We start from the raw sequence: 144,179 nt of genomic DNA on the forward strand, positions 1-144,179 counted from the left end.
TTATTAGCTGATCAAATGAATGTAAAGTAAACACATGTTTCCGTCTCAGATTCGCGCCCGGTGGAGACGGATCAGATCGATGCAAAGACGCTGCGAAGCTGTGGGGGAGTCAAAGGACTCTTTCATCCCACTGCCACGACCATTGATGTGTCTGCTCCTTCATCTCCTCCACCCACGTAGCTCCACCTCCACATGGTTCATGTGACCCCCATGACCCTCTGCGTCAGTTGACAGGACCAACGAAGAAGAACAACTTCCCCCAGTAGAAACAAAGAAATTCATTTTCCCCTCCTTTGGTTAAAAAAAAAAAATGCATTAGAGGAATTACGAGGATCTGTTTATCGAATTTGTTTTTTGTTTTTTCAGAAGATTCTTCCTGATTGAGGCTTTCTTGGAATTGGATACTAACACAAACTAAAGATGGCTCAAGCTCGTGTAAGGAGTTTTTAGCTGGTTATGAAACAGAATTAACAGGATGAGTCTTTTTATGACCTACAAAATCAAACATGACCCTCTTCATGAGGATGATTATTTCCTTATTATTGTTCATTTAAATGTCTGAAATCGCTGCCGGGGGAGTTGTTTACAAAAGTACTACACTATAAGTATTCTCAGGAAAATGTACATAAAGTACAATAGATAGATCAACATGTCATTGTTATCTGGATATAAAGATTTGCAATAAACACAGAAAGAAGTCTTTACATTTTTATCGGGCTGAATAAAAAAAATATTTAAAGTTAAAAAGCAATGCCTCCTCAATCAGAAAGAATACATGCAGTGAGGTGAAGCTCAAGCTAGCTGTCAGCTACCCTCAGATTAGTTGTAGTGAAAAAAAAAAAGATTTAATTTGGATTCAAGAGGGTCATGTGGTGTTGTGTAAAACATGAAGTTCAGCAGATAAAAACTGAGTTTTAGCCAACATGCTAACATGCACTCTGTATTGAAGTGTTGAACAATGTTGCCGATCTCCTGTCTCTCTTCAGCTCTCCTATCCCAAAAAAACTTTCAACGAAGCTTTTAATGAGTTGCAAATCATTTTCATTATTGACACTTTGATGTCTCATCTAGCGCTCCTGTGCTAGATGAAGGGCGAGGGTCCGAAACATAACATTTTGTTGTAATTCCCATTAAAATTTGACTGGAGCAGCTTCTGGTGAGCGGACTTTCTGTCAGCAGAAAAAAAAAATAGCATAATATACAGTTTTAAGTCCTCATTATTAAGTTGAAATGCTTTACAAGAATCCATGAATCCATGTGTTCATTGACGTAAAGACTGGTAAACGTCATTAAAAATTGTCTTTCAAAGAAAATCTCTTTTTTCTGGTCTGTAACATTTTTCCTGAACTTCTTCCTCAGACTAGTCCGTCTCCGTCTCCATCAAAGCGTCATGAAGATGCTGTGAAGTGACAGAGCAACACGCCTCTGGGGTAAGTGTGGAAATACGGTACGGCATCACTTTCTGGTTATTCTGTTTGTCTTAACCTGAACACATGCTGAGGTACTGTAACATCTGTGAGAGAAATGTCTTCCAAAAATGTGAGAGTTGCAAATTCTGCAGAAGTTTATGAGTCAAAAAACATTTTACTACCTGCAGCATGGAGAGGAAACAGAAGTTCTCTCCAGACAGTCGAGCTCATACTGCCTGATATACAGAAACCACCCCACAGTATCAACACGTCAAACTACAATAAATCAATATATTAATGGGAATACAAATTCTTTAAATGCAATCACAATGTCTCGTAAAACAGTAGGAAGCCACCAGGTGATCGGATGTCAAAGAGACAGTTAGGAAGTCATGGATTGAAAGACTGGATGTTTCACTCCTCTTGTGAAACTCCTCTTACAAAGATTAGTTTTAATAAAATCCCCTTACTCATCTTAATGTTTATTAAACACTAGTTATAGTAATCTTAAATGAGAGGTTTTTTCACACGGTTGTTTTGTGCTTAAATCGGTACTCCAGTGGTTTCCCAATATTTCCCCTTCAATCCCAAAACCTCACATTAATCATATCACAGCACAGGTAAGCATCCCACCAACCATTTATTTATTTTATATTTGTGTTTAGTGCATTTTAATCACATTTATTTACTCCTCTTTCTTTCATCATTTATTTCAAACAAAGATAACTTAACTCGTCTCAGCTTTGATGGAGTTTATCTCAAACAAATTTGGATGAAACCGCAAAAAAAATCATAAATACAAAAATCTAATACATAGAATAATCATGATATATTATATTGGTTGTACTGAGATTACATAAAAAAATACAGAATCTGCAATCAAAGAGCAAAAAGTAACTCCCATCTTATTCTTACATTATCGTTGAGCAGCTGAATAGTTCATTGTCTTAAATGTTTGTGTTGCTGCCTCTCTGAGAACAATAGCTGAGCTTACAGCGAGATGTCAGTGGGCATGAATTCCCTCACCACCCAGCAGCCTATTAAAACCACTCTGTTAACCTTTCATATGCAGAGATAGTTCTACAGACACAGAAGATGTCAAATGTCAGACAAATTCCTCACCCTCGTACCTCCTGAACTGGGACACTTCTTAAAATACCAAACTCCTCAGAGAAATGCACCAGAACATTTTGTATCTACGTAACTCTCAGGTCCCCTCACTGCTTTTCAAACGTCTCACTTTTTTTTGTCTTTTTTTTCTCAAGCTTTAACCGTGTGAGAATAATGTGTCAGACAAGTGTTAAGCTTCACGATTTTTTAAAATAGCTTTCATTTGTTCTCAGGTTATCATCCTACAGGGACTGACAGCAGTTCAGTTAGCACATGATGTCTTGAATGGTTGCTCTATGAAAAATGAAAAAAGGCTGCTGTGTATTCAATTCCACTCCATCTGTACTGTTTGGTTTTATTCTCAAATGCACCCTGTGACATTATTTATTATTTTATCAGGCGGTTTTTTGGTGACGTAGCAGGAGCCAATCAGCACCACGGAGAGCTCCTGCCTCCATCCGTCCATGTGGGCAACGCCCCAGCAGAGTCTGGCACTTACTCATTTTGACTGTGGTGTTAACATTTGTGATTTATTGAAACCATAAAGGTGTAATAAACATGAAATAAGTGATTAGTAATGTTTTACTATGAAGTATGGATATCAGGCATACAGCGTTTTCATTTCCATAGCACAAATAATGCCTTTTCCACCTGTGCTGACACATAACGGTTCTATAGGTTATCTGTCGCTTAGCAACCACATTGTTTGGCTGCGGATCAACGGACGACTGTTGATAATAAAAATTAATTATTATTATTATTATACTTTTTTTTTTTTAAACTAATCCAAACCGAATGAAAAACAAAAACGGTGTTGTTATTAGTGTGACTTTTACTGGATTTACAGCATTACTATCGATCAAAATTGGTTCATTTTTGCGTTGATGACACTACATTCCACTGCGCACATTTCCTGCGCACACGCCGCTGTCCTCTCTTTTGTTCCCCATTCATGAAGCGACGTCAGTATACCGGAGATGTGTCAACGTAAACTGTAGACCCCCCCCCCACCAACCCCCTCCCCTCCCCTCCTTCACAAAGCAGGCGACTGGCCCTTTAAGGGGTTATGTAGCCGGGCTAGCCGATGTAGGACGAGCCGACCGTGCGTCTGCCTGCCTGCCTGCGCTCCGGCTGCCATCCTCATCATGGCCTCCACACAGCCGCCACCGACGCCACCGAGGATGAAGCGACCAGTCAGCGGCCCTTCCCTTCCCGCAGCGGAGACGGACGTCAAGCCGAAACAGAGGCACCGGTAGAGGCGAGCCGCGCCGGGGAGAGCCGCCACACATCCCCATGCCACCCCGGTCTCCTCCATGCCTTCGTCTAAAGCCAAGTACAGCTATTCGATAAAGAGGGGTGCGAACCCGGGCGGCGGCGGCGGCGGCGGCAGCGGCAGCGGCAGAGGCGGCAGAAACATGACAACGAACAGGGATTATTCTGTAAATCTGTCGGTGCAGCAAGTGCTGAGCCTTTGGGTGCAAGGCACGACGCTGCAGCACTTCACAGGTATGCGGGAATGAATGCTGTTTTCATGTTCACACACACACACACACACACACACACACACACACACACGAGTCATCACAATCAGTGTGTAGCCTCTATAATACTGGACAGTTTGATTTTGCCTGCACCGGTCGCGCGTCCATTTTAAAGCATGTGTGATATTACATCTCACATGCTTAGTGAGCAGGAAAGGGCAGAGCTGGTCCCATGAAAAGGGGGGTACCACCTCAGAGCCCCCCCCCCCCCCCCCCCCCCCCCCCCCCACCACCACCTCGCCCCCAGCTGGTGAATTCCAGCTATTAAAAAAAAAAAAAATGCCACCCCATCTGTCCACGCCCGAGGAGTCAGTGGATGACATGAAAATAATCACAACATGCGGCTAATTAATCTTTCTGCTGCGTGAACGCGTTATTGACTGTGGAGTAAATTAAGTGGCTCTTTTTCTTTTTGCTCCTTCTTTTTTTTTTTTTTTTCTTCACCTCGCAGTTCAGTTATGATGATGAAGGGGCAATTAAGAGACAGCACCATCAACTCTGTGCAGCAGGATATCTTGTCTGGGATGGTCTAGACTCCAGCATTAGTGAGGATGAGTAAAATCAATGCTGGTCTCATAGTAGTTTGGAAATGGGAGGGGACAGCTTTGTGGTCAGAACATAGTGATGCACACTGATCGTTGAATTGTCAGCTCTTCACCAAAAGAAGCTTTTTTTTCTTGTTGCCTCGTCTTTTGTTTTATGTGGACATGATTGACAGTGTTGCCACAATGGATGTTTCTTCATCTGGTCAATGTGATTACACACATTTTCTAATTTTCAATTTGGGTTGGAACACCATCAGTCATGCTCCCATGAAATAATAAAAAAAAAAAAAAAAGAAGAGAGGTGTGTGGGCCAAACTTCCTCAGCACGCACTTGACGCAACAAAATTGCTGGCCACCATCTGTTTTAACGTTCTTCCTCTTTTTTTTTTTTCACCTCCGAATGTGTGATGAAGCGGATATTAAGGGTTAAACTGGGATGTCGTATAAACACGAGATTATAGGCGTTCCCTGCAGAGTGAGAGTCAGATGTGGGGGGGGGGGGGGGGGGGGTCACGGCCGAGTTGGCACAGACCCATCTTATGAAATGCCCGCTGACATCCTGTGTTGAGAAACGCATCGAGCAGGAACATGAGAAGAAGGTGGTTAACGATGCTGACTCAGCGGGAAGCCGCGGCACTTGTAGAAGTTTCGCGGAAGCAGAGCTGCAGCGGCGGGTCGAAAAAGCTGCGAGAAGCTGATGCACGGACTGAAGTGAGTGATGTGTGCACCAAACTGCTGCCCCCCCCACCCCCACCCCCCCCCCCTCGACCCCATAGTTCATCAAGCAGGTGAGAAACAACCTCCTGAGACATAAGTGAGGTCAGCGTGTGAGCCGTGAACAACAAGAACAGTGAACTCCGGGAGCAGATGTTAACTTTCAGGAGACGTCAGCCCGCTCTTGCCCTCTCTCTTGGGCTCTTGGGAGTTGCCTTAACAAATGGATTTCCTGTTTATTATTTGTGTCCTCGCAGCAGTTTCACTTCAGCAAACCATAAAAGGAGCATTTGGTGATTGATTGCGGATATGAATGCAAGAAAGCACGTCAGTACTAGTATAAAAAACAAGTATGCAAACTCTGTCTCTACAAGTCTTTAAAAGGTTGGTTCACTCAAAATGATAATGAACCTTTCCAGAGACAAGTTAGGTCTTACTCCCCTTGAACAACTTGTACAATATACAATGACATTGTATTTCAGTGGACCAACTCTTATTGGACAGTTCAAAACATATCAAGTCCTCATACCTTGGCACAAGAAACATGTGGCAACCATAGACTGTATAAAACATGATCATAGTCTCAGTGATGTCGCCCATTGGTTTCTGAAGCGGACTTTGAAAGCCCATACAGTAAATGGCTGTCACCATATTGGAATTGCTGTCTCAAGTTAGCTTTCAGTCGACCAAGAAACAGGCAAAGAGCTGGAGCTGAGGCGGGCCTTAAGCGTCCTGACAAGCGGCTACGATCCATCAGTCCGCTCAGCCACGCTCCTATGTGTGACTTCCAGGGTTTTCACAGCTAGCCTGGCTCAAGAAGAGGTTGCTTCTTGGTGATGTCGTGAAATAGTTGCAGTGTAGTAAAGTTTAGGAACAAAACGATAACATGTTTGTTCGGGTTACCTGCTTCAATTTGATTTGCTGGCTTGCCAAAAAGTGGTTGTGAAGCTGAAGAGACAGATATTTCTCTGAGGAGTTGGTGGAGACCAAAAACAAAGCTAGAAGAGAGCAAAAAAAATCTTGTTTATTGTTTAACGCTATTAGCATCAGTTTGATAGTCGTAAAAACATACTCTACTGGTGTAGCTAAATGGGTTTTTGAGCAGTGAAGGTAGGCGGTTTCAAGGCACCCCACAAACCCATTTTGGACGCCCCTTAGTTTGCCTGATATGAGACCAGTTATCGCGTCAAACGGATAGCGGCGGCATGCAGCGATTGGAAGCTGGCAAGCGAACTGGTTCAAATATAACCTTAAAAGCCTTGGCTTTATTCTTGTAAGACCAGAAATGTGGCAAAACTAGGAGAAATATCGGTGAGAGGCGGGGCGGTGAGAGATCTCTACAATGTTTTGAACGTGGACTGCAATACCAATTTTAAATGCTACATGACAGTTACATATTGCTCCTTTGAAAAGATTAAAATCCAACAACAAAATCTGTAAAACATTCAAGCGTGTCATGTGTTAATCTGGGACCACTGAACTCCCTTTGCAGTGTAGGTCAACACAGCTCCAGCTTTATTACAACCAGCCGGCCATATCCCACCTCTCAATGTCAACCTATACTGGGAGGAATCCATCATACTTCCTGCTGATGGATGAACTCAACGCCCTGCAGAGCTCCCACTGAGCGAGGCTGCAGTCACGCCACTTCCACTCGTTCACATTCTGTGTGCTTGTGCAAGAGAAACTCTGAACCTCTTATCAAGCAACTAAAAAATCATGATCCTCCGATTTTTTTTATTTTTTTATTTTTTATGCTCCAGTGATGACGGTTGAGCTTTAAAGCTGCCGTGCAGACAAAGACCTCGATCTGTAGTTGCGGATTAGCAGCAAGTTAATGCCGTGCTCTGACTCGTGTCTCTCTGAACATGACACAGCACTCGAGGGGAGCGCTTCTCTCACCTCATAGGTGTGTTTCTGAGCCATAACCACCTGCGCTTCTGTCCCCTGAAATTACATGTGAAGGCAGCTTCCAACATCTGTAACCAATGACCTGCCAGGAGTCATTTTCATCAGCTGGAGTAAATAACCAGCCGAGTATTTTCACCACAACATTTTAGAATTAACAATTTCTGTATCTTGTTGTTAATTCAAATCTTGAAAAGTAACAGACATTTTTTAAAACAGAGGGTTTTGAGTGTTGCCGTTTATCCCCCACAAACAGATTTTACTGACATTTGGCTCTCAGCGGGCGTTGGTGTCTGACCCCGCCCATCAGTTTTAGTGGTTTCGGGTTTAGTGTTTTTTTTAGGTTTCGGATCATTTATGTACGAGGAAGTTCCAATATGACAATTTTGTATTTTATTTACAGAACTGCTTTGTGTGCAAGTATACGTCTTAACATTTTAATGTAAGTGACTCTGCAACATGTGCATTAACAATCGACCATACAAGTACTCATTATTATAAAAATGATCTAGTCTTTGCCTGCGTTTGTGCCTGTCTTATATGACGTTGATATGTTTTCAATGCTGCTCTTTCAAATTAAAAGAAAATAGTTGTTGTTGCTTGTGAAGGTAAAGGTAATTAGAATAATTTGATATACCATTTGAGAGTTTAACCAGGTTGATCCCAGCCAGTCAGGCTCCTACAAATACTCACCAGGTTAAGAAAATAACAAGATCAGGATTTGATTATCCTGCCACTCAGAGTTGTATTCAGGTTTTGAAATGTTGTTAACTTTGTGATTTCTTTGTGAGGTATTTTGAAAAAAATGAAAAACAATCTGAGACGTTCTTTAGTTGAATTGTTTATTATTGATAAATCTAAAAGTAGCACCCATTACAGTTTTAGTGTTTGTTGCTTTCAAATAGAAAATACCGAAGTTGAATATGACACTTCTGTAGTTGAGTTAAAATCGTTTGGCGCTGTCTGCCGCTGGTCCTCCGTCCGCCCTGATGGTGGTGTAGTTTGTAGGACACATCCTCCGCTGGCCCGACGTGCTCCCATGTTGAGCATTGTGTTAATCCGTCCAGGCTTAAGTTGAGCGACAGCTGCCCAGTCTGTGTGACCAGGGCCTGATGAGGGATCCCAGTAGAGCCATGAAGGATGTCTGGGTGCTTTTAATTTGACAACCCTGGTCCCCCTTTCGTTCCCCGCTAAATTTGTAGGAAGAGGCACGAGGATAAATGACTTAAATACCAACTGGGACATATTTCATCATACCAGCATCAAATGTATAAAAGAGAGGCGTTAATGCCTTAGAGACTTTATCTTTAACTTGGATACAATTCAGCGATTGGGCAAAATTCAAACCAGGGAAATACGATACATGGACGTAGCTGCAAAAAAAAGAAAATTGAATCACAGTGAGGCCAATGACAATCACGTGTTTGCCTTTACCTGCGGATTTCGCCTGATTTCTGTTGGACAGGCGGGTGCCAAACAACGGGCGTTAGCGTCTGCTAACTTGTTGTAGCTTGCAGTGCAGGAACAAGCAGTGAGTGAGCGCTTCAGGGAGACGATGAGCCACCGTTTGAATGTTGTGATTCCAAGCTGCAACAAACATTTCTACTGACTCCACCATTAAGTATCACTAATTATGATAAATGCTGTTAAATGCAGTCTATAGCTGTATTATTTTCCTGAATAAACCAAGATTCATTTGGAATAAAACCAAGGAAGGGGAAGAAAAAGTTTCTGAAACATGAAGACTTTGGTGGACTCATATTCTGAGTATCCTCAAGTAAACAAGTAAAAATCCAAAAGACTATGCTTCTATTGGTTCCAGTCGTGTAGATTGTTTTTACGAAGTGAGCGATATGGCGGCTCTGTGAAATTCCAGTACAGACAAGATGTCTTGTTTAAGCTCCTTTATCCTCTTGTTTCCAAGTCTTCTTCCTGTTTAAACTGTTAAGACATCAGCAAAGATGGCAGACCTTGGATGGATTTGTGTGTCACGGACCAGGGAGCGAACGATCGAGGATTTGGGGGGGGGGGGGGGGGCAGCTAATGTCTCCTCCTGCATCCTGTATCCTCCTTGTATCCTCGTCCCGTCACTGTGTGTCTCGCTCTCCTCCTGTGAGATGGACAGCGATGGTTGTGTGGAGACGACAGCAGTGGGTGATCTAACAGTGTGACGCGCCCCGTCATGCGGGACAAAGAGCCGCTGTGCCGCTGTGCTGTCACGTCGCTCTCCAGCCGCCTCGACATGCTGATTACCCGATCAATAAGTAGATGTAGGCGCTCAGTCGACTGTGGAGCGGCCACAGTAGATGGATATGCTAAAGAGCTGGGCTGAGAGATCCTCTGTGTCTTCAGATGTTTACACCACACAACAATGTCACACTTCCTGTTTACGTCCTATCATTAAGAAGGGAACAGGCTTTTTCTTTTCCACAACATTCCTTTGCTTTTGGATCGGTCTTTCCCATCCATGCTGGACCCCCCCTACCCCCCTCCCCCTTCCCTCATCCTATCTCTTTTCTTCTAGAATAATCCCCGGGCCAGCTGGCTCCATTTTGCTCCCACGGTTTGCTCCCAGTGGTTCAAAGCGCGGCCCCTCGTTGTCAGAGTACGATGAGGACAGAATTTTGTTTTAAAAGTGAAGCTTGTTTTCGTTCGGACAGGAAGGAAGACGAAGAGATGGCTTGAGGAGGAAGAGGGGGAGAGAGATTTTGAATGGGGTCGACGACTTATGTGGTCCAACTTTCTATTTTTTTTTTTTTTTTTACTAATCAGGAGGCCTTGGCCTTGTTGGGATGCTTGATAATATTTTTTCTTTAATTACACTTTGCATAATAGTTGTCTGTTGCAAGCTTTGGAAACGAGCTTATTCAGCGTTTTTTGTTTGCAACTTAACCTACACTGCCAAGGCGAGTTTATTTAAAAAGCACATTTCATCAACAAGGCCATCCAAAGTGCACGGCCAGACAACCTAACTACTAAATATGAATGTTGATTTTCAATTGGTCTTGAATATTGATAACTTCAATGACTGTAACAAGATTACCAAATGATCGTGTGATGATTGTAAAATGAATAATGTTGAATTTAGAGCTCTTCAAGTATCAATGCCTGTATTGATATCAACTCCAGTATGAATGCAGGACCCCTCCAAAACTCATTATCATGTTATAATAACTGACTCATTAATGTCAACCAGCCCCTCAAATAATCAACTGTGATCCAGTTCATAACAGTTTGATAATAACCAAATTATGGATGCTGATTTAAGAGTATTTTCCGACTATCATTGCCAGTATTAATATCTGTACCATTGTGGATATCAGCCCAAAAAGATCAACTAGTTTCAGGTGAATTATCGTGTAAAATTAATAAACATTCAACTGATCAAGCTTGCTGAGATTTCATGTTTTGCAAATCTATAAAATGTCATCACTAAGGTTTTTTTTTTGACCAATAATCTTACGATCAAAGGGGTACTTGGAATCAGCCAATACTCAAGTAGAGGAATCAGAATCAGGAAGGTATCGTAACATTTCTAGTGGAATCGTTTCTTTTCAGTCCAGCTGAAGGTCCACAAACTCTATGCCATGATCTCTTCTTTCACACGACATCTTCCTGCTTAATGTCTTATAGCAGTTTTATACGTCTCCGGCTCAGGTCCATCACCGCGCTCGGCTGCCTCCTTCATGAGCCCCGACTGAGATAGTGTTGGCCGCGGATTGAAATCCTCCCTCACCTGATCTGTAGCTCTCAAACGAGCTCTGGGATGAGTAAATCTGTAGAACGCATCAGGAAATCAGCCAGGGGTCCACGGGGCGGGACGGCCTTTCTCTCGTAACCGTAGCAACCTGAAAAGGGCGATGCATACTTACCTGTGCAGGGAGGCGGAGTTATTTTATTTTCTAACCAATCGTCTTCGCTCCATCTTTGCTTTGTGATTGACAGATTGTATAAATACATTCTCAGTGTTTCTTCATTTTAGTCCCCGATCATCAATAAACTACATTTCCCATTTTTTCGATCCTGATTTAGGATTCCAATTAAAATGAAAAACAAGATTATCAGGCTGAAACCATTATGGTGCCACATTCCTTGTTGGCGATGATGCTCTCATTTCATCTTGTGAAATAAATCCAACCCCCCCCCCCCCCCCCCCCTTCTTTAACACAAGGGATTGTTATTTTCATTTTAAATTCTCTTGTAGTCTTTTTGCCCTTCTAAACGAGTAATGGATCAGACACTTCCTCGGCAGCTGCTTTGAGGTGGTCCACTATGTTGTTGTTTTTTTGTCTGTAGGACGGTGGTCTTAAGATCCCGGTTCCCTTTGTCACACTCTATAGACCGTCTGCTGGTTAGATGTTGGAACTAAAAGAAACCATCATCAGAATCAGACTTCTTACTGCGTCCCTAAAAGCAGTTTGTCAGAGGGTCCAGTGATGCTGTTGGTGGGTTTTAACACTGACGTTACTTAGCTGTGCCGTGCAGAGTTAACCTCGTTGCGCCTTGTTTCTGAATGCCCGAGAGCGCGCCGTCAAAGCGTCTGTATTTTGACGACTTGGTAATAAGATCAGGGCTCTTAGTTCAGCTCGAGCCACGATGACGCACTCATCGTGTCGGATAACGTGAGCTCAAGTCGCTGACAAAAATGATTGTCAAAATGATTTTTTTGTCATAATTGAGCAGCCGGAACAGAATCCTACATTTCCCGTAATCCCACTACTTGATTTGATTTGACTTCCCGGTCAATGCGGGCAGAGTCACATTTACTTGGTAAAGAAAAGACGATACAGAAAACATGAAGTGAAAATGCACAGTGCAGAGGCAAAGTGCAGAATTGCTTAACAGGCACAGATTCCAACCTAAAATAACTCTTGCATCATCGCAATGACATGATAAGAGCGACTTGCTTAGACCAGACAAAGTTCCCTAAATCTGAGCTGTCCAATCAGCAGTGAGAGATTCGTCTCGATGTTTAGTCTGTCTTTGTTTTATGTTCATGTTTTTTCTCTCTGTATCTTGTTGTGTCTCCCCCCCCCCCCCCTCCTCTCTCAGAGATGTGGTACTGGGTGTTCCTGTGGTGTCTCTTCTCCTCGCTCTTCGTCCACGGCGCGGTCGGGCTGCTCATGTTGGTCATGCTGCAGCGCCACAAGCGGGGCCGCCTCATCACCCTGGTGCTGGTCAGCGTCGGTTTCCTGGCCTCGCTCTCAGGAGGGGTCATCACCAGTAAGTCCACTTTCTTCACTTTTCTTATATTTAAATCCTTTATTTTTAGACTGACCTCAACATCCAGTCAGCCAAGAAGAAGAAGAAGAAGAAGAGGGGAGGTGACAAGGAGGAAGAGCGAGAGAGAGAGAGAGAGGGAGAGAGTTAGTGTTTTGCTGTCACACAGAGGAGGACAGGAGCGGACTGAGAGAGACGAGGAGGATTTCAGACTTCTTCATGCAGCACAGGAAGCTTCAACTTAGAAAGATAGTTAGACATTTAATGATCAGTGTTTTGGGGTAGATTTAGGCCTTCATAGAGATGTGGTGATGATTTTAAAGTTAGACTTTTTAGCAGTTTTTACCTTAGATAGAACAGCTGAAGAGAGACAGGAGGGGTGGGGGTGGGGGTGGGGGGGGGGTGTCTATAAACTACGACCGACGCACAACTATAGACTGAAAATTGTATTTCTGGGAATTGTAGGATGCAGTGTTTGAGGAATGAGCCTCATAACGGGACGTTTTAGCCTCCATAGAATCCATCATGATGTTACCATCCGTCTTAAAATATGATCATCACAACGGGTCAAAAGAACTTCCTAAATTTCAATTTGAATCAACCCACTTTGGTCTTTTTTTTAAATTACAATTTGTATCAAATCGTTTATATGAACTCATCCCATCAAACTGAAAGAATCCATATTTTATCCCGGTTCTTCTGTTACTTTGTGTGTTTTTATTTTAACCGTCCGTTCTGTCTCTGGTCACTGTATTTATTTGTATTTATTTGTATTTATTTGTATTTATTTGTATTTATTTGTTTGTCTGAATACATTCACAGTTTGTTTATTCGAGCCCTTGCTTTGTCATCCGTTGTTGCCTTCCCCTCGCTGTGACAGAGTGAGACACACAGTGTGTGTGTGTGTGTGTGTGTGTGTGTGTGTGTGTGTGTGTGTGTGTGTGTGTGTGTGTGTGTGTGTGTGTGTGTGTGTGTGTGTGTGTGTGTGTGTGTGTGTGTGTGTGTGTGTGTGTGTGTGTGTGTGTGTGTGTGTGTGTGTGTGTGTGTGTGTGTGTGTGTAAATAGACCCTTCATCAGACCCAGAGTAACGTAGGAGCTCTTCAGGGCTCAGCGAGTGAATCACTTTTCATCACGGATTCAAGCCGGCCCCCAGAATAGCAGACGGTTTATAATTAACGTGCGGCAATCAGTGAGAGTGGACCGTTTGTTGACTGTGAGCACACACACGCACGCCTCAGTGTCAGCGTGCGCGTGAACATCGGCCTGACTGAGAAAGAGGCAACAGAGCTCAGCTGAGCAGAGGAAAGAGGAGCTCTCAACGTTTAAGCAACTAGAAAAGATTTTACTTCAGAGGAGTTTGGTTGTATGAAAGTAATGTCACACTCACAGTTGTGATGTTCCTGAATATCTGCACTACTGCGACGATCTCACATTTAATCAAATCTGACACTCAGCATATCGCTCGATGCTCGACTGAATAAAGGCAGCGCTGATATTCAGTATAACACTCCCTCTCGTGTGATAATGCCGTTTTAAAACCTCGACTGGAGGCCGTGTTGCCAGATGGAAAATACAGCAATATTGTTCTGCAGCTTTAAAATTATCTTATTTAACTTAAAATTATCGTATATATATTTTTTTTTTAAACGAGACGCGTCCTAAATACAAGACTAAATGTTAAAACTATGCCCTGACCCCACATTAAAGGTGCACTGTGGAGTTTTGGTGGTGAAATTTGAAAGTTGGAGAAGTGAAACAATTCTATGCTTTAATGAAATAAATCCACAAACTTTACTCAAAGGAAAAAAAATGAGTCCCTGTAACACTGTTTGGAGCTAAAAAGCGACCAGGAGAGTTACAGTTTCACTGCTGTGGGCCCCCCACCATAACTTCTCACAGAGCATTTTATCTTCTATCAGTGTTACAGGGACCACATTTTCCTCTGAGGACAGTTTGTGTGTAGAGTTATGAACATATAACACAGAATCTGTACACTTCTCCAACTTTCACATTTCTCTACAAAAACTTCATAGTGCAAAAAAAAAAAAAAAAAGATCAAACTATTAAAGTGTTGATTGTTTGCAAAGTGCTCCGTCTCCAGCTTCCTGTGTAGCTTAGCTAGTATCATCTTAAGTTGTTGTGACGTTTGTTTTTTCTTCAGTCTGTGCTGCATAACGAACCACAGGCGCGAGCAGGGCATCAGGTGATGATCTGATTGGCCGTTAGAGCCTGGCAGCAGAGCGGTGGGCGTGTCGGTTAGCTGCTGAATGTGATTGGTTGCTCTTAAATCACATACAATGTTTGGTTATGGGGACATTGCAGAAAAGGCCAAATGTATGGTACAAATAGGAGAGTTATCGTACATCTGGCAACACTGACAGAAACACACGACATCACCTTCATCCCACTGAGCCTCATCCACTACAAACCAATGAAAAGTCAAAAAGCGTGAATGGAAATCTTGTGTCAGAAAAACAAACATTTGGGATTAAGATTTAAAAAAAAAAAGTTTACAAAGGATTTCTTTTGTTCTGGAGCCGATGAGGAAAGTACGCTGATGTGGCGTTTAAATCTGGATTATCTCCGTTGACTTTTTTTTTTTTTTTTTATAGTTTACGACCAAATAAAACCGCTCTGTTCTGCTTCACGGATCAGAGATTCATTAAACGTTCCTCTCTCATCACTTCATGCTGTTTAGGATTAATTATCAAGGAAGCAAAGTGTCGTACCAAAACACGGGGGGGCAACGCGGTATGTGGCTGCGAACGAAATAACGACCCAGCGTGGAGCCGCACAAGAACGCCACGACTTCTTTATAATAAAAACTTTGACACTCTTGGTGCAGAATAATGAACTCGGGTCGTAAACTTCTGCTGATGGATGTAGGATACGAGGGAGGATGAGTTTGTCCTCTGCAGTAGCGGTGACAGGCTGTGACAGACCCGTCTGTTTACCCTCGTTGTGTATCAACACTGCTGATGTTTGTGTGTTTCTCCCCCCCCCCCCCTCCCCCTCCCCCTCCTCTCAGGCGCGGCGGTGGCGGGGGTTTACCGCGTGGCGGGGAAGGACATGGCACCGCTGGAGGCGTTGGTGTTCGGCGTGGGCCAGACCACCCTGTCCATCATCATCTCCTTCTCAAGAATCCTCGCCACCCTGTGAGGAAAAACCTGCCGATGAGCCGAGGACGAATGCTGAGACGAGAGCGAGAGAGAGAGAGAGAGAGAGAGAAACGAGCCAATCAGAGACTTTTGGATGCTCAAAAGCGGCCGAGTTTGTAGACGACGACGACGACGAAGAAGAAGAAGAAGAAGAAGAGGAGGAGGAGGAGGCGAAAATCGCTCTCTGGACCTTTTTTTTGAGCGGCTGGAAGCAGGAGAGAGAAAAGAGAGAGAGAGCGCCACCCTGTGTTTGTGCTCTGTTACTGCCACACTGCATTGTAGAGGAAAATCAGTGCAGGCAGGTTGTCCTCACGCAGGAGAGCAGGAAGTGGGCGGAGCCGGCGCCATACTCAGCTTCTGAACTTGAAAGCCATGTTTGGGGTGTTTCCAGAGCTCCATCACTTCTTTGTGCCAACAGCCTTCTCTGGACATCCAGACGCCTTTGTGGCCACTGACTCTAGAAGGCTTCCTGTTGCACTTGTTGTTGGGGGGGGGGAGAACAGCAGATACGAGTTGTCATGGTGATCTGACCATCAGAAGAACATGGCGTTTGAGGAGCGTTCAAACAGTGTTCATCAGCAAAAATAAAAAACACAATTTTCCTCCTCAGTGTCACACGTCAGCCTCACCTCCTTCTCCTCCACAACGTTCACGATCACAACCATCACCCCCCCCCCCCTAAAGAATTCAAAAAAGTCGCACCATCCGGATTCTGAGCCCGACGCGGCTCTGAATTCTTGCACTTTGTAAAAGTTGGAGAAGCTCTTTGCCTAAGAGGTGGGAAATCATGGAGGAGAAAAAAACCAGCATCCAGCGACCACGTTTGGTTTGAAAACATTGATTCATCGAGTGCCAACGAGAGCTCCCATCGGAGCCGAAGGAGCATGTGACACGTTGGGACGCGAGGCTGTTTGTTTTTCGTTTTGGCGTCGAGAGTCCGCTGAGAAGACGCCTCTCATGTCTGTGAAATAAATATGAACCAGCGAGACAGTTAGCTTAGCATCGTCGACATACCAGCGGAACCTAAGGCTCACCTTTAACACGTTTGTTTGTTTGCTCCCAAAAACAGCTTTTTCAGTTTTACACAGTTTGTTGCGACTGACCGTCTTCGTGCCCGATTGGTCCAAAACAAAAAACGCGGAAAAGTTGCGAATCTTCATTTTCACGCTTCATTCTGAACATCAGAGAAATCGGGTGTTAAAGAACGAGTTGTGTGTCGGAGGATTTTGTTACCTTTTAACAGAGGGGTCACTGTTTTCCCCATTTCCAGTCTTTGTGCTAAGCTAAGCTAACTTTTCCTGATTCATCTTTTTCACATGAGAGAGCCCTCCCTTCTTCTCGTCTAACTCTCTACAACAAAGCAAAGCGAGCACGTTCCCAATTCGGCGGAGTATTTACTGATAGCAGACGGAGTAGGACCTGGTTCGAGCCCTCAGGGGAGCGGACTCGTTCAGGTTTGATTCCGCTCTGGTTTGCATGAGATCAGGATCAGGGTCCTCTTATTCAGGGTTTTAAGAGAGATGTATTGGTATTTAAAAAGGGTAACAATGTTGGGATCCGGCCTTCCTTTGCCCGATGTACGACGAACATTGTCTGCACTGACGTAGAGTAAAGTCCCCCCATGGAGAGCCACCCAGACGGACTGATTCTGCTGCTCTAACGGCCATTCTTCTATGGCTCCCTCTTCTTTTTTTTTTTGTTTCTTTTTTTATTTAATTTATCAACCCATGTTCCTTAAGTTTTAACTTTGCATATTGCACTGAGATTAATCTGCCTTGTTTTTAGCGATGTGTGCGATCACACTTCTCTGCTGTGACCCGGTCCGGTACACATAAACAGAACCTGTTGGAGATCAAGTGTGGAAGAATGTGCTTGAAGCTACCGCAATGAACTCAGAACAGCGACTTCACAGGACGACGCACTGGAGTGTTTTTTTTTTTTAATCGAAGTTCAATGCTCATTACTTGGCTCATAAGTTCTCCAGATTCACCTCTCTCTCTTTTGTGCACAGCTCGAACACAGGGTGAGAAGAGTCCGGTTATAATACCAAAGTAATGCTCAACTTCTAGCTTTATTTAATTCTCTTTGTCTCATTTTTACTGTTACCACAGCCTCGGATTCTTATTAGTTTGATTTAGAAGCGTTTGCACATCGGTCCCCCCCCCCCCCCCAGACTTCTTGAAACAGCACTGGACACGACTTTGATGACAATGAAGTAGATGTTTGTGTGGTTTTGTAGCTGTAAAGGTGCTGCGTGTGTCATGAGGGTTATGTAATCGACACGTCTCACCTTCAGTACCAGCTCAGAACACAAGAGGGCGATATTGCACAGAGAAGAAGAGAGACTGTTTGGGAGATGATTGTGGATGGTGAAACAGAGTGCGTGCAGACTGTTTTGATACAGAAATTTAACATGATAAAAATGTTTTCTAGACGAAATTAAAGCCCCTAATTTAAAGTGTAAAAAATAAGCAGAAATAATCAACCTGTTAACCCTTTTTTTTTTTTTTTTTTAAATCCACTGACCGCTCGGCACATCGTCCACTCTGCCCGTTTGAATGTTTTAGCTCAATTTCAGGGACCAAATGTGAGCTGCTGCTGATGACTCACCTGCTGTCCAAGCAATGAAATCTCTGTGAAGCTGTTTGTGGGGCAGTTTCTGCATGTTCGTACATGTGTGTGTGTGTGTGTGAGCATGTGTGTGAGCATGTGTGTGTGAGCATGTGTGTGTGTGCTTCTTAGGAGACGTGATGTGTGTGTGTTGTTTCTGCTGTAACCATGTGTAGTTAGTATAACAGGAGATTAATTTATTTTCTATCATTAAAAAAGGGAGGAGGGGGGTTGTTAACATTCTTTAACCCCCCCCTCCCCCCCTCTGAAGTGTCAGAGAGGTTGAGGACCTAATTGAAAGCAGTCCACTGAGCAATGTCTTACATAATGTGATGGAAACGTTTTAATTTGAGGCGTTAGAAATGACTTTTCCTGCCAACGAGAGACTTCAAGAACAGGACTGAAGACGTACGCTGAGTGTCCTTACTGCACATCCCGAGCTGTATATAGACGTAGTGTACAAAATAAAACTCGACCAGAAGAAGAAGAAGAAGAAGAAGAAGAAGACGAAGAGTGAGAATCACAGCTGATACAAACAAACAACCAACCAGAGAGTGTGTTTTGGTTTTCACACAGTCGGAGTCTTCACACCCAGTGCCATGATGATCGCTCATGATGAATATTGTTTTTCCCGCTCCGTGATTCAGCAGCCGTCTAAGTCGCTGATGACTGTGTGTGTGTGTGTGTGTGTGTGTGTGTGTGTGTGTGTGTGTGTGTGTGTGTGTGTGTGTGTGTGTGTGTGTGTGTGTGTGTGTGTGTGTGTGTGTGTGTGTGTGTGTGTGTGTGTGTGTGTGTGTGACTGAAATATTAAAGGAGACACCCAGCAACTAATAATCCCTTCTAGACTTTAGAAACACCATCACACTGCAGCTCAATAATCTCGTCTCTTTCAAACACTCATAACCTGAAGCTGCCCCCCTCTGTCCTCTGACGTCCACATGCCACACATCCCCCCCCCCTGTCCCCTGTCCCCTGTCCCCCCCCCCTCCTCTGAATACTTGCTGTGTACCTGCGTGAGCGCTGCAGCTCAGATAACGTGTGAATGGACAATACGGACAATCCAACAAGACAATGTTGTACAATAACCCAAAGTGGCACTTTGTACATAATGTACCATATGTTCTTTTTTAATTTTGTACCAGCCGAGCCGCTGATATTTATAACTATTGCCTATTTATGTACAAAACGTTCTCCTGTACATACTCAACAGTCGGTTGAAATAAAAAAATCTTTTGCAGTTAAAAGCCCAGGAGCGATGTTTTGCATTCTTGTTTCTCCTAAATCTCCTTTTCCTCCTCCGCTGTGTCCTTGTGGTTTTTTTGAAACATCTCTCTCCGTACAGATTGAGGATGAGTCTTAAGCTTTTCTGTCAGCTCCTGTCAGCTGTTCTCGCTCCTTTTTCCGATTACATGGAGGTGAAAGAGCATCGAAATGCTTCCTCAGGTAAGGTAAGAAAATGTCTGCGAAATGAAATCAGTTTATAAAAAGTCAAAGTAGGAGTTTCTGTCGCTGTCCGTTTTCAGTAGAGTCATTTCAGTTCTTTAAGTTGTTTTTTTTTTTTGAAGGAGCTGCAAGATGTTAACTTTCCACTGAATAGGCTTTTAGGCTGAAAATATGCTGAGTGCTACAGTATCATTGTGGTCTTATGAAACAGTTATGGTGGCCACAAGCAGCCTTAAAGTGAAGAATGAAGCAGATTCTCTTTTGTTTATCAGAGATTATATGTTATTTAAAAAACCAAGCGATGATTAAGGATTAATGTCTGTCCTTATTTAGAGCTGATAACAGAAGTCATTACATTTAATTAAGAATTGTATATTTTTGTGGTACTTTGTACTTGATTCACATTTTGCATCATTGAATTCATTTTACTGCCGTTGTTTCTTTGCAGATTCGTCTTTACGTTCAGAATATGTGATCATTGATGACATTTTGGGAACTGCATTTTTTGTCTCTTCTAGTAGCTTCATTTCTCAGCCCGGAGGTCGCTGCTTGATTGACCAGCAGTCGTAACGTAAAAGCAGCTCTGCCAGGCTCACAGTGACAAGCCAGTCATGAATCCAAAGATGTCAGCTGGTTTTAAGATGATGATGTTTAGCTTTGCCTAAAAAAAAACTGTAAATTCACAATATATCAACGTGTGGTATATACTGGGATATTTTGGCTTCATCCTGTCGAACTGAGGCACGCTGTCTCATTTGTATATGCGCTCTGAGTTGCACTAAACAAAAAACAACAACTGACCCTGACAAGAATCAAGCTACTCTGTCATTCATTGGTTCTAGATGAATCTAAATGTTGTACTTGTTGATTTTTTCCAATAAAATCATACACACCACAAAGCAATTAAAACCAAAAGAAAGATACTGCGCATACAATAACCACACAGCCCATCACACAGTAACTATTTGTATGTGTATGCTTGGGAGAATAGATTTGATTTAATCTTTAAAAGTAGAGACGGTAGTGATGGAGCTCAGGTCAGCAGGAAGTTTATTCAGGAGAGAAGGACCACAGTAACCCCCCCCCCCCCCCCCCCTCCCTCTCTCTCTCCGGCCTTGGATCGGCCTCTCGTTATGGATCGAGAGTTTCCCTCTTGGCTTTGGTCTTGCAAAATATTTCACCCATCATGAATCCAAATGGACGTCTCGTTTTCCTAACAGTGAAAACTGAAACATAGTATGAGTCACTCTGTGTTTGTTACTACGATCAGAAACAGCATCAGGCTGCCGCCACAAAGCACCACTATGTGTGTGTACATTATTATTCATCGCCTCCTGTGCTTCTATTGTCCTCAGGGAGGGGAGGGGGGGGGGGCGTCATCTCCAGTCACGGCTCGTCTCCTGGTGGCACCGGGTCGCATCATCAGAGAGGAGGCCCTCGCCATAAATATCCCACGATCAGGCGCAGTACGTGCTCTCTGCAGAGACCTTTTTTTTTTTTTTTTTTTTTTTTAAGATAAGCAAAATTTGTTTTGTCTGCCCCCGAGGGCGAGAGGAAGTTGGTTGTTTTCATTCGGTGGTATGATACCCTAAAAAAAGCTTGCGGTACGTGATGCCTCGTGGTTATAACGGCGGGGCAGGACCTCCTAAAAACACTCTCATTGTACCCAAAACACAAGTCTCTATTCTCATATCTGATTTGACATTTTGTCGCTATTCCAGCCGTGTGATGTGCTTTCCCCCCTCGGCTTGAAAGGATTTGGCTGCCGGCAATTCTTCTCAAGGTTTTCTTTTAGTAACTCAAATCCAAACCTCAGCAGAGTCAGCTGTGTTTGCTGTGTGGAGATACGCAGGACGAGGGCCATGAATAACTGTGAAGGAATTTAATCACGCCTGTGAATTTAAAAGTAACAAAGGTCCTGGAGTTGTTACCGCTCAGTTTTGGTTTTTTTTGTTATTTTATTACTTAATGGTGCAGAGCAGAGCCTGTGGCCGTGTTCCTGGTTTCCACACATCAGGCGCTCTGAGGACGCTGCCGTTGGTTTTATAACCTAGAAGAAGCTGAGCGGAGCTGATAAGAGGTCAGCGGCTGCCACAAGGGCAGGAAGTGTTTCATAAGAGGCCAGGGGGAACGTGGCCTTGGTATTTACGAGTGTTTGGTAAACTCGGAATAATGCATAACTGTTCTGATAGCCGAGACAATAATGTTTGTGACCTGAAAATCACACGTTATCGCTGCTATCTGCTGACACTTTAACGACAAATTGTGCTAATCTTACATTTAGAAACCACTGTAGAGGTTTTGGAAACATCACTCACAGTCTTCCCAAACCTTTTTAAATATTATTTGATTTTACAGATACAGTCGAGTCCAGAATAAACTCAAAAGTATCACACTTATTAGCGTGGTTAGCTAACATCGAAGGAATAATCAATAGTCCAACCAGCTTGTTAAAGGCTTTATATGTGATTTTTTTGATCCAGCAGATGTCGCCCTTGAGCACCAGCATGAAACCAAAACAACTTGCGCTGCATTGTTGTGTTAGCATGCTAATGCTAGTGATCTTTATTATGCTCGTATCTTCACACTGCATGTAAATTTACCTGAAATGAGCGTGATCTAGAAACACAGTTAAGCAGTGAGTACAGTATGTTATTCTTCTTTTCTCTAGTCCCTCAATTAAACAACTTTTATACACGAGGGGAGGAGTCAGCCGGCCGTCCAGGCGATGTAAACAAAGTGAAGATAGGACTCTGAAAACTCTGAAAACATCACAGACAGTGGGACTCGGGTGTTACACCCATTGTAGACAGTCATGACTCACAGAGTTATTTTCAGAGGATATACTTGATTTATATTATATTTAAGTGTGAAAAATCACATAGAAAGACTTTAAGGTTATCACCAGGCTTATTTTTAAAGTTATAGTTTATTTACAAGAAGTAGACCTTCTTTAAAAACCACAAATACAGATATACATACAAAAAAAGCCAAACTCAATTTCAAACTCAATGTTGGTCGTATTGATTGTCAGCACTGTCAGGTACACAAGGCTGTTAGTTCAATTTTACGGCTGTTTAATTGAGATATTTAAGTGTCTTTCTTCCTCAAAGTACTGCCTATCCCGATCTATGTAACCCCTATCTACATTTAAAGTTAAGACATATATTTTAACATTTGTTATTTTCAGAGGATATACTTGATTTATATCATATTTAAGTGTGAAACATCACATATAAAGCCTTTAAGCTAGCAGTTAGCAATTATTCATCTATCTATCTAGCAACTATTTATCTGAAGTAAATTCATTAATCGATTGTATTATATCATTTTTTTGTGTCATATCCTATCGTATCTCACCGTACTGCACTATTTTGTATCGTATCATATTGCATTGTATCGTTTCGCATAATTTCATATCATACTGTATCGTGTTGTATCGTAATGTATTGTATAGCTTCATATCGTATTGAATTGTACATGATTTAAAAATGAAACCTTTGGTATCATAATGTCTCTGATGCTGGACTCTTCAGGTCACAGCTCTTTTCAGGGGAGGCGTGTTACACTCAAAGACAAAGCGTCCTGAAAGACTTCCTCTACCTCTGACATTTGTACTGTTTGCAGTGATTGTTTACAGCTGGAGCCACTTTGCATATCCAAACGTGTAGTCATGAAGCGAAGCGCCCTGACCTCTCCGAGTCGTCCCTTCATGCCGACCGCTGAGCCACTCGCTGCTATTGTCTCATTGATTCCCTCTCAGGAAATACTCAGGAGTTGAGCCTGAGTGCAGAACAAGGGGGATCGCATGCCGGCTTTGAAAAAAACACCACCGACACAATGACTGGAAGCAGGCGAGTCTTTTGACCCCCGGCAGATCACTTCACATTATTGACCCTGCCTTTGTGCAGCCTGACTTCACTCCCGTTGTCCATAATGTACAGTATATAAAGCACAGACAACACACAAAACACCGCCTGAAGCCAGGCTCCACCAGAGCAGCGTCTGCCGTCTGGGCCGAGCTGTGACGTCTGTCTGCGTTTCCCCCTCGCTCTAATATCCTAAACATGGACCGTTTTCTCCTACAGCGAGCACGCAGAGATCTGATGAGGCCGGTGTGTTAACGGTCCAGGAATGACAAAAATGTGATTCATTCCTTTGTAGTCTTCCAGTCACTCCAAACATCCATTTGTTGAGGTGATTTCTGACTCAATAAAAATGATTTTGATGGAAAAATCGGAGAATAAACAAAAGATTTAAAGAAGCAGGGAAATGTACAATTTAGGAAACATTTCTAAAGATGGAGTGGAAGCAGAAGTATAAATAAAAATGGAGAAATAAGTTTAATTAAGTGTTGAAAGAAGTTGAAAGCTTTGTATAAGTACATATAAGTTGATGTTTTTAAAGACATCAGTGCCACTTTAGGTATAAACTTTTTTATAAGTTTTAAGTGATGAGAAATGTAAAATGAGAAAGCAGTTTAAAGTTTTGTGTGTAACAATTTAAAGTTTAAGGAATTACAACGGCTGAAGGATTTAAAAAATTTGATTTAGTCGATATTAGACCAAAATGGGCCGTGGATTTAGCATAATTGGCGTATACGTCTGGTATGAATTAGTTCCTGTTTGTCAGAAATGTTTTGTTCTCTACGTTGTGAAACAAAATTTCAGAGAGTCTTTTATCTAATTAAATTTAAAGTGTCCGTTTTGAGTATTCAGCTGGTTATGAAACAGACTGAATTCGATATTCGATGTGACCTACAAATGTCAAAGAAACCATCAAAAAGAAGACTGATTATTTTTATTTAGTTATTTTTTATATCTGTGAACGCTGCCGTCAGGTCGGTGTCAGACGAGGAGATTTAAAGCAGCAGCTTCAGAGACAAACTGTCTGGAAAGCAGGATGAGATTTTTAGGGCAGAAAACAAGTGGACAAGACAAAATCACCGCTTTTCTCCACAGGGGGGCGCCAAAATCAATGCGAACAGTAAGTTTGTCACAGGACCTTTAATGTCAGAGACAAAGTCATCGCTAAATAACTTCAAGAAATCAGGAAGTGACTCGCTTTACCTCCTCTCCTGTCTCTGGTACAAGCTTTAACTCTTCTTTGATTTTAAAATGAATGACGATGATGAAATCCTTTCTTTGCCTCATTGTTCTGAGTATTGTCTGGCCGACCCTCCCCTGCTTCTGCTCTCTGCTGAGAACAATAAGAGACTCCTGCTGGGCGTGTTGATGATTACTTTCTGGTGAGGGACTATTGTCTCGGCTAACAGTGGTCGCGTGTGAGGACCGCTGTGACATACATCAGCACACACTCCCTGACTGTCTGACTGTCTGACTGTCTGACTGTCTGACTGTCTGACTCTCTGACTCTCTGACTGTCTGACTCTCTGACTGTCTGACTGTCTGACTGTCTGACTCTCTGACTGTCTGACTCTCTGACTCTCTGACTGTCTGACTCTCTGACTGTCTGACTGTCTGACTGTCTGACTCTCTGACTGTCTGACTCTCTGACTGTCTGACTGTCTGACTGTCTGACTCTCTGACTCTCTGACTGTCTGACTCTCTGACTCTCTGACTGTCTGACTCTCTGACTGTCTGACTCTCTGACTGTCTGACTGTCTGACTGTCTGACTCTCTGACTGTCTGACTCTCTGACTCTCTGACTGTCTGACTCTCTGACTGTCTGACTGTCTGACTGTCTGACTCTCTGACTCTCTGACTCTCTGACTGTCTGACTGTCTGACTCTCTGACTGTCTGACTGTCTGACTCTCTGACTGTCTGACTGTCTGACTCTTTGACTCTCTGACTGTCTGACTCTCTGACTGTCTGACTGTCTGACTGTCTGACTCTCTGACTCTCTGACTCTCTGACTGTCTGACTGTCTGACTGTCTGACTCTCTGACTGTCTGACTCTCTGACTGTCTGACTCTCTGACTGTCTGACTCTCTGACTGTCTGACTCTCTGACTGTCTGACTGTCTGACTGTCTGACTCTCTGACTGTCTGACTCTCTGACTCTCTGACTGTCTGACTGTCTGACTGTCTGACTCTCTGACTGTCTGACTCTCTGACTGTCTGACTCTCTGACTCTCTGACTGTCTGACTCTCTGACTGTCTGACTGTCTGACTCTCTGACTCTCTGACTGTCTGACTCTCTGACTGTCTGACTGTCTGACTGTCTGACTCTCTGACTGTCTGACTCTCTGACTGTCTGACTCTCTGACTGTCTGACTCTCTGACTGTCTGACTGTCTGACTGTCTGACTCTCTGACTGTCTGACTGTCTGACTCTCTGACTGTCTGACTGTCTGACTGTCTGACTGTCTGACTCTTTGACTCTCTGACTCTCTGACTGTCTGACTGTCTGACTCTCTGACTCTCTGACTGTCTGACTCTCTGACTCTCTGACTGTCTGACTGTCTGACTCTGTCTCCCTGACATCAGACATGAAGACCTGTACACTCGGTCTCGTTAATATAGAAGCACTTTGAAAATAAGTTGAATTAACCATCGTTTCTTTTCCTGGGTTAGAAAAAACACCCAGTCATCCGAGAAGCATGGCTCAGGATGTTAAAGACCTGCTGTCAGTCCTAAACTTTAGTTCTGACTGGAACATCTCAACATCTGTAATACAAACATTTACAAAAATGTACATAACAAGAATTTACAAAATACATACATTTAGTGTCCTCGCAAGTCGTAACTATTAAAGTTACCCCCGGCTTCATCATTAAATGAATTTATCCTGTACTTTAGTTTCTTCTGATAACTGCTGACATCTCCGTAAACCTCTGGAGAAATGTGTGTTTACTATTTATGAACTATTGAACATATTCACATCCTGAGCCAAAGAATAAAAACTGGGATTTAATTAGGAAATAATTGGAAGTGAGTAAACATCCAGTGACAGAAACCAGTGAATGTAAAGTTCTAAAAAAGACTCTTCAAAAGTACAAGTATCTTAGCTGAACATTTTCTCACCATATTGATTATTATGGTATTTATTTCCTATGTATTTATTTTACTTCTGTTTTTAAATTCTGACACTGACGTCTGCACAAGTATTGGATCTTCACCACAGCTGCTAATGATTTTCACTCTTAGTTTTTCTTTGCATTGAGGTTTAGAGCCTCAGAGAGCTGCTGTTAGCGTCATGGATCATCTATCTTTTTACTGGAGACATTAAAAATAAATGATCAGATACAACCAGCCATGATATTTCACTGCACGTTATTACAAAAACGACTGGACTTGAAGAATCTGCATTCTCTAAAAACCTGCACTCTAGTTGTCATTCTCCACAGAATCCACCAGAGGGCAGCATCACACCGCTCACTGTGTTGTCTGCAGGCTGTCCAGGCTCTCTGCCGTCATGCCCTGCTGGGATCCCCTGCAGTGATTCATCCTCCGAGCCGCTGGGACTGACGACAGAGTCACAGAGCCCATCACTCATTTAGCCGGTCAATATCCGATCCACGCAGCGATGATCCCTTTAAATCAAGGCATTAGCCTTTTATTCACCTGTGGCACAGAGGGAGTGACGGCCTGTGGCTCACAGGGATGAGGCTCCGAGCGGAGGAATAATTGGAAAAATAAATGATGGTGTGCAGAGGGTGTATTCAGTGTTATTTATCCAGAGTGACAGTTACACAAATCACACTTTTCAGGCTCCATCTGAACTGAAGTAGCTCAAAGTAACATATATTTAAAGGCGATGTTACAACCAGCTAAACCAGGTGACTGACAGGTAATTTATTCATCTCTCTGTCCATCTGTTATCTTCTTATATCTGCTGCAGTCTGTGCAGGATCCCAAGGGGGAGGGTCGCAGTCCTTCAAAGCTCACATTCAGGGAGAGGCAGGGTCCTTCTTGACGGGATACCCGTCCAAGTTTAGAATTAGAGTCTCTTCTTTCATGCTAATCTTTGGATTATGTACAGAAACATTCAGAGAACATGGAGGAAACCAAAGCATGGGGAGAACACAAGAGCTTGTTGGTGCATCTTCATTGGTTTGGTACGTTTTTTTTTGTTTTTTTAAAGTCTCTGCAAAGGTCAACTGTAGTTCAGGCCTCTGGCAGATCTGTGCCGGTCCACCTGATGTGTCACAAGTCTACAATCACTAATGAGGATACATGTGTGAGACCTGCAGTCTGACAGCTAACTTTTGTTCCCAGTCATGCCCAGGATGTGGATATTCTCAGAGAGTTACGGTCATTTTGGTAGAAAAAAAAATCCTGATATTTTAATATGATTTACCTTTGAAGGATACTCACTTTATTTGACCGATACTTCAGTATATTTATGAGACGGAATATTTAAGGATTTTTAATCCTCAGAAAGCATGGAGGTTTCCCCTTTCTGCAATAATCCAGAGATCCAGAGAGGTGCATGTTTGACACAAATCAGTGACATGCTGTGAAATGTTTTTTTTTAAGTAAGCGATAAGTAAGAGATTTAAAGATGTAAAGATCCAAAGGGTTATCGTGCTTCAGTACAAGAGTAGACTCTGGAAAAGGCAGATTCTTTACTTTTTTTTACCACTGTTGCCAAATGTTGCTCAGAGCTGTGCTCATGGTGGATTCATGTTGTATCTCTTTAAATAATATATCATGGAGGACGTGCTCTCTTTCTGTAAAGTGTCCTGAGATAACATTTGGCTCTATATAAATACAAGTTGAATGATGGATGGATGGATAGGAGAAAACCTTCAACAATGATAACTTCTTTTGTGAGCAGTATTGATTGAATTTAAAGCCCCGTTTTCCACCAAGCGGTCCAGTTCAGTCCTGTTCAGTCCGGTTCAGTCCGGTTCAGTTCGGTACACTTTTATTGGCGTTTCCACCGTCAAAAGTTGGTGAAGGCATCAAACAACTGATCCTTACCGTTCTACTTCTTTGATACCCTTCTGTTGGGGTGCCAAGCGTATCGAGCCGACCCTTAAAGGGTGGAGCTAGACACACTGCAGTCCGTTGATTGGGCGAAAGAGTTGTCACTTTTTATTTTTTTTATTTTTTATTAACCTTTATTTAACCAGATAAAGAACCCATTGAGATCAGGATCTCTTTCACAAGGGAGACCTGGCCAAGAGGTCAGCAGCACATGTCAAAAGAACAGTTACAATTAAGTGACAGTACAGATTAACAACATAGTGTTTTTAATAAAAAGAAAGTGCAGGAGCTGTGACACAACAATAAAACAACAATTTAAGATTTTAAAAACACAGGCACTGATCAATGGTCTCACGGTGTCTGTCCCTCAGGATAGAACGGAAATAAGTTCTGGGAGTTTTAATTCAGTCTGTAGAGTATTCCATGCCGAGGGGGCAGCAAAGCTGAAAGCTCTTTATCCTAATTCAGTCCTTACCCGAGGAACAGATAGCACTCTTCCTGTGCGACCGCGGTAATAAAGGACAAACGCACCATGTTTAAATATCCTGCGGGTTTGGAGAGAGAACTTTCAGGGCTGTTTTTTGTTTTATTTTGCCTCGGAGGTGCAGACCTTCCTGAATCATCTGACCTTTGTTTACTGTCTTAACTTCTTCTTCTTTGTTGAATTGATTGGCTGTTTACACTGAGGCGCTGCTTGTCAACAGGCGAGGCAGGCAACTGCTGGGGCCAGTAGGGGGGCCACTGAGACAAAATTTTAACTAAAACAGCGACCCATAAAATCTTGGAATGACATTAGGAAACCTCCCTAAGGGGCCCCCCATCTGACAGCATTCACTCTCATTGCCCTGGTGAACGCTGGTTGTAGGGCCCCCTCAATTGATTTTTGCCTTGCGCCCCATCTGACTCTAGAATCGCCACGGTGTGTGATTTAGTGATGTGTAACGGTTAGCTGTTGAAATGTAAGCAAGATCAGGGTTTACTGAACCAAACCGTACCAAACTGTACTGAACCAAACCAGACCAAACTGTACTGAACCAAACCAGACCAAACTGTACTAAACCAAACCTTACCAAACTGTACTGAACCAAACCTACCAAACTGTGCTGAACCAAACCAAAATGTACTGAACCAAACCGTACCAAACTGTACTGAACCAAACCTACCAAACTGTACTGAACCAAACCAGACCAAACTGTACTGAACCAAACCTACCAAACTGTACTGAACCAAACTGGACCCTACTGTACTGAACCAAACTGGACCAAACTGTACTAAACCAAACCTACCAAACTGTACTGAACCAAACCAGACCAAACTGTACTGAACCAAACCTACCAAACTGTACTAAACCAAACCTACCAAACTGTACTGAACCAAACCAGACCAAACTGTACTGAACCAAACCTACCAAACTGTACTAAACCAAACCTACCAAACTGTACTGAACCAAACCGTACCAAACTGTACTGAACCAAACCAGACCAAACTGTACTGAACCAAACCTACCAAACTGTACTTAACCAAACCGTACCAAACTGTACTGAACCAAACCTACCAAACTGTACTAAACCAAACCAAACTGTACTGAACCAAACCGTACCAAACTGTACTGAACCAAACCAAACTGTACTGAACCAAACCTACCAAACTGTACTGAACCAAACCAAACTGTACTGAACCAAACTGTACCAAACTGTACTGAACCAAACCGTACCAAACTGTACTGAACCAAACCTACCAAACTGTACTAAACCAAACCAAACTGTACTGAACCAAACCGTACCAAACTGTACTGAACCAAACCTACCAAACTGTACTAAACCAAACCGTACCAAAATGTACTAAACCAAACCGGACCAAACTGTACTGAACCAAACCTACCAAACTGTACTAAACCAAACCGTACCAAACTGTACTAAACCAAACCGTACTAAACTGTACTGAACCAAACCGGACCAAACTGTACTGAACCAAACCAGACCAAACCAGACCAAACTGTACTAAACCAAACCGGACCAAACTGTACTGAACCAAACCAGACCAAACCAGACCAAACTGTACTGAACCAAACCAGACCAAACTGTACTGAACCAAACCAGACCAAACCAGACCAAACTGTTCTGAACCAAACCTACCAAACTGTACTGAACCAAACCAGACCAAACTGTACTAAACCAAACCGGACCAAACTGTACTGAACCAAACCGTACCAAACTGTACTAAACCAAACCGTACTAAACTGTACTGAACCAAACCGGACCAAACTGTACTGAACCAAACCAGACCAAACCAGACCAAACTGTACTAAACCAAACCGGACCAAACTGTACTGAACCAAACCAGACCAAACCAGAACAAACTGTACTGAACCAAACCGTACCAAACTGTACTGAACCAAACCAGACCAAACCAGACCAAACTGTTCTGAACCAAACCTACCAAACTGTACTGAACCAAACCAGACCAAACTGTACTGAACCAAACCGGATCAAACTGAACTGAACCAAACCGGACCAAACTGTACTGAACCAAACCGGATCAAACTGAACTGAACCAAACCGAACCAAACTGTACTGAACCAAACCGGACCGCTTGGTGGAAACAGAGCTTAACATGCACGTCATCACATTGTGGTCAACAGATCAAATGACTCATACTGTGAAAACAACAACGTGTTGACCCCGGGGTTGATCTGATATGGATCCAGAAATAAGGATGAAGAATCTTGATTTGTATTAATTTAATTTTCACTGCAGAGATCAGAAAACGTGACGCATCTTTTTTATCCTGGAGGCATGTTTATTAAAAAAACTGACTACCAGAATGATGTGAAACCTCCTGGAGAATTGGCAGCAGACTTTGTCATATATTTGAGACTTTATCTTTCCTCTCTTTCTGGTAGTATTTTGTTCCCCCTTTCTTGTCAGAAAAGGACAAAGCGACGAGCCGACGTGATAAGAATCTGGATCAGATGTGATGTGTGTGTGTGTCTGAGGGGTGACACGTTTCACACAGTGTGATGATAAGAGCGGGCATGTCTCTCGGCTCAGATCGCATCATGCTGCACACGTTGAGTGTGTCGGATGCTTTTTCAAACACAACACCAAAAGGATTTCCACCTTCATCCACTCCAGCGCTCTTGTTATGTAATGTGCTCTTCTCCTCAGCAGTCGGGGGGGGGGGGGGGGGCGCATTCTCTCTCGGCTGCTTTCTTGATCCAAACGAGTTGTGCTATAAACAAGCCTCATCCTCATCAATAATGGATCCCGCCGTCGTAAAAACGTTTGTCGCCCTTGCTCTTCAGGAGCGCGCCGACTAACCTGACATCCCTCCAGAACAGTTATGTAACCGCGGGGGGGGGGGGTTGGAAACTTTTCAAGGGGAGTGGGAGGTCAAGACTTTTACAGAGAGATGGCATGAGTCAAAATGAGTGCTCTGCTTCTCTGCAATAACAATACACACATCCTTGGTAGTTATATGAATAATTCAGCGTAGAAAATGAACGCCAAATTAAAAAAACGTAAATAAAGTCATTAGATTGCTACCTGTCTAAATATAAAACAATACCCGCAACACTCATGTACAAAAGAGCAGCAAAGCGACTAGAATTGATGCTCTTTAGTGGACATTTTGCTTCTCTTTTAAAGCAACAATATGTAGGAATTCAATTTGGTGCACTTTGGCGCCCTCCAAATGTCACTGGGTGCTACTGCACTGTTGTTAAACACATCGCAGTTTTTCTCTTCTCAGCTTCATCCATCACCGTCCTCTTCCTCTTTGCCTCAGCAGTTGTTTCAAACGGTATCGAGGCGGGCTAACTGGCTAGTGCCGTAAAGCCGTACCCACTTCCTGCCTGAGAACCGCGGCCCGCTGCCAAGCTTCCACAGTGCAATGAGCAGGCGACCCGGGCGATCTGAGGACATGAGAGAGACGTTGTTCTGCATCTTGAAAGTTGTTGTACTATGAGATCAACTTTGAAATGACTATTTTAAGATGTCTTTAAGTGTTTTTCGTTGTTTAATATGCATTTCTTTGGAGTTATTTTTATTTCAGGCCTCGTGGTCGTGGCTTTGAGTCGATCTCTAGAGACAGAGTATCAAAAGGGGGCGTAGCCGTGACACATACACATTGTTTGTGAAGAACTATTCTGAAGCCTCAGGTTTGATATTTTAGCAGTAATCATCTTGTTTTTGTTAAATGAATAAATATAAAAGTGACCATGTTTGGTTGATATCTGTTATTTCTGCCACTCGATCATGGCCGACAGTCGGCGATATTAGCGACTTGCTCATTTCTGGTAGCCACGCCATAAAACAAACCGGCTTATTGTCACTTTCACTGTAAATAAAACAAAAATTTACAAATACATGCTGTATTGAAGAAGACTTGAAAGTAGTAATTGAGGCAAAAACACATCATCAGAATAATGCTTGATGACACTAAAGATTATTTTCACATCTGCTTGAACACAGTTGGCACCAGTAGAGTCGCCCCCTGCTGGTGACTCGTGAGAATGCAGGTTTAAGGCATTTCTTTTGGCTTCACTTTGCAACTAAGAGTCGACATGCACGTTTCATATCGTCTATGGTCTGTAGGTATTTGACGTTGCTCTTGGTCATCTATTTTTTCCTATCTTTCTATTTTGCAGGATTTTTATCGTCATTTGGGGCATTTGTGTGATAGTTTTTCGTCTTTTTTGCTGTTTTGTTTGATTGTCTTTGCGGACTCTTTCTTATTGCGCCTCATGCTCTTCTTTTTTAGTCCTTTGAAGTGATGGTTTTGCATCTTTCTGAGGTCAGTTTTAATCTAATTTGTACTTGTAATTTGTTATCGTGGTTATCATGTGTCTTTTTGCAACCCCTGTGTGGGGCCTGTTCAGGGATATGTCCAAAAAGTCTAGCTCCAGTGCTCTCTGGTAGGGGGTCTGTGGCACCCCTGGCCCTCTCTCTGCTCAGCCTCTGTAACACACGGCTAACAAGTTAAATGCCACTGACAGGAAGGGATGGCATTCTTCAAGATGGAGGGGACAATGGTGGCCCCCTATCAGCCGTCCTACAGACCTGCCAGTGCGGACCTCGGCCTTCCTGCAGGGCCCGGGTCTCTGACATTTTGATGGAGCACGCGGGATCCGTGGTGGTAACAAGCCCCCTCTGAGATGTCGCCGCTGATTTGGTCTTCCTCTGCCATCCTGTGACTCTGACTAAAAACGAGGGCTAGGAGACGCGGGGACTCGTATCCCGTTATTACGCTCAGTCTGCTGGCTGGGACGCTGACCTTTCCACCAGTGTTGGTTTGTGGGTAAATGCTGATTAGTGCGACTGTACCGAGCAGGAATGTGACAGTGATGTGCTGGCGGGTGTGAAAAGGAGCCCGCAGGTGTCTGAGCACAGGATGAGAGAGTTTCAGCAGGTGTAGCATTACGTAAGAAAACATAATGCTGGATTTGTAATGACTGCAGTCTCTTAAAATAGTCACTTTGCACCAAACCTGATCAGGTCCTCGTCAGGAGGGAGGAGAGAGAGAGTACTTCACCATGTGTTGGAAAGAAGCTATCTTGATCTTAAATCTGAAAAACTCTGGCAATAAAAAGAGATATTCTCGTCCATATAAGAAGAGTCTAACACAAATGTTTCATCATTGTGTCAATGTCATCGCTTTTGATTTGAAATCAAGCATTTGAACACTAGCTTGCGGAAGTGATGGAGTCATGACAGAGCAGAATATTTGCACTACAAGGTCCTCGAGCCACTCGTCTACATCCTTCTCTTAAGTCTGTCACAATGTGTTTAACAGAAGAAAAACAAACTTCCTCTTTATGTAAGCTCGATATCAGTCAGTGTCGAGTTTGTCACCGCTGTCTGCAGCGTGTTTGACGATGCGGTTGTTTCAGCTTTTTTGCAGCGTGTTTCTTTGATTTGCAGCTTGTTTCAGCTTTTGCATTTGTCTTGGACACTTTCATCATGCTTTTGAATTAACTGTTTTCAAAAGATTTGCTGCATAATTTTCCAAATGTGCGTTGTTCCAGCTGTTGCAGGACATCGTAGCAATGGCTAGCTGCCTACTCGCAACCTATCAGAGACAAGAGTAACAAAAACACAATGTCACTTCCACTGTTCCATCTGGTGGACCAACCTTTGCTTGGTGATGGACGAGGATTTTGACTTTGGTCATTGATGCAGACCCAACACTCAGCTCTAAAACCCAAAGACGTCTTTCCTCAGTCACAAGCGTCTTGTTTATTTAATGAGCTAAACAGAACCTTATCAGTAAAATCGACTACATCTTAAAGGTCCCATATTCTGCTTTTTCTGGTTTTATATGCTCTTTAGTGTGTTTTCCAAGTGTCCTGTGCATGTTTAGGCACATCTATGTGCAAAAATTCAAAATCTGCATAAACGCAGCTTCTCCTACGTCCTCCTGTTAGCTGTAGCATTAGCTGCATGTAACGCTCGGTTCTAGCCCCCCTCGAAAAAAATGTGCCAGTGTGACGTCATTGTCAGTGTGAGATCACTGATCTAAGCCCATTGGCTCGTTGTGGCAAGCCCTGCAGCTCGTGTTGCACGCCCGTTAACTTCTGTAGCACGCCCACGATATGCCGTAGCCTGCGGTAGCACAGTAGTGCTAAGGTGCTAATGTTTATGCTCCCATGAAAACAGACACTTTTTTCAAACTTTAACTATTGTGAACATACTTTAGTAGGTACATAGATTAAATATACAAACCCCAAAAAGGGCATAATATGACCCCTTTAACATCAAGAACATGTCGGCCTAAAATATCGACTGACCTTCATTCCTCATGTTATCATGATGATCTCTTGCAGATAATTTGATTTCATCTTATTTAATCAATGAAGCATTTATTTGTATAATCATCTATTCTATGTGGTATTAGATCTGCTTTTAGAAACAGTGGCAGGTGAAGATGGAGAAAAAAAAAACGCATTCGATTGCGGCTCTCAAAGTCACATTAGGAGGTCTTAAAATCTGCAGCTTTGAGTTGTACTTCTGAAGCTGAAATCATTTGGCTCAGCGGATGCTCAGTGACTCAAACTGCCAGAAGTGTTTTATTTTAACTCCCCCATCCCGGGCCGAGGAACTGCCAGCTTTTAATCTTTGAAGAATCCCAGTGCATAAAAGAAAAAAAAAACGTTGAGCAGAAGATTGAATTTAGCTGCAGTCTTTTTGTGATTTTTCAACGTGATGTTTACAATCCAAAACATGTAAACAATGGCCGCAGAACTTTAGAGTTTGGTTTTTATGATCAATACTTTGGAGAAATTGATCCTACAGGAGGATGATTGACCTTTCTGTGTTTATATTCATCATCATTCTTGAAGGAAACGTCTTTAGTTTGGTGAGATATTCTAACAACACTCTACACTAATCACATTTCTTCTTCTTCTTCTTCTTCTTGGAAACAGGCGATGGGTGGGTGGGCAGATTGTGGGGTAAAAATAAAGAGCAAAGAGAGTGAGTCACCGTTCCCTCAATCCCAGTCTGGATATAAATACATCCACATACACACTCGTACGTGCGCTCGATGCTCCACGCGTGGCTGACATTACATAAGCGGGGAGCGTGGGAGGTGTGATGCGAGCCATGTATAATTCATCAATGTGGGACTCAGCTGAGGGGTAGCTCTTATACCCAAGTGAGACCCCCGAACATCAGCACGGATGTTTTTTTTTTGTTTTTTTTTGGGGTGGTTGAGTTTCGGTGCACGACTCTGCGTTGGACGGACGTGAGCGTCAGACTCGAGTGTTCGCTCGGGGAAGTTGTTGACAGACGACCCGGAGGCTTCGCAGAGTGCTTGTAAAATATGACAGAGAGAGAGAGAGCGTGAGGAGGAAGACCAGATCGTCGAGCACAAGTGGAAACACGAGGAAGACCTGAAACATTTCCCAGGAGTCAGAGAATAACTGAGGTCAACTTGTGTTTTTAGGGCCCGAGCACTCATTTGAAATACAACAAATTATTTTTTCCTCCTTCTTCTTCTTCTTCTTGTTCTGCCAAATGAATCACATTTTTGACGCCTTGAATGTGTCCGAAAACTCAAAATTGGGATGATCATGAGGTCTGGCGAACAATTTGATATTTTGTTGTTTTTTGTAAACAAATTCTGCAAAATGGCTCAACAGCGCCCCCTTGAAACTTTCATAAATTCAGCCTCTCAGCACAGTTTAACCCACATGCATGTTAACCAGATCAATACCTACAAAAAAGCCTCTTAAGGTCGTGGTGAAATGTCAACAGGAAGTCCAGCAACTTGATTTGAATTTCACAATAATGGCCCAAATTTCATGTATTACAGCCTTAAAATCATTTGGCAGCATAATGATTCATGTTATTTTATCCAATCATTACATTGTTTTTATTCTAATCTATAAAATCACGATGAGATAAACGTAGTGAAGTTAAAATACCTTCATTTCCTACTGAAGAAAAGTTCACACAAAATGATGAAGGAGCATAAAATGAAAATACTATGAAAATACTAAAGAGTCAAAGCACCTCAGAACATACTTTACACATTTTAGGATTTGTAGACATTTAGTATCTTAACACAAACATAAATATTGAAATAAAGATTTTTGTTTCTTACTTTTAATAAGGAGATAAGGAACGAGAATAATCAATTCAAAGCAATAAAACGACAGAGTTCTGGGTTGGATACATTTGTTTTAATTTGATTTCAAGCAGCTTCAGATTACTTTGAGCATTGGGTTGGAAAGTGCTGTTGTGTGTTTCTGTTTTGTCCACAGGGGGCGCAAGAGAGCTTAAAACACATCAACACACTGTGTGATTCTCTGCTGCAGTTTGCTGGGTTTTTTTTTTCTTCTATTTTTACTCGTCTGTCTGTCACAGAGGGAAAGAAATCACATGGAGGCCCGAGTGCCTGCCAAGAGTCGTACCAAGAGAGCAGTAAAGATGTGGGAAAGCCCTGCGTCTGATTCTGACTCTGATACAGTTCATGCACTTCATCTACCTTCAAACCGGTGTTTCTGCTCCACGGTGCTCACACTGACTGATTTATTCCCACTGAGGATTGCAGAGGAAGTGAAGTTATTTATGAAAAGATGGCCACTCATCTGTTTAAAACGTGACACGGTGAATGTTTGAGGATGATAAGGAGGCAAAAACAAGGGAATTAAACATTTATTATGTAGCTTTAAAAAAAGATCCTGACAGTAAAATAATAAGTCCCTAATCTAGTGATCGATTGATAGGATTTTATCATCTGACAAACTAAAATCTAAGCAAGCTGATTCATCTTATTTCTGATGGGAAATATCTCATTATAGTTTTTGTAAGCCACATTCACCCGACAAATGGTAGACATCTAGTTTCAGATTTAAAACAGAAAAGGTAAGGCCTGAATTGCTTAAAATAAGGTCAGAAAATCTGAAGAGAAACTGGTCGGACATTGTGGAAAAAACAACATGAAAAGGAGAACTTTACACACATTTGAAGGCTACAACAATTATTAAAAACAGGTTGGTCCCTTTGAGATAAAGAATCTATTTTCCACGGGAGACCTGGCCGAGACGCGCAGCAGCAAAAACACAAAGTTACAGACGGAGACACAAAGAGAGACAAAGAACAATTTACAAAAACACTCAACTTTCTCAACCTCAAAGAGAAAAAACATCTATGAGTCAAATCTGGGAGTCTGTAGTTCAAGCAGTCGAGCTCAAAACATCGACATCCTGTAGAATCTGCTTCCAGGTCTTTCATTTTAGATTTAAAAACATTTAAGGACACCAGCTCCTTGAGTTTCAAGTCGTTCAACAACAGACTCCAGGCTGAGGCTGCAGAGTACCTGAAAGACCTTTTTACAATTTTCTGTATGAATGTTTGGACAGAGAGCATGAAGAGTTCCTGAGAACGCAAAGAATACTGTCCAGTAGTTTTCAGCATGATAAAACACTTAAATGGTGTGGGAGCAGACCAAGAAAAGCCTTATACATATATATATAAAAGTGCGATAGTGTGTGAGCCGACAGGTCGATAGAGAACGTCATCCAAACCGAGAGTACAACGCACGATGGTGAGTCAGAGCTTTACAGTTTGTGATGAACCTCATGGTACTGTAGGCTGTATCAACCATACAGAGACACTGAGCTGAGGTTCAGTTTGATGTAACCTCATGTTGAGTACAAAAAATAATCTGCCAATGTGGTTAGAAAATCTGACTGGTTAAATGTCTTGAGATGAGATGTTTGTGTCTAAATTAGAAAGAAGAGAAGTCATTCAGATCAAACTTGTTCCAAAGCTCTTATTGTAAGGTTAAAAAAAAGCGTACTGTCGCTTTAATAGGTCAATAAATGAGTTGGTGGAGGTTTCCCCAGCACACTGACCTCTCTCTGCTTTAGTCGTTGTAATAGTCAGACGCTTCCTGGAGCCCAGAGAGGGTTATTAAGTGCGCTGTGTGTAACCCATAAATCAGCTGATGTATGAAGTACCAGGGGAGTTACATCCGGCTCCTCCACTAAAGCAGCAGCAGTTTTTCCAAACTAACCCTGTGAGTGTCTTTGTTTCCTGCCCTCCTTTTTTTTTTTTCTTTTTTTTTTTTTCCAGTGAAGGGCCTAAAAGAAGAAACAGTAAAGCTGACTTCTTCTTCTTCTTCTTCTTCTTCTTCTTCTTCTCCCCAAAGTTTGTTTTTCCATCTTCTCGTGTAAATGTTTTAAGGCCGCTCCGAGTGCAAACAAGTGGAACGAACAGATCTGCTGTTAAAGTTTGATTTAAAGGAGGAAGCAGCTTGTGTGTGTAAAATGTAAATGTTCTGTCACACCAGTCGTCATACTTTAAAGTCATGAAAGATTTTATGCACGTTGTTTATGTTCTCTCATCGGTTGAGCCAGTTTTTGGGTATCCTGATTTGACTACAGGACTACAGGAAGTAATCTGCAAGCTCATGAGTCTGTGATGTAAACACCACCTCGCACCTCCAAACCAATTCAAGTTTAGGGCTGTTGACTTTTCTGCTATTTTCTGTCTCTTGTTTATTTTGTCATTCTGTTTATTTCTGATCCTAAAAAGAAAAAACGACTTTATTGAAAAGCCAAAAAAACAAACTTAACTTCTTTCTTAAAGTGTGTCAAAGAGATCGCGTCCTTGGAGTCGTCACACCATCAGTTCATGAACTCACCTACACTAAATCAGACGCTGGAGCCCCCCCACCACGTTTCAATAATTCTGACAGGACTTTTGTCATATCTGAATTTTTATTTATAAACTATCAGTTTGTTGAATATATAGTAACAATAAGGCCTATTTCCAAGTCGGATGTATTCTTTTACTAAAACCATGTGCCCCCCGGACCCCCTGTAGTCCATTTCATCCAAAAGTCGCTGACAAAGAGCATCAACATTTAAAGACCTGCATTAAAAAGTTTAATGATACAATCGTAAAATAATAAGCTTTTATCATAAAGCCCAACTTCCCATTCTGCAGATTGACTCATAACAGAATAAAATGTTTTATATTATTTGTTATTCTAAGAACGACCCGACAGACACCCCCTCTGAAAACGGCTTTTTTTTTTTGGCTGTGGTGTTTTGTGTGACTCCCGGTGTTCCTGGAGCCGGCCTCAAGCGGACACTCGATGAATTTGCACTTCCACATTGGCTTCATTTCTGTTAACACCAGAGGTTGCAGCTTCAGTGTCATCTCCACAGTTTGAGCAGCACTGAGCTCGATGGTTTTGGTTCATGTGTCATTATGAATACTGCTAACTTCCAACCTTATATATTCTTCATGTCTCTTTCAAACGATTGAGGGTTTAATGGTGCAACTCGATGGTACATGTGACCCTGTTTTTAAGCACAGCCATCACAATACAAAACTGAACACGGCTTCTCTCCAGCCTGAAATGGAATCATTGAATTTCTGCTCCACCCGCTCCTCTCAAACCGTTAAATTTACTGTTATATAAGTAGACACTCTGAGTATTTTCCCCTTATTAGCCCAGCCTGGCCTTCCCAACAGCAGGGATTTTTTTTTCCCCCTCTGTGGCAGCGTCACTGGAAATGTTGACACAACACCCGGCTTTTCCCAAAAACACTCTCGCTCCTTCAGGTTCCAGGATTTCAGTCTGCTCACATCCTACTCATTGATACTGATGAGATGTCGTCACAGGTCCAGCGAGGAGTCGTACCCCGGTCTGCAGGTTTTTTTGTTTCTGCAGCTGGATGGAAAACTCTGCAGGACTGGACTGTATTAAAGCCACTGGCACAAAGTGTCTGGCAGGAACTCAAAGAAGGGCAACTAAATCCCAGAAAAAAAAGAAGGATGTTGGCCGTGCTTTAAAGAGTGGCTTGAAACACTTTTTTTTTTTTTTCCTCTGGACATTATGCAGGTCACATGGGAACACTGAAAGAAGTGGAATTTATTTTTCCTAAAAGCTCATTTTGCAGGGGCATGGAGGGCTGGATGGAACCAGTGGGACAGAAAGGGGGCACAGGAACAGAGTTTACCTCAACTGTACTTTTTTCCGAGAAGTGCTGTGTTTAACGCTGGCGTCCTGCAAAGTGATTTTCCCACCAGGGATTACAGCGGGGCGTAAAATCTTTTCACTTAAGGACATCTTTCCACTTCTGCTCCACTGATTAAACATCAGATCCACACACTGTATACATGCTTTACGTCGGCCTCAGATGTAGCTTTAGCTCGGTATTAAAACGTGTCCAAAAAGTCATTTTCTTCCTCCAGAGTGTAATCTCGCTCTGTGTCGTGTTTGTCTAGAGGTGAATCAAAGGCAGATGAATGACTCCGTCTTGCCATCACGTATTCACTGCACAGCTCGGCACAGACGTGATGGATGACATGGGAATGCTGTCAAATGTTCATTCTCCGGGGGACAACAACACACACACACACACACACACAAAGTACACACTGTCAGTCCTTCACTGCTTCTTTTAATCGTTAAACATCTCTGGATCTGTGCCCGGGTGCAACTCAGAGACAAGACTTCACGGTTTAATATCTTAACATGAACGTTAAGATGCTATTTCAGCCCTGAAAAATTTAATCCATATCTAAATGCATTTCTCGCACACATGACTTTTTCACCAGAACGGCCTGATTGTAACCTGATTAGTCGGCTGAGGGGGAAAAAAAGGCTGCTCATTGAAGTACTTAGCCTTAAACGCTAAAGCCATTGATGCTAACACGCTCACAATGAAGATGCTTATGTTTAGCATGTTGTATTCATGTTTACCATTATAGATCAGCGTGTTTGTGTGCATGCTAAGGCTGACAGAAATCTCATTACATTTTTTGAAAACTTGATTCACCATTGTTTTATGAAAATCTGTTTTACGAGGGGGTCGTTGCCAAGACAACCATAGAGAGACCATAACGAGCAGAAACGACATCAGAGTTAAGCAGTGAGACTCGTACACACACTGGTGGTCAGATGGTCCTTAATCCTGGTTTGTAAAGTCATACAAGCTGATTTAAAGGGACTCTGAAGCTCAGACCGACATGAAGGAGCAAAGACATGAAAGCACTTTGACCAAAGACAGAACAAGTTCAAGGAGTAACATGCATGACAAGTCCATGAGGCCGAAGGTTTCAGTTACAGTTTTTGGAGTCAGTAGAGAACATTGCAGTTAAATGTGCAGCCTTAAATGCCTCAAAGGTATTTGTATTTTATTTGTATCCTATTATAATATTTTAAGACTCATGTGTTATTTGAGAACATAAGAAAAGAGTTTGGAACTTCTTTTAACACGTATATGTGTCCCCAGTCCGTCTACAAACCCCCCAATGATGAGAAAAGTCCATCCTCTCCGTCTTTTGCCTCCATGCTCATGCTTCATGCTCCATCCAGAGCACTAAGGTCCTCCAACCAGCTGCTCCTGGACTTGCCCAAAACAAGGCTCAAAACTAGGGGCGATCGCCTTTTCTGTTGCAGCTCCGACACTTTGGAATAAATTACCATTTAAAATAAGATCTGCTGCCACAACTGAGCAGTTTAATTCATTTTTAAAAACCCATTTCTTTTCCTTGGCTTTTACCTCTAGTTGAGTGTTTTATCCCAGCAGCAGTGTCTATTAGAACTTTTACTATTGTTTTGTGTTTTAATTCACTTTTAATTTTTGCTTTTACGTGTCTTTATGATGTTCTGTTATACATGTGCTATATAAATAAAGTTGACTTGACTTTCGCCTGCTCCACTTTTCAGAAAATGTGTGCTCAAACAGGCCGGTTTGGAGATTTTCCCTTTGTGACATCACAAAGGGCAGTAACCCCTCCCCCAGGTGGGTGACACTCCCACAGCTAGGTGTTTGTTCTGCCCTCTGAGTCTGCCTTCTCACCGTCAACAATCGGGCATGAAAGCCTGAAAGCTTGAGCCACCCGAGCCCTTCCAGAGAGGGGGCGTGGTCAGACACAGCTCATTTACATATTTAAAGGTACAGACACAGAAACAGCCTGTTCTGAGCAGGGCTGAAATAGAGGAGTTTATAGACATGATCAAATACAGGATCAGAGTGGATTTAGAACAAGAAACTTCACACACATGTTTTGGGGAGCTCTGAGACTTATTTAGACTTTTTGAAAAGGAGGAGAATATGTGACCTTTAAGTTTATAGAAATGTCAGATTCAGGGAGGAAGAAATTATGTCAAACATCTCTAAGTGTCTCTAAGTGTTGGTCGGACCAACTCACATTGTCATCTCTAGAGTCATTCACATCATGTGGTCATTTTTACATCCCTCAGTTTATTTTATATAAGCTGCAATAATAAAGTGACTTTCACCACCTAACATGTCAAAGGTACGAGAAAGAATTGCACACTCTCCTCTTTAGAGCTGCTTTCATTGAAGCTAAGGGAATAATGACCTTCTAGGAAGGAGGAGAAAAAGGCTCTATTAATTGATCATTCTGCTGACAGATAAAGCAGCAGGGAAGACCCAGAGCTTCTATTTCTGCCTCGTGGACCAGGGGCTGGTTGGATGGACTGTCGGGTGGCGTGTGAATGGCGCTCTGAGACGGCGTGGAGAGCTTGAGAGAGCACTCATCACTGCACCCTTCAACACAAAGAGACAGCTCTCATGCGGGGATGCCGGGTGGTGTTATTGTACGGCTCACGGAGGCAGGAGAGCCTCCGCTGACCTTGAAATCCAAGAGCGGAGCTGATTGCTAACACAGAGTAATGAAACCTGACTCACACCGACGCCACTCAGCCTCTGACAACGTGAACATTGTACCTGTGTAACCTCGCAGCTCTGTTGAATAACGCCCTCCGATCGACAACAATAAATTACCACCGGATCGTTCCAGCGCAGGTATAAAATATGGTGAATATTTAATTTGCTTATCAAATAACACCGCTGTGGACCATCATGCGGGGATGTTTCCCTCCTGGTGAATGTAAAATATTAAAAAAAACACCACCTCCTCCTCGGAAAACAACAAAGCGGCCACCAGAGAGAGGCCATCTTGTTAACAGAGAGAATCTACAAATCAACCCGTCAAGTCATGCGGTCAGAGAGCGTCCTGTTGCTTGAAAAAAAGGGTGTGTGTGTTAATGTGTTTACATGTGTGTTCCTTGGAGTTCTTGTATGGGGTGGGGGGGGGGGGGGGGAGAGGGTGGAGTCTTGTTGTTGCCACGGCAACAGCCTCAGTTATGTAACATCATATGTTGTGTTTTAAACAAAGCATCCTGCCATGTGTACAGTCCAGACTTTTTTTCTTTCTTTCTGCACTGTGGAGAATAAACGGAGGCGTGACTTTATTTATTTTAAAGCGTTAAAATAACACATCTGTGTTTGTAACACTTGTTGCACTGATGATAACAAACACTCTGCTTATTTATGGATACAAATTACACTGAGAGAAGCAGACATTACAGACTCATAATTCACCTTTTACCACCATGCATACGCGCCCTAATTGAAATAGAAATAGTTTGTTAGCAGCTGTTTGCACCCTGCTTCCTGATCCTGTAACAGTGTTTCAATGGAAATCTGTTCCCCTGTGATGTGTGTGTTAGGTATAGAGCTTATCTCCACGGGACACCTTGGGTGCTAGAGCCATTGTGCTGTATTTATATACGGTGTTTATGGTCAGCTCCTTGCATATCTTGCAGAAATAGGAAGTGTACAAAGAAAAAAAAAGGGACAGAGGGATGAAAGGACGGCACCCTATAAACACTTCAGCAGCGTCAATCTTTATCCAAACGCTCCACTGTACGCCAACAGAAATAGGACACTCGGGCATTCCCTTATGAATACTGTCTTTCTTCACAAGGTCGCGTTGAGTAAATATCTATTTTTGATACAAAGAGCAACAAAGATAGAAAAACAGCACAAGAACCTCCCGTGAACATCGGTTAGTGAAGGACCTTCACATAAGAGGTCATTGTTCAGGAGGACAGTTCTGCTGGGCAGCTGTGCTTATTTTCTGTAACCACTCCAAGATATTAATAGACCGTGGAGCGTTCATAACGCTGCCGTGGGGGCCGTTTAGGAAGTCCCCTTCTTTGATTCGAGTGTGATCATAATGCTGAGCTGACTAAGACCCGGCTGACATGGCAGAGTCTGGGAATGTGAAGAAATCCACACAGAGAGGCCTCTTGGGTTGGAGAAAATGTTCCTGCTCGACCCCGTCAGATCTTCTCTTCAGTCTGTAGGCTGCAGGACTTTTGGGCCTGCTTTTGCCTAGTCCTTCCAGGGGGGGAAGGACTATTTCTGACCCTTTCCTCTGACCTCTCTCTAAAATAAAGTCATAAAAAGCCCCAAAATAAACCTTTAAAAAATGATTGATTGATTGCTGCTGGTGCATGCATATGTTTGTTTATACACATTTATTAAAACTAAATTGTTGTCAGATGACTTCTGATTGGTTTGAGGATCACATAACCATGGATTTCATTCCAACACTTCTGCTCTCTAATCGACTCCAGTTCAATACTAACAGTGCAAAATCAGAATATTTCTAAAAACCACACCATCAGATTTAGCATTTTTATGTAGAATCTGTAAACACACATTCCCCCACACCTACAAAAAATGACTAGAACTATACAGAATTTGTATTCAGTACAATAAAAAACAAAACATGCATCTTGTAAAGCTCCATCCAGGAAGATTCTGCTTTAATTGGCTCGTATTGAAGTTGGCTGAGGGTGACAGCAGAGGGTTTCTTAATAAACAATTGTTGCACTCTTGGCATTGCATTAGCTCAAACCAAACAGGCTGTCTTCTCCGGAAAAATGTGGTTATGTAAAAAGGTTGTCACAACACACACACACACACACACACACGCACACACACACCAACAAAAACACACACACTTCCTCCCCCCTCCTTGGCTTTTTTTTTTTTTTTTTTGTATCATGCACTGAAAAACCAAAAACATCTGAATATTCTGTGGGTGTATGGACCCGAAATGAAAAGATAAGAGCGACGTGTTATTCTCAGAGAAAAAAACGAGGAGCCCCTGTCACAACATTTGAACATTAAGTTAACATTAATTATCCTCATTCGTTTCTTTATTCACACAGCAAAATAAATAACCACGGAAACACTGCATCAATAATCAAGTCGCTGGCTGCAAAAGAGGACAACACTTCTCATATTCTTGCAGAAGAAGAAGAAAGAAAAAAAAGTTCCACTATTCAAATGTGCCATTTTAAAAGTTGTTGCAGTTGAAACAGGTGAGTCATAAAGCTCGGCTGAGCCAGGAGTCCCACTCTGCACTCTGCAGTCTGCCTGTGATATGAAGGTGGGCGGCTGTCACACAATCACTTATTAATGGCTAGATTTGCCTCACTGCAGCAAAGTTTCTCTGGGTGACAGCGTGTTTCTCTCACACACAGTTTTCTTTTTTTTTTTTGCAACAACTGCAGCTACTCTGTGTGACAAACTGAGAAACTGTTCAGGCTGCAGTTTAGTTCCGCTATCTGGGTCACCTCTTCTTTTTAAATTCATATAAATTAGCCTTTTTTTAAAAAATAAATACACAAAGCTGTCAAATGTGTTCAACCACGTGAAAGGAAATTAGTTTCTCTGTGAAAACTTTCGATTTCTTTGCGCATTTTATCTGAGAGCTATTTCTGACTGTGAGGCATAAATAGCATGACCTTTGTCCAACAGTGATGTGTCATAGCCGGACCACATAACACTTCAAAGATTATCGACACAGGATAAAAATAACAACACCAATCTCGATATCACAGCGCACCAACACAACCTGAGGATATAGATGTCAGATGATACAACATTAGGATTCATTTATTTAAGCAAAAGAGCAAATTAATCTTGTTCAGAGTCCTTTCTGAGCAGTAAAAACATTGAAGAATTGTTTCCTGGTGTTGTCACATGTTTGTTGAAGGAAAAGTTAAATTTCCCTTCATGCTCGTATGTTTTCTTCATCAGCTTAAAGAACAAGAGGCCTCAGCAGCTTGTTGAGTCTGTGGAAAATGTGAGTAGATGCTGGGGAAACACACGCATGTAAAGTGAGTGTGAATGAAGTAAAAGGTCATATGAAACTGAACCTAAAACATCCAACCTGCGCTGTTTCAGATTCAGCTTCATGTGTGAACACAAACGGACACATTTATCACTCTCACATTTTAATGCCAGCCCCCCTTTGTTAGTTTTCCTTGTGAGGACAGGGGGAGGGTGATGTGTGAACGCAGCAGGAAATATTCTGGTAAATTCTCAGAAAGCGAGTGGGAGGTGGTGGTGATGCATGTAACCGACGACCAGCGCAAGACTGCAAGCGTTCATCAGGTATGATCCTAATGCCTGGAATTAAAGTTATTAATTGTGTTTTCTGTTGGCCTGTGTGTTCTTTTCTGCTCTTTTGTTGTCATAGCGTCTGAATCTGTCTTCGTTCGTCGCTTCTGCAACGTTCTTTTTACATCATCATGCCTTGCCTCCTTTCTCTCGTCTGATGCCGATATCCTCCTGCTGTGATGGACATGGTAAATGGTTAATGGACTTGAACTTGTATAGCGCTTTTACACCGCAGGTCACACCTGCACATTGATGTGATCTGATGAAAGTGTCCATCGGTATGTTAACTAATCCATTCATACACCGCAGACGAAGCAGCAGGAGCAACTTGGGGTTAAGTTTTTAAGTTTTTTTCCATGTGGCTCCAGGAGCTGGGGATTGAACCCTCGACCTTTCAATTGAGACACGACCGACTCTACCACTGAGCCACAGCTGCCTATGTCTGAAATGTTCTTGAAATTTTCAGGAGTGCATGTGTGAAAACAGCTTCTGTGAACCCCTGAGTTTAATAGATTAGTGAATGTTGTGTAGTTTACTTCATCACTATAAGCCTTTTTTATTTTTCAATTTTAAGCCTTCTTTATAAACTGTGCTGAGAAAAAAAACGCTAGGTGGACACGGGGCCTAAATCCGGCCGTCAAAATAATCGGTTCATCCCAAACCTAACCTCTCTGAACTGTACAACCGCTCCGAGATGAGGAAAATCACGCTGATCACAGAGGACCCCTCTCACCCCCTTCACCCCTCCTTCCATTTATTGCTATCTATCTATCTATCTATCTATCTATCTATCTAGCTATCTATCTATATATCTATCTATCTAGCTATGGTAGTACGACATGTGGTAGCACATAAGCACATAAAAATGTATGCTAAAGGTACTCGCATTGAGTAAATGTCCTACTGAATATTATTTTTTGTATGCTAACACTTAGCCTATATTAGATAAACATTAGCATACATTCTGTGTTGTAGTTTTTTGTGTTAGCAATCCAAACTTAGCAAACTTTAACTCCTTCAGTTGCTGTTAAAGAATAATTTTGTTTGCTGTAAGCTACAAAGAAAAAGGACTTTGCTTTGAAGACATTTAAGCTAGCTCATGTAGCCTCCTCACCTCTGCAGGTGTATTCAGCCTCTTGTTTGACTAAAAGGGAAACAAAATGTAAACAAACCGGCTTTGCTAACTGGGTCAAGGACAGATCACGTTGTGTTGGCAGTGATGCTGTGGAGCTTTCTAACTTCTTGAACATGAATCTTCAAGCTGGTTCAAATGTGCCAGCTAGTTAGTTAGTTAGCGTAACCCGTGGTGTGCTAGCCTGCTATTATTAGAGAAGCTAGTGCACTTTTCTCAGTTGACATCTGTTGTTTTTTACAACCAGCTGCTGGGGTTAGGGGGGTTTAGAGATGTTTACTTCACTTTAGGTCACTTATCTTTTTTGTGTTGTTGGTGCTAGCAGAACCTGTAAGCAAGTTCTCTCAAATTTCGATCTGAGTTCAGAGTGAGATTTTGGCTGCGGTGGCAGTTTGGGTAAAATTTTATAAAAGACACATAAATTCGTACAAATAAAACTATTTATTGACAACATTTTCTTAGTGCAGGGGTGCTTATCTGCCCTCCCTGGTGGGAGATTGTGTGTGTGTGTGTGTGTGTGTGTGTGTGTGTGTGTGTGTGTGTGTGTGTGTATGATTACGGTTAGTGTTGTGGTTTAATCTCGTAAATTTACTTTTTTTTTTTACGTGGCCGTAATCCTCCGTCGTAAAATCTTACCCGTATACAGCAATGCTATTTATTGATTGGCTGTTGGGCAGCTATATTTCTTTTTTTGATTAGCTGGTGCGTGGCAAGCTCCTTCTGAACTCTATGGGAAACCCCCTTGATTCCTATCTGTTCCATAGTTTAAAAAAATAGCGGAGCAACTTGGTGGGTGTTATCCTGGTAATTTATCTGCGTGAGAAATACAAGGTGTGAGCGTGTGAGCGTGTGAACAGGTTTGCGTGAGACTTGAGAGCATTGTGTAAGCTAATAACTTAACTACAGTTAAGTGGACAGCTAACCAATGACATGCTAGTATCATCCGAGAGTGTTTACTGAACGTAATGAAATGGTTAATTGTCTGTACAAAATCAAAACAAGATGTGAAGCCACATAGACTTATTAGATATTTCCTAAATTACTAAATAAATTAACCTAAATGAGGTTCTTTTTATTTCAGTCTTCTTGATACTTCTCCTACATCCAGAAGAAATGATTATATCTTCTTTTAACTCGACCACATTATGTGACAACTAAAGGTACTCAAATCAGCTAACACGTCCAGACATATTATTATGGATAAGGAAAAAACTTTATGATCCCTTAGCAGAATTTACCATCTCTTTTCCCCCCCCCATGCATTATAACAAGCTGCAATATAAATGTATGTGCAGGTCCACTTGACCCTAAAGTCCCGTATTCACTCTGAATTATATGAAAACCTGCCGTTAGCTTTTTTGCTCCAAACATGTGAAATCTCAAAATACTCTTCAGATCAAAACTCTCATTTCTCTTAGCAAACCAAGTCGGTTAGCTTAAAGGCTTTATATGCAATTTTTTTGATCCAGCAGATGTCGCCCTTGAGCACCAGCATGAAACCAAAACAACTCGCGCTGCATTGTTGTGTTAGCATGCTAATGCTAGCGATCTTTATTATGCTCGTATCTTCACACTGCATGTAAATTTACCTGAAATGAGCGTGATCTAGAAACACAGTTAAGCAGTGAGTACAGTATGTTATTCTTCTTTTCTCTAGTCCCTCAATTAAACAACTTTTATACGTGAGGGGAGGAGTCAGCCGGCCGTCCTAACGATGTAAACAAAGTGAAGATAGGACTCTGAAAACTCTGAAAACATCACAGACAGTGGGACTCGGGTGTTACACCCATTGTAGACAGTCATGACTCACAGAGTTATTTTCAGAGGATATACTTGATATCTATTATATTTAAGTGTAAAAAATCAAATATAAAGACTTTAAATCATTTCACAACAGTGTTTGATTATCCTCTAAATATTGTTTGTTTTTGTCTGAATTTTTTAAAGTGTTGTTGTTGTTGTTGTTGTTGTGGTGGTGTGATTTTGTACCGTGACATCATTGTAAAAGAGGGAAACCTCAATTATTATTATTTTTTTATTATTTTGGGGCTTTTCACCTTTATTGGATAGGACAGTGGATAGAGTAGGAAACCAGTGGCAGTGGATCATTTCTGCAGAAATACAAATTTAACCTCTAGATGAATGCTTTTTAATCATTTCTATGGCTCTGTGGAAACCTTGTGTTTGGACAGGAAGTGGTGAAGTTCCACATACGTTTTTTTTTTTTTTTTGGAGTTTCGTTATTGTAGTTGTTGTGGTTATAAGCATGTTTATATCTGCAGCCACGTCCTGTCCGATGGTTATCTGTCAGCACCTTAAGTAGAGATGGGCTTCCCCCTCCTGCTGTGAACCCCCCTGGATGAAAACCTGATGGCTCATAAATTCCCATCAGGTGGGCGCTGGGATTCAAAAGCGAGCACGTTTCCTGTGCGGTGATGTCCCTTTAGCCCTCTCTGGGTACAAATGATCGCATTTCCCACTAATCCTGGACTGTGGAGAGAGAGAGAGAGAGAGAGAGAGAGAGAGAGAGAGAGTGTGGGGAATGACATGCAGGAAAGAAACCACAGGCCGGACTCTAACTCGGGCCGCCCGCTTGAGGACTATAGCCTCCGAACCGCTAGGCCACTGGTGCACCACCTCAATGGTTTTAGAGACTCAGATAATTGTGGATGATGATGATATTGATAAATGATTAGTAATCCAGAGTGGCTTGCAGTGTCAGGTTTATAAATACAACTCTCACAAATCTTGCATAATGATTTTTCCACCTTTTTCACTTTGAGTTCATTTTTATTAATGGTGCATTTAAGTATTTTTCCTAAAGTGAAATCCTGATTGATTACTTTAACTTGTACAGTATGTCTTCTCTGCTGTTACTCCTTCATGGACTTCTTCATTGGTTATCTGAGTGGTTGTTTGGCGCCAGAGTGCTTCCATTGTGTTTTTTTCTTCTTCTTCTTCTTCAGCCCAAAAAGGTGCAGAGAGACCCCTCTGTAATGTCCCCTGCTGCGGGTCCTGGTGCAGAGAGACCCCTCTGTTGTGTCCCTGCTGCGGGTCCTGGTGCAGAGAGACCCCTCTGTTGTGTCCCCTGCTGCGGGTCCTGGTGCAGAGAGACCCCTCTGTTGTGTCCCTGCTGCGGGTCCTGGTGCAGAGAGACCCTTCTGTTGTGTCCCTGCTGCGGGTTTTGTGCAGGGAAAGCCCAACCAGTAGTGGTGGATGGGGCACAACGTGACCTGACAACAAGGAACCTCCGGGAAAACCGTCAGTCCTAAACTATGTGCACAAGAGAGGGAGGGTGGGGGCCCTTTAAGGGGGCATCACGACAAACGACGCGTATTGGCGCTTTTAACTTCTCGTAGAGAAAGGAGCCTCGATGTGAACTTTTATGATATGTAGGACGAGGTTAAGCAGTTTAACGAAGGCACAGAGACAGAAGGGTGATTTTTTTTTTTTTAAGGCGGCAGGCTTCACAGGTCGCTGTGGTCCGTCGGGAGCCTCCCTCTGCCCGGAGAGGACACCCGTTGGCTGGGAGGCGGAGACGGGACCCCCGTTGACGTCAGTGGGCCTGTCTGTTTCCTGCAATAGAAAGTGAGAGAGAAGGTGAAGGGAGAAAACACAGAGCTTGTGTCCCCCCCCCCACCCCTCTCTCTCCTCTTTACACTAAAAGGTGCGATACAACCCCGCACCTGTATTAATAAATCCAGATTGGGTGCGTTTGTTTTGTTTAACTGCGCATTTTGTTGGCGTTACGCGCAGCCGGAGCGTGGATCTGTCACTGTGATTATAGGTCGCTTGTCGGTAGCTGCTGCCTCAGAGGGGTCGGACATGCTTCTACCTCTGCCCGCCTCTTGTGTGTCTCTCTGCCCTAAACTTTTTTTCGGCTCCTTCGTTTCCTACTTTTAGCGCTGTAATTGCGCATTTTATTTTATTTTGACGCAGCTTCTCGTGTGGACAAAACCTTTTCTTCTTCTGTGGGGAGGCAAGGTTTTTGAGCCCAGCTCTTTTGTTGCCTTTTTTTTTTTTTTGCAACCCGCAGGTAAGCCACAAGCTTTTTTTTTTTTTTTCATGTTCATGTTCATGTGTTCACTTTCATCGCTTATGTCGGGATTCATTTGCATGCGTGTGTGTGTGTGTGTGTGTGTGTGTGTGTGTGTGTGTGTGTGTGTGTGTGTGTGTGTGTGTGTGTGAGAGTGTGACGGACGTACGCGTTGGACAAGGGGGAAGTGTCCCAGTCGAAGAGCTCTGTTTGCAGCAGAGACAGTGAGGGGTTTTCCCTGGCTCCTCCCTCTCTCACAGGGCGTTCACGTGTTGCAACAGTCTCGAAAAAAAAAAAATCGCTATTCCCACGCATTGTTTTAGCTGACTTCATTGCATGCAGTTAAATCCCCACATCTCCTCTCCTTAAGCGGTGTGTTTGTCAAGATTGCACCGGTTAAATCCAGGCTCAGCAACGTGCATATACGACAGAAATCTCTGCAGCACCACCTCATTATTTATATTTTCTTGGATGTTTAACTTATGAACTGGCTGTATCACGCACTCTGTCAATGCGTGATTTGCGTGAACAATGCGCCGCTGCAGCCTGGGCTTTTTTTTTTTTTTTTTTTTTACATAATGGCTCCGGTTGATCCTCAGGTGCGAGCGACATAATCACTCAGTCACCTGCAGGTATTACACACACACACACACACACACACACACACACACATACACACACACACAGCAGCCTGTCAGCGTTAGCGCATAGCGTTACGGCGCACATTTGTTTTTTTGGCTTGGATCTGATGGTGTGTGTGTGTGTGTGTGTGTGTGTGTGTTATTTTTCTTCTTCTTCTTCTTCGGGTCAGTATCAGGGTGTTTCCTCAGACACACACACATAGACAGACAGACAGGCTTGGCAGACGGACTGACAAAACACGCCAGAGGGAAATGTGCACGTCTCTCTCTCCGCCTTTTTTCTTGCACCGTCGAACCTGCATCGAAACCGGATTGTGCGTCAGTGAGGGAGCCAGGTGAGGAGTGCATCGTCTTTTCCTATCACCTGGATGTGTGATGTGAGTGAGTGAGTGTGTGTGTGTGTGTGTTTTTTAATTATCATGCGACCCGATGCAGCCGACTTGCACCGTGAGATGATGTCATTGCTCTAGCGCCACATGTACCAACTGTATGGAGAGAGAGAGGGGGGGGGATCATCATCCAGTTGTAGTAAGTGTTATGTAATATTGGTGAAGGGGGGGAAACAAAGGATGATTCCTGAAGGACTGCTGCTGCTGCTGCTCTCTGCACCGTGCATTGCATGGGTATATAGAGGTGTTGTGGGGACAAGGTGGAGATGATGCAAGGGTAAGAAAGCTAAAAAAAAAAAAAAAAATACAAGTTAATGATGTGATTTTAATTTTTATGCAGAGAGGTGAGTTTCTGTTTTGCGCCTATTTCTGCACATCAGGCATGCAGCTCCGTGGGGGTTTGACATCCTGGTAACATTGAACTTCCAACACCCACCTTCTTGCCTCACAAAGCAAACATTTGCATGAGGCTCACATTGAGGGGTTCTGATCTTTTGTTTTGTTAAAAGGGCATCGAAAGCGATCAGAGTGCAAAACATTTCCCCTGTGGAGGTGGTGTTTTCTGGTTTGACTTTCTGCAGTGGTCTTAAGTTCAACGTGGGTTGGGGGGGGGGGAGGGAGATTTCTCTGATAGTATAACCTCTGTGTGGGCCGCCCAGCTGGCCCCTGGGCAGCGTTCATCACCGGCAGCAGCACAGTGACCCTTATTGTTTGCGTCGTTTCGTCATCTCGCGCTGACAAGTCGTCAAAGTGGAGAAGCGGGGGCTCCCTTGTATCAGCCGGTGACATGTCAATCAGACGTTTCACAGTAAACAGAAACGGATCCTCCACCTCTCCTGTCCTTTTTGTTCCAGATCAGAGTGGCAGATAGCAGCTGCTGCAGAGGTTATATTGATATGAGGGGTACATATTCACACCTCCTCTCCTCCCTCTGACAGGCAGCAGCCCGAAGCCGCACTGCATATTATCACAGGATGGAGAAACGAGAAGCCGGCAGAGGCACCTGTTTGAGGGATGAACTCAATCAGTAGACTCGGTGCAGGACTCTCACAGTGAAAGCAAAAGCGAAGCGGCCTATTTGACTCCACGTTCTAAACCATGACCGTGTGTGTGTGTGTTTTTCTGTAGATGCAGCCGAGACTGTGGCTCAGGAGGAGTCGACTCTATAGATCCACATTTCCCCAAGATGCACCTGTGAACTGAGGGGCGGGAAAAGATGCCGCGCACCAAGCAGAACCACCCCAAGAATCTAAAAGGTGAGTTTCCCCGCGATCATGTACACGTTGGGTTCTTTGTCTCGGTGGGTTTTGTTGATTCGAGTCTGAAGAGGAAGTGCTCAGTTGTCTCTTCACACCACTCAGTGATTGGATCACTTCATATTGTTGATATAAGGTCGGCGTTTGGATTGAAGGGTGACTTGATTTCCTTCCTCGAGCCTTTTTTTTTTGTGTGAAAACCCATCTAACTATATGTATGAAGTCATCAAAGTTCATTAAAATAGGACAGCCGAAGAGAGAGAGAGGACATATCAGGAGCAGAGAGTCAAGGCTGGAGGGTTACTCTGGGCCATGTGACTTAAATGGACCTCCAAATTTAAATTTCTAGTTTCAACTGAGTTTAACAGACTGAAAAAACAACAACATTAAAAGAAGAATGTGCCACTTTCTGATCCAGTAGAAGTCACCAGCACTAAACCAAAACAAACTGCTGTCTGGTGACACCTCCGCTGTTCTGAAGCCTCCGCTCTCCTCCAGCGACACACCTCCAAACCCCCCCCCCCCCCCTCCACTCGCGTTCACATGAAGGAGTTATCAAATAGAACGCACCATAATTAAGCTCCATTAATCAGTGGACAAAGTTGTCCTTTTGCTCGAGCTGTAATCCCCTGTGGCCTGCGTTGTTGTGTTAGCACACTTTAGTTAGCTCATAGCTTCACATTGAGCATACATTGACACAGAATGATCTAAAGACACTTACGTGACATCCAAACAAGCAGTGAGTGTGTTCTTCTTCTTTTCTCTAGTCCTTGACTCAAACAGCTTTTATACACAAGGTCGTCCCCTCATGTCAACACGGCTCAGACAACAGTTACAGCTGGAGCAGCTGAGTGCAACTCAGAGACACATTCACAGAGGATGAACTTGATTTCTTCTGTATTTATGTGTAAAACTTTGCACATTCCACATTTAAAATATTCACAAGCTTCTCTGAAAAATTCAGCATCACTAACTCCACAGCCACATTATGACATTTTATTTTAACCACATAACTTTTACTACTCTACTCGCAGTGCAGATTCTGTTTCTTCATTCTTTTTTTATTTTTTGGGTTATAGGTGAATGGTCATAGTTTAACTGTGTCAGGCATGTCAACATCCCTTCACACATCACGTGCTGCTCTCCTGAACTTGTCGGGACGTTACCCAGAGTTTGAGGTCGTGTTAACCAGACGTTAGAAGGACTTTCACCCTGCCAGCCCGGCTGCTACAAAGAACTGTTATGTAATGTTGTGTTAGTGGGGCAGAGACGTGTTGATGGTGCGGTCGAAAGTTGAGCGAGCCTACTTCGTTATTTGTATTCGGCAGTGCTGATGTGATCATGTGGAACTGAAGTCAGCTCCAAATACAGTCTGTAATCTGGACGTTTGCTCTCTCTGCAAAATAAGATGAAAAACAAGACAAAAAAAAGTTCAAATAAGAGAATTGAAGATGAAATATCATAAAGAACGTTTTAAATTGCCGCGATGAGGAGTTCTGATGATTTCCTGAAGATTGTTTTCATGCCATTAAAAAAAAAAAAAAAAAAAAAAGCAACCCCAAACATTGCTGGAAAGTTGTTGACGTATTGTTGTTGCTCAATGTGCTGAACTCAAACCAGCAACACCGGAGGCAACACGACACGGGTTTAGTGCCAAGTAAGTTAGCACAGACGAGACGTCTGTTGAGATGTTCTGGTGCCAAGCAATGAACAAGGGAATGGACTAAACTGCAGCAATCCTACTGCCAGGAATCAAATCAAATAACAAAAATTCTGCAATATTTGGACAATCCCCAACAGGAAACAGAGTTGTAGTTTGTGCAGGTTAACGCCTGAGCTGGCAGCTGTGTTGCTGTCGGCCATGTTTGTGTGCGTTCACGATACATTGATTTAGATTCTGCAACCTGCAGATCTTCCGGTGGTCTGCGTCCTCCTGGCTCATGTCAGGAGTCTGTTTTTCTCTGGAGGAGTCTGATGTGATTTATTTCTCTTTGTTTACACACAGCAACGTCTGCGGCTGTTGTTTGTTGTGATCAGGGGCTCGTATTGTTTACATCTGATGGGTACATGGTTTAATTATTCAAGAAGTGATCATCACAGTGATTAATCACAGGAACTTTTTTAGGTGGATCTTTAAGTCTCGGCCTCACAGAGGAATCTGACTGAGTGTATGAGCAGTGTGTGATGGAGGCTGAGGCAGCATATTGAAGCTGCAGCATCGTCCCATGTTAACACAGAGCATCAATTGGCCTGCAGGATTTTCGTGTTATGTTGAGAATTGACAGATTTACGTGTCAACAGACGTTTGCAGTTCACAGATCTGTGATTTTTTTTTGTTGTTGTTGCAGCGTTTCATGCTGGGTGTGAGACTGTGCATCACTGCAGTCGCTCCACACGCCGCACATGTCTTCATGTCTGTGAGCTGGCGAGGCCCTCTTGTTTGTTTATCATACAAACACTTCCTGTGCTCTTTTTTCTTTTTTATTCAGCTTACTTGGCCAAACAACATAAATAATTAAGTTTGAGAACAGTACGTTTCACCGCCCAACAGAGGACGATAGAAACGCCGGCCAAATGATACTTGGTTCTATTTTTAATGGTGACTGTTCCCTTGTTTCTCGCCGTGCAGACCGCGCAGACTGCAGCTGCTGCATTGTGGGGGATTTATCTTTTGCTTGTGGGTAAAAATTCTGCACTCAAAACAATTAAATTGACAGTAATTTGATTTGGATGGAAGATCCCAATGGAGGGGATAATATTAGTGAATGTTTCAAAATGTACCAGGACACATTTAAAGCCCAAGTTATTTACAGTAATATACTGTAATCAATAATCAGCCGCTATAAAACTTCAACGAGCTATAACCACCGACAGATATTTAGACCAAGGGACAACCTCCAGTCTTGAAAAATTAATCCAATAACTCCAATCCTGCAGTTCATCTAGTGTCCACTAGAGGCTGTCTGCAGAAGCACAGGAAGTCACATACACACCCATTTAAAAAAAAAAACCCATAAAACAGTTTTTACAGCAGAAATGAACGAGTTTACAGCCTGGTTTAAAAAACCAAATAGGTCTGATTGTTGTTGCTTGTTTGTCATCCATCTTTGTGAATCTTTGTGTCTCTGCTTGTGTACTTTTTATTTTGGAAGTTCCTCTTTTTGCATCTGTGTATAGTTCAAGGCTCTGGTTGTGGTTGTTCATCGCGTCCTTGTGGGTGTTTTGTTGTTTTTTACTACTTTTTTTTGTGTCTCTTGAAGTTTTGATTCTCTTTGTGGTTTTTTAGCGTCTTTGTAGTGATTTGGAGCCTTTTTGTCAAATTTCACGTTTTCTTCTTCATTGTGATTTTGAAACACGTCTTTGTCAGAAACTCTTGCAGGATCTTTAACCTGGATGATTAGACGATGTTTTAGTAATCTGGGTCGAGAATCAGCTTCAGTCTCGTTCCGTCTCTGAATGCATCGCAGATTCTTCGATGTGTGCGATTGAACTCGTCGTCACCTGCTTCATCTGGTGCTGGTGAACTTTCTCTCGGGGAGTCACTTCCTCATCATCTGACAACTTGTTGAGACATTTGTTTGGCTTCTTGTTTTTTTTTGTTTTTTTTTGCCGTCTGACCCAGTTCGTCCCCTCTCCTGCACTCATAGGCTTTCCCTTCCTCGCACAGGAAATGAGAGTTGTGTGGCGTGCTATCACATGCTTAAACTCTGCTGTGGTGAATGTGTCAACTCCAGGGAACTCAGAGAAAAAAAAAAAAGAAAAAAAAACTGCCCTGAAGCCGTCCAATCATGATGCTTAAAAAGACACCCGGCTTGAAGCTAAATGAGCCGTTAACACTTTATCTCCTCCGCTTAAAAACATCTCAGTAACTCCTCTTAGCACAGAGGCAGAGCTGGTGTTTTTATTCAGATTTTATTGGAGAGACAGGACAGAGGATAGGGTCGGAAATCAGAGAGAGAGTGGGGAATGACATGCGGGAAAGGAGCCGCAGGTCGGATTCAAACCTGGGTCGCCCACTATGCCGTCGGTGCCACTAGAGCTGGTGTTTTTAAAGATTTGGCAGGATGTTCTTGGGAAACCTCGTCTCTTCAAACTTAACATTTTCCCCAGTTGGTCGTCAGAAATTTGACTTTTGCTCACTTTTTCCAGTCTGGGGACACGAATAGATAAACCACACCACCAGAAATGACTTTTCTTTTCAAACGTGCCGGGTTCAAGTCGAGGTGTTCTCGCTGGTCTGTGTGGGATCGTGTAGGAGGGCACGTGTTGAAGCCTGCTGTCAGTAAATCAGACAAAAGACAAAAAACTTTAAACGAGCCATGAAAAGATTTCATCGTCGAAAGTTTTTACGACTTCTTGAGTATAATTTTTGCGTTTCTTGAAGCCATAACTCACAACAAAACCCCCGTGTGACCTTTATCTAATTCTACAAATTAAACAGCCTTTGTCAGTAGTTCTAATCTCATCATGTCCAATAAAAACAGCCCAGCAGTAAATCTTTACTCTAAGAGGCTCGTAATGATCGCTTTGTGTTTATCACGTCAAGTCAAACAAACTGGAACACGTTTCATCACTTTGACCTGTTCAGATTTAGAGTTCAGACCCTCGTTAGGTTTTATTTATGTGAATGAAATCAATAGTTTATTTATGATTTGTGATTCTGTTCTTCAGGCTTGATATCATTATTTATTTATGTTTACAATTTAGACCAAAATCTTAAAAAGTGGATTTGGAGGAAATTACCGTGTGTGTGTGTGTGTGTCTCTGTGTGTGTGTGTGTGTGTGTGTGTGTGTGTGTGTGTGTGTGTGTGTGTGTGTGTGTGTGTGTGTGTGTGTGTGTGTGTGTGTCTCTGTGTGTGTGGTGTGTGTGTGTGTGTCTGTCTGTCTCTGTGTGTGTGTGTGTGTGTGTGTGTGTGTGTGTGTGTGTGTGTGTGTGTGTGTGTGTGTGTGTGTGTGTGTGTGTGTGTGTGTGTGTGTGTGTGTGTGTGTGTGTGTGTGTGTGTGTGTGTGTCTGTGTGTCTGTGTGTCTGTGTGTCTGTCTGTCTGTCTGTCTGTCTGTCTGTCTGTGTGTCTGTGTGTCTGTCTGTCTGTGTGTCTGTCTGTCTGTGTGTCTGACTTTTTTCATAAAGGTAATAATAAATAAAGGAACACCTTGTCCTCACATGTTTACCTGCCACAGTCGTCGTCTTCTTCCCTGCAGGTGACATGTAGCATGTAGCATGTAGCAGGTAGCAGGTAGCATGTAGCATGTAGCAGGTAGCAGGTAGCAGGTGCTCATTTCAGCCCCTGACTGTAAACAAACATTTTGCTGAACCAGTAACCAGGAAGAGTAAAGCTGCAGAGATGAAGTAAACAAACCGATTGTAAAGGAACGTGTGTGATCACATTCCAACATTTTTTTGGGCAGATTATGTCGACATGTCATCGTGCTCCACCTCCTGTCACTCCTGTGTGTGTGTGTGTGTGTGTGTGTGTGTGTGTGTGTGTGTGTGTCTGTGTGTGTGTGTGTGTGTGTGTGTGTCTGTGTCTGTGTGTGTGTGTCTGTGTGTGTCTGTGTGTGTGTGTGTGTGTCTGTGTGTGTGTGTGTGTGTGTGTCTGTGTGTGTGTGTGTCTGTGTGTGTCTGTGTGTGTCTGTGTGTGTGTGTGTGTGTGTGTGTCTGTGTGTGTGTGTGTGTGTGTGTGTGTGTGTGTCTGTGTGTGTCTGTGTGTGTGTGTGTGTGTGTCTGTGTGTGTCTGTGTGTGTGTGTGTGTGTGTCTGTGTGTGTGTGTGTCTGTGTGTGTCTGTGTGTGTGTCTGTGTGTGTCTGTGTGTGTCTGTGTGTGTGTGTGTGTGTGTGTGTGTGTTATGATTAGTCAGAGCCGTTTCCCTGGAAATGCCAGCCCGTTCATTTTGTGGGCGGAGCTTGTGACAGAGCACTAAAGTATTCAGGGCCTGTGTCTAATAACGACGCTTTCTGCGCTTGCAGTGATCATGACCTCAGCGCCGCAGCGCTTATTGTTGCTAGGTTACGACAGTTGACCTCCACTTCCCTCGGTAGTGAACGCGGTGTGCCTAATAATTGTTTTTAGAAAAGGAAATATCACAAAGACAAAAGAGCGAGTCAGTTAAGTTTCTACTTCACCATTATTGTTTAGAAGAAGTCCCGCCCCTTCTCGATTGTGATTGGTCGGAGAGGGAAGTGGCACGGAGGAGCGCGGCGGCGTTCCAGAAGTTTACATTTTTTCTCAGCTGAGAGCGCTGTGACAAACATCAGAAGAAGCTGAGGGCGTGTTTGTGCTCTGAGTGCTGAACACAGTGAACTGCTCTGGTTTTTTATTATATTGAAAATGTTTAATGTTTGACTGTTGTGTTCAAATACAAACAAACTTAATTCAGAAGCAGAGCGAACAGATATTTGACTTCACGTTTGAGCTCCTTCCTGTCTGTGTTTAGATCTGAATGTTAATCATCAGAAGCTCAAACAGTAAACACAGTAACAGAGGAATCCTAACCTGCACACTGACTCGTCTCTTTTTTTTTTCCCTCGGAGATGTTCGGAAAGAAAAAAAAACCGGCACAGGTGCTCAATGAATCATTTACCCTGAAGCGACAGCGGACAGATTCATTCATGAAACTGAACAGATTAACAAAATGAAGGTTACCTGGGATCAAAGCTTTCACTCACTTAACCCATCATTTCACAATTCCTCTTAAGCCCTTTTTTTTTTTTTTACTGCAAATACTCTGATTCCTAACCTCCCCCCCCCCCACCCCCCCTCAGGCCTGTGTGTGTGTGTGTGTGTGTGTGTGTGTGTGTGTGTGTGTGTGTGTGTGTGTGTGTGTGTGTGTGTGTGTGTGTGTGTGTGTGTGTGTGTGTGTGTGTGTGTGTGTGTGTGTGTGTGTGTGTGTGTGTGTGTGTGTGTGTGTGTGTGTGTGTGTGTGTGTGTGTGTGTGTGTGTGTGTGTGTGTGTGTGTGTGTGTGTGTGTGTGTGTGTGTGTGTGTGTGTGTGTGTGTGTGTGTGTGTGTGTGTGTGAGGAATGATCCTATGACGCAGTTTGTGGGCATCAATGTAGGGAGTCAGGAACTCCTGCAGCCCCTCGGAGTCTCTGTTGACTTTAGTCAAACAGCTGGTCTCTAAGCAGCTCAGGAGGGAGACGCAGTGGTTTCCCCCTTCAGACAGAACACACACACACACACACACTGTCCTCTCTGCGGACATGTTAGTGATCCTTAATGTGTTGGAACATTACAAGTGACATCTAATTGATGAGCGTCAGTGAGTCGACTGGAGGGTAGATCTCGATCTGCGCGAGAACCCGCGACGTTTTCTTCTCTACTCGGCTTTAATTCTGAGAAAAATACGTCTAAGCTTCAGGTGTCTTCAAGTTTCACTTTGACTCTGCGGAGGTATTTGTTAAGAAGTAAAGATGTGGTGTTTGTTATAAATCAAAAGTTTCAACATGTGACTAATGTTCAGTGTCTCCAGAAGAGCTCTTTATGAACGTGAATCTGAGGAACACAGACGGTGTGAACGATGGTGGAGAATGAATCTCGTGTTCTTTTGTATCGTCGGGTGAGCAGATGTGTGAAATATTCAGGAAAGTTAAAACGCGAGCGAGTTGGAGCGGGAGGTGGCGTTTACATCGTGTTTCCGTCATTGACAGTTCTCCTCTGCTCTTTTTGTTTATTATAATGAAAGTGTCAAATATTCTCATTGTAACGTCGTACAGTCGTCTCTGTTGCTTCATCCCCCACTTTTGCGTCGTTCTTTTTTGCGTCATAAAAAACAACGACCCCCCCCCCCCCCCCCCGTGAGGTGCATGTGTGAACGAGCCACTCAGGAGGATTTCAGGGGCAGACTAGGAATGTTCCAGAAAGTTGATCTAAAGTCTAAACTCTCATTCAGAAAACAGATGACAAACTATGAGCGTCTGTCGTCGTCGTCGTCCTCCTCCTCCACTCCTCCAGCGGCGCCTCCGGTAGCGGTTTTTCCGCTCCTCGCCATCTGTGAGTGTCCGTGTGGGTCGCTCTTCAGTGCTCCCTGAGAAATGCCCCGGACTTGTTAGCAGCAGCGGTGTTTATAGAACTGACTCTGCATTCCTCTTGTCCTATTAAAAAAAAAAAAAAAAAAAAAAAAGTTCACGCTGCGTGACAAATCGTGGACAACGGCGGTGAAAAGGGGGCTGCATTTAACAAGGGGGGGGGGGGGGGGGGGGGGTTGTTTCGTTTACCCCATAAAGAGAGGGAGACGGAGAATCCACCCCTCCAACATGCCTCACTGTGCTGATAATGATGAGTCAGCACAGGAATAAAGAGTATTTTATAACATCAAGCCTGATTCATGTTTTTATGTGTAATTTGAAGGGTTTTATTGTGATCGTCCACACGAGCCAGAATGATCTGATTTCCGTCTCTATGCCGGTGTGTTTTTTTTTCCCCCCCGTCCTCGGTCATTTGCATCAACCTGTCTCTAACAACAGGTTTCTGTTAATGATCAGCCGGAGCGTCTGACCTCAGCGCTCACTCTGGTTAAATATCCAGGGTCAGAATAAACTGCAGAGCTGATGTCTGTCGCTCTGTGTGTGTGTGTGTGTGGCCCTCGTTCTCTGGAGACCTGAGGCTTCTTTTAGCCGCAGAGTGGAGGTCAGAGAGGTTTTCGGGATCCCTCGTCTGTCTCCGGCCTCGTCTTTTCACCTTCACTGTAGTTTTTTTTTTTCCTTCTAAATCCCGTTTTAATCCGTCTGTCAGGCCGGGGTCAGGGTCTTCTGTGTACCACCACTGTAGAAAAGAAGAATGTAAACGGTGAGCACGAGCTCATGGATTCTCAACCTCTTGAAGTCACTCTCATTCTTTCACAATCTAGTTTTTCCTACGTCTACATCACGTAGTACCTCCACACCAACATGCCTTAAAAAAAACGACACGAGTTGCGTCCTTGACAATGCCACACACATCCAAAAATATTCAGTCCAAGAAAAAAAAAATCGATATTATTCAAGGTAGTGGAGTGTTTCATTCGGTCGTTACAGTTTCTGCAGAGACGTAAATCATTGATTCTTTTTTTCCACCACTGGTCACCTGTTCTTCTACTTTCCAATTGGGAGATGGTTAGCTTAGCTTGTTAGCATCCATATATTTCCCGCAATGCTCGCTAAGGAAAGAAACACGGGGAGTAGACTTTTCAACATGTTCATTTTGAGCCATTTAGAAAGGTGTAAATAGAGGTTAGAGGTCAGATTTTAATGCTTATGTAAAGGCCACAGAGGTGCAAAGAAAGAGTTAACGTCCTGGCCGGGCTGAATGGATTTTTACATGTTATGTCATGCTCAGGCAGCCAAACCAGTGTTTCCGTACAGTCCCCTTTTTTTAAAATTACAGTGTGCGAGATTCACACAAAGAGAGCGTCTCTCCCAGAGGCGGGCCGGGCCGGGCCGGGCGGGAGGGAAACGGTGGTTTTATAGCAACAGTAACTACAACAAGGCAGGCTGAAACTAGTCCAGGGGTGTCTGTTTTAACTTGGTAACCTCAGAGCAGCTTTCACTTTGACACAGAGCTGGGACGGGGAGGGAGGAATGTTGATGGCCTCGCAGGGTTTGGCGTGAATGAAATAGAAGATGTGCCATCGTGCTATGTGGGTTAATGTCTATTCCATCGTTTCAAATGATGGAAACAAAAAAAAAAAAAAAAAAGAGCCTCTACTTTAGTGCTTTAAACCTGGAGATGAGTTTAACAGAATCATGCACGAGAATCAAAAGGTACGAGACACTTGTTGTGCCGCTCTCTTAATTGTGAGGTGTCTCCCACAGTGGGTGGGTGTTTTCCGTCACCTCGGGGGGGGGCCCTCAGTGGAAGGGGCGGTCGCTCTGTGGAGAATCTGCCCTCCGGGGGTGAGTGTAGAGAGGAGCCGCCCCGACACCTGCGCACATCTGGTTCACGAGGAAACACATTTGGGAGTCGGCTAGTTTTGTGAGGATTTCAGCTGGCAGCTTGTCCGTGTAATTATTGTTCCTCGAGGGTTTTTATTTCACATTTGAGCGCAGGCCGAGCGTTTATTTGCCTTTGTTGTTTATTAAAAAATGTGAGACTTTTTGAATGCATATTGTTTTGGACACAAAGTTTTGGATGTTCAGTTTCCCTTTGACACAAGACAGTGACACTTCCGAGTTCTTCTTCTTCTTCTGCAGAAGTCTCACTGTAGCTTCTCCTCCTCCCACCTCGCCTCACACTGTTTACTGCTGCAGACTCTCAGTTTGAGTGTCTGTCAAACGCTGCCTGTTCATCAGACGCCGGTGACTAATACAGGAGCTAACAGCAGCCGCCCGCGTGTGCAGAAAAGGTTGTGTGTGTGTGGTTGTGTGTTTTAAGTGGTGCATCTCCTCATCCTGTGCTCGAGCGTCACTGTGTGGAGGCAGAGACACATTTTTGAAGAAATCTTCAATTAACAGTTTTTTTTTTTGTTGTTTTTTTTTGCTCCACTGTTATTGAACACTCGCCACCATCTCAGCCATTTACGTCCGAGCTCCCCGCAGTCACATGAAACCGACTGTGTGTGGGTGTGTGTGTGTGCGCGTGTGTGTGTGCGCGTGTGTGTGTGTGTGTGCGTCCTGGGCTTCATCTTGTGCCTGCTGGCCAATCAGTCAAATTATTGGGCTTAAACTTTCAAAGTTAAGTGTTAGTGAAGGCCTCAGGCCGGCCCGGCTAAATTGGAGCTAACGAACAGTGACCTCTGCGCGCACACACACACACACACACACACACACACACACACACCTTTCACCTCAGCAGGTGAGCTTTTGCGGCCCGACGAGCCACTTCCTGGAAAGTTTGTTGAGGAGCATTGATGTTGGCAACTTTAGAAAGGTGAGCAGGACTTGACAAGGGGGAAAAAGCAGGGCGGGCGGGGGAGGGGGGGGGGGGGGGGCAGGATTTGCCTCTGCTGGCGTCAGCACAGAGAGCCAGAAGAGTGGAAGAGAAAAAGTCTCTCTGCGGTGGAGAAGCAGGACTGACGCTGGGGCCTGGATGTCGTGTTGTTCAGAGATAAGCTCGTGACACATCTGAGGAGGAGGAGGAGGGGGGGGGGGGGAGCTGCTCCTATACGCACTGAGGATGTGTGTCATCTGCAGAGAAATGCCCCAACAAACCTGCCTCTGTGAGACGGGGGGCTGCTGATCCCCAGGGGGGGTCTTTTTTTTTTTTTTTTATGATTGTGGGGAAAACGTGTCTTTGACTTTTAACTGCCGGGCTAACACATAAAAAAATAAACAAAAAAAAAAAAAAAAAAGCTTCGGAAAAATCTGCCCAAGTCAAAAAAAAAAGAAAAGGAGGCAGCCGGAAACCCTTAAAAGGATGGTTGTGTGGGGGCGCTCTCTGTGTGTGTGTGTGTGTGTGTGCAGCTGCGTGTGTGTGTGTGTGTGTGTGTGTGTGTGTGTGTGTATGCAGAGCTGGCATTGCTTAATGGTTTGCACACGCAAAGCCCGATGTAGGGGTTGCCAGGGAAACAGAGCAGCATGAGTCTCAGTCTGCAGGTGCTGCTGGTTGTGTCCGACTGCTGGAAGCTCCTACGAGGGAGGAGGGAGGGGGGAGAAGGAGGAGGATGGAAACTTCTAACTAACTTGTAAACGAAGAGCGTTTACAGATTCACAGGAAAAAGTCAAAAGCAAGGAAAGTTTATCATCATGCAGTTTAATATGTCGAGCCTCTTTCTTAATAAATCTGTGATAATAAAACAAATCTGGACGACATCTTTTTATGGATCCTGTTTCAACACAAGCCTGAAATTGAGGCTGTCGAATGTAAACAACAAGACAGCTGCAGAAGTTGAACATTGTCATTTATGCGATCTGCTTACATGGTCATTTTCTCTTTAACTGAAAAAATTACTGTGAGGGAAAATCACAGAAGAAACTTGTGTCTTCTATTTTGTCCACTTTTAAATGTTTCAGTAATTTTTCAGTTTTATAAATCAAGACATTTTGAGACGTTGTTGGGGTAGTTTTGATTAGCACCTTTACAAAAAATGATAAAGTAGAGAGCCAATTCAAGTTTTTTTTTGTGTGTGTGTGCCTTTATTGGAGAGACAGGAGAGTGGATGGATAGAGTTAAAGTTTGAGGTGAGAGAGAGAGAGAGAGAGAGAGAGTGGGTAATGACATGCAGATGAGGAGCAACAGGTCGAATTGGAATGCTCCCTGCTTCGAGGACTGCAGCCTCTGGACAAGGGGCTCGCGAGCTAACCACTTGGCCATCGGCGCCCTTGGTCAAGTCCCAGTTCATGAGTGGTCTTGGAGCATCTAGAAAAAAAGCTTTTTGTATCTTTAGCTCAGAAAAACAGGGAATCGTAAGTAAAAGTGTTGAAAACAAAGAGGGAAACATGAAAGATTTGATGTTTTTGTCTCGTCAGTGGACGTTTGAGTTTCTTCTTTTCTGTAAATCTTGATCTGCCTGATGAGTTTGTTTACATTCTGCTTCGTCACATGTCGTTAAAATCACAGAGAAATCTTTAAAACTTTGGATGTTTTGATCCTCTCTGGTTCCACCGTGACTCCCCCGCCCCTCCCCTCCCCCTAAACCTGTCATGTTTGTTCCAGCCTTATTGTCCGTGTGGCCCGGTCAGATCATGCATTGATTCATAAGGCATTTTAAAGAGCTGCTGACTCCCCTGATATTTATTTATGAACACAGTTTGCTGCAGTGACACAATAGATTTTAATGAATTCAGCGTGAGGGTTTAGAGTCTGCCTAATGCACCTGGGATGTGGTAACAGGCGTGTGAATGATCATGAAGCTTCCAGTTTCTCAGCCTTCAGGAGACCTTGACCTGAAGTCGTCCTCTGCTGCCGTGGCGACCAGATGTTGAGGATGAAGGAGAGGACAGGTGGATGAGGGAGGACGAGGTTAGCTCTGCTTAAGGTCAGGCAGGACGTGGGCTGTATTTATCAACGCTGACACTTTCTGCTGCTGCTGCTGCTGCTGCGTGGGACGTCTGCCATCATCACAGCAAACACAGCGGCCAATCAGAGCACAGCTGTACGTCACACGCATCAGGCAGCAGAATGACTAACTAACGACGAGGCCTCGTGGAGAACAGAAGCTGCTTGATTTGCTTACAGGCGACTCAAAACGAGGCAACACATCCGACCCCCCCCCCCTCCCCCCCCCGACGGAGGACGTGTCACTTTGCTTTCTTCAAAAAAGAATATTCACAAAACAGTTTTCACTACTCCGTTTAGACGTATCATGATCTCATTCCCTTTTTAAGAAACGACTCTCTTCTTTTGTTGATGTCGTCCTCCCTCGTAAACACTCCGATCTGTGAGAGCAATTTGAAGTGATTACAGAAGATTGCGGTAAAGTGTTTTAGTGTGCAGTGAAGCGTCTTCCTCTGTGTGTCTGTTGATGCAGCACTGCTGAGACAATAGTCTCTAATGGGGCCGCTGCCAAATCATCTTCTGCTTCTCTGAAAACAACACGATTGTAAGTTAGGGAACTTTAGAGGTGTTGATTAGCAATTTATTTTTTTTAGCTGTTGTGACTCAAAGCAACACTCAACCATCTCTCTTATGTCAGGTTTTTTGGTGGCAGTCTTAAGTGACTGTTTAGTTTTGATAAAAAAAAAACTTCAACCTCTGACTTCTGTTCTCCCAGACGTCAGACTGCAGTGTGTTTGATTCTGTGCAGCACAGATATCATCATCCCTCTCTTTATCTGTATTTGGAGAGAAAACAAGAGGTTGCTTTGATTTGAACCTGAAGGAAAGAACATTTAAGAAATATTGTAATTTCTCCTCCAGTACTCTTTATCATTACACTCCTTTGATTGATTTATGAAACACAAACATCTTCTCTTCTTTTGAATCTTAATCTGAAGAGACTCCAGGTAGAAGTTGCGGCTCCATGGGGGCGGCCGTGGCTCAGTTGGTAGAGTCGGAAGGTCGAGGGTTCGATCCCCCAGCTCCTGCAGCAACATGTCCGACGTGTCCTTGGGCAAGACACTTAACCCCAAGTTGCTCCCGCTGCTTCGTCGGCGGTGTATGAATCAGCCTCTGTCATCAGTGTGTGAATGTGTCGGTGTGACCTGCGGTGTAAAAGTGCTTTGAGAAGTCAGAAGACGAGAAAAGAAATATACAAGTCCATTCATACTCATTTACTATGAAATGACTTTATTAGTTTAAGGCCAGAGGTGTCAAGAAGTACAAATACTTTGTTACCTTACTTAAGTAGAAGTTTTGGGTATCTATACTTTACTGGTGTAATTATCTTTCAGCCGACTTTTTACTTCTGCTTTTTACATTTTCACACAATTATCTGTACTTACATTTAAAAACATCCTCGTTACTCCGTTTTCATTCCGGCTTGTCATCATTCAAAAAAACACACAAAAAAATCAAAAACCCTATCCAGATAAATCGCGCCATCCGGATAGAGTGAATTTGATTGTGGTTGGATGAGCAGTATTCCGACACGCTGTGGCCCGGCCTAAGCTTTTGTCCTTAATGACATTTTTTCCCCCCTTACATTACTTTTACTTTTATACTTTAAGTAGTTTTGAAACCAGTACTTTTACACTTTGAGTAAAAAGCTTGAGTTGATACTTCAACTTCTACAGAAGTCTTTTTAAACCCTAGTGTCTAAACGTCTACCTGAGTAATGAATGTGGATACTTTTCACACCTCTGTTTTAGGCTGCCAATAATCTGTCAAATCGTCTCTTTTCAAAACAGGAAGACTAAACTGAGTGTTGGGATGAGTTTGTCTTGAAATGAGTGAGAAGGAATCTGACCACACTGCGTTTCCTGAAAGTGTCCTCTCGACGTCGGGGGTTAAAAAAAATCAATCAGCAGAAAGCAGGATGCTGGATGTTTCATCACTCTGATTGTGGGCGTTAAACAGGAATCAGAGGACCTTTTCATCATATCTGTTCATTCATAAACTCGCTCGCTTGTTTTGATCGTTTCCTCGCCTCGGTTGTGTCGGGCACGCTGCCACGAGCAGGAAAACATGTTGTTCTGTACATGTGTTAGTCTGTAAAGTATCGACTGTGACGGGGGGGGGATGCAGAGGAGGAGTGGGAGGGAGAGTTTACCCTGAAGTGTCATGTCAGTGTCGGGGGGGGGGGGGGGAGGGCGGGATGGTGTTTGTCCTTTTCTGCCCAGATCCAGCGAGCTCCAGCGGGTCGATGGTCATGATTGAAAGCCTCCAAACAGCGTGTGAGTCATCGGGGAGGGTGAGCGGGGTCAGCGAGGTCAGGTCGATACTTAAAGACGTACACACAGAAAATACTGTATACACACACACACACACACACATACACACACACACACACACACACACGCACACGCGCGCACTCGTATTTATAGTGCGAGGTCAGGAGGTCGTCAGCTGATGTAGGCTGCAGTGACGGCAGGCGGACAGCTGAGAGAGATGATCGGACGGACGACCCCGTCTCTTAAAAATTATCTTTATATTTAAGTCATTTCAAACAGGAAGTACTTCTTGAAGGAAATGTTTGTTGACATAACAACATCAGAGCTTTATCAGAGGAATGTAGTGATCGCATAAATGTCTAAAAGCTTTTATCTGACTGGATCATAAATTTAATGAGAAGTCCTGAAGATATGATTCATGTAGGGGCGGCAATAAAAACAGATTCACTAAAGTATCCAGATTTTTTTATCGGATGATTTTCAAAGTTATTTTTTTGTCATGCGATCAATAAAAATAATAATTACTGCCTTTCAAGGGACACACGGACCCTTCTCACTGGGGAGGGACCAAACTAAGGACAAAGGAAACAAAAACAAAACTGAGACGGGTAGAAAAGGACCCGATGGAGAGGCGGAGTTAAGAGAAGTTGAAGGCTGCTGTGGAGGGCAGATGTTGATTGAGACGTCTTTAACAAATAAAACAGATGTTTGTCAGGTGATGCTGAATTTGTGCGAGGAACCGATCGGCTGGATGTTTCAGCTATAGATTGCAAAAAAAAAAACGAAGAGGTGATTAAAAAAAAGCAAAGAGCGACCGACGTGATGAGCAGTGTTAAAATATGACTCATGATACTCTCTCTCTCTCTCTCTCTCTCTCTCTCTCTCTCTCTCTCTCTCTCTCTCTCTCTCTCTCTCTTATTGTATAATCCACCTTTTGTTTTGTTAAAAACTGAGAAGAATTAAAGAGATACTTGTTGTTTCGCAATATTTTAGAAGCTCAATAGAAACTGCATCAGCACTAAAGATTCATAATAAAAGCTCATCGTCATGGCAGCCTTCATGCTGTCATATTTACTCTGGTGTAAAAGTGAAGGGGGGGGGGGGGGGGGTTATATTTCTTTGTTCCCAATCAATTGAATGTAACTTTGTGAACACTGCGGTAACTCTGATTATCTAACAGACTTAACGAAAAGGAAACTCGTGCTCTCTCCGGGCTGTGGGGGTCAGGCGCTCGGTTACAGCCTGCCTACAAGTTATTGCATCGAGTCGTCTATCGTCCGGTCAGCTGACTGCAGAAACAGATTCTTTTTCTCTTTCTTTTTTTATTTTCAAAGCAGCTCAGACGTCCTGCAGTAGCAGCAGCAGCAGCAGCAGCAGCAGTAGCAGTAGCTCATGGACAAAGATAAATGCCTCTAAAATAAGCCCGGGGGAGAGAGAGGGAGAAAAGGAGAAATGAAAAAGGGGCAGAGGATGAGGAAGAGGAAGATGGCAGAGCGTCCGAGTTAAAGGTGTGAGAGAGAGAGAGCGTGAACAAGACGGAGAATGAAGTTGGGTTGAAAGAGTGAAGGGGACAAATGCAAAGAGGGTTAAAAGTGAAGCTGTGAAAATATGTGTGAGGAGGAGGAGGAGGAGGAGGAGGAAGGGGTGCCTGCCTGCTGGCAAATCTTCATCCTCTTGCGTAACACGGGCCAACTCCTTCCTTCAGCTGCTGTTGCCATGGGGAGCGATGTTGGGAGGGGGTTTCTTCGCTCCTGATGGGAGAGACTCGGGGGAATTCTGAGCTGCGACTTCCCTCCTCTAACGAGGCAGAGCAGCAGCAGCAGGAGGGAGGAGGATTTAAAAATCCTCCAGTGGTATTTTTAGACCTCGCATTCTGGATGGATTCTGTTAGGGCTCTCTACGCAGGGCCGACGACCGCCCCCGAACCAAAAACAAGCACGCTGCTGTGTGTGTGTGTGTGTGTGTGTGTGTGTGTGTGTGTGTGTGTGTGTGCGTGTGTGTGTGTGTGTGGGAACCTGCAGGGCTTCAGTGTGTGACTCAGTCTCAGGTGCAGGTGTGCCTCGTGAAATGGAATCCAGGCTTTTTTATTTTGAACAGATGAACAGTATGACTAACACTGAGTCTCTGCTGTGAGTGCAGATGTTTTTGCTGTCAAGCCTGTGTGTGTGTGTGTGTGTCTGATAGTGTGTGTGTGTGTGTGTGTGTGGGAGTGTGTGTTATCACAAGATCAGAGACAAACACTGATCCAGCAAGTTAGAAATGAAAAATATTTGATCATCATTTTTAGAGGGTTGAGAAATACTTTTTCTTAGCTTAGCTTAGCACCTGAGAGCAGGATAGTTTTTTTTCTCTCTCTCTTGATCCACAGAATTAAAATCATTTTATTGGTCATAACAAAGATTCACTTTTTCAGATACGGGCTGGAAATGTTGGACATCGGTTATCTTCTGTGTTGTCATAAAAAGCAGCTGATTCCACCACGAGTTATATCTTCATTTAGCCGTGTGAACACTGAGGGGCAACTCGAACGAGGGCGGCCCTAATGCTGCATTCAGGTGCTGCTCAGGTGGTCCAAGTTTCCATGTTGGGAGGTCGTTCTTCCGACTTCCTGTGATTTCAGTTTGGAAAGTCGGAATGTTGTATCAACAGCAACAAACAGCGTCGATGCTTTGAAGAAGATGAATGTCTCTGTTACAAGGTGTATTTCAGCAGAAAGTTGATGTGCAATAAGCGAGTTAATCAAAAGTATGTGAACATTAAAGAAACATATTTTGCCCCTCGTGTGATGACGATTCTGACGTCAAGTCGGGAAGTCGGGCACCGGATTCTTTTCTGAGTTTCCGAGTCGTTGTTCCGACTTCAGCAGGTGTTCATGTGCATTTTACAACTCGGGAACTCGTTTTTCCCGATTGTGTCCGACACCACCTGAATGCACCATAAAACACTGACAATGTTTTTTATGTTAGCCCAATCCTGCGGTGAGAAAAATCAACTCCTCAAGAAATGCCTCGGTTTCCAAAGCGACCCTTCAAAATAAAAAAAAAATTAAAAAAAATTTTCTTTTTTTTTTAATATTTATTTTTGGTATTTTTTTGCCTTTAACGGAGAGACAGGACAGAGGAAAGAGTTGGACATCAGGGAGAGAGAGAGTGGGGAATGACATGCAGGAAAGGAGCCACAGGCTGGATTCGAACCTGGGCCGCCCGCTTGGCAGACTGAAGCCTCCATACATGTGGCGCGCGCACTAACCACTGCACCACCAACTCCCCTTTAAACCTCATTCTCACAGTGTTTGAATCTCGCGTCCTGATACGAGTGTCAGCTGCGTTTGCTGCATTTCTTTATCTCCTGTGGCTCAAACGTGAGTGTTTGAATGTTCTGCACTGTAAGTAACACAAAAGAAGACATTTCAAAATGTCCTCAAAGTGTTCACTGTTATCAGATTATGAACTGAGCGACTCATCTGGTGATAAAGCAGCGACAGCAGCAGAGAGAGAGAGAGAGAGAGAGAGAGAGAGGTGCTAAAAATAAGCCGTGTCTCTCGCCTGTGCGTTGGTGTTATGGAGGTGTCGCTGCGTTCAGGTCCAGTCGTTTAAGTGGCTTCCAATATTAGCGCCTTCATTAGCCCGCCGCCGTGTAGCGCTCTGCGGATGTCCCCGCCGCTGATTGCCTGCACACACAGAGGATCAATGAGCGACATGGATAGAGGGGTATTTATAGCCCGTGTGGGGGCGTGGGAGGTTCTGTGCCACAAGTGGGTTAGCCGCTAATCTGATGTTGACTGTGTGTATGTGAGAAGAGGAATTAGAGGCCAGTGCTGTTTTTAGATCCTCAGTCCTGCATTGTTTTGATTTTTTTCTTTTTTTTTTTGAAAGAGAGAGCGCTCTGCTTCTCTGCTCGGGGAAGTCAGCGCTCAGGCAGCAGGCAGGGAGGGCTTCCCTGACTTAGAGTTGGGATTTAAAAAAAAAAAAATGAAGACGAGGAGGGAGGAGGGGAGGAGGAGGAGGGGGGAGGAACACAAAGGCGGGCAGGCAGGGAGGAGGAAGAAGCGTGGTTTGCTACACTGACACAGTGGAGGAAGCAGGCAGAAGTGAGAAGTGAAAGCTCTCCGCACAGAAACACACTAGTTTGTGTTTGTGTGTGTGCGAGTTAAGAGGACAGACAGACGCTTTTTATTTTTGTTTTGTTATCAATTTTCTACCTGGGAGACGGAGAGAGAGAGAGAGGCTCAGGAATGTCGGCGGTTATTGGTCTGGGAAGTGTCTGTCTGGGTCGGGAATGTCAGGTGTTCCCCCGTGAGGCAGTCTGACTCCAGGAGGGGGGAAAAAAAATCCGCCGGCAGCGACTCTCTGAGAGAACAGAGCCGACTTTTCTTTGGTGCACTTCTTCCTCCTTACAGGTACAGTGAGCGCTCCTCTTTGTGCTCTTCACTTGGTGTTTTATTCCTCTCGGCAGGCTTTTGTTTCAGTATCTCTCTGTGTCTCTTCTCTTTCTCTTGATTTCTCTTACGGCATTACATCATTCCATGTTTTCAGGACTGTTCCCCTGTCTACAACTCTGATAAAGTGTCGCTTGGTTCTGCTTTTATGGGGGAAAAAAATCCCTGAAATTGATCAAGATGAACAAGTTTTTAACTTGTTGCTTGTGATGAAATTCTTGTATTTCTGATTTTTGAAGTCAAGTATCAACCACATACTCACAGGGCCTACGCTGACAACTTGAGATGTTGTTCTTGTTTTGTTTAATAAACCAAATCCCCCAAAATTGCTTGTTTATAAAAGGAGAAAATATACTTTTAATTCATTTTCTTTAACATAAGTTGAGCAAAATGAGATCACCTTTACATGTGAGCAGAAATGAGCCAGGACATTTTTTTTTTTTTTACCATATTTGTTTGAAAAAGTTTCAAATTGTTTTCCCAGCGGGCCCCGTCCCTTTGTCTTTTCATAAAGTACAACCTCTTCTGAGTCATGTGGTGAGCTTCTTCTGCAGCTCCCCCCCCCCCACACACACAACAACAGCATTAACTAGCGCTCCTTTGCAGCGGCGTGTTGCTCTTCCTCATCGTGGCGGCGGCGGCGGCAGCAGCTGACGTCCAACATGAGCAGTTAGGACACGATAAGCCTGTGAACTGCAGCCGGGGATGAGCTGTGCTGCTGTTATGCAACAGCTCGCTCCAGAGATAGAGCTGCTGCTTCTTCTTCTTCTTCAACCACGCACCGTGACATCATCAGACCCCGCCCCCTCCTCCCCCCCCCCTTGCTTTAGTTATCCTGGTGTAAAGAACAGAGGAGCCTGTTATGAAGAAGGAACAGTCAGGGGTCAGTGCTGCCCGCCCGCCCTCCTGACTGACTGAACTTCTCTGCACACTTCCTTTTCTTGATTGCTCTTTTTCTGCTGTAATTTCATTACACTCCCTTTAAAGCGTCATCTGATTTAATCGCTCGGAAAAAAAACATCCACCTCAGCAGCGGCCGCGCTTAATCCGACGGTGTTTCCGGATTTTCCCTCTTTGCTGTATTTACTCACTTTTCCATTTACCTGTTTTTTGTGCAAAATCTCTAATTAGGCCTTGAAAAGTGAATGAAAGCAGAAATGTGACAGGATATTCAAGCTGTCCCTCTTGGCTTAAGTGGAAAAGTTGATGTATTAATTAAAAATCAAAGATGCAATGAGAGGAGTCCATGCAGATTAACAAAACATTAAGAACTCAGGTGACTTAGGAGACAAAAACCTCCAAACTGTGATAGACGTTAAATTAAGAATCATGTTTTCAACTTGTTTGTTACCGTATGAGGGCTGGCTGTTTTTTAAAATTACGTCATGTTGTTGTGCGCTCTTCGTCTGCAACAACTCCTTAAAAAATGAGCGCCACCAGCTGGCCATCTGAAGTAACCCACTCCTGGTATTCACATATCAGTGGTGCATGGGAACAGATTTGATTGCCAGTCATTAGAGCTGCACTTAACATTTATTTAATCGTGATTAAAAGAGGTTCAGGTTCTGCCAGTTGACTCGTTAAAACTTCTTTTGTTCGTCTGTGTTGAAGCTCATTGTCTTACTTTGTGTTTCAGACCGATGGTTCAAACTAAACAAGCCATCTGAAGAGCTTCATTTGGGGTGAAATTGGGGCGTTTTTTCCACTGTTTGCTGGTGTTTTTCTTTTTGCCTGACAACAAGTACAACTGTTGGTGTAAGACCTAGCTGGGTGTGAAAATGTTACGTTCACTTGGCTGAAGATCTGAGTTGAGCCGTTTGGATTACGAGACAACAAAGATGTTGTTGGTTACCGCGTCCTCGTTCGATGTGATGGAGACGGAGACGGAGGAGAGGGGAGTGGGCAGCGGAGGCACAGAGGAGACGGGGGGGGGGGGGGAGATAAAATGTAGGGAGTAAAGGTGGGTGATGATGACGGCGGGAGGCAGAGAAGACAAGGTGGGGAAATCGAGGAATGAGGGAAACGAGAAGAGGAGGAGGAGGAGGAGGAGGAACATAAAAAGACAAGTGAGGGAGCGCCATGTTGCTTGTGTTCAGTGCGGTTATGTAACTTTTCCCTCCTGCCTACTGCTGATGGCAGAGGAAAGCACAGAGAAACATGGCATGCAGGTGGGCGGCAACAACAACATCAGAGAGAAACAGGCAGCAGCGGCGGTAGTCATCAGAAGCAGATCTAGGGTCAAATCTGCTCCTCCCAGAATTCAACCTGCTACACATGACCTTTTTTTACAATTCAATGTAGAACAAAGTCGTATTTCAGTGTTCCCGGGGTGTCTTCATTTGCCTGCCTCTAAAGGTTCCCTCCGGACTCTGTGGCTAAACGCTTCACTGGTTGATGTTCACGGTGGTGACTTCTGCAGCCACTGTTGAGACATGTCCCTCTGTGTTTACATGTCCTACCAGTCATGTATATGCTCCTGTGAATGTGCTAAATGAGCTATAAAAGCAGATGGTTGTCTGGCTGCTCCATGCAGAGAGAGAGAGAGAGAGAGAGAGAGAGAGAGAGAGAGGCTCAGAGCAGCTGCAGGAGAGCGCTGTGGGAGTCTGTGGAGCCGGACACCGCTCCCTCAGGGTGACTGTGCTGTGACACATGCTGTAACAACACACTGTAAAATCACACTGGAACAACACACTGTAAAATCACACTGTAACAACACACTGGAACAACACACTGTAAAATCACACTGTAACAACACACTGTAACAACACACTGTAACAACACACTGTAAAATCACACTGTAACAACACACTGGAACAACACACTGTAAAATCACACTGTAACAACACACTGTAACAACACACTGTAACAACACACTGTAACAACACAGTGTTACAACACACTGTAACAACACACTGGAACAACACACTGTAACAACACACTGTAAAATCACACTGTAACAACACACTGGAACAACACACTGTAACAACACACTGTAACAACACACTGGAACAACACACTGTAAAATCACACTGTAACAACACACTGGAACAACACACTGTAAAATCACACTGGAACAACACACTGGAACAACACACTGTAAAATCACACTGTAACATCACACTGTAAAATCACACTGGAACAACACACTGTAAAATCACACTGTAACAACACACTGGAACAACACACTGTAAAATCACACTGGAACAACACACTGGAACAACACACTGTAAAATCACACTGTAACATCACACTGTAACAACACACTGTAACAACACACTGTAACAACACACTGTAAAATCACACTGTAACAACACACTGTAACATCACACTGTAACAACACACTGTAACAACACACTGTAACAACACACTGTAACAACACACTGTAAAATCACACTGTAACAACACAGTGTAACAACACACTGTAACAACACACTGGAACAACACACTGTAACAACACACTGTAACAACACACTGTAACAACACACTGGAACAACACACTGTAAAATCACACTGTAACAACACACTGGAACAACACACTGTAAAATCACACTGGAACAACACACTGGAACAACACACTGTAAAATCACACTGTAACATCACACTGTAAAATCACACTGGAACAACACACTGTAAAATCACACTGTAACAACACACTGGAACAACACACTGTAAAATCACACTGGAACAACACACTGGAACAACACACTGTAAAATCACACTGTAACATCACACTGTAACAACACACTGTAACAACACACTGTAACAACACACTGTAAAATCACACTGTAACAACACACTGTAACATCACACTGTAACAACACACTGTAACAACACACTGTAACAACACACTGTAACAACACACTGTAAAATCACACTGTAACAACACAGTGTAACAACACACTGTAACAACACACTGGAACAACACACTGTAACAACACACTGTAACAACACACTGCAACAACACACTGCAACAACACACTGTAACAACACAGTGTAACAACACACTGTAACAACACACTGGAACAACACACTGTAACGACACACTGTAACAACACTGTGTAACGACACACTGTAACAACACACTGGAACAACACACTGGAACAACACACTGTAACAACACACTGTAACAACACACTGTAAAATCACACTGTAACAACACACTGTAACAACACACTGTAACAACACACTTTAACAACACACTGTAACAACACAGTGTAAGAACACACTGTAAAATCACACTAGCAACACAGTGTAACAACACACTGTAACAACACACTGTAACAACACAGTGTAACAACACACTGTAACAACACACTGTAACAACACACTGTAACAACACACTGTAAAATCACACTGTAACAACACACTGTAACAACACACTGTAACAACACAGTGTAACAACACACTGTAACAACACACTGTAAAATCACACTGTAACAACACACTGTAACAACACACTGTAACAACACAGTGTAACAACACACTGTAACAACACACTGTAACAACACAGTGTAACAACACACTGTAACAACACACTGTAACAACACACTGTAACAACACACTGTAAAATCACACTAGCAACACAGTGTAACAACACAGTGTGAAAACAGTCACTGCACATTGTAACAACACACTGTAACAACACAGTGTAACAACACACTGTAACAACACACTGTAACAACACACTGTAACAACACACTGTAAAAACACAGTGTGAAAACAATCACTGCACATTGTAACAACACAGTGTAAGATCACACTGTTACAACACAGTGTAACAACACACTGTAACAACACAGTGTAACAACACACTGTAAGATCACACTGTTACAACACAGTGTGAAAACAGTCACTGCACATTGTAACAACACAGTCCTCACAATAGCGTAACAGCAGTTTACCAACACATTGTAACAAGGGTGAAAAAAACCCACTAATATTGCACAGCTATAAAAACACAGTAACAACACACTGAATACGCTGCTTCTCCCTCTTTCTCAGCACAGTTTGGGCAGATGGCTGTTCATCCTGAGTCTGATCCTGCTCGAGGTTTCTGCCTCTTAAAGGAAGTATTTTTCACCAATGTAACTTTGCTAAATGTTGCCAAGTGCTCATGATGGATTCATGTTCGGTCTTTGTAAATACTATAACATAGAGTAAAGTCTTTCACCTGCTTTTTGTAACGTGTCATGAGATGACATTTGTTATGAATTTGCCCTATACAAATAAACATTGACTGATTGACTGTAACAGCACACTGTAAAACACAGACTGACAACTACACTGTATCTTTAAAAATGTAACTACACCCTGTGAAATCAAACTTTAACAAATAGAAAATAAACATAACAACAAATATTAATCAAAAATCAACACATCAATGAAGTCGTAGCAGTCTGAAATACGAGTAAGTTAACTTTTCAAACATGAAAAGAAAAGAAGGACAGATGTTTGAACGAGTGGACTCAATGCAGCTAACATGTCTCTCATGTTTCCAACACACAACAACACTTCAGATACACACTCATTAGCATCTTAGCACCTGACCCGGAGGTGAACCGGGGGGGAGGCATTGGATGGAGGAGAGTGTGACGGTTGAGGGACAGGCCTGCTTTCTGGAGGAGGAGAATAGGTGAGAAGCAGCCAAGATAGAGAAGCTGTGCCTCAGCGGGATCCTGATGCTGTTTGGTAACGTGATCAATGACCTTGCGTACTGCTTAGATCCTTATTTCCTGTACAGGCTCACGGCCTTTTGTTACACCCACTGCCTCCCACTGTACTCATTCCCATAAGCTGCAGATCTAATTAAGAGTTGTCCCTTTTCCTAGAAGGCTCGCTGGATTTAATAGCCTCTCCTCCCGTAGCGACTAGCGTAGACGTCCCCGTGATTAGAGACGGAGACACAAGAAACATCTGCCAACCGGAAGAAACATCTTTATCAGAACTGTATTTGATTACTCTGGATTCATTAACGCCTCTGAGATATAAATCTGTCTCTGATTGTGATTGGATGTGCTCAGGCTTCTCTGGTATTTAGGATGATTACACAAAGGATTACCATTATTTACTTTACTTCATGCAGAGATGGAAGTAGTAGTTTGATCCGTCATGTTAATCAAAACACTCCACTGAGTCACAATCAGGATATAATGATCAGACATGTTCTTATAGTAGTCAAAGTTCTTGTTCTGCCAGAGCATTTGTCCTGGAACTGATTTATCATAACATCCTCCAAGATAAGAAGACAAGAGCTTCTGCCTGGAAAGATCTACCTGTTGGATTTGTATAAAATGTGGTGTAAGGGTAAAACATGGGCCAAGGAAAAACCCATTTACAACCAGATCTAACCCAGGAACAAACGTTTGTAGGGAAGTGTACCCGTGAAAACAATTTCGATTTTTTACTCATTTTTCCTTGCTTGTCCACATTGTGGATTCAGACACTTGTTGCACATTTGTACACGTGTACACCATGCTTTGGCAGTGGAGAAAATTTCCTCATATCATATATTATACAGTGTAGTCTAACTCAGATAAATCTGAGGGGGGGGGGGGCATGAGCTGGGAAGTTGAGTTCTTTGGTGAAACTTAAAACCACTCAGACGTTTGAAATGTGACAACCACTTATCTTCTGTCTTTGTCAAACTGGTTTAAAGCTCCTGTGAGAAACTTTTGGTTAGCAGTCTTTGCCGATTTTAACCTGTACGTGCTTAAGAACTGTAATTTAACAAAAAAAATAAATCTCATCTTGTTTTAAATGCACAGTACGCACATTTTGCCACCAGGGGTCTCTCAATCAAAACGATAATGAAAGATGAGGTCGAGGCTGGTGGGGAATCACGGGAGTGATTCTCTGCTAAACAGTACGGCAGATTTCAGTAGCAGTTCACGCTTACCTTACAACTGGTGTTTCCATGGCAACAATGAACACAGCCACCACAAAAGACACATCGTGTTACAACGATAAGATTACAGATTTCTCTGGCTTTGATAAATGTTGGAAATATGAGGTAATGTAAGAACTCAAAAATGATATAAGTTTAGTCCATTTTTTTAAATGTATTTAGATATTTTAGTGTAAAAAAAACCCACTACATTTTCTTCTGCTGTTAAATATTTTTAAAATAGACTTTTTCTTCAACGTGCTGTAACTGTCCTCATCTGACACCGACCCTTTGGCAAAAGTTTTGGCTTCAAAATAAATGTTTAGAAATAATACATTGTTATGAAGATGGCGTTTTAAAGTCATACTGAGGCATTTGCTTTAAATTCAGTCTGATTCATGAGCAGCTAAAAACTCCTCACAGGAGCTTTAATCTTCAACAACACATTGACTTATGAGTTTAAACATGACTGTCTTCATTCAACAGCTGTCAGATAAACAAAGAAGTTTAAGTGGCACAGAGAGGAAGTAATCGCGTAAACAGAAGAGCCTCTTGAGCAACAGCACATTGACCACACTGGGTTCAGACGTGATTGACATTTTGATTCTGATTAAAGCCATTTGTCAGAGTCAGCGTCCTCTGTGTGTGGTTGATGTGTTTTACTGAGCACGTTTCAGTTTTGAGAAATGAAGCCGAGAGAAATTAGAGTTTTGTCTGCAGCTTTCGATAAGACACATAGTGCTCAACACGAGCATTGTTTCACAGCAGCCCTCCCCGAGTGGTTTTGGATCGGTTTCAGTTTGGTATGAAGGGGGTCAGCGTGGGCGTCTAGTTGTACGCAGAGAACATATTTGGAAACAAAACCAGAACAATTGATGATCTTTTTTTGGCTGACTGACTGCAGGGATTCAGTTTGTGTGTTTGCCTGATCATGTGTGTGTTTGCAGACAATTTTAACCTAATGGGACACCAGGCACGCACACACACACACACACACACACACACACACATGCACACAGAGGGTCGGGTATTAGAGGTTACTAGCTGGATTACTTCATGCAGGCTCTGTTGCATTATCACCAGCTCAGCTGTCATTAGCTCAGATGTTCCCACAGGGATGAGACAGTTTGTCCTGCGTTGCTTTCGCACACATGAGACAGTGTTTGCTTCAAACGATTCCTCTTTTATGTCATTTTTTTTAAGAACACTATGTTTGTAAGCTAAACCGCCTCACTGACTCGGCGGTTATTTTTGTTTCAACCAGCCAACACCAACTTCATGCTGTAGCTTTGGTCGCTGTGATTACAGAGAGCGGTGTTGATGCTGGAGTTTGGAGTATTTATCTTCTGTGCTTTTTGCAGTGACGCTGCAGAAAAGTGCTCGGTCACGCTGATTGTTGTCCCAAGCCTTGAAAAATATTTATCTGACTTTCTGAACTTTTTCTGCGGCCAAACTGTAAAAAAAACCCAAATAATTCCCTGTGATGACTTACGCAAAACTAAAGCAGAGGGAGCTTCCTCTTTGTTCTAAATCAGCGTGCAGTCGAGCTAAATGAACGGTTTGCCCAGCCGAGTGTCACTCAGGGAGACGTTTTCGTCATTCAACGCCCGGCTGCTCGTGTTTATGTAACACAGCAGGCCGAGCGCTTGTCTGCTGACGGCCTGTCTGCCCTGAGCTGGGTGAATCCCCTCCTTTAAATATCGACCCTGGTCCTTTTAAAAGCTCACACACACAGTGACCTGCAGTCTGTATCTGACTGAAGCCCTGCAGCTTTATCTCGGCCTGTCGCTGTCAGCAGACAGGAGAATCGACTCAGAGCCAACATGTCATGTTGACTGTTTAGATTCTCGCATGTTCCTGCAGCTTTCAGGGACACTTCCAGACTCGTTGTTTTGCAGCCACAGAGCCTTGAATTTATTTTGTGAGAGTGTACCTGGGGGCGCCCTCAGCTGTGATTAAAGAACAGGAGTTCCATGTTGCTTTTAAGAAACGAGAAGGAAAACTAGATTTGTGTTTGTTCGTCTTTTGACTTCATGTTGAAGAGGAGACCTCTGCTGATTGTTTGAACTGAGTCTGGAGAGCAGTGACCTCTGAAGGGTCTTTTGAGACTTGTTCTGTAAACTTTACAGCCTTCATGATTCAGAGCACATTCAGTGAAGCAGCTGATTGATTGATTGATTGATTGATTGGGATTTGGATCTTTATAGTTGAAAAGTGGACAAAAACCACAAAAACTTCCGACTAAAAGCAATATTTTAGTTTCAGGAAAACTAGTAAATAAGTTTCATTAAACTTTTTGATCATAGAACAAGATATCAAGTGCATCATTTTATGATCACTTCTGCTGAGTACTTGAAGCGTGTCTGAAGAGACTCTCTGAGGAGCCTCTGCGCTTTAAGCAAACTGAAACCAAACAAGTGTTATGGTGCAACCTGATCGTTAAACAGGAACAGAGAGAGAGGAGCTGGAGGTAAAAAAGATTAGATCTTCCTCTGGTAAACATCTCCTGACCCGGTGAGCGAGCTGTTGGGCAATCACAAGTTGGCAGGGCACATTCAATTCCTTCCCCTCCCGACACAAACACAGAGCGGGAGGGAGGGAGGGAGGGAGGGAGAGAGGGAGGGAGAAGGATCCCCTGGAGGGTGCCAAAGCCGGTTTAAGTGACGTCACTTGGCCTGCTCTGTTAGGGCAGGCCCTCCCTCCCTCCCTCCCTCCTCTCTGTCTCACTTCCTGGGCCTTACAGGAATTCCCCTCCTCGTCACATTATTCTGAGGAAACCGCTGGCTACGCCCCGCACCTCTGCACAGCCACAGCTGATAGGGTGGAAACGCACACTTGTGACTGCTGGTGTTGACACAGGAGTATGTGTGCACTTGTTGTTCTTTCTCCTGCTGCCTTTTGTTCCCGGACAAAAGGAGTTAGTGAGCGTCTGCTGTATGAAACATCAGCCGGTAGGCGGGTAAGAAGTGAACATTTTGTCCTCAAGACTACAACCAGTTCTCACAGAGATGTAGTCCTTTATTTGGAGTTCTGAAGGTGTTTGAACTTGCGCTGAGTGGGACTGGAGTGTGGAGGTGTGAGATCGAGGTCAGACTGTGAGTGCAGCTGCAGGTCTGTCTTGTTTCCCCCCCCCCCCCCCCTTCTACTTAAAGAAGCCAAGCGACATCGTTTGCTTTTTATCAAACTGAACACGACAGCTCTTATCAAACTGAGTGACTCTGACAGGAAGCAGTCAGTGTGCCGTCACTCAACTCGGCGCCACGGCAACCAACAACAAGTGGGCAGAGGGACTGTTGAGCCTGAGGGCATTTTTCAAAAGTGTTTCATTTCTTCTTTCACTCGCTGTTGAGATCCGTGCACATTGAAGGAACTTGGGCTTTCAGTTTTAATCTTACGGACCCTGCGGGACACCAGAATCTACAACAACACCTTAATGTGTAAGTTCTGTTTAATTTGTGGTGAGGTTTGTTTTCTTAAAGTGCAGCTTGCACACTAAGTCACATGTGTTGCATGCTTAGGCTTTGAAGATTTAAAAAGGGCAGAAATCCTGCAATGTTTTCAACAAGACTGCAACCAAGTTTTTTAATATAAGTTTTCTATTTTTCCCCCTCAACTTTTAAAAGTGTGTTTTTTATACAAAATGACAAAACATTGAAAACTGCTCATCAATTTCTCAGAGCTCAAGGTCTCCTCTTTTTAAGGCATGCTGACTATTTGTTTTGAAAAGAGTTGCACACCTGTACAGATTTGTAGTTGGAGCTAGCTTGCGCTTAGCTTAGCTTAGCATAAAGACTTAAAAAAAGGGAAAAAATATCTCACCTGGCTCTGTCTACTTTTTTCTAAAAACCGACCCATCAGCGCTTGTGTTTCTCAGCACTGACCTTGTGTTTGTTTTATTTGTATAAAGTCAAATTGAATGTAAATTTGGTGTCTGGCAGTTTTTGGAGGAAAGTAACCAGCAGTAAGAAATACGTTGTTAAATGTTCGGCAGCTTTAGACACCCGTGTGTGTTGATAGTTTTCACATTGGAACTGAGCCAGACATGGATTCTGGATCAATTATCTTTCATTTCGATTATTTTCTAACTGCTGCAGAAAGCAAAAAAACAAAACAAAAAGTAAACATCCCTTCCCTCTGACAATAAAGAAAACATAAGGAGGTTTCTTAGGGAAGAGAAACCACACTAATGCAGAACTCATCATTAAAAAGACGCACTGTACCGTATGACCCAGAATTATCAAGAAATTAGAGAAGTAACACAAATAACAAATAACTGTTGTTAAGACACCAGTAGCAGTGATTAAGAGTCGATTCATATCTGATGAATAATTGTTGAAACACCGGCCGAATGTTCTCAACTGAGCCTTCTCAAATGTGAGGATCAGAGGTTGATGATGATTTAGTACTTATATAAAGAATTTGTAACCAGGGATGTGGACGTTAAGTTGGTTAATCATTGTCACCCTTGCTCGTTTATTTTTAATTTGTTGGCCTCAAATGGCGGTCAGCTATTACATCCAAGCTGTAACGCAGCTGCCCGTCACTAATCGGGGGTTTGATCCACAGACAGACAAAAACCTGCTCTTCTGACTCTACTACCTGGATGTAAACGAGCACAGTGAACGGATATGTTCTAGTAGGATCAGCCCCGCCTGGCAGTACCTTGATCTAGAAAATGTAGGCTGTGTCAGGTGAGACTGGCATTATTATCAGAGCAGGACTGTGGACTGAAGGCTGGCGGTACTTGCACTGCTAGCGTTAGCCACACCATGCAAAGCAAATGACTCGATTTCGACTGTTCTTACCTTGAGGCTTGTTGGTTGGAATAAATTAAAATTGTGTTGATCGACTTTGAGAATAGTTGCTTCGATCCCTATTGGTAAACGGTGAATGCTGATGACACTGATCACACATGAAGGGATGATTTAGAACAGTACTAACAGGACCATTTTTCACAGTTGAAGGCGTTACTTTTGATTCCTTTTCGTACATTTGACTGTTAATACTTTCATACTTGTAACAACTAAAGTGGGACTTCAGTTTTGTTGTATTTTGCCAAATTGGGGATTTGAATACTTCCACTGCTGAGAATTCCCCGCTGTCTTTGTTTTATATTTGTAAACTGGATTTCTTTGGGTTTCACACACACAGCCAGACAAAACAAACACAAAGACGTCACCTTGGATTCTGGATTCTTGGCATTTGTCTATCAGTGTTTCACAACCTTTACGGCTTATGACACTTCAGACGTGTTAGCTGTCATAATGTGTTGCATACAGTTATTGTGGAGTTTGGCCCAGGAGTGCTGTGTGATTGGTCACACCCCAATTACACAACAAATTCATCTCTTGCCCAGATCCATCGACCTTTAACTACCTTCAATAATTAAACCATTTGAGTTACGTTTTTTGGGCGGTATCAGTCGGACACATCCATTAGATCTGTGAGCGTCAAAACAACACTTTAGTGGATGCAACAGTTCTAAACAAACAGCGCCTGCAGCAGGAGCCTGACTGCCTCTGATCAGAGGAAGAAAGATGTCCTGAAAGGGGGATAACCATCTTTTTTTTAAGATCAAAGAAAAGCTCTGCAAATATTAGGTATCATCCGCAAATATTTAGTTTCCGGTGTAATTGGTCTGGGAACATTTCCTCGGCGTCTCATCTCTACCCTGGAGTGATTTTTGTCCCAATTTATTTTTGAATCATTCTTAAAAAGGCTGGAGATGCTAAAACCAGCCGGCTGGGATACAAAGATGAAGCAGGATATCTTGCATTTGTTTTCCTACCTGAATAACGTGAATGATCTGAAGAGCCTTAAGATGTGTGACCTCCAAGGTTTGGAATTCCTCTCGTTAAGGACTAATTGATTTCAAAGTTCATTGGACGACATCTGAAAGAAAACCTGCTTCTCACCTCTCTTGGCTCTGCGTCTTTGTATTGTGTTTTGAGTCTGGCTCCTTTTGTCTATTTCTGATGCAGGCAGATTCTTTTTTTTTTTTTTTTTCTGGGTGGGGGTAAATGTGCGTGGTCTGAGACGTAAGACGTAATATTCATTCCCCCGCTTGCACCATTAAACCCCCCTACACACACACACACACACACACATTAACACACTTTTCTTCCCACCCGGTAGATTTCTCGTTATATCAATTTTTCACAAGGGTGCCCACGCAGTCCCAATAATCAGTGGCCTCCAGTCTGCTGCTGCTTCTTCCACCTACAGTTTCCTGCGGGGGCAGCAGCAGCAGTACTGTACAGAAACCGCACCAAACCACTGTCTGTTTCTGTGTGTGTGTGTGTGTGTGTGTGTGTGTGTGTGTGTGAGGAGGGAGAGTGGGATCAATATTTCATCGGTTGACTCGGCGTTTGCAGTCCTCGTCTCGAATTGTTGCGAGGACCGAGGAATAACTTTGCCTCCGAACACGTCGCGTTATCACTGTTGTTAATGTTCTATAGGAAATGTGACATATCATTCTGCGGTTCAGGTTGTGCCCCGGTTTGTTGCTCTGCTTCTCTTATAGATTATTTCAAAGAAGCTGCCCCAGAGCTCCGGTTAATTTTGTATTTTTTGAACTCATATCTGCTCAGTATTTAACACGCCCCCCCCCCCCCCCCCCCCCCCCCCCCCCGACCCCCCCGGTGGAGAGTAAACAGCCCGACTGCTGCCTCCGTCTCTCCCTCCACCTCCATGTTTAGCAGTCAGCAGCTTCCCCTGTCTCATGTCTCACCACTAATATTGTCCAGTCATAATCCTGAGTGTCCCAGGTCAGTGTCGTCAGTGAGAATAAAACGAGTTTGATGTCAGTAATGCTCCATCGGAAGAATCTGACTCCCCATGGAATTTGTGTAAACACTCAGGATGGTGATTTATCTGATTAATCTCATCAAGTTTTTTTCCTGGTTAAATAAATCAAATTATAACCCACATTATGTTGACAGATAATTGATTGTTGATTCCTTAATTTCCTTGTTCAACTCCGACGATGAGCTCATTTCACTTCCTAACGCTCACAGCTCGGTCTGCACCTCTACAGCTCTCTCCTCCGTCTTTTAGATTTCGGTTATTCTCCGTCCTCCTGTCGAGATTCGATTTGATAGAGCGAGTCAGTCCATGTCTCAGTCTGACTAATATGAGAAAAGAAGAGGGAGAGGAGAGTCACTTTATGCTCCCTCCTTCAGGCCAGCTGATGATGATGATGGACTGAAGGGTAATGGGACACTCTTGGTATGTCGGGGGGAGGGGAGGGGAGGGGAGGGGGGGGGATTCCACTGCTCTGCATCATCGTCTGTCCCGTCATTACTACACTGCACTTCCTGTAACTCTCCGTCTTTGTGAGTCTCGGCTCTGTGCTCTCAGACCGGTTCATCTTCCCCCCCGGAGGGCCGGTCGGGAGTCTCTTTGTCCGGGCGTGTCCATGAAGATAAAGACCGTGTCAGACGCTGACAGTTAGCCCTTATGGTCACTTATTGCGTGGGTCAGCTGCTGAGGGCGGCACAAACGCTGAATCTCAGCTCTCTGCCTTTCTGCAGGCTGCAGATCAGATCAACACACTTCCCTTTTAAGATGAAACATCTCCCAGACGTCTTTGTTTAATAATTACTGTCACACGGTACGCAGCTGATTGAATTTTATCCGAGTGATGGAAACAAGAAAAAAAGAACCGAAGAAAAGGGAAATAATCGTTTCATAGCTGCCACTTTATGGAAGAACAAAATGGATTAGTGAACACGGGGGACGTGTTTGTTGCTTGAGTGGAAAAAAAAAAGTTGCCAAACAGGAAAAGATATTAAAGTCAATATGATGAAGTATGAAGTAAAAACCTTTATTAGTTCATGGCTCTACATCAACGTGTTCCAGCTCATCAGAGCCTTCATCAGGGTGCAGAGGTCATGGAAGTACGTCATTATATAGCGACATAAATCACCAAGAAAATTAACAAAGTACAAAAGTACAGAATATGTAAGATCGTACTTTGTAAATGAAGAGAAAAAAAAAGTTGAAGGAAAATGCGTACCTGATCATTTTTCACATTGTGTAGCTGTTTCCTTCCTTCATTACACATATATATTACATAATGATGTACTGCCATGACCTTTGCCCCCTGATGAAGGCTCTGATGAGCTGGAACACGTTGATCTAGAACAAGACAAGAACTATGAAAAGATTTTTTTTTTAAATGAGGGCCCAGGATATCTTTTTGTGTTTTTCCTGCTTAGCTCATCGTTCCTCCCCAAAGAACATCTGTTTGTTGTTCAGCTTGATTGAGGAGCCACGCAGCGCTCCTACCTATTGATTTAAAAAAAAAGAAAATACAATTCAGGATTAACCTTAAAACTGTAAAAAAAAAAAAAAAAAAAAAGTTTAAACATTGTTTGGTCCACAGAACATCAGAAATAAATAAAAGAAAACAACAAACAGTTCACCACAAGGTCCCAAAATGCAACGTGATGTTTTGAGACTGAAAAGTAAGAATTTAAAACCTGATTTGTTTTATCATAAGAGAGAGAGTGCAGCGACTTCTGAAGTATCAGAGGCCTTAAAACTGCAGATTTTTTGGCTTTAGCTGCTTTAGAAATTAAGTTAAATTTAACAGTTAAATCCTGATAACGTTTTATTGTTTTATTGATTATGTAACCAGTGAACTTAAAATATTCTGCTGAAGTTGTTTTCAGTTCCTTAAAAACAGCGCACTGTTCTGCCTTTTAGGGTTGGAAAATGTGTCTGCATGTTATTTATATTCATTAGTGACCTGCGGTGGACTCTGTCAGTAAAGTCCTGTTTGTGCTGGAAACATATCTTTTTCTATTTCAAGCATTCAGAGACTGATGGTACTTGAGTTCAAACCAAAGGAGGTTCAAATACTGATGAATGACAAACATAATAATTGAGCTCAAAGTACTTAATCAAAGAACGCTCGGACCAGAAATGTTCCATGATTTTTACTTTCATTAGGTGGCCTCACTTGCTGCTTCTGCCTTTGATTGAAGTACGGCAACAAATGAGTTACAATTACATTCTATACAGGGGCGTGTCCAGAGGGGTGGCCATGGGGCCCCCCTTGAAATCTTATTGGCCACCCCAGGTGCTACCCTTAAAATCCTGATCTATGATTGCCTTGCCAGTTGTGGGACATCACATTTTCAGTGTGCAGATGTTTGTTTTCTATTTTTAAAAATATAAGTCCCCAGTTGGGTCACCCCCAGTCCTAAAAGTCTGGACTCGCCCCTGATTCTATATTTCTTAACCCGCTGCTCTATTTGAGGTTAGAGAGCTGAAAGAAATGCCCTGAAGTAACCTCGGATGTGATTTTTGTCAACAGCCTGAAACTCAAAGGCTCTTAAGTTCCTCACAGGATAGGACAAAGAACAGCAACAAATCCTTTACCGTTCGGGAGCTGGAACAAAAGCATTAGCTCTGTTTTAGCTTGGAAACACGTCTTTCAACAATCGATTTATCCACTTCAGTTTCCCGTCTTCCCGTCGTGTCTGTTTTGTTTACTGAGAAATGTCCTTGTTAGTCATTGTTCTAAGAATGCCTCAGCCAGTGTGTGAGGGTGTGTTTGATGCGAGTGTGTGTTTGCACGCAGTCGGGCGTGTACAGCAGTACGGCTGGTGGAGGTGCTCGAGTTACATAATCTCCATCTCCCTCCCCGCACTGTGACAGGGAGGAAGGGGGGCAGCTGCCGACTCCCATCTCATCATCTTCAGCCTGCTGAGACGTCTCTCCTCTTCCTCTTCCCCTTTTTTCTAAACACAGCGTTCGTTTCGCTGTGCTTCAGTGTGTCGTCCACATCCAGCTGGCACTGCAGCCAAACTCCAACCTGCTACCGTCCAAACATCAAACCCCAATCCTCCTGGCTGCTTCTCACGTCACACTCTGAACCGTAACATCAAGCCGATCCATCACAGCGTTAAGAGAGCTCTCAGCCGTCTAACGGGCAAACGAGTTCAACCTCTAACACTCACAATGCTATTTGTCCAAACGCATTGAATATGTCGGGATCAACTGATTTATCATCACCGCTGTTAGACGCCCGTCTGCCCACATGCTGTCCTCCACTGGCATTGTTCCGGCTTGTTGGTGGTATGCTGGTGTACTGTCACGCATACTGATGACACCTCAACCCTCACAGATGCTGTTTTAGCAAAACAACCACCCCCCCCCCCACCCCCACCCCCCCTTACATCTTTTGCCTATGCTTGCAGGAAAAAAGCAAGAGCCAAGCCGTCAGGGCCATCTGAGCGCCGTGCATATGGACCCCACGAGAAGCTGCCGCCGCTACGCTGTCTGATGGTCGCCCGTTTGGCATGTTGAGGCCCAGCAGGGCAGGCTGTCGAGCAAAATGTGAACATGTCTAAAGCTGGCAGCGATGGAAGGAGGGTGTTGTGTTAGCACACAAGCACAGGATGCTCTCAGGGGGAATCCAGGAACAGTGAGATCAGGGGACGGATGTTGTTCAGGCTTCAAGTTATTAAATTCAAATCAAAGACTTTGAGGACCTTAACACGGAGACAGGACTTTCCACAGCAAACAGAAGCACATTAGGTTCAGCATGTGAATGCAGAGTGCGGGTAGATTAACTATTAAAAGACATGAGCAGTGTCTTTTGTTATCCAACGTGTCGTATGATATCATGGCAGCAGGCGGGTTGATCTCCACTGGTTTTATTTTAAATACAAGTGAAGCTTTGGCGCACTTTGTTTTTTTTAAGATTTATTTTTGGGCTTTTTGTGCCTTTTAATGGGGAGGTAGGACAGTGGATAGAGTTGGAAATCAGGGAGAGAGAGAGAGTGGGGAATCACAGGTTCGATAGCGCCACCAGCGCCCCACTTCGGTGCACTTCTGATCTCTTAATTAATTCAACTGATTTCATGACCTTGGAAATATTTTTTGGCAATTTCTGCAAGTTGCAGTGGATTTCATTTCTGCAGAAATACAAATTTAACCTCTAGATGAATGCTTTTTAATCATTTCTATGGCTCTGTGGAAACCTTGTGTTTGGACAGGAAGTGGTGAAGTTCCACATACGTTTTTTTTTTTTTTTTTGGAGTTTCGTTATTGTAGTTGTTGTGGTTATAAGCATGTTTATATCTGCAGCCACGTCCTGTCCGATGGTTATCTGTCAGCACCTTAAGTAGAGGATGGGCTTCCCCCTCCTGCTGTGAACCCCCCTGGATGAAAACCTGATGGCTCATAAATTCCCATCAGGTGGGCGCTGGGATTCAAAAGCGAGCACGTTTCCTGTGCGGTGATGTCCCTTTAGCCCTCTCTGGGTACAAATGATCACATTTCCCACTAATCCTGGACTGTAGAGAGAGAGAGAGGGAGCGTTAGAGAGAGAGAGAGAGAGAGGAGTGGGCTGGAACAAGCAACGGACGAGGTGAGGGTAGCATTAAAGATTTGTGGTTGTCATGACAGCAACCGGGCGAAAAAAAAAAAAAAAGACTCGCTCCCTCGCCCACAAACTCCTGCCTAATTGTCATGCACCCACCCACTCCAGCCCCTCCCAGCCTGATCCTCGTCTATCCTTAGATATCACGTTGCATAGATCACGAGTCGGCCACCTTGAGTTGAGGGTGAACCAGGATCTGAATCTCATTGTCATCCTGTTTGTCAGATCCAGGAGAAGAGTTATTAAAACAATGACTAATCCCATAGTACAGTTCATCTTATCTTGACTTCCTGTCACACTTCACAGCTGTAGATCTAGATGTCTTCTATGATACGAGCAGGAGGCCGTATCTCGACCGCATGTTTAAGTAAAGTCAGAGCAGTGTAGCGGCTCACATTCTCCTAAATTATTAAAGACAGATCAATACTTCAAATGCTTTGTGCTTACCTTGAAGCCTGCTTAAGAATACAAAGCCCCCTTGAGCGAGTGCTTTGCTGATTTTTTTTTTTTTTTTTGCTTGGCATTTATCGGTTGGGAAGGAGCTTTAACTCTGGCAAAAAAGGAATTACAGTGTGACTTGTCTTAAAGTTTGAACGGTCGGCAAATTATGTAATTTTTCCTGTTTTGATGGAGACCACACTTGTAAATAGTTCCGTTGTGTTTACTACCCCTCAGTCTCCCTCTCTGCCCTCGCAGTTTTTTGTTGTTTTTTTTTTCGCGGTCATGTTCCATTATGTGCTCTGGTTTTCGTCCTGGGTAACTTTTTTTTTTTTGTATACATTCCTTTTTTATTGTTTTCTCGCCGTCACAGTCACGGGACAGTATTCCACTGAAATGTGCAGCCATCACCCGGACCACCTCGGCAAAACCCCCCCGGCAGCTGCACAGAGGGGAACATGAACAAGCTTATAATCATCCCCTGCTGGTTTAATAACTCAGGCACTGAGGATGGAATATATTTTTTTCCTGTGCTCTTTTTTTTTTTTTTTTAGGGGGGGGAACTCTGCCTTGTCCTTTTCCACTCATTTGGGCTGGCGCTTCCCCTCCGTCTTTTCCGTGCCTCGGAGCTTGACTCCATCATGGGTGTCGTTCGGCATGAGGGGTCCTGTTTGTGGCTTCTTATGTAAGACGTGCAATCTGATCTATAGCCGCTTACACTACCATACAGATCCTCTAATAAGATTTTTGTTGAGCAGTAATCACTTTGTGCCTCGGGTTTTTTTTTTTTTCCCAGTGCGGTCTAATTCGAGACACATGTAGCAGGCTGTGCACACAATGAAGCACATACGGGTAAAACATCTACATGTGAGCCTGCACGCCGCAAAAGTAAGCACTTTCTCAAATTGGTGGATAATAACACGGAGGAAGCTGCGGGGTTGAGCCACGGTTTGCATCAGGGGAAGCTTGGGCATCCTCTGACTTTTGGAGAAACACTGCGCCAGTGCCAGGAAAACACACAGCCTACCTGATTGTTTAGTGGGAGGACGAGGGCGTTCACATGCTCATATTAATGTGAATATAAGAAGACACACACACCTGTTAGTCCTCTCTGTCTACACACACACAAACAAACAAACAAACAAACAAACAAACAAAACGCCGTGCCCGCTCCGTATGAGCCTCGGTTGCTGTGTTTCTGCTGGCAGGGCGCCTTTGTTTTGCTTCACGGCAGCACAGGGGTGGGGACGCGTTATGTAATCTGTGGCGTGTGCCGGGGATATACACAGAGAGAGAGAGAGAGAGAGGGGGTAAAGGGTGTGCCCACAGTAACACACACACACTCATGATGACATAATCTACTGACCTCTTCTGTGGCCCGCCCTCGTCCCCCCCCCCCCCCCCCCCCCCCCTCTGGTTATTCCCGGCATCACACTGTGATTTTGGGAACCGCAGAAGAACATCCTCTTTCACCCTCCATTAACGTTTGTGCAATCTAGGACAGAATCCTAACCGCTGGTCCTCGAGGACTCTTATTGCACTTTAATGTCATGTTCAGGGCAAAGAAGCCTCAGAGGGGTTTTTTTATTTTTTTTTTCCATCTTCTCTCCCTGGTCATGGGAGAAACAGAAACATGCTACACGATGGGGCTCCTACTTTCTGCTAATGCGAGGGCGTTACATGTAGAAGACTCAGAGCTTCAGATTTCTCAGATACGGCTGAAGATATGCACGCTGCACATCCTGAGCTGGTGTTTATTGCTTCCAGATGAAACAGATTATTTTTGGTTTGTAGTGAACACAAAATGTAGCTGCAGCAAGCTCCACACAACAGACAGTGAAGAGAACAGCAGGGAGAAAAACAGAGGGTGAACCAGATCTCCTCAAGGTCACGAGAAAAAACAAACTCGTCTTTTAGGCTGCACTTTCAAATATTACGGCTAAATAAACACATTTTAAAACTTCCACAGGGTTAACTTCTCTGCCTCTAAAATCCCTCTTGTGTATAACGAATCCTCGCCGCGCTGAGCCAGACTATATAATTAATATAGATTACAGTAACGCACGGTGAATACTGCATCACCTCCCACGCGTCCATATGGTTTCATAAAGTAACAGGTTCTCCACCTGCGGGATTGTGGGTGATGATTGTGACGTACAAAAGACCTGAGTGGAATTAATTTGTCGTCCCCCCCCCACCCCCCCCCCCGCGGGGTGTAAACGCTATTTGAATATGCTAATTGATCTGTGGGTTGGTGTTCACTGTGATAATGAACCTCAGCATATTGACTTGTTTGCAAACTTTAACCTGTACATATATACATTCACACGCTGTTGTGTCTGTTATGAGTGTACATTGAGGGTGAATGTGTGTGTGTGTGTGTGTGTGTGTGTGTGTGTGTGTGTGTGTGTGTGTGCTTGCATGCTTGTGCGACTCTTGTGTGTGCACTCAGGCTTGCCCCCTCCGTGATTAAAGTAGTTTCCATAATGGAATAGTGCGCCCTCTCTCAGCTATGGAAGAATATCTGCTTTTCATTTGAAAGACCTTCATCCTGCTGCAGCCGTGTGGGAAGCATCCCCAGTATCATTAGTTACATTCTGCACCGGCTTCACTGTGGAGCAAGAGTCCGTGTGCCTCCGTGCAACACTTCTCCCTGTGCTGAAAATGCTTTCTCTTCTTGTCTTACAGATAAAATTGAAGAGGCACAAAAAGAGCTGAAAGACCCCAAAGGCCCACAGAAAGGTAAGAAATATTCCATCAAGGTATGAAAGAAAATACTGTTTTTATTTTCCGGTTTCTTATTCCAACCTGGCAGGTTAAAATAACACATTAGATGTTTTAAGCTGACTTTCAACTTAAAGCATGTGTGATTTTAAAAATTAAATTGTGTTGAATTGAAAATGCAAACAATAGTTGTATTGTTTTATCTGCATTTTCTAAGTACTGACCTGTAGAGCTGGAAATCTTTGGGTGTCTCACGATTCGATTTCTATTCTCTGGGTCACGATTCGATTCTGGATTCATGATTCAAAGTTTATTTTTGAGTTAGTCCGTACTTCAGGATCCACTCTAGTCATCTGTGAGACTGGCGGAATTTCTTTCACGCTCCGTTTGGTATTCTGCTTCGTAAAGAGCTAGCCTGAGCACTTAGCAGGGAGTGACTGATTAGCCCCCCAAATGTTTTTTTGTTTTTTTTCGATTTTATGAATCTATTTAAAATCTCAGAGATAAGAATTTCGATTTTTACATAAATTGATTTTTTCACCTCTACTGAGTTGTGATTTAATGGAACTCATGTATTGATTTGTTTTGTTCCCTTAGAAAGTGTATGTGAATGAAGTTAAAAATAACTGCTTACCTGTTGTTACAATGAAAGGCCCGGCTGCAGTGTAGCATTCAGATTTCTGCATCAGATGCCAAATGCACATTTGCAATAAATAAGACTAATTTTGATTAACTGCTGAGTAAATACTACTCTTTTATAGATATATAGGTTTAATTATAGTTCTAAAAATATAAATATAGTTGGTATAATCCTAGTTTTTCATACATTTGACCATGGATTTTCTCCTGTGTGTTAGCAGTGAAATATCATATTGATTATTTGAAGTGAATTTAATTTTAAAGGTTTGTTTTTTTTAAGTTATACTTCAGCTAAATATTTTGGTTCACAGGAAAACAAACTGTGTGCCTTTTTTTTATTTTCAAAACATGTATCTGTATCTCTGACACTGTCATCCCAGTGAAGCAACACCAATGTCATTGTTAACACTCAAAAGAACATTTTCTTTTGTTTAGTGGGTTCTTATGTAACTACACTGAAAACAGAAAAGCCAGTTGTGTTGAGCCCTTGTGTAACCTGAGCTTACTCATCACTGCAGCATTGTCCATTTCAAACACCCAGCTTCCGTGCTTCCATCCACTGTACTTTAGATTGGGTGTAGACACTGAACAGAATGAGTACACTTAAAAATATCTCAGTCCTCTGCACACAGGTACTGACGTCCTGTCGTGCTGGCCAGTCAAAGGTTAATCCCTTTGAGAACAGCCTTTTATAAGAAGTTAAGTCTTTCACTCTTGATCATTAAAACAGGATCTTTACAGAAATATTTAAATTAACACACAATAATTAAAGTATGTGTAACTATTCAGAGAGGGGGAAATAGTATCAAGTATTACTGCTCGTCAGCTTTGTTTAAGATCAACGTTTTTTGGGGTTTTTTTAGAACAAGAAAGTTACATCTGCACACAGAAAGGGTCAATGTTGTTGTTTAGAAGGAATTTTTAAGAACGGAAAAGCTTTGGTGAGGTCATGGAACATCTTTGGCACACTTGTTCAGGTAGTGGGTGGAGGACTAATCCTTTTTTCTTTCCGCTGCAGATTATGCAACTACCTTTCTTAATGAAGAAGTCATTTAGGATGAGTTGTAAAACAAAACAAAAATCACTGGACTTATGTTCTCTTGTTTGTTGCTGTAAAAGTTCTTTGGTTGCATGTTTTCTTCAGTGAATGGATTAACTTATATAAAGACGAGGCGTTCCCCAATCTAATTATGCTAGCGTCCTTGAAGGAACCCTGACCTCATCTTGGGAAATACCTACATAAGCCAGGAAACTGTGACAGGGCACTGGTAACATTATGCAACATGTCCTTCAAAACATTCGGCTGATTCACCAGCACGGGGCCGACTCAACAAATATGGGACAGCATATGGGTGCGGCCTTTTGTAACAGTTTTGCCGTAGAGTTGGAATGCGGTTTCTTTTTATTGACTTGTGTGTTACATCTCTGATCAGCCCAACCTCAATATGCCGAGACTGAAAACAAGAAAGGGAAAAATGATCATTACCTTATGTAATGAAGCGTGGGCCTCTTTGGTATGAGTCACACAGAAAATAGATAATAGTAAGGCTGTTGAGTTTAGATTATAGAATGTATCCCCATCCAGTTACAGATAAACAAGTTGTTGATAGAACTGAATTCACAGTAAAGGCATTACCTCATAAGGAGATTGCTTCATGATATTATGGTGTCATGGTAACATGTTTATCCTAAAATAATAACGCTCAAATATTTATAGTTTAAAATTACAGTCCACATAATCAATTTAATTATATTGTTTATTTTTAAAGGGACAGCCCACAATTAAAAGTTATTGCACAACAGTTAGGTAATAGCTAACTTGCATCTGTTGTCCCTGGGCAGGTAGACAACATATGCAAAAAAAACACCCATGCATTTTTATTATCAATATCGTCATTTTATTGCACTGGAATACACCCTTTAAAGTATAACTATAAGTACTATTAAATGTCTTACAATGTTTTTTTGTGTGTCTGTCTCCAGGGACATCTGAAAGAGAACAAAGAAATGCAGAAAACATAAAAGGCCTGAAGAGGAAAAAGGTTGTTGCAGAGAATCGGCTGGAAAAAATTCCCAAATCACCAGTCAAGAAGCCCCTACAGTTGAAAACTTCTGAAGCTGTGCCCCACGGAGCACCGTCCAGGCAAAGTACAACTTCTCGCTGTTCCTCTTCCAACAGCCCTTCCCACAAACCTTCAACATCCCCCAGCGGGAAAGGAGAACGACAATATGCCCAACCGATTACAGCATCCCCAAGCGAGGGGTCATCATCAACCGGCAGTGAAAGGCTGAAGCCGGAGGAAACGTCTTCTAGACTGCCAGCACTTGATTCCACTGATGGTGGACAGAGCTCTTTGATTACTGCTACAGAATCTCAGCCTAAAGACAACAAGAGCCCCAGCTTAGAGGGAGATCCTTACCACAGCAGTGCTTCACTTGATGTTTTACTTAAGGCCATGGAGCCTGACTTTAGTACACTGGCTGAGAGGAAACACTCCTTGCATGCCACTGGAAAACCAGCCTCCAACTTTAAAGCTCAACATAGTGGAGAATTAACAACAATGCCAGCTGTTAACGTTGGTCTCCGGACCCAACCTCCTCATATGCAGACTTATTATATTGACAAACAAGGCAACTTCATTGGCATTTCAGCACCACTACAAGGAAATGTGCAGACATCTACACAGGGTACCCCCATGCAGTCGTCTCAGCTTGCCACACCGCACTTTATGCCTGTTGCATCAAATCCTGAAAAACCTAGCTTGCACATGAGCTTTAATACTGGACCATCCACCATAACTCATGCACCTGTTCCTTCGGGCTCCAATGCTTTGCCACAAAGCCAACCACCAGTTGTGCAGACATGCCAGTCACTTTCAGCAAGTGTTCCAAGCACCATTCAGGTGCCAGTAACACCTGGCAGCAACCAAGTTCAGATGACCACTGTAATGAACTTTGGTGCTGAACAGGTTTACAAAGACCAAAAGCCCAAGAAGCCAGGAAAGTATGTTTGCGAATACTGCAGCCGGCCATGTGCAAAACCCAGTGTGCTGCTCAAACACATAAGGTCACACACGGGAGAGAGACCGTACCCCTGTGTTACTTGTGGCTTTTCTTTCAAAACCAAGAGCAACTTGTACAAGCACAAGAAATCACATGCTCATGCTATAAAGCTGGGTCTCATTGCGCGCTCTGAATCTGGAGGTGGGTCACTATCTCAAGAATCCGACAAAGCACTTGGTACACATTCAGAGGCAGAAGAGAGTGGGGACAGTGATGAGGAAAGTAGCACCGCAGATTTGGACCCTGACTCATCACAGAGCAGTGTTGCAGCTTTGTCTGAAAATAGTTTGCAAAGTGCAGGTTCAGCTCAAGCAAGCCACAGAGAGGCTGACTCATCGACTGCGTTTGAGTCAAACAAACTCGCCCCTGGTCAGAAGGCTCATGAGCCCAAAGTGACAGCTGCACTACCAAAAGTTGTTGTATACCCAGTTAATGTCTCCCCTATGAGGGCAGATAGTCCAAGAGTTACAGGTGCAGCACCTGAGCAAGCTGCTGCACAACGTCAAAGAGAGTTCCAGACTGCTAACCTGAGATCAAGCATCACAGTATTGTCATCTCTGAAAGAAGTGGATGGTACAAACACCTCCCTAGATACTGTGAGTGAAGATGAAGACCTACAGTGCAAGTCTCCAATGTTAGGTGGTCATGCTCAGCTTCAGAGGCAACAAGCCACAGACTTTTCTCAACAGCAACAGATGAAGTGTCTTCTTAGTCCCCGCAGTTTGGGAAGTACGGATTCTGGGTACTTCTCGCGTTCTGAAAGCGCTGACCAAGCAATGAGTCCTCCCAGTCCATTTGTTAAGATAACTCCCCCAGTAGATATTGACATTACCAAGAATAGTCTTCCCAATGTTGCTCCTGTGGTTAACACAGTTATGCATGTAGTAGCTGAGCAAAAGTCAAGGGCCACAGAGGGACAGATGCGTCCACCATTAGAAGTCAAAGCACTCTCTCTGGAAGAACGAATTTCAAAGTTGATATCTGACAATGAGGCAGTGGTTGACAATAAGCAGCTGGACAGTGTAAAGCCAAGGAGGACTTCTCTCTCAAGGAGAGGTAGCATAGACTCCCCTAAATCCTACATATTTAAAGACTCTTTTCAATTTGATCTTAAACCAATTGGGAGGAGGTCAAGTTCCAGCTCAGACATTCCTAAGTCCCCATTCACTCCCACCGATAAATCAAAGCCAGTATTTCTTCTCTCTGTACCTTCCCAATATCCACCAATGGATTGTTTGCCAATAACAAGAAGTAACTCAATGCCTACTACACCAGGACACTCTAATCTTCCCATTAATGTCCCCCCCCTTCCCCACCCTTTGCGAATTTGTCAGTCATTTGACGAAAAAATTAGTTCATTGAATGATGATGTATTTTCATCAGCCCCATCAACCCCAAATCCAGCAATACATTCTCGTACCTTGGTCAGACAGGCAGCAGTGGAGGACTCTTCCACAAGTGAGGGGCATGGCCTTCATACTGTCCGCTCCATGGACGAGGGCTATCATGGCCAAAGTAGTTCCACAGAACTAATGCAAAGAAGTAGATCTTTTGAGCACAGTCAGGACAGAAACAAAAAGCCTCAACAGAATAAAGGTACAATGTATGAATGTGAAACTTGTCGTAACAGGTACAGAAAGTTGGAGAATTTTGAAACTCACAAGAAATTCTATTGCTCTGAGCTTCATGGTCCAAAAAACAAGCCAGTCAGTGTAAAAGAAACTGACCAAGATGTTTTTCACGTAAACATGCAGCCCATAGTCTCTAGATCAACAAGTGGCCCGGGGATACTTGATCAACAGACATCAATTAGAAAGAGAAGGAAAATGAAAAGTGTTGGAGATGAGGATGATCAATCCCCTACTGACACCATTCCACCCTGTTCCGTAAGTTTTGAGCTACCATCTGTTCTTGCAAGTCAGACTTTCTCTCAGCATAATGTTATTGTGGACATACAGCCTAAAAACAGCCAAACAAAGCTACCTCAGATTCAACTTGTAGCAAGAGGTCTTAATACTTCAGAATCCAGATTGTCACCAATACGAGAAACCCAGATATGCACCTCTACCAAGGGAGAACTTCAAAGGCAAGGCAGTGGTACTTCAGTTATTAGACACACCAATTCTCTCAGCAGACCAAATTCATTTGAGACAGATTCGATTGACAGGGCCTCTCCTGTTGATGGCATGGAGAAGGATCCCCTAAACAAGCTCAAGACAGATGCAAAAGCAAATGTTACAGTGGACAGTTATCATGAAAAAATAGCCAAACCCAAGAGTGTTGACTATGAAAAACAACTAAAGGAACAGTGCTGTGATGGCTCAGTAGGAGATGTTGATGAAAACTCAACTCCTGTCCATCATTCTCGTCTTGTTCGTCAAAACAACATTCAGGTCCCTGAGATTCTAGTCACCGAGGAACCAGACAGAGAGCATGAAACACATACTATTGAGCAAGCAGATAAGCCTACAGATCAGTTCAGCTGGCCTCAGAGAAGTGAGAGCTTGTCAAAGGTACCAGCGGAGAAACTTCCACCGAAAAAGAAAAGAATTCGTCTGGCTCAAATGGACCAATCCTCAGGTGAATCTAGTTTTGAGTCCAACCTATCAAGGAGCCTGAGCAGGGACAGTAGTCTTTCTCGTTGTTCCAGTGTCTCAGCCTCTTTTGACAGAGAGGAGACGTCTAGGTCAGAGAGTCCTTCCAGAGGAGAGTGTTTTAGCAAAGTTCAGGAACCTCAAGGTTTGCCTACAGTCTTCAATACCCTTGGTGTGCCTGGAATTATGAGGCGGGCTGCATCTGAACAAATCACTTGTACTCAACCATCCGTTGAGATTTCATGTGACTACCGTAGCAAGTCCTTTGACTGTGGCAATGTGTCCCCCAGCAGATCTCTGTCACCTGTTGGCCAACACAAAAGTGGACAAATCTCACAAGCTCCCCAGGTGCCACTTATTGAAAGGAGGCGAGGGCCTTTAGTCCGTCAAATGTCTTTAAAGATAGGCCCAGAAAGTCAGCAACCTGTCCGGAAGGTTGTCATACCTATAGATAAACCTGCCACTTCAAATGTTAGCTCTTTAACTCAGAATAGAGGCCATCAGATTCACATTGCCAATAGGCAGACCATGGCTCAGCCATTTATTCTGCGTACTGGGGAGCTGCCTTTGCAAAACAACGAGCAAATTGTGCAGAGCATTCATTTGGGTAGTCTAACTCAGCAACCTCAAGTCCATGGCCTTCCGCACCCTTGGCATCAAACTTCAAGGGTTCAAATATGCCAAAAGTTACAACAACCACAGAGTCAGATCTTAGTTTGTCGCCAGAATATACAAAACAAACCAGCTGACTCTGAAGAAAAGAAAAGTTTTGTGCCCAAATACCAACTAACATCTCCCGCTCTGAGAGCAAGCCAAACATTTTCATTTGCCAACACTCAGGCAACTCAGATTGCCCTACCAGTTTTGACAATACCTATTGCCAGTCCAGTTTTGAGCATTTCAAAGTCTTCAGATGTACGCACAAATGTTTATGTTGCTCAACCAAATCAACAGGCCTCTGAGATTAAGACACAGACCATTGTTCTGTCAGGAGAACAGCAAAAGGACCTATTTGATCAGACCCAAGCAGGTGCTATACCATTGCCTCAGATCCTCATAACTCATGAGCAGATGCACCCTGCTCTCTCTGTGTCAAATAAAAATAGCCTTCTATCCAGTCACAGTGTAGATAGTGACACTCAAACTCTACCTACTGTAAAGGATAGGACTCCAACAGTTAGCACTCATATGCATTCAGGAGAACGAGCACCTTCCCTTGGGTCTTTACATTGCACTCAGAAACTGGCATCAGTAACTCTATGCCCACAGCACGAACCCACCGCCTCAAGTAAACGAATGCTGTCCCCTGCAAACAGCCTGGACATCTACATGGAAAAACACCAGAAGCGGGCTAAGGATGAGCATGGTGTGGCCTGTTTAACTGATGGAAGGTCAGTCAGCTATCTTAACAGCAAGATGTCAGAGGTTACAAGACAGAGGAAGCTAACACTGGTGAGGCAGGTTTGCACAACCGAGCCAGTGGACAGTCCCATTGAAACCGAGGCCCCACCCCTGCCACAGGTTAAAACGGATGGAGAGAAAGAGTCAGAGGCAACTGATGAAGTTAAGCCAATGTCACCAGACAGTACTGGGCTGGAAAAACACACAAGCACTGTTATTCATGAGGAAGAAGGACCTACCCAAAAATCTACAACATGTAGCCAGGTCAACTCCATGCCAGTTAGTAATTCTCTGAAGCCCCAAGAAAAAGTTGATGAACAGAGATGGTCTCCAGCCAAATCTCCCATTAGGCCCTCCAGTTTCCATGGTGGACAAATGAAACTGACCACATCTGTATCTGTGGTTAACACAAAGGACAGTCATCGCCTTTCTTTCCCCAGCCTGAAAACTGCCACCACATTTACCTGGTGTTTCCTAATGAAGAGGAAACCTCTTCATGTTCCACAGACTGACCTGAAGACTTCAGCATATGCTGTCTGGTCAGTCAGCCCCAACAACCCCAACCCACTTGGATTGCCCACTAAGGTGGTCATGTCTCTTTTTGACTCCAAGCAGAGCTCCAAGAAAATGCACTACACCTCGGCTATAACAACGAGCAAGAAATCTGATATCCTGTCTTACTCAGGCAAGCTGAAAGATGTCATGCCAAAGGTAAGCACTAATGTTACATTTTGAATTACTCTCATGTTGCAGCATTGTTCTTGAGTCAAATCAGACAAGCCATCTCTTTTAAATTCATTCATCACTTCTTCCAGCAGGTGCCAATAACCCAGAAGTCGAATTCAGCTGAAACCAGAAATAAAGTGACACCTGAACCTCAGGCAAGCAACGAGTCGGACAAGGACGTGGCATCTAAAACGGAACCAAGACGAGTCAAAATATTTGATGGCGGGTAAGATTAAAAAAACGAAAAAGTTAATTTATTTGTGTTTTGACTTTTTTGTTAAGTTTTACTATTGCCCTATGTGTCTCTCATGGCTGTTTTCCATTCCTACAGATATAAATCTAATGAGGAGTATGTTTATGTACGTGGACGTGGACGTGGTAAATACATCTGTGAGGAATGTGGGATCCGCTGCAAGAAGCCCAGCATGCTGCGCAAACATATCCGCACCCACTCCGACGTCCGGCCATACCACTGTGTCCACTGTAACTTCTCCTTCAAGACAAAAGGTTAGCGCTCAGTAAATTGTCCCTGTTGAGAGCTCAAATCTACTCCTTTACTCGTCTACTAGAGATATAACAACATCAAAATTTCACTATATGATATTATCACAATCACAAGTCCATGGTACGCTATTTCTCGTGATATTTAAAAAAGAAAAAAAGATAATTGAAGACACCTTCTCCTTTCCCGTTTCTTGACACGGGGGAAACCGAGATGCTTTCACGTGTCAGATTGAAAAAGCTGCTGGAGCATCCATATTTTCAAAATCATCTCTCCGTACTCCCTCACAAATAATGCTGGTGTACAACAGCGCAGAGGATGTTGGTGCACAACAGGAGGATGGTCTTTGTAGTTCCCACTTCCCTCCGCTCTGCTCCACTGCAGCAAACACAGAACTACACTGTTGATCTCTCGATATCGTGAAATTGACGATACAGTTACATCCTTATTTTCTACATTTGATAGAAAAGCTTTAATCAATCCAATATTTCCCTATCAACTAGGAACTTGATTTTTTTGTCCTTTAATGCAGTCTAGAGATCTTTGAGTCATCTGTGTGCTCTCCCAAAATAAAAGAGGCATACTGTATGTGGTAGTAAATGACTAGAAACACTATATTCTCACATACTTTACACCATGAAAAAACACCACAGCTTAAGAGATACTATCTTACATTAGCAGTGCATTACTGCAGCTGAACAGAAATTAAATTCCTAGTGGCTTAGAGCTACTGCAGTTGACGTCTTCTTTCCTTAGGAGCTATGACATTAAATATGTTTTTTTTTTTTTTTTGACAATCTCTTCAACTAAGACAGTATGATTCACCATTCTTTATCAAACTCGCCTACCCACACCACACTGCAGAAAAGTACTTTGTGTCAGAGCAACCCACGTTCATTTAAAAATGTCTTTGTCAGTTACTCACCCTTTACGTACAGCTCGCCCAGAGACCGCATTCTCTTACATAAACTCCGTCTGCGCTATTGTTTAAGCTCTACCCACCCGTAAGACCGTTCTGCCTTGCCTTTTTTGCAGGGAATCTGACCAAGCACATGAAATCCAAGGCCCACAGTAAGAAATGCATGGAGATGGGGGTTCCCGAGGGTCTCATCGAGGATCAGGATGCAGAGGACTCAGGTACTGTGCTTCACTGAGCAGCCTTAATATGGTAGATAAAGTGGAAAAATAAAAGCCTTCCCTTCTCAAACTACATGAAACATTTCTCTTTAAATCCAGGGGTTTATTTAAAGTATATTGTTATGGATGCATTAGTGACTTAACCAACACAGATCTTTTTAAACCTATTTGTTTTTTTTATTTCAAATAAGACTGCAAATCTTTAAATAGTTGTGTTGATGGCCTGAGATGTAAAACACTGATTGTTCCTCTGTTGCTATGTCGATCAATAGCTCTGCCACGGTCTAATTAGAAATTCTAAATGCAGCTTCTTCCTCTGTTAACTCGAATCTGAGTGGGAGGCATGCACAGCGTTTAGAAAGAGGAAATTGCTGCGTCTAATTTTAGAAAAAAAAAAAAAAAAAAAAAAAAAAAAGAAAGATAGAAGCTGCCTGAAAGCATTCTACGGTCCCAGTCTCTAAGAGCATATTTGTTTTTCCACCTCTGTCTTGTGACGGAGCTCAGGGGCGTATGGTGATGTAGGGTGTTAAACTGTGCTGCAGCAGCGAAGTACGTCACTGAATCGCATTCTTTGCCGATTGGATTCTCTCACTGTGTTGATGAGAGAGGAGATTTAATGAATGGATGTTCAGTACTCCTAAAGGGACGATCTATTTTCATACCAGCGCTGATGACTCACACATTCTGGGGTTTACCAGGAATAGACTTCCTGCTTACATTTTCTCTCATCAACAGGAGACCCTAGTCAGGTGAGCAGTGCTGACCGTCAGGATTCAGACGGCGATGACTCCGACGGCCCTGATGATGAGGATGACAACGAGGAGGAAGAGGAGGACAGCCAGGCAGAGTCCGGCCTCTCCACCAACCCCTCGGTCTCCGCCAGCCCGCAGCACATCCCCTGCAAAGAGGCCGAAGTCCCTCCTAGCGCCCTCCTAGCCCAGATGTCGATAAGCTCCGTCTCCCTATCTCTCTCCCAGCCCCGAGCTCCTGAATCCCACGCACAAGACTCAGACTCTGTCCCCATGATGAGCCCCGTGTCCCTGAGCAAGCAGATATGCATCTCGGGCTCTTTCTACAGCCACACACCCTTCCCTTACTCTCCTCCACCCGTCGCCGCCACATCCGACTCCTACACCTCAGACACCGAGTCGGTGCACATGATGAGCCCGGTGTCGCCGTGCAGGCAGATGTCCATCGACTACCCTGACTTTGAGGTCCCCCCTAGTCCCCCCGTGCCAGGCAAGGGCTCCAAGCTAGGCCAGGTGAGACCCGTGTATTCTCGTTGTGTTGCTTTTGACCCCTCCCTGCCTGCCTCCCTTCTTTCCTATCCGTACCCATACTTAGAATCCTGCATGCGAGGCACATCCACAAAGCTCCTGTGAACGCTTCACCGAAAAGGTGAATGCGTCTTGTTAGTCCTGATTATGCTTGGTGGGTGGATCCAAAACCATTTCACCTTAAACTCTCTAAATATGCGAGGATCATTCTTCATTTCAGTCGAGAAATTATACTGACTGGTCATTTCTTTTTTTTGTTTTTTTTTGACAGGATATCTCCTCTGCCCCTCCTCCTGCTGTGGCTACCAGTGAACCAGGTGTTCCAGTGGACCGGGGGACTCAGACCTCCTTCTATGCTTCACAGGGTCTCATGAACTTCCCTCCACAGGGTCTCTCCCACACACCTGGAGCACAGACCCAAACCCACCTGTTCAGCCACCTGCCCTTGCACTCCCAGCAGCCTTCTCGCCCCTCTTACAGCATGGTCCCAGTAGGGGGGATCCAGCTGGTGCCTGCTGGCCTGGCGGCCTATTCCACCTTCTTACCGATACAGGCCGGTCCCGTCCAACTCACCATTCCGGCGGTGAGCGTCATTCACAGAAACACGAGCCCCTTACCAGCTCCCAACACTCCTCCCCTACCAGACGGCGTGCACACCCAGCCCCTTGTGATGCAAGAGCCTCTCAGTAGTGTTCTGCCCTGCTTCCCCTTAGGGCAGGTCACCGGTCTGCAGTCTCAAACATTACAACCATTAGGTCTGGAGACACTTAACCTCATGGGGCTTACCAACACAGGCCTGGCATCCACACAGCTGCTCTCCCAGCAAGGGCTCACCCTAAACGCCACCCTCGGTCTTCAGGTTTTGGCTGCCAATCCCACTTCCCAAAGCAGCACTGGACCCCAGACGCATGGTCTGCAGATACTTAACTTTGCTCTGCCCGCCATCATTCCCTCGCTCAGCCCTCTCTCCACCTTGAGTCCTCTACCGGGGCCCTCGGAGAGGCAGGGAAGCCCTGAAGCCGCAGGACCACAGCCATTTCAAAGCGAACAATGTCTTGGTTCTTTACAGAGCTGCACGCCTGGCTCATCACCTGCCCATTCAAAGGTGAGCAGCTCACCAGAACCAATCTCAGGCAGCAGGGCGAGTGCTGGAGGTAACGGTGGAGAGCTCACACAGACTATCAAGAGAGGAGAAAAGGATGAATCCTCTCAGAAACATCCGCCACTAGCTGCTGAGAGCCGAGAACACCCGGCTCAAAAGTCACCGGCTGAAGCAGCCAGTGATCATGCACATCCAAGAACTCGGCCGGTGAACAGCTGGCAGAGCGTAAACGAGGACTATAATGAGGTGTCCAGTGATGATGAAGACAGACTGGTCATTGCCACCTGAAAACACCACAAGTGGAACGTTTTTTCTTGCTCTCTTTTTGTAACTCTTGTCACTTTGTAAGACTGAAAACACTTTTCAGGAGATTTGTTTCTTTGCAAATCACCTTTCAAAGCACAGATGCTGACATTCATATTGTATGTGCAATCATATGACAAATATAATGATGACCAATCATTAATTTTTACTTTTATTGTCGGCTCCAGACATTTATCTTTTTTTTTTTTGTACATGTTGTATAGACAATTGTGCCTTTATGGAGTTTCTTGTTTTGGAACCTGTACATAATTCCTTACAAATTCAGTAGTTGCTTGTGTTTATTTCAAAAATATGGACGTCAAAGAGGCATACAAATTGAGGATATCAATTTTATTTTGGATTTGTCATTCGTAAATATATGGAAATATAAATGTTGTACTGGTATATGTACATTTCTATGGATAAAGGGGCAATGTTTCTGTGTACAGATGTTGTGTTCAAATATTTATTATAATCCATCTAGTGCCCATTCTGATTCATTAGTCCATAGGTATGTGCGTTATGGTAGCTTTACATTGCTGTATCAATATTCTTAACTGTATCAGTAAAACATTTGTTTACAAACATTAAAATGGTGTCGCTGTATTTTTTTCGTATCAGTAATTCACTAGAAATCTTCACTTCATGTTTTAAGGGGGGCTCTGGAGTGGACATTGATTGCAGATGATAATGATTCATACTTTAAAGGAGCACTGTGGAGTTTTGGTGGTGAAATTTGAAAGTTGGAGAAGTGAAACAATTCTAAGCTATATTTTCTGATAAATACACAAACTTTACTCAAAGAAAAATTGAGTCCCTGGACACTGTTTGGAGCTAAAAAGCGACCTGGAGAGTTACGCTTTCACTGTTGCAGGCCCCCCTACCATAACTTCTCATGTAGCATTTTCTCTTCTATCAGTGTTACAGGGACCAAATTTCCCTCTGAGGACAGTTTGTGTTTAGAGTAATGAACATATAACACTCTGTACACTTCTCCAACTACAAATTTCTACATAGTGCACCTTTAAAGATGTCGATTCTTCTGTTATATTGAGTCATTCAATACAAACTGATGGAAGGTACTGTATGTGAGTGCAAACACAACACTGTGGGGTGCATTTGATTTACTTTGTAGTATGCATTAATTAACTTGTTTTGGGGCAACATCTGACATCAGGGGTAGCGTATTATTCCACATCATAACAGAAACATAGTTGGTAACCTTTCTGAGATTTGCTCTTTTTTCAGTTTTTGACAAATCTGTTTTAAGCCTGTTTGAGTACTGTTTGGTTTTCTTACTCTTCTATGATAACCGTATCTTTGGTGTTGGTTGGATAAATCAAAAATATCAAAGAGCACGCACAACCGAAAACTAAAGTACTGGGTGCTGAACAGAAAAACATCCAAAAGTAGAAAGAATAGTCCGCACAACAGATCACGGCTGCAATTAAATTACATTTAATTTAATGGGAAAATGACCACCTGTAACGTTTCGGGTAGTGTGCAGACTATTCTTTCTACTTTTGGATAAATCAAGACATTTGAAAGCATCACCATGGTGTTAACTGTCATGAGAAGTTTAATGAATGTCAAATGATTTTCTTAAGATTTACCAATAAAGCAATTAAGAATTTGAAAAATAATTAGCAGATTAATCAAATTGAAAAAAGCTGCTTTTCCAATAATTGCACACAAAATAGAAATTATATTTAAATAAGTAAATAAGTATACAGTATGGAAGTAGAATTGTTACCTAGTATGACTGAGCAACCAGAGCTTGGAGAAAAAGGATAGAAATCGGCCATAATTTGGGTGTCTAGTGGATTTTTTAACACCTGCAAACCAGACTTTACTGATGGTCAACATGTGATCCTCTAGAGCCTCTCTGACACCACTCTGATTCAGAAGAACAGTCGTGATTGTGTTGGTGAGCCTCATCAGGGCTGTTCCACTCTCTTGTCTTTCTGTGTTGCTCATCAGAGGGAGGAATTGATGAAAAAAAAAAATTTGATGTTTTATACGGCAAACCAACCCAGCATCCCACTTCTTCTAAACGAAGACAGCAACAAAAAAACAACCTCTTGATTCTCTCATCATCACAGTGACACATCATTCAGAATCAGTAGTTTCTAATCCAACAAAGGGCGCATGATGAATACAATATTGTGTGTTCCTTATTATACCTTCAACCCAAGAGTTGTATTAATAATACGCTCTCAAAGGAGCAGGTCTAAATAAAGCAATCCAGCACCAATAAGGGAAACTTCTGTCTTATCTCAAGAGGCTTTACAGCGATAACGTCGTGTTCCACCTCATTCAGAGGGGTGACTCATCCATCTACAGTACAGACCCCCATCATCTCTCCCCTCCTCTCACAGGGGGTGGATGTTTAGCAAAGCAAACAGTGACCCCTAGAGGACATTATGTGAAAGTGCCAAGACAATTCAAAGGCTGCAGAAGTTAACACCTCACAGGATTCAACAACTCAAACATGGTGAGATTTTCTTTTTCAACCCATTATTATAAAATATCACAAGAGCTTTACGGTTCAACTGTGTAAACTTGAGTGTACACATTTAAATGTTCCACTGATGCCTCTCTCTTCTAAGTTATTTTAGTTCTTAAAGGAAAAAAAGGCTAAAAGGCCATTAGTGCAAACTGTTCCAGTGGTGAGTGGAAACTCTAACTCCAGCCCTGATTGGGGGCCTCAGAGCCACAGCAGGTCAGGATACTTTACTCAAGACTTTTCCATGTTGAGAATGTGTGCACACATACGCACACACGTCAACAAAGTTCATGTTCCACTGTGCCCACAGCGTAACAGAATAAGTGATTGAGGTAAAGTACCCCTCAGCCTACAGGGTTAATTACAAACGAAGGTAAAGGAAACATAAGATTGACAGGCTGTTTGACCTTTCAGCAATCGTTCATAAATTCATAAAACATGGAGCTTGTTGCGTTGTTTAATGGTATGTCATTTATGGGGGGAAAAATGGGTATCACAATATGTACATTTTCTTTGTATGTAAAAAGCATATTAACTGCTAAGTAAGATAATATACTATTTTATGAAACTAAAATGAAGAATTCCAGGATTGAAAAATCTTCTGTTTTCATTTCTTTAAAAGTCGTTGTAACGGATGATATAAGTATTTATGACCATGTTTTTGAGTGTTGTGTCATATGATGTCGTACTTTAACGTCCCACATCGTAAGAGACCGACAAGAAGAACGAGGTCGAGACCTGCAGGACGTTTCATTCATTACAGAGAGGGGTGATTACAATACAATAGAATCAGGATAACAGGTTACCTCACAGACTATAAATACTGATTTATATACATGAAGCACTAAGTTATATTCATGAAACACTTTATTGTTTTTAATGAAAGTTGTTTTCATCTCTGATGGAATTGTATTACAATGAAGACATTATTGTTGTTTTTGTTCTTTCACAAAATATTTTAAAACTTTCTCAAGACAGTGGCTTATAAAGTTTATTATTTTTTGTAAGTGATTACATTTTGAAATGTTTAATCTCTACAAAGAACTCTGCCAAATAAGACTACACATTTTTACATCCAGTGTCTATTGTAAGTTTTTAACTCAATAATTATATTCTGAGAGACAGAGAATGGGATGTTTTTATTTTGAAAAGTTTTTTTCCCTAATTCAGATCCTTAATCCAGATCATGATGAAGGCTAAATCCTCTCCTACCATACAGGCAGAATCATAGTTAGCAAAAAATGTATGTAAAAAGTTGCCCTATCAAGATCATGGAGGTCAAGATCGCTGCTTAGAAAATCTAATAAGAAGTACTTTGATTGGTGTAGATTTGTATTTTACTTCTGCTTTAGTAATATTTATGTCAAGCTTAAAAACTAAATATCTGTATTCTACTCTTCTGCTTTATACTTAAATTCTGTATGCAATACTCACCAATAAACGGGGAAATGAATCCTGTAGTGTGACTGCCACCTGCCGTCTCAAAGTTGCAACTGCAGCTCATCCACCAGAGTCCAACAGGAGTATGGCACAGGTCGCATTAATCACCCGGCGTCTCTCCCCCCCTTCCCATCCTCTATCTCAAAACCAAGGCATCTCAAAGTCCTCAACTTGGCCTGCACGGCGCCATATCAGAGAGCGAATACTAACAAACAACACTGTCTGGATACGAGCCAAAAGGACAAGACTGTATCTACTGCACAGGAGGAGGAGGAGGAGGAGGAGGAGGAGAGTGGAAGCTCTCTGGTATAAAGTCAAAGGGCTGCACATGTGGGGCCACAGTGACAGAGAGACTCCAGAGTGACTCCTCCACGCTCCTGCGTAAATCTCAAGAGGATAATCAGCGAAACACTTTGCGAGGGAGTGATACACTGGATGATTCTTTTTTCACTTCTGCAGGATTATACGTTTTTTATTTAGCACTATTCTGAGTAAGAAGAGTCTGGAAAATGGATATATACGTTTTGATTTCTGTGTTGTCGGTGATGTACTCCTGGATTGCGTGCACAGGTAATTGCGGTTTTTTTTTTGTTTTGTTTAAGAAGTCGCAGTTGAATGACTTATTTACGCACCTACACTTTATCTTGTAAAATGTGTAACTTTCTCTGAAGTGTAGTTTAGCTGGCAGCACGATGTTTGCTTTGTGCATAGTCTTGTTCACCCCGATGATATGCAGTGTATTGATTATAATGATTCCATCACAGTGCTGTCAGCACCTGCCGGAGATCCGATGCCCACTGCGCATCCCAACGCCACCCAGGTGCACCATGTGCGGAACAAACGCTGCTCCTGCGCCACTTTCCTGGACAGGGAGTGCTTCTACTTCTGCCACCTGGACATCATATGGGTCAACACACCTGAGTAAGTCACTACTAGCCTGATACTTTTTCTCTTTTTACAGCAGTGACACAATTCTAGTATCCCGCAGTCATTGTTCAATACAAGACAAAAAACAAGTCAATGCATTTCTTAAACAAATATCACTGTGACACGCAAAAAAATATGGAAGTTAAGCTCGCAATTTTTCATGAATGGAGTTGCAAACACTCTTAAAAGTGTAACTTTAAATAAGTTTTCTCGGATAAATTTAAATGTAAAAGTGACACAAGCTCACTTACATATATTTAAACAACCTTTTGAACGTTAAGTGCTCTTTTTTTACGTTAATTTAAAGAGTTCGGATTTTAATGGTGTCTCTGTTTTCATTTTTAGGCGCGTGGTCTCTTATGGATTGGGCAACGTTCCCAGGAGAAGGCGCGCGGTCGCGGACTCCATGGCAACCGGCGGCGGACCGCGCTGCAAGTGTGTGCGTGAAAACGACCCAACATGCAGAAACTTCTGCAGGCTGGATAAACAACCCAGGTGAGTGATTGTGATTTTAAACACAGCTTTAAAAAAAATAAAAAAAACCTCGAGTACAAGCAATAACAACAATATGGATCATATGAGCTGTCAGGGATGCTGGGAATCGCCCGAGTCTGTCTTTTATTTTCATTGTTTCCAATACGAGTGGGAACAAGTTTAGTCAATTTAAATGGCTCTCTGAATGTGTCGAAACTGCAGGCGTGAATAATTGAAATGCGAATCCACTCTCATCTGTGTGTGTTTTTCTGTGCGCCTCCGCTCACAGGTATGGGACATCGCCAGAAACGGTGATCCACTCCGCCGAGGGCGATGGTTGCTCTGAGACTCAGTGCAAACACAAGCTGGCAGCCAACACAGGCAGGATTAAGAGGTAAGACAATCCGTAGGAGGCTGAATTCCCTAAAGTCTATTTGCAAAATAAATGTACATGGCAATTACAACACACAGCTCTTTTGTGTGAAATATCTCAGGGTGGGTGCATAATATTTCCCAGAGTTCAGATGGGTGAGCCTGAGAGATAATAACAGTCAGCACGTGTTTTGAGTGGAAAGAATTTTCGAGATTAACCCTCAAGCAAAGAATTCCCTGTAAATGATGATGCCTGAGCAGCATTATAAGTATATTTAAGCGTACGATAAGATTGTGTGGAATTTACCTTCAGTGAGCTGCGTTAACTTTCCACCACTTATCTGTGAGATTAATGACAGTATAGAGCTCCTCTCTGCACACATCATGTACGATCATGGTTATACTTAAAGCCCTGACACATTTGAAACACAAACTTCTCCTCAAACATGTCACACCAGGGGTGTTCTGCGTGACACTTGGCATACTTTTTGAGTATCAGTGACTGAACGCTCAAAATCCACCCCAGACATTGCTTTACCTTTTACACAACTGGAAGATTAAAGGGTCAGATGTCTGATTGCTTCTCCGTCTTTGTTTTCAGGATGAGGAACAGCAACAAGAAACGGGCGTCGCCTCTAGCCGTCGGGGCCGCCTTGAGAACCCGCCTGCTGCTGGAGAAGTGGAGGGTGAGACAGCGCCACAGGAGCACGGCCTCCTAAAGAAGACAGCAACGAACAAAAAAAAAAAAAAACTCCACACCTTGTCAAATAGAGAGGGAGAAAGAGTTTTATAACCGTGGATCTTTTTCTCCAAAAGCCATCGGTGGACGGCCATTAGAGCGCCCCGATGCGCCCGACAGGCGTACTCCATGTTGGCTTGGAGGAGGCGTCTGCAGAGAGCTGTAACGCCTCGACTTGGTCTCGAAGAACGAGGTCAGAGACCGTACAAGGAGTCTGGGTGAAAGGAGATAAGCTGAACAGAGGACTTGGCCCCCCGTCTGCAAAAAATCAAGGACGGCGTTTCGATCCTTAAGGTGTCAGGGCCAGACTCCGTTACTCCATCGGACTCCACCAAAGAGCATTTCAAAAGACTTTAAAGGAAGGATTCAATATAATGTTACAGATTATACAAAATCACTGCCATGTATGGGTGAAGGCAGTCCCCACTTGTTATATTTTATAAAGCCATAACTTTGGCGAGCTCACATAGAAGGGATCGTGTGGCAGTTTTTTCACTGACTGAAATGATTTACTGGATTGTTACAGAGCAGGTCGTCTTCCTGTTCATCAGGTCATTGTAGCGTCGCACTGCAGTCGCTGCTGGGAGTTTTCTCCACTCGGATGTTATCACTCATAAATGATAATTTAATATTTCACTTAACATGTGTCCTCTATATTGTCGCTACTATCTGATCTATTTATTTTCTATCTATTTTTTGTAATTTGATGTCCATATTGGTCCATCACGTTTTGCTTGGTCATTTCTGTGAAATGTTTTGTCACCAAGGTGCCAACATTTGGCCCAATTATAATAAATGTATACACTTATTTAAAAAAAAAACAAAAAAAAGACTGTTTTATCTCCTTCATCTTTGACGTGTCAATAATCTGTGCTGTATTCTCGTGTGAGTTTATTCGACTGAAAAAGGTTCTTATGTCTGATAAATAAGAAATAATCCATCCTAAGAACAGAGAAATGGACCGGCCGAGGCATCTCAAATTCTCTGTGAACGTTAGGGCTGGGTATTTCACACAGTCACACCATACGATACATATCTTGATATACACTGATTTTGGATAATGACCATGTCCTACACAGAATTCATGACAACAGCTGATGAGAATAACAGCAGAGCAGAGGCATATTAAGGATCCTACAACTTAACACACTTCAATTCAGAACCTCAGATATCCTAGAAATACATTAAAATATATAAATCCCAGAGCTATGGTAACAGCATTATTGTGAACTGCAGCTGAATCGATTCTGTAACATCTGCATCGATTCATGTATATATTGCCATATCGATATTTTGAGCACCGCCCTAAACGTTGAGTTTTTGTTTTTTTTACATCCCAGGTGTAACAAAACCAGTCTGGGTTCAGTGTGAGAGTCCTGTAAAGGGGGTGAAAGTGAAAGAGAAACATGATAAACAGAGAGCTGGAGACAGCCTCAGACGTGATAACGAGAAGGTGTTGATGTGGAAGACAAACGAGGCAAAGAGCGATGAATACCTCGAGCGGACCGGCCCTCTCATCTCGTGCCAAAAAAAAACAACCAAAGACACGGTTATTTCTGAGTGGATTCAAGGTTCCGCTCAGCAGCTCTGATCTCAAACACACAGACATCCAGCACGATGTTTTTTTTTTTCTTCTTCAGCTCTGTAATGATCACTTTGCTTTAAAACAGTTTGAGATATATCTACCACCTTCCAGCACTTTTCCAGACGAGTGACTCAACTCTCATTCAGCAGAACCTGAGTCAATGTTTGGACTGTTTGTTGTTGTTGTTGCAGATTTGGGTCATTATACTTACAGCCGGGGCTCCCTTCATTTGGCTTCACCTCTCCTCCTCCAGGAGTCATGCTCTCTGTCTGTCTCAGAACCCGACACCTTTCTGCAGATATTAAAGTTTCATCTTGGGCTCATAAATCAACTTTCATCTCATTTCAGTAAATCACTCATCAAGCTCATTTAGCAGCTGCCAGAAGTAAACATGTTACCTAACACCTATTAGCAAAATACCAACCGTGTAGGAGTAAACAAAAGGGCTTTTTGATGTATCAGGTTTAAAATAAATTTAGATTTAACCGCAACATTTTCCCACTAAACTAGTGAGTTCTTCTTCTGTTTTTGAGCTAATGTGTTAGTCCAAAGACATGCTCGTTAGGTCAACTGGTGACTCTTAATTGGCCCGGGGGTGTTGCTGGTTGTCTGTCCTGTGATCGAGTGGTGAACAGTCCAGGGTGTACTCCAGCGCCCCGCGACCCCGAGCAGGAAAAAGTGGTAAAGAAAATGGATGGATGGATGTATAAATCCAATTTGAATTTCACTGGATGGCAAAACCAATTCTCCCAAAGCATCCCTCAGTAAGCCGTGTCCGGTGAGCATTGATCAGAGAACACAGGAGTTGTAAACTATCAGATGAATTTAGATCAAATCAAGTTATTTCTCTCATCACGACTGTGTTTTCTAACTATGCACAGCAGAGATGAAAGCAGAGTCGGCGTGCTGCATTAATCTGTCAGATTTGTCCTCACATCACACATGAGCTCTGTCGTACTTTGGATGAATGTCGTACAAATTGTTTTTGGGCTGGGTTCAAACATTGGTGCGCCTGAAAACGCTCCCATCACTCATCACACTGGCAGCGGAGAACAATCCAGTACAAATTGGTTGAAAAGTCTCATCTATGCAGCCCATTTAGCAAACAAATCCACGCTGGATTCTGAGCCCCCGGGGGGGGGGGGGGGGGCTTACTGAGAGAATCTGTTGTGTCCTCCTGCATGCACAGTCCAATCATAACAATACTGATGTCATGTTTTCCAGACGGATCTTCTTTTTTGTTTGCAAAATGATTTTAAAGACTTGTCTGCAGCAGGGGGACCGTCATGACGGCGGACAATTTGAGGACAATGGAGGGAAAGCTGCGATGACACGCAAGAAATGCATTCAGCTGGATTTAATCAAACGATGCAGGTACAGAGCGAGCAGGACCGCGTGCCAAACAAAGCTCCGGTTATTAGAAGGAGATCTGCTGATACGGTGCTCTCATGGGGTGTAAGAGGAAATGTTATCAAGAGCACGAGAAACCAGCATAATGTTCGATACAGCGAGTTACATAACCCGTGAAACTGAACAATATTAACGGTGCTTTCCCGTTAAAAGTGGCTCTATTACAACATTTTGTTACATGTCTATCTCTTTCAGGTTTATAATCATGATGCATGATGCAACAGGAATGCACGACAGGTTTAAGATCAGTAATCAGCGGTGGAAGAAGAATTCAGATTCTTTGATAAAGCCAAAGTAAAAATAATCCTGCATCCAGTTTTTTACTCAAAAATGTCCCATACTAAAGTAAATGTACAAATGGCCTTCATTGTTGTTTTTTATGGTTATAATACAATATTTATTTCAAAGATTTCACTTGTTAGTAGCATTTTAAAGCTGTTTGAGAAGTTTAATTGTAAAAAAAAGCAGATCTGAAATCTCATTTGTAAAGTTTTCAAATGACTCAAGTTAAGTAGAAAAATAAATTGCCGTCTGAAACGTATGAAGTGCGGTAGTGTAAGGTGTGATAACAGACAGTATCATTGTAAATCTCTTCCATTGAAAATCACTCTGGTTCTGCAACACGGTGACTGCACAGCTATGTTATCAGATCACCTTTATCAAAATGACCGCTCCGTGTCGGCTTCTGTGACTCGGCTATTTCAGGCTTATCTGCAACAACAATCACTTGCCCTCTACACGTCATGAGGCAGCCGCGGCTTCGTTGAGCTGTCAGTCCTGCAGGAGCTTTTTCTAAGAGAAGAAGCCTCCCTGTACCTGCACACTGAGGAGGTTAGCAGCGCGCAGACGGGCCTGGGAGCCGACACAATGGCACTTACCCTCCAAACTATGCAGCTCTACGAGCGGGAACTCCCCTGAGACATTAGCTTCTGGCATAACTCATTAGTCTATTGAATAGAGCCAGCGCTAACATAATACCCCATTACACAGCGAGGCATCTCCTCGACTCCACAGGAATTCTCGAGCTCGGGAGCCGCACAATAGTGTGCGAGGAACGTCCGGGCGGGGCACTACTGGCCTCGACTTCTGACGTCCGACCGAGCTCCACACTGCCTCCACGCCCTGTTTTCCAACTAACACTCCCAGCGGTGCCAAAGCATCTCACGAAACCCTGCTACAATGCAGCCAGAGGGGATTTAAACCCTTGGCCTGGCTGAGTCAAAGTTAAAGATTTGGTAGAAAAAAGGGTCACCAGGAGTCACGGGGGATGACTAAACACCACAAGAAAGCCGTCAGGATTTGTTGCACTTTTAGTGTTTTGGAGAAAGTCAGACGGGCGACTTCTCCTCTGTGGTTTGTTTTTGATTCGTCATCACGTCTGCGCTCGCACGGATGACACACTTTTCCAGAGAGCCTATTATGGGATTCTGTGCAGGTATCTCTCAGCACTCTGTCTGCCACTAATCCCAGCTCGCCGCCTGGCCCAACCCAGCGGCTGCCTCCGATAAATACTGGGAGCATTACAGTTCTATCCCTGAGATATTCAGAGAATGTTTCACTGACAGACGTGAAAGTGAGGACGAGTGCAGTCTGCGGCCATGTTCCTGCTTTTCCCCCCGGCTACATTTCACATTAATGAAGTTGGAAATCAAAAAGAGTGGGGGGCCCTGTCATCCATGCTCGTACGCACATTTGCAGGGAATGTTCAGAATGCAAGGAATTGTACACAAAGTTTCAGGAACGCATCGCAGCTTTGAACCGTGTTGTCCAAAACCAGCTCATGGATGATGAAAAAATATGCAAGTTATATAACAAATATAAACACTTGATGCATATGATTAATAATTCATGTGCATTATTCAGCACTTGAAGTCTTTATTTGCATTTGTGTTGACACCGTTCACAGGCGTTAGCTTGAAAGCCTTCCAGATGGAAACATTCATCAATGTCTGATGGAAACAGCCTGAGGGCGAGATATCTAGAAAGTACAGTTTAACTCCGGTGAACGCTTTAAAACAACATCATTTACTTTAAAGACACATACTTTCTGTCATCTTTAAGTCACTCCAGCAGCATAGCTCCAGGGATGGTAAAGTGGTCCTGACACATCTCTACAGCTACTGGGCGGATTGGAGGTTGACGTTTTGGGATCAGAACATGTTAAGTCGACAAACATGGACATGGATTTTCATTAGATTTTAAAGATCCCCACTGGATGAATCCTGAAGACTTTTGTGACCTTCTGACTTCTACGCTTGCCCCCCTAAGGGTCTGTGCCTACCTAATGGTTAAGTGTTATCAGTGCTCAGTGCAAAACTGCCCTTTAACAGTTACATTTTTGGACCGGCGCCGCACTATTCAATGCCGTTAATGGACACAGGTCCAAATTAACACATTTACAATCGGTCCATCCCTTTTCCTCAGCTTATCAGCGGTCACGGTGCAGTGGTAGCAGGCTAAGCTAGTTGGTCTAGATGTCCTTCTCCCCACCAATATTTTCAAAGTCCCTCCAGCAAGCTCTGGGTCTTCTGGGATCTCCTTCCAGCATGACGTGCAACGGACGCTTCCAAAGGAGACGCCCAGGAGGCAAATCAATCATATGCCCAAACCACCTCAACTGGCTCCTCGCAATGCAAAGTGTTAGTCGCTCCCTCCAGATGTTTTTACTTTTATAAGTGAAATACTTCAATAAAGACTTCGGGACAAAATCTGCTGGCATTAAATGTTTTGTAGGATATATCCTAAATGTTTTGTTGATCCAACATTTATTGGGTGGAGAGCTGCTGAATTTGGTACAGATATCAGGATCACCTCAGGAGGAATTGTACCAAATTTCATCCAATGACTTTTGATTTAAAGTCTTCTGAGCACAAAAATACAATTGTCCGATACTCAGGGATATCATTGTTCAGGCTAACTTGAAATTGCAAATGCTTTCTGAGGCTTTTTTGTCTCTATTGGAAAGCTCAAGAAAGAGAGGACCACAAACCACTACGAGCAGGACTTACAAGATCTGGATCGACCAGATAAGCGTCTCCAAGTGTGAATTAATTAGAAATATTTCAGTTTATGACTATTTCTAAAAAAGTAGAAAGCATCACATTGCAAGTGTGAACATGTTGATGTTAGCATTACCTCAAAAAGCAACTCTCTGCTTTGTATCACAGAGCTGCTTTACTCATAAACAGCTGTTAGCATGTTCAGATGTGAAACACTTGGTTACATCTGCTAAACATCAGCATGTTAGCATTGCAATTATGAGCATGTTGATGTTAGCATTTACCTCAAAGCCCCTCTGCACCCTGGTTACAGCCTCACAGCGCTGCTAGCATGCCTGTGAACCCTTGCGTGATTTCTCTGAGGGTTAGCAATAATCATACAAATATAACTTCATAAAGGCGATCTCATTCCAATAATAATGTGCAATAATCTGTGTAAAAGGATTCTTTCTCTTTCTCCTGGAAAATTTCATCTCCCTTTTTTTTTGTTTGCTGACAGTTAAGTGCTGATATGGGACCCAGTAAAAACATACGCTATCAGAACAAACACTGTACCGAACCAACACTGCAAACACACAGATACCAATCTGATGTCGGTTTCTAAAGATAATTTTCAAAGAAACAAACACTTCCATGATAACACGTGTTATAAATAGCAGCTGTGGTCCTTGGTCACTGCGTTTGTTTACATTGCTAAGCAGGTGGAGATTAAGCTTTTATTCGGTCTCTTTATTTCTCGCTCTGCCTCCTTCAACACCTGATGAAGGACCCGTAAGGTAAACGTTGAGAGACGCTGATGGCTCGAATAAAGCAGCGGAGCATTTTCCTCTTACCTTCCTTTATGAGCTACACTTTAAAGAATCACATTTCAACAGAGATCAATGCCATTATCCCAGTTTTTGTTTGTTCATGCATGTTAGCCGTACATCGGCCTGACGATAAGTGTGTTTGAAAGAACAGCTTTTTCTTCCTGGATAAACTTGTCCGTTAACAACCTGTTTCATATCACAGCCTCGCCGTGCAAGTGAACATTTGGTGACTGTGCAGTAAATTAATTGGTTCTCCAAATGTCCCTGAATAAGTAGAGAAAAAACACGATTCATCAGGTTCTGGAAGGATTTCAGAATAACCCAAGGCTGGCTGTTTTTTAAAAAAAACCTAAAATTATATTAAAACTAAATCCAGCACAATTAAAGCAATCTTTATTCACAGATTCTAGTGAATCAAAAGGGGAAATGGTTTCTTTGTTTGGCTCATTCCGCTGCAGTTTGCCAGACTGAAGCCTCAGTGTAACTTACTGTTTGGAGTTAAACTGAGACCTAGAAACAGATGAACCAGAGGGATGAAATGAACAAAGAAAGTAATGCAGTTTATTTTTGCAGACATATTTAGCGGGGAGGAAATTTGCCATGCTTTCGATCCGAAACAAAAGATGGATCAACAAGACACTCATCAATGCAGTGCACAGAAGAGGACGTTTTGGCTGGCAGTCGTTTATAACCAAAGAGTTCACCATCACTCGCAGAGGCATGTATCATCGTCAGACATTAGCACATGTTTGTAGCTCAAAGTTTGTGTTTTGAGTTACACAACTTGTGCAAAAATGTTCAAACTAGTGCGACGAAAAATACCATGAAAAATATCATCTTGTTTTAAAGTAACTGATTCACTACTTTCTCTCTTAGTGTGCGATTGTAAACAGTTTGACATTTTGTTGGAATGAGGAAATAGTTGTCGTTTTTGCTTTAAAACTGAGTTTACATAAATGCCAACCTAATATTTGTGCTTATTAATGGCCTTCATATGACTCCCTGTGTAACTTCGCTGAGGGAAACTAAAGCAAAGGCTCTCTCGCTCTGCTGGAATCCAACCAGGTGACAGCAGTGTCGACACTTCATGTAGAAAAGTTAATCCTCCAGCTGATTGTTCTGCTTTGCTTTTGTAGGTCATGTTCAGGTATCAGTGTTAAATTGTGACTGTTTCGTAACAAGTCCAAAGCTCCTCAGACTAAGTTCACGGGCGGAAATGGAGTCTGGATGCTTTTAGGTTAGCTGAGCATTAGGACAAGAATAAGGCTGGTACACTAGTAGTGTGAGCTGATTTGGCCCAAATGCAGTATGCAATATGCAAACAAATGCAGTATGCAGTATGCCAAAAATAGCCGGATGTCAAATTCACAGTATGCATCAGATCAGTCTCCCTCAAGTACTGTTTCCCACAATGCAAAGCGCCAGGTCAGAGATCGACATGACGGGCAGCATGCAGCCATCGTATCGGGAAATAATCACAATCAGACCAAACCACACAAAGACACCACCAATTATCTTTTTTTTTTTGATTCTCAAAATCATGATTATCAACATTTATCACTTGTCAGCTCTTTTTTTTTTAATTTCATAAGTGGATGCTTCACTGTAGAATAGTTTGTTGTAATTTGGACTGTTGTATACTTTTGCCTTCCAAGATCGGAAACCAGCTAAGCCTGTCACACTGCAAAATAACCACCGACTGGAAGTCATACTACATACTTCTGTTGAACGCAGAGTGCAGTGTGCAGTATGTTGTAGGCAGTTTCTAAAAAAGCCTAAGCTTTGTTTCAAGTTTTTTTTTTAAAGTTCACTGATTATACTTTTTTTTGTTCATTCTGTGATCAAATTTTTTTGTCAAAATGCTTTTTCTGTATATTGCCACAGCTCTGTTTCCAGTCTTAATGCTAAACTAGATTAAAAACATCCTCACTCAAGCTGTACTTCAAGCCTAATTAACATTATCGTATATATTTTTTTAAATGTTGAACTAATCTTTAACAGCAGCTTGACACTGGCAGCAGCTGTTGTTTAGACAGGAGGTCTGCCAAGTGATAAACTTCTGAGTTCAGCTTACTGTGTCAAGTGTTTCAATATACTCCATCAGGCTCTGTCGCTCAGACTTTCATCGTACACAGCTGTGCCCAGATAATTGTTCATGTTTGGACCTTCATCATCAATACAAAACAATTGCTATCAGTCTCAGACAAAATAATAATAAATGATTCTGCCCACTGAGATTCAAAGCTGCACTTCTACTCCTAATGTCCCTGCAGATATCTTACAGGCTCGTACGTTCAGCTGCATTTTTATTTATACAACCCCCTGACATAACCTCCTTCAGGCATTGTTTCAAGCAGTGACTGATAATCTCGGGCTCATCACATTATATAACCTGCTGACATTTTTTCTTGTAATTAAAGTTGCCTGAGTCTGAACTTTCTCCAAGACTTTGTTGCAACAGGTTGCACAAAAACCATCAAGTCACAGGTTTGCTGCGATGTTTTCAGGAAGAATTAACTAAACAAATTAACCCGGCCCGCTGCGGCCTTTGAGCAGTTCAGTGGAAGTTCAGAGATTTAATCCGATCCCGAGGCGGGAAATAAGAGAGTAACAACAATACGGGACGCGCTGCAGAACGACTGCGTTAAATACGGGAGCTCACTGGAATGTGGAGACTGCTGACGTGTGTGCACTGGTACAACGCGGATGCAGGGCCAGGTCTGAAGTGCAGAGAAGGTTCACAGCAACAAGCTGAGGCACCTTAGGGTGAGCCCTCATAGACGTGGCCTCAACTGATACTCAACCCTTCAACCCTCAATCTGCAGGTTTCAGGACTATTCTGAGAGTTTTTAAAACCTTTAAGTTATTTCATTTAAATTCAAAACAATTAAACTTTGTAGCTTCTGACCATCTCATCTCATCAAAAGTTGCACAAATCCATAACCTGCTCGTGCATCCATTGCCACGACGTATTAAATGTTAAATCGGTACATGAAACAGAGTCAAAAACAACCGTTTGTGGGTTTACTGGGGGATTTTCTGCAGGATGAATTATTTTCCAGGAACACTCAGTATGTTCACATGCAGTAAGAACAAGTTGATTTACTGTCTGGACTTTTAAACTGGACTTTTAAAATCCATGTAAACCGGTTAGTCGGTCTGCAAATCATAACACACCTGCATAATGCGGGGGGGGGGTCGATTTACTCGTGCATGTTTAGTGAAGCACAGTGGCACAAACTGGAGAATAAACCTGATAACATTCAAGACCTTACACATAGCCTTGACCCCGATCATGTTAAGTAAATTACCACAAATTATATAATGTCAACGGCGAGCCTTTACCCTATTAACCCTTGAAGAATAATCTACAAGGCCGGAGGGTTACAGAGGCTTCAGCCTTACCTCACTGATAAACGCAGAGATTACTGTAACTGTTGACCCTCATTTGGATTGTTATGAAAGTTTCTCTGTCCTGCTCTCTGCTACACATTCCAGACATACCTTTCTGCAAGACGTTGTCCCATTTCCCAAAGCGTCTGTCAGTCTGCACCGAGGCCCCCCCACATGTCCCCACTCAACACCGAACACCACGCTCGCAACAGCGGGCGGAAACAGACGGCGCAGCTGTGCGTTGGAGGAGCGCGGCCTGACAGGTCGTCCTGTGGTCCCATCACCAGAGAGAGATCGCAGATCACCGAGAGAGACGAGTGCGTGTTTTTGGGTTTTAACGTGTGGAGGAAGAGCGATGAAGGCGAAAAGACAGAAACAGAAAACAGACGAGGCTATTTCTGTCTGCAAAACATTTGGGTCAAGTTTAGAGGAACCTGAATGAGACCTGAAAATAAATGCATTACGCAGTGAAACATATTTCAGTCTGCTGACTCATCAAAATGTTTCCACAATGAAAACAAGAGTTTGAAACTCACTGGACAATTATCCTCTGAGTCATCGGGGTTGGAGAGAGCGTGAATGAAACCTGTAAGATTTGGATGTACGATTGTACATCTCAAACATTTCAGTGGTCAACGGATTTTAATTCATGTTTTAGGGATATGTACAGATTGATACTTTGTATTTTTTAAGATTTATTTTTGGGCTTTGTGCCTTTATTTGACAGGACAGTGGATAGAGAGAGAGAGAGAGAGAGAGAGAGAGAGTGGGGAATGACATGCGGGAAAGGAGCCAAAAAGGTCAGACTTTGGGGCGCTGGTGAAACAGTGGTTAGTGCGCGCGCCCCATGTATGGAGGCTGTGGTCCTCCAAGCGGGCGGCCCAGGTTCGAATCCCACCTGTGGCTCCTTTCCCGCATGTCATTCCCAACTCTCTCTGATTTCCAACTCTGTCCACTGTCCTATCTCTCCATTAAAGGCATAAAAAGCCCAAAAATAAATCTGAACCCGGGCCGCCTGCTCGGAGGACTTTACCTTATGTGTACATGGGGCGCAAAATTACCGCTAGGCCATCTGCACCCTGGAGAGCTCGATGCTTGTGAGATGTGGACAAAACCACGAGACCCAAATAAACACTCCGGGTATTCATCGTGTGCTGTTGTGCAAAGCGGTTCTGCGGTTCTAAGGAGCTGAGCTGTTGGCCTTCATTTATGTAAACGTCTCAGTTACAGTCGGCTAATTTGATTATGTGAATGTCTGTCTGCATCGGCCTCTGTTTAAAAAAGAAATGTTTACTCTATGATTCAAAACATTTCCTGTAAAAAGTGCGACTCACTGGTTGAAGTGTTGGTTTGAACGTCTGTCCAAAAATAAAGACGTGTGGCCTGTCATCTCATGAAGCAGCCACCGACCACCAGAGGAAACTTACACTAAAGTCAAGTGTTTACACACGCTGCTATCACTCCATCATCCCCATCCGGCTCTGGTTATGTCGCTATGCCCCGTCGTTTAAACAGTCACACCCTCTGCCTCACAGCTTCTCGCTGCTATCGCCCTGAAAAACCAAACAAGATTGTGTGCACCTGCAGCGTGTCGAGGCAGCCGTTCCCAAACAAAAACCCAAACTCTGTCAACAACAGCGGGTGAGTCAGCTGACAGATCCTCAGACAACCCTAACCCAAACAACTGGCAGGATTATCGCAACCCGGCGTGAACCTCCACCTAAACCGATGCGCCCAACTTGCAAATGCGCTACGGAGAATATTACATAACGTGCTGTGAATGAAACTGGGATGGTGGTTTATGAATCATGCATCTTAGAGGAGTCGCTGGACATATTGAGAAATATGCTTTTTATTTCTGAGAGTCTCTGTGAGGTTGCCGGGTAACCAGTGCAAACTCCAGGGAGTCACTACCTTCAGCAAATACATGGTCTGACACCTGACCAATCAGAACAATGCAATTTGTTATTTCTACTAGGGGGTTTTGACTGGTTATTAAACGGACAGAAATGTCTCTTTCTGGCCAACAAAAGCAAACGAAACCATAATCCACAAGATTGACTGCCAACCGCTGTAAGGTGTCAGATGAAGTGATTAACAGCATGTTGAAGAAGCAACATTTTTAGATTTATTTTTGGGCTGTTCACCTTTATTGGATAGGAACGGTGGATAGAGTAGGAAACCAGGGAGAGAGAGTGTGGGGAATGACATGCGGGCTCGAACCCGGGCTGCCTGCTGGGAGAACTATAACCCCCATAGGCCATCTGCACCCCCAGAAGCAATCTTTTTATTTAAACATTTCTCTCAACAAAGATCCACAGTGTGAGCGGTTTGACCAGTAACAGGAAGCTGGATGAGCTACCTAAACATGTACAGGTCTAAAGTCGGACATGTGGCTTTGTAAACCTCGGGGCAAGAGCCGCTTTCAGACAGCTACACAGAATTTCCACCAAGCAGTTGGGTTCGGTACGGCACCCGTTTATTGGCGTTTCCACCGACAAAAGTTGGGAATGGTACCAAAATAAGCGGGCCGTACCGTCCTACTTTTTTGGTACCCTTCTGTTGGGGTGCCGAGGGTACCGATCCGACCCCAAAGGCTCCCTTGTTTACTGTGTCCCTGTTCTTCTTCTTGAACGTTTAACTTCATTAATATCGGGGCTACACCGTGTTGGGCTGCTATGACGTCACACTATTACAGAGCTGACGCAGCTCTCTCCATCTGGCTTACACGCCGGACTGCTTGGTGGAAACGGGGCGTAGCTATGTAGCAGTGTAACTGATCTGCTTTATTTACTACCTATAAGTCCTCACATAAAATTAATGTAGTAGTCTTATCAAGCTGAGGCCCATTTAGACACGGGGGTGTAATCCTCATTGTCCTGTATAACTTTATATTTTAAATACCAATCACAAAATGTGTCAACAAAGACTGAAATAACAAGTTATTGTTTCATCTGTGGGAGCCTGCAGCCTCACCTCCACAGGGGACTTTCACCCGTCGAGCGTTTATGAGGGGTTATTTGGGACCCCATTGAGGCTGCGATGACCTCAAGGGAGCAACGGGGGTCGACCTCAGACTTCTTCTGCTCTGAAAGGATTCAAACTGACCGGCGTTTACAAGCTGCTGAACGGCCAACCGCTGTGAACCAACACATTAGGGAAGAGACCGTCCCGAGCAGGGTGCGAGGTCAATGTAAGAAAAAGAGAAGTCTGGATCAGCAGGGTGAACTTAACTCTCACCGTCTGTCCAATGGAAGATTGCGCTGCTAAGCATGGTGCAGGTGCGACAGTAAATCTGACAGCTGCAAAACTTACAGTAACTTCTCCTGGACCAGCTGCCGCTTCACACGTGACACAGGGAGCAGCTGTGAACCCGAATGCCACATTGTGACTCTTTGACGTAAAGCTGACTTTAAGATTAAGGAACCGGTGCTAGATATCACTCTGGAATGTTTGATGTTTTCGCTCTCGAATAAAAGCAAGAAATGTCCGTCTCCCCGGGTTCGGATGCTGTAAAAGAATTCAACATGCTTTGTAGCAATCGTCTGACACCACACGCTGTACCCAAACACCGGCTCTTTTCTCGATTAAAACGTAAAAATAAAGCGTCAGCTTGTAAACACTGGGCAGCATGTTCCATAATACTGAGCTTGTTTCTTTGAATGTAGAATACACAGTCTAAGTGAGGAGGGTTATCTTTTTGAGAGAGGATACAGTAGTTGGAAGTCTAAATATGAAAAGGAAAACAACATACATTTAAAGCTCCACTAGCGCCCCCATGAGCTCACAGTGGAAAATATTAACCACTTTAAAAACCTGCAAATTCTAAATTACATTTTTACACAGTAAATACTAGTGTTGACTTTACAATATAGTAAATAATGGACTCTCCCAAATGGTTGGGAAACAATGTAAAATTCTTCATTTTGAAGTTGTGATTGGGTCTATTGTTTTCTCTGTGGGGTATTGTACTTACACAATACATGCAGGAGCTCATAATGCAACACTGTCTACCCGCTAGATTCATGAAAGTACCCTTTGATGTGGAGATAAATAATGATATGATAAAATCTGGACCAGTCAATCACACTGCTGACACACAGAGACAGAAAACCAGTCATACTCAACCCCACACATTCAGCAGTAAACCTAACGTGCATGTCTTTGGAGGGAGTAACCAAAGGGAACCCACGCATGCATGTTGGAGAACATGCAAAGGCCCTGTCAGACCCGGGGTTCGATTAAGGAACCTCCCTGCTAACCACTGCACCATGTTAAACAAAGAGGGTATCATTCTGTAGAATCTTCTCAGGACCATGCGTGTCTAAACCATACTTTAAGGCACTCTGCTCAGGACGAGTCCAGAGTCTCTAAATGTCTCGCTCTGAATCTGAAACAAATCAGCAAAAGAATTGAAACTGATTTCACACAGGAGCATTTATCTGGAAACAAGAGTCACAAAAAATGGAACAAATGGAGCTTTTTTTTTTTTTATGCCTGACAGTTTATTTAGCGATAACATCACAGACAACTGGCACTGCTCCGTCTAGCTCTCAGTCTGAGCTGAGAGGCAGCGACAGATAAGGTGAAGTTGCAGCTCGGTTGATGATCAACACCGATAGCAAACTCTCTGCGAGGTACTGACAAACTGTCAAAACAATAAGCGCAGAAGTCTGCTGGAGTACTGTTCCCCTCCTGCCTCTGCTATTTTAAAGGTTCATAATGGTTTCCAACAGCAAAGTGCTTCCACTCGTATAAGACGAACGGGAAAATAATTAAAGCTGTGAAAAAAAACGATCCGAATGCCTCACCCGACATCAAGGTACCTGAAGGCCTGAGCCGACAAGGTGAAGGTGACAAACCTGTTGAGCCAGGAAAATATGATGTGCTATAAATCATCGGCATTTCTCGGCTTTGCAAAACATTTAATTAAAAACGCTGACGTCAGCTGACTGACAAGCGTCTACAAATTGAATATTTAGCTGTGAAGATAAACCTCGCACACAAAACTCGCTGAAAACCTTCTCCTTTATTTTTCTACTTTTATGACTTTTGACTCCTGGGCGAGCTAGATAAATCCTTGTGACTTTAACGGTTTCCACTGAGGGACCCCTGCGTCCACCGCTCAGACCACACAGGTCACCAGCAGCAGGGTCAAACCACCAACGACGCCAGTCACTGAGTTATCCTAATAGCATCACCACATTACAATTAAAAGCCAATAATTCACCCAGGAGTCCAATAAAAATGTTCACCCAGATTTATAAGCACTTGTCTGGTTTAAACTAAGGCATGAAGTAAACAGGGAGAGCATCTCGTTAAATAATATTGACCACATTCAGATATGGCTCTCACACCGCTGAAACATCTAATGGTCCCCCCCCCCCCGTCTGAAAACAAATGTTCCCACTGTAACACGGCTGAAGAAGGCAAAGTGATGCCGTCCTCTGAGTGCACCAATTGAAGGTTACACAGCTTGACCTGTGCCAGCTGTGACACTGCCAGGTTCAAATACACAACTTTTTGGCTGATGGCACCGTGTGTCAGAGGTTTGGCAACCGGAGAGTCGTGAATCCTTGCCTCGACTTGGCCGAGGGACAAAACCGATCAGCGTGTTGGCAGCAGGCATTCTTGCGTGTGGTGAACAAGTTTAGAGCCTCACTAAATGATTCTCTATTATCGGCACATATAGACCAGTTGAAGAGTTTGGGTATGGAAGTTGAATAAATGGTTCTTCTGCGGCGGGAAAATAATCTAAATTGTGTTTTTTTAATTGGCAGCCATATGCAATCTCATCCATCTGATAGTGGTATTGGTATTGTTTATAAATATACATATATATATATATATATATATATATATATATATATATATATATATATATATATATAGATTGGGGCTGAATTTGATGTTTGCAGAATGTTATTATGAAGGGACGTATATATATTGCGTCTTGAACAGGCGGTCTGAATAAAGTCTCACTGATTGGTTCTAACGAGGCGATTAAAAAGTGAATGAAGAAGAAGATAAACTTTATTAATATCAAGAGGGGAAATTCTGTTTTACACTCGGTTGTTGAGACATGCGTCACACACACGTGCACAAACAGGATCCTGTGGACGTTCACTAATGGAGAGATGTCAGAGTGAGGGGGGGGCTGCCCGTTGGTGCCTTGCTCAAGGGCACCTGGACAGTGCTCTGGCACTTCCCCAGCTACCGGACCATTTTCCAAACTTGGTCTGCACCTGGATTTGAACCGACGACCCTCCGAGTCCTAACCCAGGCTGACCTGGACTCTAGACTGAGCTACTGCCGCCCCCCAATGATGGCGGTTTACAGGCTGGAAATGCTTTCGCCACCTAGACAGTCAAAGTCTGGCGGTCTGAGGCGGACTTTAGGCCTCCTGGAAAACAGCTACAATGCACCAATCTATCAGTTAACTTATTCATGCACCAAATTGTGCAAATGTAAACATTACTGTTAGCTTTAATATTATCTAAGAGGTAAAGAAATGAACTTTTCAGGCCAAAACTTTTTTTTCTTTTGAAGCTGAGAAAGTTTATTTCTGTTGTAAAAATTGACATTTTCATGTGAAATAATGCAGATTCCTGGGCTTATGGAGCCTGCCTCAAGTGGACACTTGAGGAACTGCAGTTATTTGGGTTTCCACATTAGTTCCATTTTCCAACACTGCATGTTACCACTTAAGAATCAAATAATGTGTAGTGGGTTCTTGCATAAAACATCCAATATTGAGTTTTTTTCAGTTTGAAAATCAAAGCTGATACTTTTAAGGTGATTTTTAAATCTGTGTCAACATCCAATGACATCGTTACGTTTCTTTTTGCACATTGGGCATTCTGAGATCGTAAAAAGGGAAAGACTTGTGTAGTGTGTCAGAGAGAGAGAGGACGTGATAATGTCAGTGTGACACATTTATCAGTCCTCCAGTCCTATTTGTTTGTTTGAGTGTATCCTGTCTGTTGCTCTTGTTTCTGCTGTGCGGCCGCGTTCCAGCTCTTTTATCTCCTTACTAAAACACCTCATGTCAACGTTCAGGCCTGTGCAGCGCAGACATCCGCAAAAATTCCACACAAAATTTTCCCTTTCATGCTCGCTTGCCAAAAGCCACAGCCAGGAGGATGCAAACTTAATGTGTGTTTTTGCATGTATTGAATAAGACCTTAAGGACAGATCCCTTTCTGCACCCTCTTAGTCTCTGACCCGTTATCTGCCTCAGGACCGGCGCTGTCACAGCAGCATGATCAAATGGCAGCCTTTGGAGCTGGGAGCCAAAAAAACATGGCATGATTTATTTTGGCAGGCTGTTTGTTATTCTTAACAAGGCATTTAGGGACCCGGGAGTCAAAAAAAAAAAACAACCCACTAATACCCTTTGTAGAGAGAAGCAATTTCCCCGCCAGAATCAAAACAGCCTCTTTTCAAGAAACGCTCCGGCATGCCAGCGTCTGGCCGCACCTGAGAGACTTGTGTTGGTTGTTAAGATGTGAAGAAAAGAGTGATGGTGTGACAGTTTGAGGGGCCTCACAGGGACTGCTGCTTGAGTGGAAGTTGAACATCTTAATGGTGTCATATCTGTCAGCCTTGTGGAGGATTAGGAGTACTGCAGCACATACCAACGAGCTAAATCAGGCTTTGGCTGAACAGTCATTTTATGTTGCTCATATTCTTTCCATTGCACATTTCTGATAATGATAAAAAATATATTCTTAAATAATTAGATCGTTAACACAAACAAAGTATTGAATCACGTCTCTATTCTCTGTCATTTACAAACAGGAAATAACTGAGCTTGTTCTGCAAAGGAGCCTCACTTCTCAGACTCAAACTATTGTGTTAAATGCTTGTAAGTCGCTGAACCAGAAAGGAGGACGCTCTCCTGAAAGAGCCGGAGGAAGACAACAGGCAGCCACAAAAGGTTGAAAGAAAGAGATGAATGAAGAAAAAAAACCTGTTCATGAAGGTTAACGTGGTTAAGTGTCAGCATGGGGGTGAAGTCAAATCACAGGGGCTCAAAGGAGAACTACAGTAGACCTGCACTTTAAATATCATATTATTGATAATGAATACATCAGTGTGAGCGGTACTTATTATTTTAAATGATTTTATAATCTGGATACCTTCCTCCTCTCTATTTTATCATCTCTATTCTCTATTTTACGTCATTATGAGAGAAGGTAGGATCAGAGGAAGCAGTTCTGCTGAATTCTCTCTCACATTTCAAATGACCGTGAACATCACAGAAGTCGTTTCAGGAGAGCCTCACTCACTTGACTTCCAGAGATGTAAGCCGTGCTGTGGAGAGGCGAGATGGGGCAAAAGGCTGCACACATCTGATTCACTGAACTTCACCTCATCCAGGTCATTTGTTGTGCTGAATAGACGTTGATTCAGAGTTTGTTCAACACAGTTCACCTGTGGAACTGAGAACAGTCCCTACTGCTAACTTGAATGTTGACATGTTTCGTTTACTTGGCACATTTTCCCCCCCAACAGGTTTCCAATAAAGATTTCTTACACTAGTTTGGTTTCATTTTCTTCCTCAAGCTCAGAATTTGGGAACTCAGTTTTATTCTGTTTTTTTTTTTAAAGTAAGACATCAAGATAGTACTTTCATATTTGCTAAAAAAAAACATTTAAAAAAGGCAGCCACTTATCTTAGCTCAGCAAAAAGAAAGCTAACACAGGGAAACAGCTAGTTTAGCTTTGCCCAGTGGTAACAAAATCCAGCTACCAGCACCTCTTCAGCTCATTGGTCATCATCATATCCTGCTGTTTGGGAGTTTATTTGGAGACAAAGCTCTGAGTGTGTCACTGAAGTTCAGCTCGTCGACCTTTACAACAGGCAGGTGGTCAGAAAGACGACTTCTCTCTTCACAGAGTTGAATCTGTTACCCTCAGGCCGACGTTAGGAGAGTTCCTGTGGTGACGACAAAAAGGCAATCAGGTCTCTTTTGTACCTGCTTCTACTTGTTTGTTAAATAGCAGTTCATCTTAATTTATTGCTGCTCATTGCACACTGCACTTTCACTTTTCACTGGATGCAGGATGATCTTTGCAAAGGCTTTTTTATTGTACGTAGTAAATGTTTGGGGATTGTTTATAAGTGCTATGTGAGGAAAATAAAGATAACTTTGAACCTTTAAGTGTTCCAATCCAGGAAGTAGTCGTGCCAACAGTTTCTGGGTTGTAATATGTCTTTAACATCAGTTTTAACCTCCTGAAACGTAGATTATTCAGCACTTTGCAGGTGCTATGTGGTGATTTTCATGTTGTCTCAGGAGGAAAACTTGATGCTGGATGAATCAATCAATCAATCAATTTTTATTTGTATAGCGTCAACTCATAACAAGTGTTATCTCGAGACACTTTACAAAAAAGCAGGTAAAAGACCTTACTTATCGATGAGAGACAGAAAAAATGCCTCATTCAACTGACCAGTAGACTCACGCCGAGAACCCCGCAGCATCTGTGTGCACTGCGTTACGTCTCCGCTGTGGTTTTATCATCATGTAAAACCTTGAATGGGAGCATTTGGCTAACTTGATCTGCAGATCAAAAACTATGTAATACAATAGAAAGCTCCAGAGAATGTCTGAACGGACCTTGTTTTGTCACGTCAAGTCCATCAAATATTTCTGTTTTATGTTTTCCACCTGCTGAAACAACAGATGACTCACTTTCAACATTGTTATTTTCCATGCAGGCAGATCTTTGAATGCAGCGTTATCCACATTCTTCATCTTGACCTGATGCTGGTGTCGCAGGCAGCCCCCCCCCCCCCCCTTTGCTCCCCTCCTCCCTCCTCTAACTTAGGTAATGATCTTCAGGAGAAGCCTGGCTAAGCGTGAACTATTTTGGCAAAGTGCTGGTGACATCGCCCTGTTTGTAAAAGGCGCCCGACTCCCTCCTAATTCCTGACCCCGTCCCTTTAGAGATCTCGGGGGCAACAACAATGAGTGGATCAAAGCTGCACCTAAGGGTCACTGAGTTCAGGTCCCTGCTGGGCTGATTAAGGCCATCAAAGACGCTGCGGAAACAACGGCTATACAAACACATGCAATAAACTGAATCGTCTTGTGCTCTTTTCACCAAAAACCACAAAACTTTTTTTTTTTTTGTGTGTGTTGCCGAGGCGATTAGAAAGGCTAATGGCACGCAGAGAGTCTCTGGCCGACAATGAGGTCACACAGCCGGCTCAAAACGAAGGAAACGGCCCCTTCTCTCCTCTGTCACGCTAATCCCAGAGCTGTGAGCCCGCAGCACCGCCTGACAGATTACACACCTCAAAACACTCTTAACTGCTCCATTACTGCTCTGCGACAGGCCAGGGGCGTTGACGGACAGCTTCTCACTGGGGTAATCCTGCAGCTCGCACCGGAGCAAGTGGGGTAAATGAGTTGAGGGGTGTGTGGGGAAGGTTTAAGTTGAAGGCACCAGTGATGCCCAGAGGGAGCAGGGCTGACTGACACCACTAAGATTCTGACATCTTTCAAGATGTGTCTTCTTTAATAGCAATTATCATCTTTATCCATAAAGCCCCTTTAAGAAGAATAAATAAACTGATCATGACTTTTTTGACAACTGCAAAAGAAAATGTGATAAAAAAAAACGCAGCTCAACATGAGGCAGAGATTTTGTGTTGAGTGAAAAGCTGATCTGTAACCCTAACCCTGACTTCTCCTCTGATAGGAAAATAAAGAATTGATGTTTCCGATCATGCTCGATGTGTCGAGATTTGAGACACTTTCGTTTGAAAAAACTTGTGACTTGACCTAAGACTGATCAACGGTCCTAATTGGTTTTTGTCAAAGATGGAACTTGACAGCTGTCAGACAATGAAGTGAATACTTTTCACGTCAATCAATGACAGAGATCCTGGATGAAGACTCGTCCACCATCAAGGGATTAAGAGGTTTTGTGACAGAAAGCAGCCTGTGAATTTGTTTTAAAAAATGTAAAAAATGTAGAACAAAAGTTACAACAACGCAACTGCTCCTTGGACACACATTTACAAATAAAACATTTGCAGGTTTAAAGTCTTTATATGTGATTTTTCACACTTAAATATAATATAAATCAAGTATCTCCTCTGAAAATAACTCTGTGAGTCATGACTGTCTACAATCGGTGTAACACCCGAGTCCCACTGTCTGTGATGTTTTCGGAGTTTTCAGAGTCCTATCTTCACTTTGTTTACATCGCCCGGACGGCCGGCTGACTCCTCCCCTCGTGTATAAAAGTTGTTTAATTGAGGGACTAGAGAAAAGAAGAATAACATACTGTACTCACTGCTTAACTGTGTTTCTAGATCACGCTCATTTCAGGTAAATTTACATGCAGTGTGAAGATACGAGCATAATAAAGATCGCTAGCGTTAGCATGCTAACACAACAATGCACCGCGAGTTGTTTTGGTTTCATGCTGGTGCTCAAGGGCGACATCTGCTGGATGAAAAAAAATTGCATATAAAGCCTTTAAGACCTATAGTTTAGGTCAAAAAAATCTTTAAAAATAGAAATAAAAAATGTGAGCAAAAACCATCATAAACTTTATGTTCTGCATTCAGCCGTGGTTCAAAGCTTTTTGATAACAGCAGGATTACAGTCGCCTTTGATTTGTCACTAGAGGAGGATGAGAAACATGAGGGGAGAAGGAGATGGCACTGAACAACAGGAACCTTGGAGGTATTGCCGGGAACTCAGTCACTCACGCAGGCTGAACGCGAGGACAGAAACCAGCTCTTAACTCGACCAGATGCTGCTTGTGAGGTCTGTCCAGAGCAGGTGGCACCTGGCCTCATTCATTCAGCATCCACCTTCCTCAGCCTGTCCTCTCTCTCCTGGCATCGTCTTAATGCCCCCCGAGTTTGTTTGTTCACTGGGACTGTTGCAGCTCACAGACCTCCATGCAGTTTTGCAATCATCCCATCAACCTCCGCGTTCAGGTCGAGGGAAATCAGCTGGGAAATGTGGACGGATTCTCTTGCATAACTCCTTCAAGCTTTGTGAACATGTTATACTTTAGCTCCAGCTGAAACATTTTCCACATAGCAGGAGGATGTAATGACTGATCTGTTTTTCATATTTTGAAGAATCCACTTCAGGGGTGGCATTTGGACGTAAGACAGCGCTGTAGAAGTCATCCAGATTGCCAACTGTGGCTTAGTGATCGCACGCAGACGCGCTGGGAGAGCAGGTAAACCAGACGAAGCACGATATGATTAAGAAGTCGCACAGAGACTTGCGTGATACCGGAGGGCGCCGCAGTCCCCTTAGGGAAGATTACACGTACAGTGAGTATGCTTGCAGGCACCTGCTAAGGATTTTGGAAAAAAAAAAAAAAAAGAAGAGATTCCTCACATTCATGTTTCGGTGTGCTCCGTAGTGACCCCTCGGTTCACACACCAGCATTCCTGAGGTTGTGGAGGGAAGGCATGATAATTTCTTTCCAGCCTCGCTAATGCAACAAGCTGCAGCCTTTGTCCTGCACACATTCCTCTGACACATGGAGCAGATTTGGGTGACGATGGCCTGACAGCTGATCTGTAGCTGATGATGTGTGGAGCCACAGGCGGGGTGGTGGTGTGTTGTCAACGTGTGCAGCTACAAGCAGAAATGTTTGTGATGGAAAGAAATGAAATCAACCAGATCATCATCGCACAACTGACTCTGATCAGCTCCTTTTGTAATGCATGAGAAACATCAGCTACCAGGTGTTTGTTGTTCAGAGGTTTGCTCTGTGACCGAGATCAGTCTTGGTTTCAAGACCAATAAGACCACCTCTTGAAGGTCCTGGTCCCTGTCTCAGCCTGCCCTGGTCTTGATTGCATTCTCGGTCTTGGCATAGGTACAGTCTCTGAATTTGACCTTACCAGCTTTTCTGTGTGGAGACTAAAGTCTGTAGGGTTCCTCTAACAGTCCTGAGCCTTTTGGATCAGTTACACAGACCCTGGGTGTAGCATTCATCACTTTCCTCTATCACAAGGAAAACCAATACCAGTCCACTTTTGGGGTCATCTACACTGCAAAAACTCAAATCTTAGCAAAGTAAATGTTTGGTTTCTAGTTTTAAAAAATATCTCATTCAACTCATTATGAGTCCATCACCTGACAAGTCCAAATAAAAATCTTATTTCATGATATAAAAAATAAGGCCTGAAAATATCATCTATCCTATCTCCAAGTTTGAGGGCACAAGTTTCAGTGACTTAAACATCAGTAAGTCCACATCAAGTGTGAAGCGTTTGGTTGCCTGTTGAATGCATGGTCACAGATCTTGGACATTTAACATTTCAGGTATTCCGGGCACAGATGACGGTCAAGTTGCGCCTAATGTATGGAGACTTATAGTCCTCTAAGTAGCCCGAGTTCAAGTCTGACCTGTGGCTCTTTTCCTGCAACGTTTCCTACTCAGTCCACTGTCCTATTGAATAACGGTATAAAACCATAAATACTTGTTGACAAAGGTTAAAAATACAAACTCATTGGGCCATTGGAAACGTTTTTTTTCTGCCTTGAAATGAGACCAGAGTCAGCAGTTCATCTGTCTTCCTCTTGAACTCTGGATCTTGATGTAAAGTTCCTCTTATGGTGGTTTAACGTCATCATTATCAAAAAGAAAGTAAAGAACCTACAAGTGGACACCTGGTCACTATATTTTGTGACTGCTTTATCAAATTTAACCCTTTGAGAGTTCTATAAAGTTAAAGTGAAAAGGCTATGGTGACGATGCAGAGACACCATTCATTGGTTTTTAGAGGTTGGGTAAGACAGTGAGATGGATAGAAAAACTGAAGACATTTCCATATTTGCCAATTTGTGCTGAGGCTGTTTTAACGCCTAAGCCAGTCCAGAGGTTGCAGATGACCCTGCAGGTTAAAGTTAAACCATAATACAGCATTCACATGATTTTATACTTTCTGTATGAAAGAGAAAACTTCAGTGATATCCATTGTTCAAAGAGATTTCTTTTTTAATTTTCAGGCATGTCTGTCTTTTTTCCTGACTGAGCTGCATGTTCAGAGATCATGGACATTACTGAGCGGTCAGATCACTGTTTGTTTAGGGTTGGAGTATCTGTGTGTAGCTGCAGGAGGTCTCTGCTCGGTGTCAGGGCAAGACCAGAGAGGCCCCACCTGGAAGTACTTCTGCGGGGTCAAGGGTCAATGCTATTGAACCTGAGTGACAACGTCTATACGTAAACAAAAAACAGCGAGTGTAATGAGAGAAACGTTGGGTTCACAGGGAACAAAAGGAAAATGTAGAAGTTTCTCTGCTAAATGACTCCTCAATATACTTTTAAAAAACATGAAAAAGATCTGTTATTTTCTGAATAACGTGTGTATAATCTTCAATATAACAAAATAAAAGATATAAAGGAAGGGTCTGAAATTAACACATGTTTGTGGCAAACTAAGCATGTCATTTTAAAAAGTGATGGTGAGTTTCTTGATGTGATTTGGTTTAGCTGCAGCTTCTTTCTCTGCTGTCTGAATATCTGAGCCTTGGTTGGTGAGGGGATGAGTGGATTTTGGACGCTGTATTCAGGTTACTTTCAGACCAAAGTTCTTATAAAAAAGTTCATGATATACATTTTTGTTATTGTCACATGTAGGCTCAAATATTCTTTTCATGATTAGAGTTTTGAGAAAACCAAGTTTCAAGTTAAAGGTCTCTTTTCAGAGTTAAAATCCAATCTGCACTGCATGCATATAACAACAGATAAAATTGAAAGACTAAAAATAAAGTCAAATAATGAAATCAAGAGAGTAACAGCATCATCCAGTTATCATATATTAACTATAGAGACAGGGTAGGTGTCCGATGAAACAATTTACAACATGCTGTAAAAACAGCACATGTAGAAATATTCACACAATAAGTGAAACTTGAATTTCCTTACAGGAGCGTTAAAGGCAGGGTTGGTGATTTTCAAAAAAATAGCATGATTTTGAAAGTAGCATTCCCTCAGTGCTCCGTCTGCACCCGCCCCCTCCCCTCTGTGCTCCCTCAAAAGCCACGCCCCCTCACCTACGTGCACAAGCGCCGTTGGTCCAGAAGCGGACCTCAGCTCACTAGTCAGCGGACTAGTGCTCGCACGAGGTAGAGAACAAGCAGGGAGACAGGGAGGCGTGTGATTGGTTCATCAGATTGGTACCTCGTGGCAGACATTGGTTGAAGTTTTTACAGGCTTACAAACTGCTACAGATGGCAGATTTTCTTTGTTCCTTTTTCAGAGAACATGAGTTATTAAGGAAATAGACAAAACAAACACTGAGTTTAGATTTGTAAACATTATTAATGACTGGCCTCATCTCTAAAATATAAATATATCAAACATTTTACCAGCTGACTGATAGTGAACTATGTGTTGGATGCAGCCACACTGCAGTCGATGTAAGTGCATTTCTTTTGATTCGGTTTTTGAGGTGGGATGCTGCTGGAAGTTTGGGTTTTCCACTTCATACTTGGTCTAACCTTTCACACAGTCGCCACGTGTCTCATTATGACATGAATTATTTGTTGCCTTAATCATAACAATCAAACGTCCCCATTGTAGAACCCTGCCGTTTAATTATAGTGAGAAAGAAAAGAACGGGTTTGATTTGTGGTTTATTTTGGACTGAAACGATCAAAGTATCAATAACAGACCAAACCTTTATTTTCCCTCTTTGTAGCTCTGACCTTGATGGAGCCGAATTGTTTCGCACAATAAAAGGAAGCATTAAAAAGCATTAATATCAGGAGAGGCATCTGCTCAGACGCTGTTTGTCATGAGGGTAGGAGCTTAAAAAGTGACAGCTACAGGAAGGCATCGACGGGGGGGGGGGGTTCCCTGAGCATGAGCAGAAAAGAATAAGTGTCACGTTGTTTACTGGCTATGTGGTCAGGGTGCAGAGGAGGCCAGGTAACATTAGAGGAAGAAAATAAATGATTAAAACACAAAAGTGCACAGGGATGTCAACCATGCTAAAACAATATGATCCCCAACGAAGTGTGAATCAGGAATCATAATCAGGAGTCCATTAATTAAAGGGGACATATTATGAAAAATCCACTTGTAGAGTGTTTTTGAACATATATTTGGGTAACCTGAGTGTCTACTGACCCACAAAATGTGAAATAAACCCATCCAGTCCTTTGTTTGTGGTCTGCATAAGTCTTACAACACAGAGAAAAATGCTCCGTTTCAAATGTGCTCTCCTTGTGATGTCACAGTGGGATTCTGGTAAAAAAAAAAAAACCCTCTCCTCCTGTATCTCAGGGGGGGCTCATTGGATTTAAAGAGACACACACACCAAAATGGAGCGTTCTGAGAGAGCTGGTTTATACAGGGTCACAAACCTCCTCTGGTGCTTGATTCATGTTATATTTTGACCAAAGCACAGCACAGATGTTTCATTTAGACCACAGGGGGACTGTTTGAAAAGGTGGAAGAGGGGTATAATATGTCCTCTTTAACATTAAAAAAAAACAAGATGTCAACAACAGCAAGAGTTCCTGCAGATTTCTTTTAAAACAACAACAATCCTTCTTTCTTCTCGTATTATCTGTTGTTCCTGTTTGAGGTGATACGAAGAAGAAGAAGCCAGGCCTACTTTTGACTTTGTGTTACTTCGCCAAAGATAACAAGACAACATTTTTTTTAAAAGATTAAAAAAAGCAGGAGTGGTGTAAAAGTTTACTGTACACAAAAAGGAGGTCATGATGATTTGGGAATCAAAAACATTGAGACACAGAGCATCAACAGCACATTGACCCACACAGAACTCGAGCCCGCAGTCAACCAAGGTCACCCAACTGTATCGCAGAGTATTTAGTCTATTCAGCGGTCGCTCCTCATAACATCCACGGGGGAGGAGGGGTTCAATGTCTCTGCTTAAAGAGAGGCATGCCACACATTCCCCTATATGCTTTATGTGTGTGTGGATGTGTTTGTGTGTGCATGCTCTGACCTGAGTGCTGACATGAACATAAAAACACCTGAATCCAGCTCCTCAAAATTCCACACACTTGTAGCGACCGCACGAGCCAAAACAAGAGGATGGTGTCCTGTTTTGTTCTCGGCCCCCTTTTGAAAGGAGAACCGACCTTTCCACCACCCACCGTTCACCTACAACCTCCCTAAAGCACCCCCCCCCACACACACACACACACACACTCTTCATGAGAAAAGAAAAGGATGGAAAGTCTGGAGAGGAAGGCTAAAAAGCTCCATCAGTAAGTAGTTTTCCATTTCAGACAAAAGGTTTTCTGCAGCGCGCTTAAATTCACACTATTTGTTTCTTATCTCGCTTGCAAAAAGCTACATAATCTGTACGCTACTTGTTCCATAAACATGCAGCTCAGCTTCCTGTTGTTCACTGCAGACTTTCCTAAGATCAAGTGGAACCAACCACAATCACACTGTTAGTTTTTAAAGGACCAGTGCAGAGGAGATTACAGGGATGGTTCCATTGATCACTAAAGCTAGTTGGGATTTGTATTTATTAAAACAGAGTGAACCGGTCGTATCTACAGAGGTTAAAGAGACTTGCTTAAGTTCTGGAAGATGTTTCTTTTCTTTCATCCACAAGGTCATTTAGATAGCACTTGCTCGCTGAAACTAATGCACTCATGCTAAGGTCATAATGGAAACAGAGCATCACAATCACAGTAAGTTAAACATGATAAAGGATGTAAATGGCCAACAGGGTACCCTGTGCACATATGTTCTGAGGTGTGCACAGTTGCAGGAACATGAAAAATAAATCTAAGCCCCGTGGCACACTGAGAATAACTTTGGAGAACCTGAGGAAGCTAAAAGCGAAACGTGCTGTTCGCTAAAAATAAAATACAGTCAAGTTATTTTCAGTGTGCCGCAGAGTTTTAATTTATTTTTTCGTAATAATTAATGTAGGGCTGGTTAAAAATATTGATTCATTAATGCATAGCAATTATTATTTTCCAAATTCAATATCGATTCAGGGAAATCCTGAGACCGATTTTTCTTCATTGTAATGCCACCCCTCTCCACTGGGGGCACTGTGGGTGCTGTGAAATCAGGTCAGGCACAAAAAGCTTGTTAAGAGATATTTCATGTTTAATAGTCAGGTTAAGTTCTGCTGATACTCTGGGTTCCACCATCATTTAAAGCAGTCTGTTGTAGATTATTTGTTGTATAAGAAAAGGAGAGCTTAGCCCTGCTAGCCAAATTAATCGTCATCATCCCTGACTATTATAGTTTAGAGGGATGTTCAAAAGTTTCTACCTCCTGACCTGTTATTTTAACAAACCTTTAAAGGGTTCAATGTCTCAATAATTGGTGTCAAACCAGCAAAAATCAAAACCTTGAGAATAATTAACCAAAGTTAATTACTGTCGGTAGCTACAGCTCAGGATGCTTCGTCTAGCGGCCAGTCTCCTTTGATTTGCACGAGAAGTTTCAAGGAAATTCATATTAATCAAATTCAAAGTGCTTGACATGTGATTACATGACGCCTCTATTCCAGCCTTACATAACAGCTATTTAAATCATTAAGTCAATTTAATAGAGACGTACATGTGACAGCTGACACAACACATCAGAAACATTCCTTCTGGTTTGTTCCAGTTAAACTCTTGGGCAGAGGTGTTTCCCCCTGTTCCAGTCAAATTGGAGAATAATGAGGAGAGGAGACATTTTTCAGAGAATCCTTGCAGTAAATAATCGGGGGAGGGGGGGGAGAGAGAGGGGAGTGGAGGGACGCTCTTTTTATTGCATCAGTTGATTGTTCCTCAGAGTCAAAACAACGCACGCTCAAGCCCCCTGTACGCTGGCACTGTAACAACAAACAGTCCTTATTTTCTGCCATTGAGGTTTAAACAATCCGAATTGTCAAGACGCAGCCAGAGTGGGTGCAAGAATCTGCCCCGCACGACCATGGCCACATCGCAATAACAGGAACCACAGAGAGGCTCCTG

At 43.1% G+C, this 144,179-nt stretch overlaps 3 protein-coding genes across 7 annotated transcripts; all 3 read left to right on the top strand.

The window, feature by feature from the left end:
• Positions 1-3,552: 3,552 nt before the first annotated feature.
• On the top strand, positions 3,553-19,477 carry tmem170b (transmembrane protein 170B). Of its 2 annotated transcripts, XR_009676156.1 has the most exons (4): positions 3,553-4,025; positions 12,280-12,450; positions 15,476-18,928; positions 19,029-19,477. XR_009676156.1 is itself a non-coding variant. In XM_061059887.1 (3 exons), exons 1-3 carry the CDS (start codon positions 3,833-3,835, stop codon positions 15,604-15,606), a joined length of 495 nt encoding a protein of 164 aa, XP_060915870.1. In that variant the 5' UTR covers positions 3,553-3,832; the 3' UTR covers positions 15,607-18,989. The 2 variants fall into 2 exon arrangements, 1 of the variants encoding a protein (XP_060915870.1); XM_061059887.1 differs by lacking the exon at positions 19,029-19,477 and having other exon boundaries at positions 15,476-18,989.
• A 35,154-nt stretch (positions 19,478-54,631) lies between these two features.
• On the top strand, positions 54,632-109,165 carry hivep1 (HIVEP zinc finger 1). Of its 4 annotated transcripts, none has more exons than XM_061058791.1 (8): positions 54,632-54,759; positions 95,781-95,834; positions 98,439-104,224; positions 104,329-104,465; positions 104,571-104,746; positions 105,777-105,878; positions 106,614-107,140; positions 107,427-109,165. In XM_061058791.1, exons 1-8 carry the CDS (start codon positions 54,720-54,722, stop codon positions 108,543-108,545), a joined length of 7,941 nt encoding a protein of 2,646 aa, XP_060914774.1. In that variant the 5' UTR covers positions 54,632-54,719; the 3' UTR covers positions 108,546-109,165. The 4 variants fall into 4 exon arrangements, with proteins under 4 accessions (XP_060914774.1, XP_060914775.1, XP_060914777.1 ...); XM_061058792.1 differs by having other exon boundaries at positions 104,332-104,465; XM_061058794.1 differs by lacking the exon at positions 54,632-54,759 and adding an exon at positions 74,301-74,337.
• A 3,653-nt stretch (positions 109,166-112,818) lies between these two features.
• edn1 (endothelin 1) lies at positions 112,819-115,844 on the top strand. Its single transcript, XM_061060300.1, has 5 exons — positions 112,819-113,076; positions 113,271-113,427; positions 113,779-113,928; positions 114,197-114,301; positions 114,881-115,844. The coding sequence occupies exons 1-5, from the start codon at positions 113,016-113,018 to the stop codon at positions 114,996-114,998; spliced, it is 591 nt and encodes a 196-aa protein (XP_060916283.1). The 5' UTR covers positions 112,819-113,015; the 3' UTR covers positions 114,999-115,844.
• The last annotated feature ends 28,335 nt before the right edge of the window (positions 115,845-144,179 follow it).

This window comes from Labrus mixtus, chromosome 16 (genome assembly GCF_963584025.1).
Source record: "Labrus mixtus chromosome 16, fLabMix1.1, whole genome shotgun sequence".
NCBI lineage: Eukaryota > Metazoa > Chordata > Actinopteri > Labriformes > Labridae > Labrus > Labrus mixtus.

Excerpts from the sequence above, each read along its gene's own strand:
- hivep1 (XM_061058791.1), top strand. The coding sequence starts at position 54,720 with ATGCCGCGCACCAAGCAGAACCACCCCAAGAATCTAAAAG. Across the intron at positions 104,225-104,328 it reads TGAAAGATGTCATGCCAAAG|CAGGTGCCAATAACCCAGAA; the intron begins GTAAGCACTAAT and ends CACTTCTTCCAG. Across the intron at positions 104,747-105,776 it reads CTTCTCCTTCAAGACAAAAG|GGAATCTGACCAAGCACATG; the intron begins GTTAGCGCTCAG and ends CCTTTTTTGCAG.
- tmem170b (XM_061059887.1), top strand. The coding sequence starts at position 3,833 with ATGCCTTCGTCTAAAGCCAAGTACAGCTATTCGATAAAGAGGGGTGCG. Across the intron at positions 4,026-12,279 it reads GACGCTGCAGCACTTCACAG|AGATGTGGTACTGGGTGTTC; the intron begins GTATGCGGGAAT and ends CTCCTCTCTCAG. Across the intron at positions 12,451-15,475 it reads CTCAGGAGGGGTCATCACCA|GCGCGGCGGTGGCGGGGGTT; the intron begins GTAAGTCCACTT and ends CCCTCCTCTCAG.
- edn1 (XM_061060300.1), top strand. The coding sequence starts at position 113,016 with ATGGATATATACGTTTTGATTTCTGTGTTGTCGGTGATGTACTCCTGG. Across the intron at positions 113,077-113,270 it reads CTCCTGGATTGCGTGCACAG|TGCTGTCAGCACCTGCCGGA; the intron begins GTAATTGCGGTT and ends ATTCCATCACAG. Across the intron at positions 114,302-114,880 it reads AACACAGGCAGGATTAAGAG|GATGAGGAACAGCAACAAGA; the intron begins GTAAGACAATCC and ends CTTTGTTTTCAG.